This window comes from Cryptomeria japonica, chromosome 6, assembly GCF_030272615.1.
Source record: "Cryptomeria japonica chromosome 6, Sugi_1.0, whole genome shotgun sequence".
NCBI classification, from domain to species: Eukaryota; Viridiplantae; Streptophyta; class Pinopsida; order Cupressales; family Cupressaceae; genus Cryptomeria; species Cryptomeria japonica.
In genome coordinates, this window is record NC_081410.1 from 14,135,026 (window position 1) to 14,279,204 (window position 144,179).

The 144,179-nt window shown below is 38.0% G+C and overlaps 3 protein-coding genes across 3 annotated transcripts; 2 read left to right on the plus strand and 1 right to left on the minus strand.

The window, feature by feature from the left end:
- Nucleotides 1-948: 948 nt before the first annotated feature.
- On the minus strand, nucleotides 949-1,299 carry LOC131876469 (uncharacterized). Its single transcript, XM_059221881.1, has one exon. The coding sequence runs from the start codon at nucleotides 1,297-1,299 to the stop codon at nucleotides 949-951; it is 351 nt and encodes a 116-aa protein (XP_059077864.1).
- Nucleotides 1,300-13,895: 12,596 nt separating this feature from the next.
- LOC131070205 (protein DETOXIFICATION 19-like) lies at nucleotides 13,896-51,773 on the plus strand. Its single transcript, XM_059221882.1, has 8 exons — nucleotides 13,896-14,085; nucleotides 27,719-27,782; nucleotides 27,882-27,968; nucleotides 28,113-28,169; nucleotides 28,327-28,565; nucleotides 28,758-28,876; nucleotides 34,234-34,323; nucleotides 51,335-51,773. Exons 1-8 carry the CDS (start codon nucleotides 13,896-13,898, stop codon nucleotides 51,401-51,403), a joined length of 915 nt encoding a protein of 304 aa, XP_059077865.1. The 3' UTR covers nucleotides 51,404-51,773.
- A 40,451-nt stretch (nucleotides 51,774-92,224) lies between these two features.
- On the plus strand, nucleotides 92,225-135,759 carry LOC131069937 (protein DETOXIFICATION 19). Its single transcript, XM_058005487.2, has 8 exons — nucleotides 92,225-92,811; nucleotides 95,557-96,101; nucleotides 100,336-100,422; nucleotides 100,567-100,623; nucleotides 100,781-101,019; nucleotides 101,211-101,329; nucleotides 106,587-106,676; nucleotides 135,302-135,759. The coding sequence occupies exons 1-8, from the start codon at nucleotides 92,551-92,553 to the stop codon at nucleotides 135,368-135,370; spliced, it is 1,467 nt and encodes a 488-aa protein (XP_057861470.1). The 5' UTR covers nucleotides 92,225-92,550; the 3' UTR covers nucleotides 135,371-135,759.
- Nucleotides 135,760-144,179: the final 8,420 nt, after the last annotated feature.

A 144,179-nucleotide genomic window follows, 5' to 3' on the forward strand; every position in this document is an offset into this window, starting at 1 on the left:
ATTCCTTAATATTAAAAATGGGCATCTGAATAGCATCATGGACCCTAGCTTTTGTTAATTCAATTTTTACCTCAATATCTGACGGGCTCGTGGCATTTTCCCACCATTGCCTACACACCGTTCCAGCCAAACCCTCGAATAGAATTGTATCTGCGGTGACCTGCGTAACTCTTCCCTTTCCTGCATCCTGTGCAATTGCTTTGCCCTTGTCTTGGTCGCCCATTGCTACAGCAAGTTTCTTTCTGGCTTCCTTCTTGGTTTGCTCTTCTCTTTCTTGCAATTTCTTCCTCCAGTCTAGCTTTTTCAATCCCCTAGGTTCAGTCGCCATTAATCAAAATAAAATAAAAATTCCTTGTCTAGGGTTTGATTTGTAATTGTTTCGAGCCTTAACTGTCTTTTGTTTTGTACGGATTTGCCTTGCTAATTTGGTATGGCTGATTTGATTGTACGGCTATCACCCGACAACTTTCTAACTGGCAAGTAGCTGATTTGTCCGTACGGACGTCTTTATAACCCGACAATTTTCTAACTTGGCAATTTCCTGAGTATTCATGCCATATAAAACACTTAATGACAAAAAAATAACTTTAACTTTTTTCTGTACATCCCTTTTTTCTTTTTTTTTTCTTTTTTTTATTTTCTTTTTTTAACTCAATTTCGTACGTCCGTACAGCCTTTTCCGTACGACCGTATGGTTTTTTTTTTATTTTTTTTTTTTTAAAAAATTTTAAAACCTCAATTTCGTACGTCCGTACGGTTTTTATTTAAAAAAAAATTAAAAATTAAAAATGTTGTACCGTACGAACCTACTATACTGTTATTTCCGTACGACAACATTTTTATATTTTTTTAATTTTTTAATTTTTCGTTTTTTTTCCTACGGCACCGTACGAGGTCATACGGACCTACCGTACGGTCATTTCCATACAACTGCACTTAACTGTCCGCCTAGGCGGACCTCGTCTCTTGCCTCCGTTGGTGATAGATTTTCAACTTGGAGACATTTACAGCATCAGGCACCTCCATCCCGTCCATCGTCCATAGCTTGATGGCTCCATTCACGCCAACTTCGCGAATCTTAAAGGGACCTAGCCATTTTACCCTGAACTTGCTTGGCTTAATTTCGTTTCGACCATTAAACTTCAATACCAATTGCCCCGGGGTGAACTGCATCCTTCTTAAATGTTTGTTGTGCCAGGCTTTCCGTCGTTGCTGAGTTGTCTTCGTCGCCCACTGTGCCATCGTCTGTCTTTCATCCAACTTATTCAGGGCGTATAGTCTCTCCCGGAGGCTTTCCATGTCGCCTAACCTGTTGTCAATGGCAATTCTGAGACTTGGCACCATGAATTCCACTGGCACCACAGCCTCCTAGCCGTACATTAATTGGAATGGTGTCTGCCCAGTGGTTACCTTGTAAGTTGTTCGGTACGCCCAAAGTACCGACGGTAGACGCTCCTCCCAGTCTTCCTTCTCAACCCCGCAGGACTTATAAATTACTGACACCATGATTTTGTTGGTTGTCTCAGCCTGGCCGTTTGCCTGAGGATAGTACGGACTTGATAGAGAATGGAAAATTTTGAATTCGATTGTCAATAGCCGGATAATGTGGTTTACAAAGTGCCCTCCTCTATCACTTGTCAACTGTAAAGGTATTCCATACCGGGTGATAATCTATTCATAAATGAATCTTGCCGTACTAACGGCGGAGTTGTCTGCCAAGGCCCTCGCTTCAACCCATTTGGTCAAGTATTCGATCACCACGACAATGTATCTACATCGTCGGGCCTGGCTTGGTTTCAACGGACCAATGAAGTCTAACCCCCATCTTTCGAACAGCTCTTGAGCATTCGACGGGTTGAGTGGCATAAAATCCCTCTTTAACAGTCGTCCAGCGCTTTGACATGTATCACAACTTGTCACCCATTCTCTGGCGTCATTATGCACTGTCGGCCACCATAAGCCTGCTAGTAAGACTTTCCTTGCCGTCGTGTCCGGTCCCATGTGTCCTCCTGTGACCCCTTCATGTGCTTCTCTCAGGACTCCTGGGATTTCCTCTTCCAAGATGCATCGTCATAGGATCTGGTCAAGTCCCATCTTGTAGAGAAGGCCATTTATAAGTTGGAACGTTCTACTTCTTAGTACAAGTTTTCGTCTTTCGCCTGACGACATTTCCTTAGGAAATTTTGAAGTTGACAGGTATTCGCCCACACTCGTGTACCAGGCAGGAAGGACAGCAATGTGGAAGAGATGGGCGTCCGGAAAATCCTCGTTAACACCTTTGGCTGGCTCTCCAGACTTGATCCGTGATAGCTGGTCGGCGATGACATGGCTCTTGCCAGGTCTGACAATGATGTTGAATGTAAATTCTTGTAACAGCAACAGCCATTGGCTAATCCACCCCTGGATGATTGGCTTGTTCACTAGGTACATCAACGCCTGGTGATCCACATAAAACGTGAATGGTGTCACCAATAGGTAATGTCGGAATTTCTAGACAGAGTATACCATCCCAAGGGCTTCTCTCTCCGTCGTGTTGTAATTCTTCTCTACTTTTGACAAGAGTCGGCTTGCAAAATACACTGGGTGGTCCAGCCCGTGGCTGCCAACCTGCGCCAGTGTGGCCCCTATGGCAAAGTTGGATGCGTCGACATGTACATGGAACTCTTTGTCCCAGTCTGGATATGTCAGGATTGGCGCACCTACCAACCGTGACTTTAACTCCTGGAAAGCCTCTTCTTGGGCCGTCCCCCAGATGTACGGCTCCCCCCTTCGTGTCAGCATATCAAGTGGGTATGATACTTGGGCAAAGTTCTTAATAAACCGCCTATAATACCCAATGTGTCCAAGAAATGACTTGACGCCAGTGACATTGTCGGGCGCCTCCATCTCCACAATGACCCATACCTTGTCAGGGTCAGTCTTCAGTCCGGCCTTGTAGACGATGTGCCCTAGTAACTTGCCTTGAGGCACCATAAATCTGCATTTCTTGGGATTTAGGGCGAGGCGGGCTCGTCGGCATCTTTCCATGCATTTGCCAAGTGTGGCGAGATGTGCCTCTTCCGTGCTGTAAATGGACCAGTTGTCCAAGAATGCTTTGAAGTTTCCTACGGACATTTTGTCGAAAATATTGAGGATTATCCATTGGAAGGTAGTTGGAACATTGCACAACCCGAATGGCATCCGATTGTATGCATAGACGCCATCTTCTACGACAAAGGTGGTCTTCAATTTGTCCTCCTCTGCAATGGAAATTTGATTATATCCGGAGAATCCATCCATAAATGAATAAATTTCATGGCCTGCTACTTCCTCGAGGATGGTGTTTGTGAATGGTATGGGAAATGGATCTTTAATTGTGACAGCATTCAAATACCTAAAGTCTACACAGATTCTTATTTGATCGGCCTCCTTTTTCAAGGATATCACAATGGGTGATACCCATTCGTTGGTCTGGACCTTGAAGATGATTCCTGCTTCGAGCATGCGGTCAATTTCGTCATTTACCCTAGAGGCATAATTTTTGTTCATCATATATGGCCGCTTCCGTACAGGCACGGCTTCGGGAACCAGAGGGATCCAGTGTACACAAAGTTCTTGTGGTACCCCTTTGAGGTCTTTATACGTCCAGGCAAACACATCCTTGTACTTTGTGAAAATTTTGAACACCACTGTCTTCAAGACCGGATTCCAGTCGTCGCCGACCAGAATATTTTTCTGTTCTGAAGTTTCTCCAAGATTTGTAATTTTAAGTGCAGATTCCTCATACCTTATGGGCTTACTCTTGTCGAACTGGTGCACTGGTGCATCATCCATAGGGGCATCCCCTTCCTTGTATTGTCCGTACTCTAGCGGGAACTCGTTCTCGTCAGGTTCTTCTTCGATCTCCAACATATTGCACCCGTACAATAATTCATAGTCTTCCATTTGCCAATGGAAGAGCCCTCTCAAAAAATCCGTCTCGTCCTCAGAACAAGCTTGAATTCCTAAGATGCCTTCGTCATCTGGTTCCCTACCATCCTTCCCTTCGTCCGTACCGTCGTCCCCGTCGGACTCTGACTCTGATGCCAACTCTTCACTGACCAGTTGGGTTTTGAGGTCAATGATATATCTTTTGCCGCCTTTTCCATGGACAAGGTGTTCTTTTTCCAATTGTGGTTTGCTTTTGCCGCCACTAGCCAGCCTCTGCCAAGGATGGCATCATATCCCTTCTTCTTCAATGGGATGACCACAAAGTTCAAGACGAACAGCTGTGTTCCGATCGTTACTAGTTGCGCCATGAGTGTGCCAAGCGGCTTGATGCCGTGTTGGTCTGCTCCCAATAAATTAAAGGTGGACGGCCAGAGAGTAGGTTTGCCCAATTTTTTCCATGTTTCCTCTGGCAAGACATTTACTCCCGACCCGCCATCGACAATGGTGTTGGTCAAGATGGTGCCCAGTATACCCATTTCCACCATAGCTAGGTGTCTACCATTGTTGATCGTCAGGGCTAATGGGTGTGCCGCCGTCTCGCCAAGGTTGTCCCTTCCATGTGTTGGTCGGCCGACTGGGGTTATTAGTACGGATTGTAGAAGTGTCGTCCGCAAGTGTGGCATACTTTCCAGGAGATCCTTCATTTTGACAGGTATCTTGACCTGTAGCAATTGGTTTATAATATTTGTTTCTGCTTCAGAGTGAGAAGTACCTACAAGCCCGTGTGCGTCCTTGTTCGTCAACATCTCCTTCTCCATTTCCGCTCGTGCCTCCAGTGCCTTTCGTTTTTCCGTACGAGGATCTGGGTAAGTGGCCGCTTTCGTCTTGGATCTTGTTATGGCGAGCACATCCTCCGTTTCTACATTCAACAAATTCACTCCAAATTTCGGACAGTTGCCATCGTCATGGTCCCCTGGACCGCACCACTTGCAAATTTTTTGTGGCACTTCCTTTGTCGTATAGTCCCTGGCAAAATGCCCCCATTGGTTGCAAGCCCGACATTGTATCATCGGCCGCCCTTTAGCGTCGTATTGGATTCGGCTTCTATTATTAGTATTATTATTATTGCCTCTTCCTCCTCGCCTGTTGTTCGGATAGCCACCAGACGACACGTTGTTGATCACAGGCTGGGACGTGCCGGCTGGCGCAGACGGTTCCGTAAAGAGAACCTGTTGGTTTCGGGTCCTCATATTGTACGGACACTCCTTGGTAAGGTGTCCAGCAATCTGACAAATATCACAAAATGCTTTCTTTGAACAAGACCCCTTGGTGTGTCCGTCGCTGCAGCAGTCCGTGCACCATAAATCCCCTTCGTCGGCTTTGCTTGTGCTTCCTTTGGTCGCCTTCATCTCTCTCATCATTCGCTCCATATCTTTCTGGAGAGCCCGTACCTTCCGATTAGACTCGTCATCACTGATACTGCTTTTGTCAGAAGAGGAATCGTCATCTGACGAGGATTTCTTTTTCTTTTTCTTGGACATCTTTTGCTCGCTTTCTAAATCCATTGCCCTATTATAGGCATCGATATATGAAGAGGGAGGTACAATCTTCATTTTCCGTCTAAGAGACATCTTCAGACCTTCCACGAACCACCGTTTTTTCAGTCCGTCTACGGGCTGGTTCTCCATTTTTCCTAGCAGCTCTTTGAGCCGCCGGCTGTAGGTTCGAACCGTCTCATTCTTCCTCTATTTCGTGCCGTAAATTTCGGCTACGATGTCATTATCGTCTTTTAGGAGACAAAACTCCGCTTGAAATTCCTTCTTCAAGTCAGGCCATGTGCTAATTTTAGCCTTCTCCGTATCGGAGAACCAGTCGATGGCCACGCCCCTTAGGGTTGCGGGAAACTGTGTTACCCACTCATCCTGATCGGTAACACCATTCGCTCCCCAAATTGTTTCACAAGTGCGACAGTGGCGGACAGGGTCTTCTTTCCTGTCCCCATGGAACTTTGGAAGTTTTTGTTTTTGCGCCATGCCTTGTCTTTTTACTACTGGTGGTTGTTGTCCTACTCCGGATGGGTTAGATCCTGTAAGAGGTGCTTGACCGTCGTGTCCCGGTGTCCCTCCAACACTCCTGGCAGCCTGTTGTGATCATTTCACACATCGCCCCATCGCAAATGGGGACCCCCTCTTTTTGCTCGTTTTTCCCTCGTTTTTCGCCTTCGTTTTTAGGATTTTGTTAGTCTGTCAGTTGTCTGGATTTAGGGTCAAGCCTTAGGGTTTTTATTTTTGTCTTTTCAGGCCAAAATCTAGTCGTTTTTGAGCTTTTTGAGCTTCCTTTTCTAGGATGCAAATTTTGAATGCAATGAATTCGCCACAGTGGTCTAATTTTCAATTGGAATGTTGATGCAGAGCTTAAATTTGTCTAAGTGTTGAGGATGAAATGTGAATTTTTGTCCGATTGAATATTTTGACCAAATTTTGACCTTTTTGATTTTTGATCCTGGGCATTGGAAATGATTTGTTTTTGCCTTGTGAAGTGTTAAAATGTGAAAAAATCATGTTATTTTGGCCTGTAGGAACAAAATCGCTCCTGTCCCTCAGTGAAGGACGGGAGCTCATTTTCAAATATCTCATTATTCCTGCAGGGTCCAGACAAGTTTCGAGTTGGAAGTGATGGAGAACAACGAGATCTTTCCATTGAATATAAATTGAAGATTTTCATGAGCACAGAAATGCCTCCAGGAGGAAAATCGCTCCTGTCCCTCAGTGAAGGACTGGAGCTACAAATCAAATTTTGCCTTGTCCTTGCGAGATTTCGTTGACTTGATGATTTGAAGAGGTCCAAAGGAAGATACTTTACCAAATGAATATAATTTGAAGTGCTAACACAAAGGAGAATGGTCCAGAATGCAAAGTTCGCTCCTGTCCCTCTCCAAGGGACCAGGACGAAATACCTTATAGCTCCCGTCCCTCTCCCAGGGACCAGAGCGATGTCCTTCATTAGGCAAAATCCAGGCAAAAACCAAGGCAAGTTTACGTTCAAAAGCAAGAGAAAGCATGAGATGAACTCATTGAATACAAATTGAAGATTTTAAAACGTCCACAGGGGTCCCAAAAGGCCTAGTTCGCTCCTGTCCCTCAGGAAGGGACCAGAGCGATTTTTGGTATAAATGATTTTCTGGCTAAGTTACAAGCAATGTTAAGGCATGGACGAATGGAGTGGAGTATGACGAGTCCGTTGAATATAAATTTAGAACCTGACAAAGTGAAATAAGAGCCACAAAAGGAGGATCGCTCCTGTCCCTCTCCAAGGGACCAGGGCGATACAATGGTTATATTGCCTTTTACTCAAGTTTGAAGCCGATCCAAGTCAAGACAAGGTGGCAAAGGACATTTCATGGCGTCTTCATCAAGCACAAGCACTCAAAGGTCGTTATAATGAAGAGATTTGCACCCTAAGACCTAGATCGCTCCTGTCCCTCAGGAAGGGACCAGGGCGATGTTGGATATATTGGCCACTTCATGCAAGTTTTACGTAAGGACAAGATTTTGCAGGGTCTTAGAAGGTCCATGGTGCCTTTTGAAGATGGTATATAGAGATTTTGAACGTAAAATGATCATCATTTTGAACATGGAGACCATATCGCTCCTGTCCCTCTCCAAGGGACCAGGGCGATTTGCTTTGGACTCTTTATTTTGCTTCAAGTTCAAACTAAGTTAAGACTTCACAAGGTTATACAAGGTCCAAGGCATCGTTTGAAGATCACATACAAGTGTTTTGAACGTCCAAACATTGTCAAACATGCTAAAAGGCTCACATCGCTCCTGTCCTTTGGACAAGGACCAAGGCGATCTCATCAAAGGCACTCATGTTCCTTCAAAACGAGGCAAGGCGAGGATAAGCAAGGCAAAGGACGGCGTTTGGAAGACATCACAACGAAGATCGAAGTTAGAAGTTGCCAAGGTCAAGGAGAAAACATGGATCGCTCCTGTCCCTCTCCAAGGGACAAGGGCGATGATCCCTTTAAACGTCCAAACACGTCATGAAAATAAATGGAACAAGCGTAGAAGAAACAAGCAAGGATGTTATTCACTCTACAATGAAAGATCAAAGGTCGAAGATGCATATTGAACGTGGAAACATGGAGATCGCTCCTGTCCCTCTCCAGGGGACCAGGGCGATAAACATCCAAAAGGCACCCATGAACGCATGCAAGATGATCTAATTCGGAGGACCCATTAAAATGATCGATATTGAACGTGGAGATGAAGGAGTTGAACGTAAAAAATGCAAAAATCATGACCAAATCATGGATCGCTCCTGTCCCTCTCCAAGGGACCAGGGCGATGAGGTACGTCCCTTTCATTTTCATAATTTTGGCGCCAAATAGATAATTTGAATTTCCTTAAATGCTAAAATCGATAAAAAATTGAAAATCCTATTTAATTTGGCATTTAATACGGCGTTGAACATTTATTAATTATTTTGCCTTTATAAAAATCGAAATTTGCAAATTAAAAAACATAAGGCATTTAATAATTAATTAATTAATTAATAAAAATCGATTGCAAGCGCTATAACTGGAAGTCGGCCTTGTTATTTTATTTAAAATCATTTAAAAAATTGTTTTATATCCTCAAGTCGGCCTAAGGGATGAATGCAATACAAGCGCTATATATAGAGGGTGAAAACTATCATTTTCACATAATCATTTTTATCCTTCATGCGAATTAAGGAGAAGCGAAGATAGTGCGAAGTATTTCATGTGTGGTGCGAATTCAAACCAAAGGTGGCGCTAGTCTATCAAAGGGTGGTGCGATATTTGAAGACTTCATTGGAGCGAATTTGCCAAGGATCGAAGACCACGTCAAAGGGGCGAGACTTGGAAGATTTGTTTGGGCGAACTTGAAGGTCCATTTGAGCGAATTGTCAGAGGTGCAATTGAAGATCACGTGGAAGACCAAGGTGGCGAAGTGGATTTTCTTGACGAGATAACATTGAAGACTATTTATACCTCAATTTTGCCTAGGCGATCTTTTCCTTTTTGCATTCTAGAGTTAGCTCTCTATTGAGGTATGGCGATTTGATTTTATTGCTTTATTTATTCTTCGTCATATTTTAAATTTTGAAATTTTGAATTTTGAATTTCATTGCTCAATCTTTCGTTTTTAGGAAATGATAACTCTAGAGACTTATCATGAGGTTTCCTAAAAACTTTATCTCTAATCAACGTTATTCGTTGCAAAATCTAGTCCTCATAGTGAAATGTTGTGTAGGTATGGCGACCCCAAAGGCGGGAGCATCCACCAGTCGCTCAGCTCTCATGAAAGAAGATCAGAAGACCGAAGAGGTGGAGACCAAGATCGTGTCGAAGTGGAGCAACATTGGAGATACAAACTTGGGGAACTTTAGCACGAAGAAGTTTCGAGAGGTCCCCTACATTGGCAAGCCATCACCTGTTGCCCGGAGAATAATAGAGAGTGGCATCATTAAGGCGGCCGGTTTTCCTCCAGCTATTCAGTGCCACGAGTTGATGATCGAGTGTGCCCGTCACTACAATCCACAGTCCAGGACAATTGTGTCCAATGAGGGAAACACTTTGGCGTACCTTTCAGAGGAAGCTATAAGTGAAGCTTTCCATCTTCCAGAGCACAGGGACATGATATATAAGAGCATTGAAGGAGCCAGATCAGTGTACGATGATGATCCAGATGCTTGCCTAAGCATAATCAACAAGAACTGGCTACTCAAGAGTCGTCCCCGTCTAAGCAAGGTACCGAACACACCGCACCGGATTGATTTCCAGGAGGAGTACAGAGATTTGATTACTATGCTCAACCGAGTTACAGGAGCACCTCATGCCTTCTATTTTGAGAAGTGGATGTTTTACTTCATCCAGGTGATTGTTCAAGGAAAGGGTACGATACATTGGGCTAGGATAATTAGCCATTGCTTGGACGTACAGTTGAGGAGACTCAGGGCTACTAAGTCCTTCCACATGAGTTCATACGTCATCTATGCTTTGATCAGGAGTGTTGAGTACGCAGGACTACCTCACAGAGGAATGATTGGAAGAGGACCCGGCGAGGTCAGAGCTTGTGATTCCTATGCCTACTTGCATCATCCGCCAGGGAAAAACTACAAGTTAGTTAATGATACTTTCACGATGAACATCACAAGGACGTTGCAAGGAGGGATTCACAACAGGTTATCTCAGGATGCCCAGGAATTCATCAAGACGTACGGTGCTTGGTTCATTCAGTTTCCCAAATTCACTTACATTAGAGTGCATGGATGTCCTTTACCTCCATACATGTTGCCGAGGTATCCGACAGACAGAATTGTGTTACTTGAGGTAACAAGGCAGTTGGCAGCGTATGTGAAGGCATTCAGACACAGACATCAGAATGGAGTTCAGGTACCTATTATTTTGGGTAATTCAGTTGAGGTATGTCCTAATGTCTTAGCCATGGATGACGCAGAGAAGGAGTTAGCCTTGTATTCTTTTTCATCTTTTGCTTGGAGAAATAGTTTTGATCCACATGGACATTTAGAGGAGACAGTCGGTAGAAGATTTAAACATGAGCACCAAATTGAAGATTTTATGATGAACCTCCTAGATGATCTCGAAGTGAAACGAAAGATACATTCTAGATTGCCTTTGGATTTCATCAGGAAATGCAGGATTTACAGAGTGGCCGACCAAGCTCAGGACAATGGCAGGCACATCCAGTCTTCCTATGATAGAGAAATCAAAACAATAAGGTTGGATTGGAATGAGCCTGAGGCCGTGGATTTAGATGATTTGATGGCACCAGTCTTGTCTTGTACTCGCAGATGGGTAGACGTTCAGCATCAGAAGTTGAGAGAACAAGGCATAGCTATGTCTTTTACTTTGGAAGAGAAACCAGCCGAAGGTGGAGCAAGCGTGAGTGAAGGCAATCCTAATCCTAGGAATTCGGGTGAAGGTAACCTTCGATGTGCCAGTGAGGGCAATCTCCATCCGAGAGGTTCGAAGAGAAAGGAAAGATCAGAAAAGAAAGAGCCTTCCAAGAAAAAGCAAGGTGCCAACAAAGATCAAACACCAGGTACTTCTTCCAGACTTGAGGATAGAGCAATTCGAGTGGAAGAGTCCATGGAGTCGATGGTACAGAATGACAGGCAGGAGGAAGGACAGGCACAGCATGTTTCATCAGATGGATCTCTCCAAGACTATGATTTAGAAGAAGATAATGAAATAACATCTCCTCCCAGACAAGAAGAAATAGTACATAAAGAAATTCAAGTTCAAGAGACAAGATCGAATATCCCAGATTGGTTGAAGGAAAGATTAACTAGGGTGATCGTAGTTGAGGACGAGGACAATGCAATTGATTTAGAGAGCCTTGTTGGACGTTCACATGTGATAACAGAGAAGAAGAAGGCTACAAAGATGTCCAAGATGATTCGAGATGAGACTGGATCTAGGAAATTGCAGATAGCTACACCAGCAGCAGATAAATATGAGGGTGAGATCCTAGCAGAGGATTATGATATACAGACTTTTGAGTTAGGACCATCCACAGCAGAGCAGACTTTAGATGATGCCACCGACACATTTGAGGCATTGAAGGACAAGCTTAGAGAAGAAGTGGAAAAGAATAGAAAGCTTGAGAGAGAGGTCGGTGCATGGAGGACATATTTCAGTCACATCAACGAGCCTTTGGGACGTCAGGATCCAGTTAGATCACCAGTGCAGGCATTGCCCCTTCAATCGATCAATGAAGCAGAAAGATTCAGGAACCTGGTCCAGCGTACATGTAGTTGGATGGATAGATCTCATACAGTGGCCATAGAGTTTGTTACAAGGATGACGAAGATCATTCATCAGGCTATCCAAGTTCTTGAGATTATCCACAGATTGATGGCAACAGTAGCTGCATTTGCCCATACCAAGGACGTTGTCATCCCTGTCTTGAAAGTAATAAGACATACATCCAGAAGAATTTTAGCGCAGGAGAGGATCTTGGAAGGTGATTCTCACAGTTTGTTCCAGTGGTCAACCTTACTCCATATAAAGAGTGTTCTCTTCGAGGACATCAGTGTTAGATGTGGTCAAGTTGAGGAGGTGATCAATCCGATCCAGGACAGAGTATTTGAGGTACTTCGTACCATTCTTGGCAGAAGGATCGAGGTCGAGACAGATGTGGATATGCAGGAATTTGAGGATAGAATCAAGATCATCTTTTGCAAGGACGCAGATATTACAGATGAGCAGTATGATCAGATGTATGCCACCATGCTCCTGATTGATAGAACGAAGGAACTTGAATCTACTTGGGACGCAGCTCTTCTAGATGCATTCGATCAGGTCATCCACTTAGAAGAGAGTATCAAGAATCTTCCCGAGATTCCAATCACAGAAATCGAAGGAATCGTGACGAACTTCATTGCATATGCTAAGAAAGAGAATTGGAAAGGGAATAAGATTCTAGATGAAAGGTTGTTACAGATGACATGACATCTTATTTCTCATTGGTTGATACCTCCTAGGTTTTTGTGCCGAATTTAATATTTGGCTATGCATTTAATATTATTCAGTAAAAAGGAGGTCATTTGTAACAAACCCTAATTAGGGTTTAGGTGTCATGATCTTGTCCGTTGATTTACTTTCAATCTGGACCTTTCATTGTAACTGGGGATGCTATATATACCCCCATTTTTCATTTCATTAAAAAAAAAAGGATAGTAATAGTTGATGTAATAGAGAAGAGAGATTAAAGCTAGAAGCAATTTTATTTTGTAGCAAGATTGAGTCTTGAAGAGAGAAATTCAAGCAATTGTTGTACATGATGACTTGGAAATCAATAAAATATTGAAGTTATGGTGTTTTGTTGCAAATTTCTTGAGTTATCTTCATGGTTGTTTGATACACTTGAATCGTGCTCAATCGAGGTAGTTTGTTAATTTGAAAGACTAAGTGTGAGATTTGATATTTGGTAGGATTCGCAATCCAAACCACTAGCTTCTTACTGATTGTAGGAACGCCTTGCGTGGTCGACTGGAGAACACTTTGAGTCCTTAATCTTCAATTATCATTGTGTCTTGGATATGTACCTTCGTAGTAGTGTCCTTGGTCTTTGATGCATTGAACATCATTATATTACCTTAGAAGATCGCACTAATTTCAATTGAGTTGTTATCTTATGGCAAAATTGAAGTTGGTTGAGTCTTGCCAAATCTCGTCCATGCTAAGTCATTCATAGGGTTAGGCTAGATTAGACCTCTTTAAACCCTATCTTTTGCTTTTTTTTTTTTTTTTTGAAAGTTCCTTTAGTTTAGTAAAATCTTCGAGCTTCGAAAGCGTAAGACCCCTTGGAGGAAACAGCAAATCACATCATACTACTAAAAAAGCTTGTCCACACATGGAGACCCGACTAAAAGAACCTTGGAGTCTACCTAACTGATCCTTTACGCGAATCTTCAGCAGTTAGAGACTATTTTCTCAAGAGAGGATAAGATGCCTATTGGTATTTTATTCTGTGTATGATTGTGTATAAAATACACGTCAACACAGCCCCAGTGTCTTCTCCCTCCCTTGCCTCCTCCCCACTCCGTGGAGTTTCCCTAGCCTCTGGTGTGCGTGACGAGTCCCTCAAGTCCCTCAACTAAGTTTTAGTACACTCTATCCTGTGGCAGGTTTCCGCAAGTAACTCCTCCCGACTCCGTGGGTGGCCGTCGACCTCACCGTCCCCTTCGGAGCGTTCCTCCTTCCTTCGCTTATACCTTCGTCGCCTTTCCGCTTGCTGTTCAAGGATCAAGGCACGTCGGGCTACTGCACGTTCATCTATATACTCTTGCTTATTTTTGTCTTTATTCAATGTATTGGGCATTAATTCCCATACGGCTTTATATATAACAACGACATATAAAAAGTAGAACACTTTTATTCATTCATCCTGTGGGATACAAGTCTATGTCAACAATATGACATAATTATTACAATGAGTGTTCTTTATTCCGCCCCATACGGCTCAAGGTTCAAGTGTCCCGTCACATGCCATCCTGTTGCGCTTCCCAACGACGATTGTTTTCTTCATACTGTAGGAGGATCTGTTGGCGTCGTTCTTCGCAAGCAATTTCCTCCAGGCGAGCCCGCTGTGCGAGTGAAGCCTGTGCGAGCAATCGAGGGAGGTGGTTCATCAACTGATTCACCGCAGGGCTAACTTCCAGTGCAGTCCACACGGCACTTGTTCGAACTTCCGCCTCCGTGGCCTCTCTTTGGACGTAAGTTTCGATGGCCACCTAAAGAAGGATTGAAAATTCCCTCGTTGTAGTATCTTCTCCATCATAGAGCTCTGTTCGTGCGTCGTCCGCCTCAGGGTTAATCTTGCTCGCGGGTAGGCCCATCGCGTCCGTACGCCATCCGCTCCTTTTCCTGAGTCTATCTAGGCAACGGCGCCAAATGTTTTGTCAATAAAGTGTAATTCAATGCATTGCAGAAATAATAGACATGACAGAATATAAAGAAACTCAGATCTTCATTGATTCATAATAATGTCAATACAATAACAATGACCATACTAACTCTGTCCCCATGACCAAGGACTCGCTAATATATAAAGGTGACCGGTCAGTTACCCGGTGTCAACTGCCGTCATTAACTCTAATTACATTAAATGTCTTATTGCTTAATTACCCGACAACAACCACCGTTCCCATGGGAGGGTGCCCGTGGAGGACACATCTACTCCACGGGTATTTAACCCATTAAATGCAGGCTTCCAGAGGGGAGAAAAGGAGGAGAGCGCAGAGGTAGATACGGGGTGAAGGAAAGAGGAGATGCTGCGGTCAAACAAGTAAGAGGTCTGCATGTATATGTTAAAATAGGTAATAATAATTAACATGTAAATAAGGAATATAGGAATAGATCAACACATGCATGTTAATGAATATAAAAGTATAAATAGGCAAGGATGGTATAAATATATCCAGAGATATACATAAGGTTTAAATGTATAAACAGATATATATATTTGTATTAAAATAGGCAATGACATGTAGTATGTATAGGGATGAATATAGGATTAATTTAGTAGAGTTAAATAGGAACTTATTGTAGGCATATGTAAGGAAGGGTGCTTAAATGTTAAGGAATGTTAATATACACAAAATAGTGAATACAAATCCGGATAGTAGAAATGCATGTTAAGGAATACAAATAGGTAATGGTAATGAACATTTTATAAGTATATAATACATGTGAATTCAGGGCTATGTACATAAGGTTATATGGAAATTGTAATAAGGAAGCAAAATGTAATGTAAATGTATTCACATGAGGGAGGCTATAGGGAGGAAACTCCCTTAGTCTAAGGAAGGGTTTTGATAACCCCTAGGGCAGTATATACTGAAAGTCGATATGCATATATAGGGCTTGGTTGATTAAACTCAACCAAGAAGAGACGGATCTGACCGGTCCCCTCTGAGGACTTGGATGATGAAGGCATCACCCAAGGCAAGGAATAGACAAGGGTCTTCCTTGAAGGGCTTGGGTGTAAGAGGTTACACCCAAGACAGGATTCGAACTCAACTTCGATTTCCTGAAGGGCTTGGAACCAAGGGGTTCCAAGAAGGCGAGCTTCACGGCCGCCTAAGGACATACTTTCGTATGGCATTCGTATCCTTTTTATTAGATGAAAATTATGATCATGTTAATTAAGTGTTAAAGATAGATTGCAAATTAAAAATGGTTTATATATATATCTATATGTTGTATTCTAACAATCTGTTTTGCAGGCCTGAGATCTCTAATTAGTAGGGACATTACAAGCTGATTTTGATTACAGGGATATGAAGGAGAAGATCAAGAAATCCTTTGTGCATGTGCATCTCATTGAAGACATCTGGGTAGATCTCCGCACAGAAGCTGAAGTTCTGAAGATGGATTACTGCAGGCTCACTATTGAGCAAATTGTTGATTTGAACTTGGTGGATATCCCACAAGGGATGATCGATGATGGGCACATACTTGATCCTGAATACATTTCGCGGAGGGTTGAGGAAGCTCCACTTCCTTTGATCCAATGGTCGCACAAAGAGTGCATATCCATCCTTGAGAGATTTCAACCTATCTTGGCTAACACTAACGCATGGTTGAAAAATAATGTTGTTAGACTTATAAAAATCAAGGTTGGAAAAGAAGATGATTCTACGAGGCCTCTTGGACGTAACTCTGAGATTCAGATTGACAACAAGGAAGGTGCATCATCTTCGGGCACAAGGATCAAGTTGCGAGTAAGTCGGGCAGTAGTGCTTCCTCCCGAGGAGACGACAGTTCGTGGGAAGGAAAAATCACGATTTCATGTTCAGGTGATCGATCTGGATAATCCAGAAGAAGGGCAGCAATCTGATGATGCTCCTAATTCTCCAGTTTCAGACTCGCCTCATGAGATCATTCCTCCAGTTTCCATTGAGACGCCTCTTTCTCCTCCTGATTTGCTTGTGGATGAATCTCCTCATAATGCTATTCCCATTTCAGCATATGAGCCATCTCTTGATCATCAACAAGAGACTATGTTGGAAATTCCTAAGGATATTCCTACTTGCATCCAATTATCAGAAATTGATACTTCCACTTCTGATTTTGAAGAGTTTATGAGGCAATCTTCACGCCCATTGGTAACTGAGCAAACCATGGTCGTTGTCCAAACAGACATTCCTCCCAGGATGACCACGGTAATTCAAACAGAAACTGCTTCTCCTTTGCCTACAGCTGCTACTGAAGGGGAGTTGATGACTTTGCCTCCATGGCTCGGTTCTTTTACTCCAAAAAGGAAGAAGCAAGAAATCTCACCTGATGCCTTTGATTATCAACAACTGAAACAGTCCAAATCCAAAGTTGCTAAGAAGGCCAAGACTATCTCCAGAGTAACTGTTGACAGCAACAAGATGAAGGTAGCTGAAATTGTGGAACCTATTGCAGATAAGCCACTTGAGGAAATGTCAGCTGCCGATTATAAGGTTACAAGGATAGAGTTGGGTAAACGGACGCATGAGGTCATTAAACATGATGCTCAGTTTTCTATTGCTTCGCTGGTGCAAAGGTGTGATGAGCTTCTAGCAAAGAAAGACAAGCTAGAAGATGAAAACCGACAACTTATGACAGTCGTTCATAAAATCACAAAACCTGTTGCTGAAGGGAGTAACTCCATAGGTTCTTTTGGTTCCCAAGAATCAATTTGTGGAGTGGAAAGGGCTGCTCAGAAGGTACAAGAACTGGATTCCTGGGTTGATCAGCTTCATGATCTATGTGCATGGGTAATGACAGACATTTTCCAGATGATGTCTAAGTTAGAGACCATTAAGGAGAAACTGGATCAGACTTCTGATACTTTCAAAAAAAATCTGGAAAGTGTTGAAGAAAGTTTGACAATCTGGCGTACCATGCCCCAACAACAGCTGAGTGTTTTACAGGAGCATGCCATCATCTCTTCCAGGGTCATGTACTTAGAATTTGGAGAGCTCCTGGAAAACAAGGCCCTTGTTCTTAAATCCCTCATTGAGGAGATTGATGATGCAAAGAGATTCCGGGGTGAAGTTTTCCGAGATATTGTCTCACATTGTTAAAGGGTCTCTTGCAACATAGTAAGTTAAGATGGAGAGCTGATTCCAGAAGAAGTTATTGCTGATTTATAGATGAGGATTCATAATGAATGGAGCGAACAATTCTCGGCCGCTTCAATTCAGATATTGATGAAACATCAAGCCTTTTTGCATGAAATCCAGTCTATCCTGATTAAAAATAACTCCACGCTCCTCCGGTGTTATGACACTATTGTGAAGACCATGGTTGTTGCCAAGAACACCCATGAACTGAATCTCGAGGAACTACAAATGAGCATCCAAAAGTTTAAAGGATTCGTGTCTTCACGTAATGCAACTTAAGTGTTTTTCAACACTTAGTTGTATTTTTCCACTTTTGTAATCTTTAGTTGTAATTTTGTTTTGACAAGTTACATGTAACACCCATGAACTGAATCCCGAGGAACTATAAATGAGCATCCAGAAGTTTAAAGGATTCGTGTCTTCACATAATGCAACTTAAGTGTTTTTCAACACTTAGTTGTATTTTTCCACTTTTGTAATCTTTAGTTGTAATTTTGTTTTGACAAGTTACATGTAAAAGAATTTTTTGTAAAATGCAAGTTACACATTACCTGCACTTTTGTAATTACATGCAAGGCAACTAAAAGTTGTGTCCAATTAGGACTGTAGTTGGAATAAATCTTAGTTAGTTATTGAATAAGTCTTGGTGGTTGAGAGAATCTCTCAAGTTAGTTAGGATCCTCCCACCTTTTTCTCAAGGCTCCTCTTCTATAAATACTTGAGGGGTCTATTGTAATCTTTATCTTTTGGAAAGCAAGCAAAAACTCTGCCAAATTTATAGCAAAGAAGTATTTGAGCTTTCATGTGTAAATTCAAGAATTGAAAGGAATAGAAGGAAATCGCTCAAGCTTTGAGTCTTTGTGCTACATTCTTGAGTTAATGTTCTATATTATCTTTCTTGCAAGTGTTCCTAAAGAGCTTAATCACTTCTGATTTGCAGTCTTTGTGCTGCAAGTAGTTGAGTTTAATATTGATTAAATTAAATATTTTGTTGAGAGAAGCTGCAAGTCTTTGTGCTTTCACTTGTTCTTAAGAGAATTTAGGAATAGAGCCTGTGAGAAATAGTTGTAAGTCTTTGCACTTATACTACTTCCCATTATTTAAAGTAGAAAAGAATAGTGTTTTTCAGTCTTTGAGCTGTCATAACTCGTTCTTTATAGCATTAGTGTAGAAAAGGGTAGATAGGACTTCACATAATCAAGTCTTTGAGCTTGATATTGTCGTCCCGTCCCGAAGGAAGTGACGGAAGTCTTTGCACTTTCAGGAAACGTCATTTCCTTTCTCTCATTTCATTTGAAAGTGGTTACTGTTGTTTATATCCAATCACTATCCTTTTCTGTGAAGAGAAAAGGATATTGTCTTTCTTGAAGGAAGAAGAAAGATTGCTGTCCCATCCTATTTTATTTTCAAAGTTGTTGTTAAATAGGGGGAGCCTTCCCTTAATTAGGAGAGTTTTTACTCATGTGCTGTGGTTGAAACCACAATTTTGTATATTTCCCCAAGTGTACAAAATTTTCAACCAACATGCCTTTCCGAAATCTCCAAGCCTTCAGCAATCTCCCTCAGCCGACGTCTCCGCTTGTTTTGTTCTCTAATACGTAGGGATCTTCGTACCAACCCCTCGCCTACTCCTCCGTTGGTGTCACGTCGTCGGTCTTTGTTGGGATGTGTTGTGCGTTGCACACACTCCCTGTCGCCGATAGGGTCCCCCTTCCTGTTTTGAGCTTTCCGTCTTTGCCCTGCTGAGTTTCGCGCAAAGTTTCTCACATCTTTTCGAGCGAGCCCGCGACTGATCCGTAAAGTGACGATGTCAAGGAAATGAGCCGATGAATCCTCCCGACTAGTCTAGCTCTCAGGCGTGAGCACCAAGAGTTTGTTCGAAGTTTTGAAAATCGCCCTAGGTAGGCATAAGGTAGTAGGAATTGGCGAAGCCTGCCAAGCAAGAGCAGTGCGCCTAAAGGTCGCACGAGGACCAAAGTCGCCGTTTCTTCGCATAAAGAGCTATGAAGCAGACTGCGTAAGGTTTGTCGCTGCGATGTTTATAAGATTTGAATGAGAGATGATTTTCGCCTGCCGATGAACGATCGAATTGCCTGGCCAAAATGCCTTAGAATTCTGAAGCCTCCGAAATCCAAATTTGTGGAATCTGGCAAAAGGCTAGCCTGAGGTCCGACGTTTCGCGCAAGTTTTCAAAATTGCCTAAGGGGTAAATTTCGGACCCAGAGGCCCAAAGGGGTTAGAATTTCACTAAGTTAAACTTGCCAAAATCGCCCAGGGGGCCGAATTTCGGACCCTAGGGCGAAAATTTCAAAGTCTGATGCTTCCCATTTGGTCCGAAAATAATGTAAAAAGCCTTTGTTGCAAAAGATGGTTCCAAGTCTGAAAATCGCTAAAAAATGTCCAAATTCGGACCCTGGGACGAAGGCTGGAGGGTGTAAAATGCAAAGTATTCCCAAGTGGCCCCCCAGGCCCCGAAAACGCCTTAAAACCCCTATTTTTGGACTCTAGCTCCAAAATTTGAAAAATGGGAAACGTAAAAGGTCGCGCGAGTATAGCGTCCAGGTGCGAAGTTCGACAAAAGTGCTTCCACCTCCAAAATTTGCCTTTAGTCTTCATTTTTCGGACCCTGGGGGACAAATGGAGAGTGTGTAAAATTTGAAAAGGGACGCACTTGGTCCGAAATTTGCCAAAAGTGCTCCCAGCTCCGAGAATCACTAAACAATCTCAAATTTGGACCCCAGGGACAAAAGTTGAGAGAGTAAAAAGCGTTAAATTTTGTGAAAGGACCCTTTAGGTCCGAAATCTGCCTTAGACATACATTTTCGGACCCTTGGGATTAAAATGAAAACGCGAAATGTTTCAAAAGGGCCTCAAGGTCCGAAAAGCACTTAGAGCCTATTTTCGGACCCTAGTTCCGAAATGTGAGATAATGGAAAAATCGCGAAAGATGCTTTGAGGTCCGAAAAATCATCTGAAATCTTGAAGTCCTCATTTTCGGACCTGGGAGCGAAAATTAGAAAAAGTGAAAGTGTTACAACTTGCAAAAAGAAAACACCCCAAGGTCCGAAGGTTTTATATGCGAAATAAGGTGAATGCTCCGAAGTATTCCCAATCGCGGAAAGAGTTTAATTCATTCAAACCCTCCAAAGTTTTTGCTTGCAAAATGCTTGGATGCTCTGAAGATCGCAAAACGCCCCAAGGTCCGAAGTTCCGAGCGAGGCATTGAACTCCAGAAGTCGCGAAAATCGCGAAGGACGGCATAGTTAAAAAGGTTGGCATAGCTTGCGAATTCATTCAAACACTCCAAAGTTTTACTGGCAAACACTGCGAGTCCTCCGAAGTTTTTCCAAATTGCCAAAACCCTTCCTTTGGGTAGCGAAAGCATCTAACATAAATGACAAGTATAGCGTTGAGCTCTAAAGTTCGAAGGAGCGAAGAGCTGCATATAGCATTGAGGTCTGAAGGTGGTGCGGACAGCAATATGCCGCTTGGGATCCGAAGTTTTCATAGAGTTCGGGCTCCGAAGTTTGTTTAAAAATCACGAAATACACTTCACAACCCCCATAGCCTCAGCAGGTTAAAAAAATCGTGAACCCTCCAGCTCGCAGAGGACGTTCAAGCTCCGAAGTTTGAAGGGGCGAAAGCATGCGAATAAGGGCGCTTAGGTCTGAAGTTTTGAAAAGTTGCAAAGCGTGCTAAGTGCTCCGAAAATCTCCAGCTCACCTAAAACCCCAAAGACCTCCGAAATTCGCCAACGGGTTGGAAATCTCCAAGTTGGCAAGAGACGTTGAAGCTCCGAAGTTCATGCAGGCTAGGTAAAACCAAGTTTAAATTTCGAAAAACTCCAAATTCGTCAAAAAATCCAAAGTTGGAGAGAAAACGCAGTTCAAAATTTGAAAAACTCTCCAAGGTCTGAAAATAAGAAGGTAAAACGCTACATCAACTTCTCCCGATCATTTAAATTTAGATTGCCAATTACCCAAGGTAAAACCATTTAAAAATGATAAATTATCTTTCGTCCAACAACCGCGAAAATTTAAATCAAAGAGATAACCGTTGAAATTCAAACTTTGCAGGATCGTCCGTTCATTTCACGCGGCAAGGTCGGGTAATCTCTCGCCATCCGCTCCCATCAGGTAAGTACGCTTTGTCACATATGATCATTTGAAAAATGCTTAAATTGAATAGACAAATGCGTGAAATTTGATCACAATGCTTGAATTCTTGAAATCTGCATCTCTTTTTAATAAAATGTTGTTCAAAGCACTCGAAATTTAGAATTCACTCCCAAGGTTTAGCCAGAAATTGCATCTCTTTTCAAACTTAGGAAAATTTCCATGCTTTGCCTCGGTTAAAAATTAATCCAAAATCTAGAAATGATAAGTATAAATGCGCAATCAAAAATCTTCATGAATATGTTGTGGTTAAAATTGATCAAGCTATTAGCTAGAAATATTGCTCCATGTCCAAACTAAACTTTAAATTAATCCCGGCATGCTGGAACATTTTGCTATCTAACCCGCATTACTTTTCTTGTATCACCTCATAATCCGCATCCAGCTGTGGAGGATAAATGCCTAAATCGGCGATGGAGTCATAAAAAATGCCCACTGCAGCCGAAACCTCACGAGCATCCAAATCAGATATCCTGCATAAGGTTGAAAGGATGAAGTATCAATATCAGAGGGGAGGATTGAGGGAGTCGAAGGTTCAGAGCGTCTGGGACAACATTGGCGATACCGACCTTGGCCACATCGATATTCAGGACTTCAAGAATCGGGTCTTCTCACCCAACGCACATGGCAGGCCTAAGCAGATGGTGGAAAGTGGCATCGCCCAAGCGGCGGGTTTTCCTCCAGCAATACAGAATTATGAATTAGTAGTGGAGGCTGCCCGGCATTATGAACTAAATTCCAGACTAGTGCTCCTAGAGAATATGACTATCGCCGACTTCTCCCCTGAGGCTATTGGTGATGCATTTGACATCCCCTTTCCAAACAATCCCATAGCTACAACCATAGACGAAGCACAAGGGGCATATGATATGAATCCAGCCCGATGCAAGGCACTGATCAACGAAGAATGGTTCAAGGAGAAAAGGCCTTCAAGTGCCAGAATTGTGAAAAAGACCCCCAGGAGTGATTTTCATAATGAACATGGGGATATGGTCACCTTACTCAGCCGAGTCATGGGACTTCCTAAATCCAGCTACTTTGAAGAGTGGATGTTCTATTTTACAGAGCAGGTCTTCGCCGGAAAGTCTAAGTTTGACTGGGCCCAGATCATAAGCGATAACATCCACACTTAGCTGATTGAGCTCGAAACAAAGAAGTACTTCACCATGACCTCTTATTTGGTTTATATATTCGCCAAGAACCAGCCACTGCCAGGATTGATAATGAAAGATGAAATCGGGAATGGGCCCGGTCAAGTGAAAGTCTATGATTGTTACCCGCAGCTGCACTACCAAGATATAGCTCAGAGGGAAAAGAACAGCTCGACTTATGCGGTTGGTCAGTATGAACGCGTCAATGATGCCTTCACAATGCACTTGGTCAGGCTAATGCAGGGAGGGTTACACATAAGGCTCTCGGAGCAAGCTACTACTTTAGTACAGAGGTATGGAGCCTGGTTCATTCAGTTCCCAAGGTTTTCCTACATCCGAATAGCTGGCTTTGATGGTGCTCCCCTCCGACTTCCACGGTATCCAACCGACAAAGTGATTCTTATGGAGGTTGCAAGGCAGTCACGCCCGGCCGGCATCTTACTCTGAGAAAGCAAGCAGGCTGGATTCACATTTCCTATGATCATAGGCAACCATGATGTCCACTTGAAGACCCCTACCCTAGCAGAGGAGTCCCTTGCAGAGCTGGTCTCTTATGGCCTACAGGACCATTTTCCAAGAAAATACTTCGATCATGATAATCTGGCAAAAAGAGCCTATGGTCAAAGGTACAGAGCAAAGGAGTCAGTTGAAGACTATTGGAAGAATTTCTCTAATGACTACGAGGTCAAGCGACGAGAATATTCTAGGCTAAGTGTGCAGCAGATGCGACTCTTTGAATACCGTCGGGTCCCAGATCAGCTCACAGACTCAGGGAATTGCCTCCAAGTCTGAGAATTTGAAGCAGTAAGGCATCTCTTGCCAGGCGTTGATTGGTCCTAGGACCCAATCACAGATTTCGAGGCAATCATGGCAGCCCCAACAAGGTACACAAATCAGTGGTTACATCAATAGATCGAGAGGCTAATCCATGAGGGAGTCCAGTTCACTTACCATTTAATGGGCAGCCTCAATTCTCAGTCTTCAGAAGATGAAGGAACATCTAGTGCACCCCGGGAAGGAACTGAGAAACTAGAGAAAAGAAAGAAGGCTACGGCTTGCAGAGGGACTCGGACGTCCAAAAGAACAAGAAGGGAAAAGATTCCTATAAAGAGGCCGGAGGTCACTTCATCTTCAAAAGATCCCAGTTCGTCCGACGATGCTCTAGAATTGGATTGTATACCTGCTCCGCCTTCCCAAAGCAACATCGATGCATTTGAAGCCAATGATCCTCCTGCGCCTGATGTGCTAGACACTGAGCTAAGAGCCCTCAAGTTGACCGAACTGGGTAACCAAATAGAAGAAGGAGAAATTCCATCCACCCAGGGGGTCAAAGTGCATGAACCTACTCAACAGAGCCGTCACAAGTTGCTACTCTACCATACAGCCAAAGATGACTCCACCGTCGAAGGAGAACAAAGGGGAGATGAGACTCATGAGCTCGAAAGAGCTGAAGAATGACCTTCACATGAAGATGTCAGGCAGTTGTTCAGCGAAATAGGGGAAAATTTAGCTCCAAGCAAAGAGCTTCACACCTCTTTCACTCCTCCGGCAGCAGGGCAGCTGCGAATCTGTGTTCAATCGGTTGAGAACGTTAGAGAACGGAATGTTGACTTGACCTTATCATCAACCCAAACAGTGCCTCAAGAGTGGCTGATTGCCAGAGCCCAACGCAAGGCCACCACCAAACCACCCATTGACCTAGAGGATATCTTCTCGCGTATAGATCAAGCAAAAGCTAAAGGGAAGAAGAAGCCCAGGGCATATTCTAGAGTGACCAAAGACGAACAAAGGAACCGCACTCTTCATATTGCCACCCCGCCCGTAGACAAGCCAGCAGATCAGATAACACTGGCAGTTTATAGCATCACAACCGTCCCCATCGGACGAGCTACCAAAGAGCAAGAAAAGGAGGAATTTAAGGATTCAGTGCAGAAAATACTCAGGCAGCTCGAAGAGATCACAGCAGAAAAGGACATGTATCGGGCCCGTGCTGAGCAAGCCGAAGGATACATCGATCAACTCCTAAGGCCATTGCACAATCCCTCTGAATCCCATATTCCCCCGACAGCATTGGCGCAAAGGACCACAACTGAATTTGAAGGAGTATGGGACACCGCAAAGGCCGTCAAGGAATGGATGCAGAACGTCAAGAAAAAGGGAGAGCAGATCCTTAAGGAAGTAAAAGAAATGGCCCTCCATCGGGAGCTCACTCTAGTCAAGTTATTGGAGGTAAAGAAGGAATCCCTTCATATGCACGAAGTGGCAGCCACTACCCTTCCCCTCATGAGATCTCTTGTCTGGACACACACGCAAATTCCCACATTGTCTGCCATCCTGGATCCCCATAGCATCAGTGTTCTCAAGGAGTGGTACTAGACCATCACCATGAAGAACGACACCAAAGAAATTATTGACAAAGAAAGTGACGCATGTGAAGCAATTCTGGGAAACATGCAAGAACTAGGTAAGACCATCCTCCGATCAATGGTTTCGAGATGGATAAACGACTTGTCCGATAATGCAATCCAACCGGACTGGGAAGAAAGATTGGGGACGGATAAGATTTCCTATTCCGCTAAGGACTTGAGTTTTGTTGGTCAGTTCCATTCAGACATATTATGCTTTGAGCGTAATCGCTCCAGCTGGAAGGACAGTTTAAAGCACATGGACCAGTATCTCGAGGGCATGCAATACAAAATTCGCCATCCTCCCATGCCTCCATTCAGTCTGCTCTTCCAGTTGTGTATAAAGTTTCAGGAATACGTTCGCGAGGAATGAGCAGCAGGTCGTGATTTATGGCGGGAATACCTACATGGCGAGGATCAATTTCTAGAAAAGGAATGTGAGACCGAAATAGAGAAAGTAATTTCTCAAAAGTGTTTTTTTCCCTCCAAATCTTAAAAGTGCACTTTTGCACAAAAAGGTGACAGTTGACTTTTGGTCAACAAATGTAAAGCTTTATTTGATGCATCTTTTTGGATTATTTCAAATTGTTGTAATTATCCTTTTTTGGGTAGTTATTGCCCATTTTAGGGTGGTTGTTGATATTTGCCTCCCATTTATGGGTATGGGCAGCCATGCTTTATGGATGAATCTGGGCCACTTGTTTAGATTAAATCTAGGCCATTCATCCTTTTTTGAAGCCTATTTAAGGGACTGGTTTTCCCTCTTTTTGTAAGAAGTTCTTGGATTGTTGCGAAAGCTCTGGAGAAATTTACAGGAATTAATGCAAAGAATTAAGACTGTTTTCAAGAGTCCTTGTGAGTGCATGGTCTCCTTCTTCACTTAACTTAGAAATCTTTCAGTTATGTCTATTTATTTGACATGGCATTTTTTAATCAAGCATCTGATAGAATCCTTGCAGTCCACACCATTAGGGAATGGCTGATTGCCTTTCTCTCCGCATGGTTAATCTGGACCTTTTCATGCTTAGTTCGGTTATCAAATACATACTATGAATGTAGAACTTCTAATATCGTGCTTGATAATATGAAAATCTAGTTTCTCCTTTGAAGATTGCACTGGATTTATGCAAACATTGTGTCTAAGTAGCTGGTGATGTTTAATCTAGTTTCCTGGAGGTGTCTGTTTGCTTGACTGAATTTGCTATCTTAGTTAGAATTTACAGTTCATGTCTCTCTCTCCCTCTCTATCCTTCCCTCCTTTTGCCCTTTTTTTTTCAAAAAATCTTCAGTCCTATCAAAAACAGTATCAAATTAACCGAAATCATCCGATAGAAAGATCGTAAAAGTTTCAGGGAACTTATCTATAAATTGCCAGTTAAATGTAAGTCCCCCTTGTGTTCCAGCATAAACACATCAAGCCATTGAAAAAGCCCGCAGTCAAGACCTGACAAAAGAAACCTTGAGGTAGTCTCCTTTGATCACACTTAGAAAACAGCATTAGAGACTCCCTTATCTCAAGAGAGAGTAGGATAATCAGTTGGCTATTCTATTCTGCGTTGGCCGTATGGAGTTTGCAGCAATGCAATTCCAGACACGTCAACAGGACGTAGGGGCATTAATTGCCAAGGGTACGGCGTCTACTCGTATCCCTCTCTTCCTCTTCCCTACGGCTCCTTTCTTCGTACCACTGCAGGATTTGCTGCCGACGACATTGCCGACTGATTTCTTCCCTTTGCTCTTGTTGTTCAATGAGGTTCCGTGCCAGCAGCCTAGGAAGGCTCCCCAAATGATCAAACATAACAAACATAACAAAAATGACATAATAATAACTTAAAAGGTTTTTTCCTAATTACGGCCTAACAACCTTCCTTTTTAAATGGTTATTTGGATATGTATCATATGTCTATTTTGTTTGACTCGTCAAGGGTTTACCCTCTGTAATTAGGGTCTTTCATTGCTTTAGAGAGAGTTGTTTTTTAAGCTCTTGGAGGACTTTCTAACAATCATACTTGCTATTGTATGCTCTTGTAGATTCAAGTACCATTGAGCTATTTTTTTCATTTTTAGACATTGATAGACGTTTTGTTGTGCCTTTTTTTCTTTCTTTGTCCACATCTTTAAATGCATCAACTTGGAGCAAAATATATCATTGCCAAAAGCAAGTATGAGAGGCAAATATTCTTTTGAAGTCAGGAGATTGAGACAATTTCCTAGGATATTAAATTGACTACATCAATACCATCATCTGCTCTTCCTTCTTGGTAGAAGATGAAGTGGCCAAGACTGTCTGATGGAACTAATATCTGGAGACACATTTAGAATGACTAATTACAGAAGTCGTAGGAATGACCCATTCCTTTGCATGCAAATTTTGAGATTAGGATTTTAAATCTATTGTATTACTGATTTGATATCATATTTATTACAGTTCTTCTGATCAACCTGTTCATTTTCAGAAACATAAATTTAAAGTGGAAGCTCCTTATGGATCTGTTGGTAGTTAGCATTGTAAATTTGACTGTGAAAAAGTTGTTTTATATTTGCTTAGAAATCCCATAACGTGCATTGTCCTTTTCAAATTTCTGTGCCAGTTTGGAGTACTGGGCTTTTGAAATTCTTGTTTTGGTTGCTGGGCTCTTACCTGATTCTGAGATGAATACCTCATTGATTTCTATATGGTATGCTTCCAAATCTATGGATCTTATGGAACATAAATCTTTCCATTTATCATTGCTATAGTTTCCCGGTAGTTTATGACTTCTTCTATTGTTAGATGCCAGCCAAGTTACTTGAGTTAATTTTCTAAGCGGTCTTCTTGGCAGTGAAAATACGGAATGCCTTGCTTATATGATTACATACGGCTTCAGTGCTGCTGTCAGGTATATGATATGGATCTCATCAAGTCACATTATCTTTTAATTAGATATCAAATTATGATCACCACTACCACTGGTTTCTGAAATGCTAATGGTTTTTTAGTTTTCAAAAGCTTCTGCCTTATTTTGTTGTAGTCTTCATTGTTTTGCATATTGACAGCACTCGGGTATCAAATGAACTTGGTGCTGGGAATGAACGCAAAGCAAAAGTAGCAGTTACGATTACCATCAAGTTAGCAGTCATGCTAGCTTGTGCAATTTCAGTTCTATTGTTATTTGGTCATAATATCTGGGCAGCTGCTTTCAGTGACAGTTGGAAAATTAGGCAAAAATTTGCAACCATTGCACCACTACTTGCAGCTTCAATATTTTTTGATGCAATCCAAGGAATTATCTCAGGTTCTGCATAGAGGATGTTTTCCTATTCTATTTTTAATGTGAAAATATCTTTTAACTTGCCTGGAACTAATCATTAGCTACTTATTATCTCTTACTTTAAAAACATGTCAAGATAGAAAATCTAAAATGTTTTTAAAGGAAATGTACTATTTCCATGTATACAATAAATATTCAGAAACATGTATTCTACAGGTGTAGCGAGAGGATGTGGCTGGCAACATCTAGCAGCATGGACCAACTTGCTAGGATTTTATATCATTGGCATGCCAATAGCCATATTCCTTGCTTTTGTGCTGAAGTTACATTCAAAGGTGCACTCTACTATCTATCTTGACAAAATGTAGGAAATGAATAATACGACAATAATATAAAGTTGAAAAATTTACATTCTTAGCGAAGTGAAATAACTTAAGTAGTTAATTTTAAGACAGTTTTCTCTTCATTTGTACATGACAGTATGATTGGTGAAGTAGGGATCTTTGTGGAAGTTATATACCCATCTATCCTAGATCTCTATTCTAGTTTCTTTAGGCAAATTTACATTGATAGAACAAATGAGAAGCATGAGGGCTTACGAAAAGACTTGGTTTTAAGCTAAGAAATGAGAGATACTTACCTAGAAATAGCCATGAAACAATTTTCACTCAAGGCATCTAAATATAACCACTCAGCTGGACAATTGGATTGAAATAAAAAAGAAATCTCAAGTTTATGTTAGAAAAAGACCTGATATCCTCTTTTAGATGGATGAACTGCAACTTGATGGGTTTGTAGAGAATTGAAATGAAGGAATAAGAGAGCATTGCATCTTTTAGTTTGGAACCAGATTACTCCTTTTGATTGAGGTGGCAACTCTATTCCTATGGTGGATGTTAACACCAGAACCAATTTCATATTTAGTTTGTGTGTATACAGTCTCGAATCCATTGTCACGTCAACATTTTCATTGACATGGAATGATGCGGGTACTAGATCTCTTCAGAAACAACTTTATCCCCTTCCCTTGTTGGAGGGGAGCCCCTTGTATGACTCAAGTATCGGGATGAACCATTTCTTATTTACACAACTTTTGTAGTTGTGTTGCACCCCTATGAAATTTTCAAATCAAGACTTTCGTGTTAGTTGTCATATCTGTTTAGGCATAGTATCATGACTATAGTCATCGATTTACCATCTGTAAGCCCATACAAAGGAAGTACACCTGTTTTAACATGTTGGAATGATGTGGGAGGAGTAGTGGAATGTAATGTCCCCTACTAGGTTTAGGCTTGTTTTAACCATAATTAAGCTATTTCGATATACTTATGACTTAAACTAGCTTGATTAGGAGACATATCTATTTTAACGTGATTCAAATTGGTGATATTCCATAGTTCAATCGATCAACTAGCTACTAAGTAAATTGTTCATCTACCCCAATGGATAATTAACTCTATCATACTAAAAAATTAATTTTATTCTGATTCATTATAAATCATTTACATATTTATTAATTACTAATTGTATAAATTATTATGCATTACTGCAGATTAATTTCTAAAAAAATATTATAGTAATTATAATTATTATAGTAATATCTATATATATAACTATTGTATTACTATCTACATTTATATTTTATTAAATTCTGCATAAGAATATTATCAAACTTCATAAATTAAGCAAATATATTAAGCATGAGGGCTTACGAAAAGACTTGGTTTTAAGCTAAGAAATGAGAGATTCTTACCTAGAAATAGCCATGAAACAATTTTCACTCAAGGCATCTAAATATAACCACTCAGCTGGACAATTGGATTGAAATAAAAAAGAAATCTCAAGTTTATGTTAGAAAAAGACCTGATATCCTCTTTTAGATGGATGAACTGCAACTTGATGGGTTTGTAGAGAATTGAAATGAAGGAATAAGAGAGCATTGCATCTTTTAGTTTGGAACCAGATTACTCCTTTTGATTGAGGTGGCAACTCTATTCCTATGGTGGATGTTAACACCAGAACCAATTTCATATTTAGTTTGTGTGTATACAGTCTCGAATCCATTGTCACGTCAACATTTTCATTGACATGGAATGATGCGGGTACTAGATCTCTTCAGAAACAACTTTATCCCCTTCCCTTGTTGGAGGGGAGCCCCTTGTATGACTCAAGTATCGGGATGAACCATTTCTTATTTACACAACTTTTGTAGTTGTGTTGCACCCCTATGAAATTTTCAAATCAAGACTTTCGTGTTAGTTGTCATATCTGTTTAGGCATAGTATCATGACTATAGTCATCGATTTACCATCTATAAGCCCATACAAAGGAAGTACACCTGTTTTAACATGTTGGAATGATGTGGGAGGAGTAGTGGAAATATGTCTTGGAATCAATTTGTTTTTGTTTTAAATCAAAGTCATGTTCATGTATTATACGGCTCAAATTTTTCATTTCTTTGTAATCTTGCACCTGGGCAGGAATTAGGAGGTATCAAGGACAAAATGAAAGTAGGATATGAGATTGAGTAAGGACAAATGCTAATGCGCTGAGCAGATTTCCTTGACAAGCAGGGACAAAACAAGAATGCTAGGCGGGATTTTGATGATGGCAGGGACAAAGAAAAAATGCAAGGCGCATATGAGATAGTTCTAAGGACAAACACCCATGCAGTCCAAGGATTAAACTTTGAGCGCACCCACAAGGTGATTAGGAACAAAAGTACTAAGCGGGTTTCCAAGGTATGAAGGGACATCAAGGAAGAGCGCATATTCACCTATGTGAAGGACAAGACTAAGGCACCTTTGAAGTCTTTGTTAAGGATAAATTGACCTGGGCAGGTTTGACATAAAATCAAAGACAAGGTGACAATGCAAGAAGAAAATTCCCCATTTCAAGGACATGCATAGACACAACGAAAGCTAGTCAAGGACAATCATGTTCCACTCTTCGACCTTGGACCTAATTTCCAACTTAGACAAGGGATTTGAACAAAACTTTTCTATTGCATCCTGTCAAGGTCGGAAAATCTGACCTTGACAAGTAATTTTCCTTGTCTAGGCCTCGCATCCTTTGGAATTTCACCATTTTTCACACAACGTAACGTTTCAAAAATCTCAATTTCTTGACAATTTTCCTAATGAAATTTTGCAAAATTTGACAATTTTGACAACATTTAACAATTTTAACACCTCACCATGGACTTAGGACTTGAAACATGAATCCCTTACTTGATCACACCTTAAGGACAATCCTTGCATTCCAACTCACTTGAATCAACACACTTATTCCCCGATTGACAAGACATACCCATCTCACAAGCAAAGGCTAAAAGACTATAACCTATTGCCAAGCTAAAACGAAACACCAAAACACCTGAGCTGAAAAGGAAAAAAGTAGGGGTCCCCATTTGCAATGGGACGATGTGTGAAAACATCACAACAGAGTTCAATGACAACAAGCAAGGAATATGTGTTGAGACATTCTACTGACTTATTTGGGACCGTGGTATCAACTTGACAATTTAAGATTGCTTTTGGGCAAGAAATTTTTTAATAGGGGAGACTGTAATGTCCCCATTCAATCCCTAAACTAGGTCATGGAAAAAACCACAAAAGCAGCAAGATATGATAGGCGATTAAATAAGTTTAAATTAAAGATTTAAACTTATTCATGTAAGGCATTCAAGATAGTTGGCAACTTCGTAAGACATAATGTGCAATAATTAATATTATTGTAGCCGACTCTAGACATCATAAGAAGAGCAGCGAATTACATAGTAGATGCAGTGACTTCTTTATGACGATGGGCGGTGACTACACTTGATTAGACAACAATTTACATGATATACAAAGACAGCGACTTTATCGAGAATGGTCGACTCAGTCAAAGACGGTAGTTAGTTAGTATGGATGATATGGTTTATAAAATCTGACATAATAAGCAACATGTTCATCAGCCACAGTGATTTACATAATATAATTTATGTGCACCAATCTTGCAAACATATGAGCAGCGATAAAATAAAGTTAAGAATGCCCAGTCATCCCTAACACAAACTCAGAAGAAATACTCATTTAACATGGGACAAATGCTGGACGACATTGACAAGTAGTGATTGTATGTAGTAACTCATTATTGATATACAATGATTTAAGGCAGCAACTTTATTAAAGAATAAAGTGGCACTACAAACAAACAACAGTTAATATAATAAAAATGTGGTCGACTTTCTGTAGACAAAGCAGTGATTACACTTCACAAGGGAGTGATTAAGTTTGGTTTACGAACAAGTCTCACAAGGTATTGAGTTTGCTTTTACAAGGCAAGAGACAATATTGAGGCAGCAATTATAATTTATTTAAGAGTAAGAAACGTTGACTGCGATTGGTCTTGGTAAAGAAGAGTTTGCTTATGGAGCACTTGTTATCAAGAGCTACATTTCTTAAAAGACGCAATTATGAATAGTCATATTTTGTTTGTTAAGAAATTACTTTAATCAAGGGGTGCGATTATTAGAAAGAAGCAATTGTGTTTGAAGAAGACTCTTCATTTGTGAAGAGGCATATCCTTCTGATGAAAATGCAGATATAAATAGAGATTGATAGGATGGAAGGTGGGAAATAGAGAAGATTTGTTTTCATATTTGTAATTCAGATTTGAACTACTCAAAGAGCCATTAAGCAGCCGAGTATGGTGGTATTGACCCACCCATCTACGAGGCTATGAACGCATGAAAGTAAGGATTGTTGATCAGGAACAATGTCAAACCAATTGCAAGCTTATGAGTTCATATGTAGGGAAGGCAATCAGACTATTACCAGAAAGTCAGTCACATTAGTAGGATAAGAAATCCTTATATAAAAACTTATATTTTCTCAGATATAAGCAGACCCATTACTACATAAACGCAGGGATATCAAGATACAACTCAGGAAGACCGATCAGACCTTTACTAGGGTCAGAATTTCTATACTTTCATAATATAAGCAAGATCTGATTTCTCTCACTTGCGTACAAATTTACTTACAGATCAGAAACTCATTTGTGTTAATATTATCAGCATATGTTCATTTTAAATTGCTCATTAACAAGTTATTTGGATAACCTAACTAAAGGAGGATTGAAGAAGTCTTATATATATATCAATCTTTCAATCTTACAATTACAAGCAAGACTATGAAATTATAATCTCAATTGCCCTTTGTGCAAACATGTAGATCAATAATCTTTCCAATTATAGCCAAATCCTAAGAGGTTCCTACAGGAGGATATTAAATGATTATAATTTAAATTGCATATTTCTTGATATCATGTCCATGTGTGCAGCTGAAAGAGTGGTTAAACATATAAATTTGTATTTCACTTCGTTGTTACTTTTGGTTTAAGTCTCTTTACCAAATACATAATAATATTGCCAACTAAATTATCTTACAATGATGTCTTGACAACTTATGACAATGTGGATGTGGTACCATTTTTACTCCAGTTATGTGTAAAACAGTAACCATTTTAAGTTTAACCATACTGAGTATTAATACTATCTACACTAAATATGTGTTTGCTCCATTATTTTCTTAAGACAAGGAAACAGTCTTTTTTCATCCTACATTATGCTCAAATGTTTGTGGATACTAATAGATAACATTTTTTTAATTATACTTCTCACTATATGTAATGTATTTGTTTGCAGGGTTTGTGGACAGGACTACTTTTTGGCATCTCAAGTCAGACATGCATCCTGTTGTTCATCTCATTTTTTATGACCAATTGGACTAAGATGGTACTCATTTCATTACATCACTCTGATAAATTACTATTTCCACAAATTCTGTTTGAAACATCAAGATAGATGTTTAGATGTTCAAGTCAGCATTATTTATTGCCATAATATGAAAAAGTAAAAGATACAGATTATTGCCAATGGGAAGGAGATTACCTTTAATTTTGGTATGTATTCCCTGATCTGTATTTTATTTTCTAGGTATGTGAATGAAATTATAATCAAGAATTATATTTTAAAATGATATCAAAAAAGTTAATGTTTTTCAATAAAGAGTGTGAGAATGTAAATCTAGTGTAAATTTAATAGAAGGAATACCAACCTTTACTATTGTGTGTCATTGGTTTGTTCTTAAACTGTCAAATATTTTAACAGTTTAATCTCTATGATTGCTTATCACCAATTGCCTCATAGTAAGATAGAGGGAGTGACCATAGTGTGTATGTAAACACCTTAGAAAAGGCCTTGAAGGAGCCTCAGATATTGGATGTTGTAACTTCAAAGCAATTGTATGCAACTGCCACTTATAGAACCAACAGTAGGCCTCTAGTCCCATCAAATATCTTCTTGATTTGTAAGGTTTCTCAACGAACGTTTAAGAAGCCATTGTTCTATGGATTTATTTTGTCAATCCAATGAACTATCTTGTGACACCATCATGCAAATGTGAGACCTTTCATGGGATCTAGGCTAAAAAACAAATAAATGCAGATTATGAAAATGTAATGTTCCCCTTAAATTTTTTTGATTTTTCAATGTGAAATTACCAAGAAAACACAATAACCCGTCAAGGTTAGAGAAATAATACAAAACCACTAGAAGGGAACTCTTCCACCTTTTGTTCACCGAGAGCCCAATCTGGGAGGGTGAGAGCATACGGTGTTCCGGTGATCGTTAGCACTATAAACTGAACTGAAATCACAATGCACGGGTCGCAAGCCAGCCCCTTCTGCTTATCCAGCAAGATAAAAACTCAACTACTTGGCGGTAAACAAGCCAAGGAAAACAACAAGAAATTTAAACACAATCACTCGACTGCATATTTCAGCAGGAGGATAATACATAGAAACTATCACTCTACCGCATATTTCAGCGGGAGGACGATATCACTCAACCACTTACTCAGTGGGAGGACAAAAGTTACAAACTGAAATTTCAATCACTAAGGCGGCCAAGCCAGCCTCTTCCACTTATGCAGTGGGGATTACAATGAGCTCTTCAAGTTCAAATATAGTGGCTAGTACTACTAACCAAAGATACAAGATGATTACAATGAAGTACTGCAAGCTTACAATAATCTACTAAAGCTGATTTCAAGCCACTAACACAAAATGACAAGTCCGATATAAAATAACAGCAATTCTAGAACTGGACCAGCAACACTGTAAATGCTCACAACTCACTCCAATCCACTCTAAATCACACCAGAACTGAAGCAAATGAAACTAACAACTAAGGCGATTAATCTCAAACCTCAAACCTATTGTCCTTATTTTTGTTTCCAAAAATGAAGGACCACTACATGAAATTTTTGTGAAAAAATGAAAAAATTTACTCTATGGCACGCTTCCTGAGGCAGAATTTCGACTAATCCTTGGACTGGCTTAATCCTTAGCCCATCCTCAAACTACGTTTCGAATTTCATCAAATTCTAGGTTCGTTTGCTATGTCTTTCCTTCAATTTCGGGTTTTAAAATCCCGACTGCAGGTGGAGAATTTTCTTCAAACTGCAAGTTTTAATGATATTCATTGTTTTGGTTGTTGTAGGGGAATTTTTAGCTTATTACATGTGCACTTTTATTAAAAGATGTTACTTGCAATTTGTTTTAAATTTCTCTTTCTTGTTTTTGTTATTTTTAATCGTTTTTTGGTCTTGTTTAGTTAAAATAGGGATTTTTTGGCTCAATTACAAGTAAACTTGCAGTTTGGTCTAAAAACCCCTACTTTAATGGTTTTTACATGTAATAGGGATTTTAAATCCCCATTACATATGTGCAAGCATTTCTAACTTGTTGTAGGGATTTTATTTCCCTTTTACAAGTAAAAACTTGCATTTCTCTCCAAAAAACTCTATTTTATGCATAAAGTGCATTTTTGACATTTTTAAAACTTGCTATTTGGTTCAAAAAACCCGAATTTGCCTTGTAAGTGAAAAAGTAAAAAATAAAACTTGCTATTTGGTTCAAAAAACCTGATTTTGGCCTAGTGAGTGAAAAAGTGAATTTTAGAACTTGTCATTTGTTCTAAAAAACCCGATTTTCATTCCCTTATGCATTTCGAACTTGTCTTTTTCTTCCAAAAACCCAATTTGCAAGAAAATCATTTTGTTGAACTTTTCAAAGCAAATTTTGTGGAAGATTTGTTGGAGGAGGAAGGCGTTTTTGCTTCTACCCTATTTTCATGCATTCTTGGATGCTTTTCACACCACATGGAGGTTGTATTGACTGGTTTTTTGCCCCAAATCAGCAAAAACGTGTTTCCAAAATGTCACATTTTGGGGGATTAGAACTTAATAAAGCTGCATTCTTCTAAATCGTTTTGAACTATCCTACCTAGGCGTGGAGTTTAGGATAAGTTTCAAGCTATTTAATGGGCCATCAAAGATGCAATAGTTGCCACGTTTTTTCCACGTGATTCCTTTGGCTGCATATTGGAAGGGTTTGATGCCACGAATCTTCAACAATATGAATCGTTTTTGCAACTTATACTAAGGCATTGAGAATAGAAGAGGATTCATTAGGGTTTGCTACCACGTTTTTATGCAAAAGGCATTTTTCCCAAAAACGTGGCAAGGGTTTTTGCATTGCAGTTTGTCTTATTTTATTGGTGTGTCTTCTCCATTCCAAAGATTGTTGCATTTTTTGAGAAGCATTTTCAATTTCAAGAAAGGTATGTTCTCTTTCCTTTCTTTCCTTCATTTTGTTATTTTCTTGCTTTCTTAGTTTTTGTCATGTCCCCTTTCTAGAGTGGACATCGGAGACGAAGGAGTTGGCCTATCATTGGAGTCTCGTAGGCTAGCAGAGGTTGATTGGGACTCATTCAGTGCATATAGTGATTGGATTTTGGCTTTACAGGCAGTTTGGAGCCAGTTTGGAGCAGTTCCTAGATTTTAGGGGGTATCCCTAAATTTTAGGAGGTCGTGACAGTTGCCAGTCGTGAGGTTATTCATGACCTTTTAGATGGTTTCAGTTTCAGGAGATTTGGGTGTGTTTCCTAGTTTCTAGGAGCATCCCTAGATTTTAGGGATGAGACTGCCAGTTGATCCATGATTTCCGACTTCAGTCACAGACAGGTGGCAAATTCCGTTTCAGGTTTTTGGAGTCATTTGAGCCTTCTACAGCTATTTGGGATATATTTTTAATATATTTAAATATTTCTTAAGTTAGCGTTTAATTATTTAAATAAGGCTATGTTTATAGCCATTTTGGAGTGATAAGGGGTTTTTGGCCTCATCTGGATGCGTATCCCTTGGTGTGATAGCTCGTTGGAAAGGTCTTGGACTTTTCTAAATATTTCTCTTTTGACTCAGATCCTTTCGGTGAACGGATTTCTTTATATTTGAAAAAAGGTCATTTTCTATGCACTTGACAACTTAAAATGAGAAATATAACATTTTAACCCTAAACGCCCCATTGAGTCACTTTTAGGGTTTGAGCTTAGTGGGAAGGTGTTATAAGGAAGTTGAGACCTAATTCTTATCATCTTTTACACATTTTACATCTTGGATTTGAGATTTGGCTCTGGAAGAGCTTTTCAGCATCTGGGACGCCAACCCCAATGCCTTGCCTGTTTGGGACGTAGCCCCCAATACAGTGGTTTGGATTTGTTTGCAGCTATTAGCATCTTGAAGATTGTACGGCATTCTTTCTGGAGGTTCAGCAATTCTGACAGAGTTCAGCGTGGGGTTTGGGGTTTCTAACCAGTTGGTTGTACTTGGCAGCCGTACGGCTGTACCTGGCAGCCACTTTCCTTCCCACGTGCAGCACTTGGAGGGCTGGAATCTTGCCACAACTTCATTCCTAGTTATGTTACTCTTTCAGCATCCAGGTTGGAATTATTCCTGATTGTAATCTTCCTAAAATTATTGGAAATCTTCATCTGGTCAAATATTTGATTTTATATTCAGAAATCTGCCTTGAATCGAATTTGTTTTGGCTGTATATGAACTTCATTTTCAGTACTTTGTTCATGTACTTGTACTTCATTATTTACTTGTTGAAAAATCATCAAAATACAAAAAGAATTCAACCCTTCTGCAACTTCTGTCTATTTCTGAAAGAAAATATTAATAAGCAGGAAAAATCAATTTAAATAAATAAAAATTACAGCAGATTGGTAAAAGAGATCCATCAGGGATCTTTCAGTGGTATCAGAGCTTTGATCTTGCCAGCCTGTTGGGTGAAGATCAAGAGTTCTAATTCAGATTTGAGTTTAGTTTGGTTGAAAATCAAATTGGACATCATGACAAGGTTGTTTAGAAATAAACAAGCAGGAAAAGAATTTGAACAAACACCTTCAAGGAGTTCCAGACAGTCTAAGGGTACAACTCCTTCAACAAGTACAAGGAGAAGGTCTGCTGCCAAGACATTCAATGATATAGTTATGAACAACTATGATAAGTATTGCTCTCTTCCTAAAAAGATACGTGACCACCTTTCCTTCACACAATTCATGGGTGTACCAGTTGAAGATGACTTGATGTTTTCAAGTCCACGTCATCAACCAAGAACAAAACAAGAGTCAATTGAGAGCAAGGGAAGCAAAGGAAGAGGAGCAGATATGATGTTTACCAGTGAGATTGGTAGGAAACTATTTGAAGATTTTGAGAGACATGTAGATCCAATTGGTGCCTCTTTGGTTGGTTACAACGCTGTCCCATCATTTTTGTTGGAAGATGTGAAGGAAGAGTTTGTAACTTCAAGCAATACACAAGACATTCATGAGAGGTTTGATGAGTTTTCAGATTGCCCAAAGACTGATTTTGAATCAGCAATTGATGAAGAACATGAGGTTGAAATGGACAGCGTAAGTTTGGATTCATTTGTCACACTACTTCCTCTTCTCAATTGGGAAGACCATGAGGAAAGTCGAAATTTAATGGTGTGTAGTGAATCCAAAGATTTGTCACCACAGTATGATCATAATTCTGAAGTCCATAACAGCAGTGACCTAACTTATCTTCCTCAAGATATGACAGCCTTTGGTCATGAAGAGAATAGAGATTTGCATTCTACATTTGCGGGTGCTTATGGTACAAGCATGGGTTATGCTGATGCAAATAATACAACTCACCATAAGTCTGATTTTGTGTACTTTGGGGCAGCTGATATAAAACATTGCCAAAAGTTGAACGAAGATTGGTTACATAGAGCTGCCCAAGCAAGACACCACCTCCAAAGAGTCAAAGAGCGTCACAATCGGTTAGATGACGCAAGGATACAAAGAGAATCATCCATTAGATCTTTATTTCTTCCAAGGGAAGAAAAGGACAGCGAAGATATATTGAATGGAAATAGAAATCAGTTTGATTTTCTGAGTTTGATCAGCAATTTTCCTTCATCTAATGAGTCAAATTTGAAACCTTGCATTGAGAACATTCAAGTTGGGAAGACTAGGTGTGAAGTTTATGAGTTGTTAGGTGGCATTCATAGTGGACCAGCCACTGAAGGTTTATCCATGTTGCAGAACAAAAACATCTACTATTCATTTGTGGACTTGTCACCTCTTTCATATGATAGGGCAGCGATGTACTTATTAATTGGTGACTCAGTTTTCTTAGATGTGATAGTGGGCTATGAAGATCAGCGTGTAAGAGACTATATTTGGTGCATGGCTAAACAATATATTTATTTGGCATCCTCCAATGAAGACATACTAACTTGTGGAGAAATTGGGCAAGTTGCAGCCGCTGATCAAAGGTTTTGGAGAGGTTTCCATCACACTTTGCTTGTTGGAAATTGTCTTATTGATGGGTCCATTTCAACATTGAAGATTGGTGGTATTTATGGTTTCACAGTGGCTATAGAGAGACACGGTATCGAGGATGCCTCTTACTATCATTGTCTCTTCATGACAGATGGATGTGGATTTAGTTTTATTTGGGATCCAGGTGTTGATTCATTTGATACAACGTCTTATAGGGATTATAGTATGTTGCTCGAGATATTAAGATTATATGGCACTTATATCAGAGGAGAGCAGCAGGAGCAGTTTATGTCCTACAGGTGGTTTGTGTGGGATCATGGTATAGACATGTGTAGTACCTTCCTTTCGTGGATCCTACATGGGTTGCTTCACTTCAGATGTATAGATGTAGTCGTGGGTGTACAATGGTTGTTGACACTTGGACGGTATGTTCGGAATATCACGAGGATGGAGCTGGAGTTTACCCACTATCCATCTCAGTTTATCGAGCAGAGTGGGACGACAGTTGATCCACAGGTTGATTGTCATCAGATAGCTGGCGTGGATGAGTTATGTGATGTTACTCCTAGTGAGTACTTTGAGCCAGTTGATGTGGCAATTTCACCTGATTCTCTAGACAGGGTGATTGTTTCATTGCTAGTTGGTGATTACATATTTTTAGATGCCAGCCTGGACAGTGATGATTTTAGTCAGTATTATATATTGTCTAGTGAGTTGGCATTAGATCTTCCGGCACATCAGCAGCAGTGTGTGGCAGTTGTGTGTCACTTGTGTCAGATGGGGTCAGATCACAGAGGGTCTTCCATGGATTGGCATTCATTGGATATTATGACGGATGTTATGCATGTTGGTGATCACAGACACACTAGTGGTCTTGGCATTTATGGATATTTGATCTATGGAGATGATATAGTTTTCCATTGCTCACTTGAGGTATTCAGCGGGAGCTATGCTTCGCTCTGGGACCCAGACAGTGTTGATTTGACAGCACAGGTGCTTCAGCATTTTGAGGAGCCATTCCAAACCGGGGCATTGCATGTTGTTTATATCAGAGATGAGCAGCAGTTACATGCAATGATTTGTTTACATCTTATTTGGGATGGTGGAGGATTGGTGTTTCAGTTGCTTGTGGGCAAGCAACTCCGAGAGGGGAGGCTTGTCATGTCCCCTTTCTAGAGTGGACATCGGAGACGAAGGAGTTGGCCTATCATTGGAGTCTCGTAGGCTAGCAGAGGTTGATTGGGACTCATTCAGTGCATATAGTGATTGGATTTTGGCTTTACAGGCAGTTTGGAGCCAGTTTGGAGCAGTTCCTAGATTTTAGGGGGTATCCCTAAATTTTAGGAGGTCGTGACAGTTGCCAGTCGTGAGGTTATTCATGACCTTTTAGATGGTTTCAGTTTCAGGAGATTTGGGTGTGTTTCCTAGTTTCTAGGAGCATCCCTAGATTTTAGGGATGAGACTGCCAGTTGATCCATGATTTCCGACTTCAGTCACAGACAGGTGGCAAATTCCGTTTCAGGTTTTTGGAGTCATTTGAGCCTTCTACAGCTATTTGGGATATATTTTTAATATATTTAAATATTTCTTAATTTAGCGTTTAATTATTTAAATAAGGCTATGTTTATAGCCATTTTGGAGTGATAAGGGGTTTTTGGCCTCATCTGGATGCGTATCCCTTGGTGTGATAGCTCGTTGGAAAGGTCTTGGACTTTTCTAAATATTTCTCTTTTGACTCAGATCCTTTCGGTGAACGGATTTCTTTATATTTGAAAAAAGGTCATTTTCTATGCACTTGACAACTTAAAATGAGAAATATAACATTTTAACCCTAAACGCCCCATTGAGTCACTTTTAGGGTTTGAGCTTAGTGGGAAGGTGTTATAAGGAAGTTGAGACCTAATTCTTATCATCTTTTACACATTTTACATCTTGGATTTGAGATTTGGCTCTGGAAGAGCTTTTCAGCATCTGGGACGCCAACCCCAATGCCTTGCCTGTTTGGGACGTAGCCCCCAATACAGTGGTTTGGATTTGTTTGCAGCTATTAGCATCTTGGAGATTGTACAGCATTCTTTCTGGAGGTTCAGCAATTCTGACAGAGTTCAGCGTGGGGTTTGGGGTTTCTAACCAGTTGGTTGTACTTGGCAGTCGTACGGCTGTACCTGGCAGCCACTTTCCTTCCCACATGCAGCACTTGGAGGGCTGGAATCTTGCCACAACTTCATTCCTAGTTATGTTACTCTTTCAGCATCCAGGTTGGAATTATTCCTGATTGTAATCTTCCTGAAATTATTGGAAATCTTCATCTGGTCAAATATTTGATTTTATATTCAGAAATCTGCCTTGAATCGAATTTGTTTTGGCTGTATATGAACTTCATTTTCAGTACTTTGTTCATGTACTTGTACTTCATTATTTACTTGTTGAAAAATCATCAAAATACAAAAAGAATTCAACCCTTCTGCAACTTCTGTCTATTTCTGAAAGAAAATATTAATAAGCAGGAAAAATCAATTTAAATAAATAAAAATTACAGCAGATTGGTAAAAGAGATCCATCAGGGATCTTTCAGTTTTCTTTCTTAGTTGCATTTTTGGATATGTGTTGTTCTTCCCCCAAAAATGGTTTTTGTGAGAGAAATCTTCCCTTAGTATGCAATTTTCGAATTGCATTGTTCTTCCCAAAATTCCCTCTTTACTTGTAATCGAGATTTTTAATCCCGATTACAAGTTCGCTGGAAATTCTTGTTCTTCCCCTACGGTTAAGGATTTTAACCATTTTTGGTTAAAATTCCAAGTTGAAAAGTGTGAAATACCCCTCCCTTTCAATTTCGGGTTTTAAAAACCGGATCACATGTTGAAGAGTTCTTCCCATTTTCATGAAAATGACTTTCCCTGATTTTCCCATTTTTATCCATTCATGTTCCCCATATCCATATTTTCCATCTCCGTCATTTTCCGCAAGTCAAAATCTCATTTTCCATCCATTACATCATTTGCAATTTTACAAGTGTACTTGCATTCAGGTTTTAAAACCCCGATTTCATGTATGTTCTTTCCAACTTGTATACTTGCGAAAATTTCCCCAAGATCCGAAATTGGTCAAAGTCAAGATTTTCCCATTTCCATATATTTCCCCTCTTCCTCTCACAAAATCGTGAAGTTCTAAAATTGAATTTTTACCCATTTAGAGAAGGAAGAATGATATTTGCGGCTGACTATGATGTTGCCTTAACTCTTTTAAGTCTTCATCACAGCATTCCAGGTTCACAATCAATGTCAGATTTGCCGGCATCTCTAGCTCCAAAGAAGATGAAATATAAATATGACAAATATCAGAATGAGGTAGCACCTTTCCAGGTTTCTTCTCCTTTGGATCGCATCAGAGACACGGAAATAGGGCACGTTGATATGTCAGAATTCGTCAAGAGGGTAGAAGATCCACAGGATAATAACTTGCAGCGGCTGTTGGACAGCCATATCCATCATGCATCTTCTTTCTTGGTGGCTGCCCTAGAACCTGAGGTCGTTCTTGCCTGTGCCCATCATTTTGATAAAGAGTCAAGAGTCATCAAAAATGATGATGGCGAAGCTATAATTCATCTCGATGCAGATACAATCGAGAAGGTCTTCAGAATACCTCCTGCACTTGTTTATATGGAAATCTCCAAAGAAAGTGCAGCGGAGTATTATGTGAAGAGGGAAAAAGATTGCAAGCGACACATCAATAGGTGGATCCAAGAGCCACGAGCCTCCTTCTCAAGGTGGGCGAAGTTGTACCGCTGCGATTTCAAATGGGAGATTGGAGACACCATAACCCTCCTCAGCAGGATGATGGGCCTTGAGCATTCCAATGTCTTTGAGCCATGGATGTACTAGTTTATCATGTTCATACGACAATCTCATCACATTTCATGGGGAGAAGTCATCAGCGATGCCTTGTGCGAACAACTTGCAGTAGTTCCTACCACCATGACCTTCATGAATTCATATTTGGTATACTTAGCATCATCACTTAGACACTTTCCAGGTCTTTCTACCAAGGGTGATCGCTCATATACCAGTTTGAGAATATTATGACCAGTTGCCATTGAGCCCAGCAAACTGCATTTCAGAAGAGTCCAAGATGCATTCTTCGGATATTTCATGTGTCAGTTTTACAAAAATCTTAGGAACAAGAGAGTATCAGATGAGGCATGGGACAAGGTGTGTGAGTATGGATGTTTGTTTCTGCAGTTTCCCACCTTCACCTATATGAGGATCGGATGCTATGATAGTCAGCCATACATGCTTCCCAGATACCCAACTGATAAGATCATTCTTATGGAGTTGGGAAGATAGATCATGGCTGTCCACACTTTTCAGTCTGCTAAGCACAAGGTTGGAATGGGGATCTCTACCACAAACCCATTGAAAATTGGCCGGTATTCCCTTATCACATCTGTGAAGGCTAAGGCCATAGATACTGAATTGCAGGAAATCAAGCTCAAAAGGTTTAAACCTAGAGCTGATTTTGATTATAGGGGTATGAAGGAGAAGATCAAGAAATCTTTTGTGCATTTACATCGCATTGAAGACATCTGGGTAGATCTCCGAACGGAAGCCGAAGTTCTGAAGATGGATTACTGAAGGCTCACTATTGAGCAAATTGTTGATTTGAACTTGGTGGATATCCCACAAGGGATGATTGATGATGGGCACATACTTGATCCTGAATACATTTCACGGAAGGTTGAGGAAGCTCCACTTCCTTTGATCCAATGGTCGCACAAAGAGTGCATATCCATCCTTGACAGATTTCAACCTATCTTGGCCAACACCAACGCATGGTTGAAAAGTAATGCTGTTAGACTTATTAAAATCAAAGTTGGTAAAGAAGATGATTCTACGAGGCCTCTTGGATGGAAGTCTGAGATTCAGGTTGACAACAAGGAGGGTGCTTCATCTTCGAGCACAAGGATCAAGTTACGAGTCATTCGTGCAGTAGTGCTTCCTCCTAAGGAGACGACAGTTCGTGGGAAGGAAAAATCACGATTCTATGTTCAGGTAATTGATCTGGATAATTCAGAAGAGGGGCAGCAATCTGATGATGCTCCCAAATCTCCAGTTTCAAACTCGCCTCATGAGATCATTCCACCAGTTTCCATTGAGACGCCTCTTTCTCCTCCCGATTTGCTTGTGGATGAATCTCCTCAAAATGCAATTCCCATTTCAGCATACAAGCCATCTCCTGATCATCAACGAGAGAGTGTGTTGAAAGTTCCTGAGAATATTCCTACTTGCATCCAATTATCAGAAATTGATACTTCCACTTCTGGTTTTGAGGAATTCATGAGGCAATCTTCATGCCCATTGGTAACTGAGCAAACCGTGGTCGCTGTCCAAACAGATATTCCTCCCAGGATGACCATGGTGATTCAAACAGAAATTGCTTCTCCTTTGCCTATGGCTGCTACTGAAGGGGAGTTGATGACTTTGCCTCCATGGCTTAGTTCTTTTACCCCAAAAAGGAAGAAGCAAGAAATCTCACCTGATGCCTTTGATTATCAGCAACTCAAACAGTCCAAATCCAAAGTTGCTAAGAAGGCCAAGACTATCTCCAGAGTAACTGTTGACAGTAACAAGATGAAGGTAGCTGAAGTTGTGGAACCTATTGCAGATAAGCCACTTGAAGAAATGTCAGCAGTCGATTATAAGGTTACAAGGATAGAGTTGGGAAAACAGACGCATGAGGTCATTAAACATGATGCTCAGTTTTTTGTTGCTTCATTGGTGCAAAGGTGTGATGATCTTCTAGCAAAGAAAGACAAACTAGAAGAGGAAAACCGACAACTTATGGCAGCCATTCATAAAATCACAAAACCTGTTGCCAAAGGGAGTAACTCCATAGGTTCTTTTGGTTCCCAAGAATCAATTCATGGAGTGGAAAGGGCTGCTTAGAAGGTACAAGCACTGGATTCCTGGGTTGATCAACTTCATGATCTATGTGCACAAGTAATGAAAGACATTTTTCAGATGATGTCTAAGTTAGAGACCTTTGAGGAGAAACTGGATCAAACTTGTAATACTTTCAAAAAGAATCTGGAAAGTGTTGAAGGAAATTTGACAATCTGGCGTACCATGCCCCAACAACAGTTGAGTGTTCTACAGGAGCATGCCATGATCTCTTCCAGGGTCATGTACTTGGAATTTGAAGAACTCCTGAAAAACAAGACCCTTGTTCTTAAATCCCTCATTGAGGAGATCGGTGATGTAAAAAGATTTCGGGGCGAAATTTACCGAGATATTGTCTCACATTGTGAAAAGGCCTCTTGTAACATAGTAAGTCAGGATGGAGAGCTGATTCCAGAAGAAGTTCTTGCTGATTTACAAATGAGGATTCATAATGAATGGAGGAGCAAACAATTCACGGTTGCTTCAATTCAGACACTGATGAAACACCAAACCTTTCTGCGTGAAATCTAGTCTATCTTGGATAAAAACAATTATGCACTCCTCCGGTGTCATGACACTATTGTGAAGACCATGGTTGTTGCTAAGAACACCCATGAACCAAATCTCGAGGAACTACAAGCGAGCATCCGTAAATTTCAAGGATTTGTGTCTTCACGTGCTTCAACTTAAGTGTTTTTCAACACTTGGTTGAATTTTCCCCCCTTTTTGTATGCATCTATATTTTTGTTTTGACAAGTTACATGTAAAAGTATTTTTTGTAAAAAGCAAGTTACACATTACTTGCACTTTTGTAATTACATGTAAGGCAACTACAAGTTGTGTCCGATTAGGACTGTAGTTGGAATAAGTCTTAGTTAGTTGGAATAACTCTTAGTTAGTTAATGAAGTCTCAGTTAGTTATGAATGAGTCTTGGTGGTTGAGAGAATCTCTCAAGTTAGTTAGAATCCTCCCACCTTTTTCTCAAGGCTCCTCTTCTATAAATACTTGAGGGGTCTATTGTAATTATCATCTTTTGCGAAAGCAAGCAAAAACTCTACCAAATTTATAGCAAGAAGTCTTTGAGCTTATGTATGTGAATTGAAGGTTTTGAAGAATAATAAAGAAGGATCACTCAAGTTTTGAGTCTTTGAGCTACATGTTTGAGTTTGAATCTTTTTATTTCTTCTATGCAAAGTGTTTCTAAAGGAGCTTAGTCCAATCTGATTTGAAGTCTTTGAGCTGCAAGTAGAGAAGATTAATTAAAATAAGAAAATCTTTAGAAGGAGCAGCAAGTCTTTGAGCTTGCATTAGTTCTTGTCTTTGTGTTGAAAGAATAGATTATTCCAATCTTTGAGTTGTTATCTTTTATTCGTTGTAAAATTTAGTATAGCAAAGGGTAGATAGGACTTCACATAATCAAGACTTTGAGCTTGATATTGCTGTCCCATCCTGAAGGAAGTGACGGAAGTTTTTGCGCTTTCAAAAAACTTCATTTCCTTTCTCTCATTTCACTTGAAAGTGGTTACTATTGTTCATATTCAATCGCTATTCTTTTCTGTGAAGAGAAAAGGATATTGTCTTTCTTGAAAAAAAGAAGAAAGATTGTTGTCCCATCCTATTTTATTTCCAAAGTTGTAGTTAGATAGGGGTGGCCTTTCCTTAATTAGGAGAGTTTTTACTCATGTGCTGTGGTTGAAACCACAATTTTGTATATTTCCCCAAGTGTACAAAATTTTCAACCAACAAAACCAGCACAATGGAAGCTTCAACAATGATGCATGCAACCTGAGGCATCTCCCAAATGGTATGGCCTGTTGTAGAATTCAACTTGCAACCAAAAAATCAAGAACATAATGTCCCAATCTGCAAATTGGTGAAGAAAATCGCCCAGAGAGTATGGTGAGATAGAGCCATTATCCAGAATGCAATGATCGACAAGTAGGAGATATGAATAAAATGATGCTTCAGCCACCACGTCCAGCAACACCAAAAAACACAGCAGCAAACAAACTCCTCAAATCCTCGCAAAATGCAATCCACAGGAACACCAAGCAATCCACAATATCGAACCATAGCTAGGAGTGATGTCTCACACTCGAAACTGCAAGGGATAATCTAGGAGGTTTTCACCGTCGAAGAAGTCTGGAGTCATTCTGACAGCATAACATTATAATTTCTCTGGATGATGAAATGAGGAGCCAAGCACCTGTATATATAGATTTCCAAGTCTGAACTTCAAATCCAAATGCCTCCAAATTCACCCCTTCAAATTTGCATTTCATTTCCAAAGTGGACCCAAGTGTAGCGTCCCCCTTAAGTCAAAACCATGCCTAGCAAGAGGACCACGATTTTTGGCATGAAAATATACTTGGTTAAATAAAAATAAAGTCTCCACATTCACTTTGGCGTCCTCCTTCATAACACAAATATTTCGCCTAGCAGACTTAGGCAAATCATATTATGCACAATTCTCAATAGCATTAATCAGTAATAAAATAATTAATTATAGAACCTAAAGGATAAGGAAATAATATTTAATTAAATAACTTATAATTCCAATACTGATTATCAAAATCAAGGATGAAGCTAAAATAATTAAATATAGAACCTTAGGATAAGGAAATAATATTTAATTAAATAACTTATAATTCCAATACTGATTATCAAAATCAAGGATGAAGCTATGCAATGAAAAGCACTAAACTGAACTGGATCAGGATCCTATCCAAGCCTGCCAAAAATAGAAATGCTCAAACTGTCACTTACTAAAAATATTAAGTCATGAAATACTGCTCTGAAAAACATGATCTTCGCACCCAGAGAAAGAGCTTGGAAAGCTTAGTAAAACTGCACCATCCTGTCAACCAAATCCTAACTTACTAAAAATAGTAAGTTCACACTTCACCATAGAATCAATTGCATGTTATGCCACCTTGGAGTTCATGGAAAACCCAAAAGGAAACCATAAGCAGAACCGAAGAATTCCCTCTTGACAAACCCTAAAAAGCTCGTGTAGAACTCCTCAAAAGTTGGAAACCCTAATTCTCCTTTTCAAATAGCCTATGGGTCTCCGGAATAGGCCACTGGACCATTGAATGAACATCACTGAGAAGGGGACATTACAAAAAACCCATAAAAAGTGTTATCTCGTTGATGATATACAATAGGCCTATTTTTCAGTTTAAATATGAGAAATTTGTCTTATTAATTCATAGGCCTATTTTTCAGTTTAAATATGAGAAATTTGTCTTATTAATTCATATAGGCCTATTTTTCAGTTTAAATATGATAAATTTGTCTTATTAATTCATCACTTAACTTTTGCAGAACTCAAGTATACTGATGAAATGAAGAAAGCCTTGAGTAACATCGCATATAGAATAAAAAGTTAAAATCAAAACAAATAAGTATAGAATTATAAACAGTACCAATTGGAATACATTTTTAGGCGTGTTTTGGTAAAACTAAGCTACAAATATGGCATCCAACACTATGTAGAATGTGGACTTGAACTATGGAGAAAGATATCTAGAATTTTATAGTAAGTCAAACAATTTCAAATATTAGAACATAAATTATATGAAATTAATTTTATATAGATCTTCTGTCTGTATTCCATGAACACCTCTGCTAACAAGATGAAAATTGATGAGCTAGCCTACATAAGTTGGGCATATTGATGAGACGATTGACAGCCACAATTATGAATCTTAGGTCCTCTGACTTTGGAAAGCATGTGATGAATTCCACAGACACTTGCTTGCACCATTAATTGGATATGGGTAATGATTACAGCAGTCCCAGGTTCTTGACTGTTATCTTCTTGTGTTGCTGGCGTGTACCAAACGTTTCAACACAAACTTTTAGACATCTCCAGTAGACTTGCCCAAAAGAAAAGAAATTTCACCTTGTGGCCAATGAGGCTTGAGGAATCCAAAATGACTGCCAATTTATGTTGCATGAAATTTTCAAAAGTTATTGGTATTCATTTTCAAATGTTTTGACCAATATAGGCCCAATAATTATAATGCAAAGTATCTTCTCTTGTCCATGCTCTCCCAGTGTTGGATGTGTTTAACTTTATATCTTTGGGTGATAGGGCCTTATTTCAATTCCACTTTGGCTTCTTGAATCCAGTCAAGTTGTAAAATGGACTTATACCAAGTGAACTTTTCCATGTTGTCCCGGTCTTGGATGTGTTTATACCTTTGGGTGATAGGATCTTATTTCGATTCTGCTTTGGCTTCTTGAATCCAGTCCAGTTGTATAATGGACTTGATGAAAAGGGGTTTAACTTGTTTTCTTCTGGGGTGTAATTCTTCTATGTTGGAAAGTGCTCTTGCAAATGAGGATCCTAATCCTCCATATAAATGATATCTATGTCATTACCCATGTATGTTGTTCTTCCATAGGGAGTTACTTAAGACTAACATGATCAATTTTGACCCCGATGTGATTCCCATCAAATACCTATGCCAGTTTTTGACTGTGTGCAAAACCATATTCTTTTCATAATTTGACTTGTTTGCATTCTTACCCTTGACATGGCGACTCTGAAATGTTTATGGTTTGCCTTCTCCCATAGAAATTGTATAGATTTTAAAAATTAAAGTATCAGATTCTAATTGTTTTAAATTGATAGGTACAAATATTGTTGGAATCTAATTTATAATAGCAACAATAATAAACACAGAATAATATTATAAACTTCATATAGAGTTTTACAATTTCATTCCCAAAACTACCCCAAATTAATGAAAAACTAACTATTATAACAATAATATTAAATAATAATAATAAACCATTAAATTATTAAAATGACTTTTCTTTTCTTTACGTAAATCTTAATATTCCAAGACTAGATAGAATTTTTGAATACAACTATAGAAGCTTTGATCAGATCGAACCTATAATTAGAAACTTTACCAAAGGGAATCCAAAATTAGATTCTCTGACTATGATTATGATGAAGTTGGACAAATTGGGAAGTCATGCATGAGGGAGTAAACTTTTAAATTAGAAAATAATTTCATTTCAGCAATTCAAATATTTTTTCTTACTCTCGCTAATTCTTGCTCATCATCTGAAGACTTTGGGGAGAGGATTCTTCTCTCATAAGCTGATTTAAATTGTTTTTAAAATATTTCAGGTGCAAGATGCCCAAGGTCGACTTGGTGGAGATGCAAAAGAAGAGCTACCAAGAACAATCAACCCATGAGATGATGTTTTCTGTCTTATATAAAGCAGTTTATATGATCTTTGCCAATGCCCTATAAACTCTTTATATTAGAGGAGGAAAAGAGAATAGATGAACTACTAGTTTTAGTGATTGTCTAAAAGATTATTTATTGATATTTCACTTAATTTAGTGCATACATTATATGTTGGATTCCAAAACAATTTGATTAACTATACCAACAATGTTATCTTGGAGTAACATTAATTGAAATGGGTGGTGCAGGAAAATAGTTTCTTATAACAATATCCAAAGAAATGGTGTAATAGGGTGAACTGAGAAATTCTGAATGGTAATCAAATAATGTACTTACGAGTGTAACAATTCCTCCAATTTTACTTCATTCAATCAAGTAATTTGGTCAATTTTAGATTCCACTAAAATAATGTAGTGCTCTATAATAACCTGTCTTAATTTCAATTTGTTCATTGAAATCATCTTATGAACTACTTTTCTTGTGTGAAGATAAAAACATTGAAGTCCCATCCAATGATAAAATCATCTAATAATTAAAATATGAATATTCTATAATGAGTTCCCAATTTTTATATTATTTAAAAGTTTAGACTAGTCGAGGTAGAACGACTTCTAGTGTAAAAGTGGTTTCAGTTTTAGATAATTCAATTATTAATTAATTATGATTTAAGGTAATTTCTTAACTTTGTTAATATATATGATTTCATTATCTTTTTGTTTTGTATTAATTGAGATAATTCCATAATTAGATGGAATGGAAAGATTCGAAGTCCTAACTTTATTTATATGTTTATCCTTGTCTTTTTTTTTATATCTATGTATTTATTCTTTAAAAATCCTTACATTTCAAAATTCACTCATCTATATTGTTTTTACTCTTCTATTACTGAGATATTATAAGACCCCTTACATATCAACCTCATATTAAGTAATCGTTGAGTGAGATAAATTATAATACAAATTCATAAATGATATTTATTCTTCAAGCTTAGTTGATAAAATTTGTTGAGATTAGGTTTTATATACTTTACATATCTTAAAGAAGTAATTATTTAATTATTGTAATTTTGTGTAATGTTGGATCATCATGAAGTGGGATAACATTGAGAGAATCTCAAGATTCATTTGTTGGCTCACAAAGAAACTTGTCATTTATCGTATGGTTATTATAAGAGGTCATTCAAAAGGAGGTGACTAAGTGGACTAGAAGGATTATCTCTGACCAACTACATATAGTTATGTGTAAGAGGTGTATAAGCATATTTAATTCTCCTACATGGACTCGTTTGAGAGTTATGATTGACACCTTGGCCATAGGGATCAAATACATTATGAGGGAGTTGCATTCTATTTTGGGAGGAGATATTGTTAGAGATGAGCACAACAGGACTAGTTGGAATGATATTTGGCTCATGGTTTTAGATATCCATAAGTCATTTCGTTGTTCTCCTTGGACTATAAATTGACATCTTGGGAAGGATGAAATGAGGTTACGTAGTGGAACAACTTCCTACACTAATCTTGAGATGAGGGTAATGCAAAACTTTTACAAATCTTTACAACAATTATAGAAACTTAATAGAAATAAACATAAATAGAATGCATACCACGACACAATGATTTATGTGGGCAAAACCCTTTCTAGAGAAAAATACCACACACCAAAAGCCACACAATATATTATTCAGAAATCAACAATAAATTACAATATACTTGAAAAACGAGCTTCTCATGGGAGCATCACCAACAGAGATCCAAAGGTAACTCAACTGCTATAAGACTCTGTAATATCCCTTGGCTAATCTGACCCTGTTTGGCTTATTTGAACCCCAAGGAATATTGTCAAACACTTGGCATACAATGTTTGAAGCCGCTGTTATGAATTTTTTATTTATCTTCTCTGGGTTTGTAGGCTACAAATGAAGTTATGGAAAGCTTCTAACAATGCAAGGTTGTTATAGAAATGATATATTAGTTGTTTTAGACCTTCCACACATATGTAATGACTGAAATTAACTAGTACAGCTAGTTGACATTAAGACAAACACTTGTCATGCATCCCAATGTATACCTACAACCATTAGGCATTTAATCAAACAATTGGCATGAAAGCTAAGTGGCTGATCAATGTTGAATGTTACCATGAATGTGGAATATGCAAATTATATCTTCATTAAACATATGCAACCTCCAAGTATTTCATGATATAATCATAATAGAAAATGATGCAATGAAGTAATGATTTTCTAATATAATGACCATAGATAGAAAACCTGGAATTTCAATGGCTGCCTTGGTATATTGGTTTGATTCTCCTCATATGCAAATCCCTTGTCAAATATATATAGCTGTTCACCTTTCTAAATCCCCTTCTATAGAACTCGAACTACTGTAGCGCACTATTCATGCGCACTGTTCACGGCACTGTAGCGCACTGTTCATGCACACTGTTTACGGCACTGTAGCGCACTGTAGTCTCTTTCAATTTGCAAACAAACTCTGAAATAAACCCTCCAATCAGTTCAATATTGACTTCTGAATGAAGCCAACTCTCACAAGCATAATCCGATGATATTGCACACCCTCTATATGTTGTTACAATGAAGAAGCCACGCTCTCTAATGCCGACAAGCCTTGAATCCTGCAGAAACCCTTGGTATTCTACACTTCAATGCTCCAGAGAAACTCCAATCACATAATGAAGTTCGATTCCTTTTGCACACTTATATTTCCTCAAGAAGTTCGAACTTCTTCAAAAAGCTCTTAATTAACATTAAAATGTTATAATATTTCATTGGCATCAATGATGTAATTAAACCTTGGGTTATGTGCTCATAAATTATTAATAAACTTGGCCCCCTTATCATGATAAATAGACCCTCATTTAAGTGCTTTATAATATAAAGTCATTTTATAACTTAATAATATAATCTCCAAATAATTAATGTTTAATTGAGCCAATTAAACATTAATATCTCCATGAATACTTTGTATTTTCAAACGTCGTCTGAACTGGGAGCTAACATGAGGAGACTGCATATGACCATATCCCCTTTACTAAAAATAGCAGGGGTCCATCTCTAACATCCCAAGACTTACTAAAAATAGGAAGTAGAGCAAATTATGTCTGAATGATGCCAAACGAAGACCAAACCGAAGCACTCCGAACACTAGAGATGATACCAATCCTCAAAAGACCCTCTATCCAACACATTAGCCTACGAGGGTCAGGATAATAGGCTAATCTCACAAAATCCAAGTCTACTAAAAATGGGGACATTACAAACTCTTACACACAACCTTCATCTCACACACCTAATTTATAGGAGATACAATAGATGAAATTGTCAAACGGTATTACAAAACCATGGACTAAAACAACCCAAGAATGGCACCCATCTTATCTCCAATACAAGATGACCTATCATGTGTCAATACACACACCAACACATGTAACTTTCTTTTACAACTCATTTATGTATCTAACATGTTTTATATTTCCTATTTTAGCAAACCCAACTTTTGGAAGCCATAAATTTTGAATCGAGTGCTTGATTAATGAATGTTTGTAGCACGGGAAATATCGTGACGTGATCTATCAAGGTATAAATAGCTACACTGGTTATGGACACTTTTGGTCTATTTTGGAGCCTCTAAGGCCCTCAAAATTGAATTTGAAACTTTCATTTGCAACTGTAAAAAATAGAAACTTTAGTATCTTCAAATCTAGACATGATCTTGCAATGAAAATTTATCAACATGCTTATCTAGCTAATTCGAATCTTTGGGAAAAAATATCGGGCCAATTCGAATTCAAATGAAAAATTACTAAAAATAGTAACCTTATGTATATGCAAGGTTGAGACGCCAATTTCCTAATATTTTCCCACTTGTCGAACACCTTGCAAGAGCAAAGGGAGTATCTACACAATAATTCAATTGCTAGGGGCCATAAAGCCCATAGACTCCGAACACCATAGGAACTTATCTATGCTCACATCATTAGTTAAAGAATGTGTAACATTCATCGAAGTCACTACCTTAACCAACTTCACCTTGACATCCTCAATCATATCTCTGACAAAGTGATACTAAACTTCAATGTGTTTGGTTCAGGCATGAAATGTCAGGTTCTTAGCTAGAAAAATTGTACTCTGACTATCACAATAAATTGTCACTGCACCTTTTTTATCCTAATACTTGAACACAACCTCTTAATCCAAATGGCTTCTTTAAAAGCATGAGTAGCTGCTATATACTCTGGTTTAGTATTGGATAAAGCAACCACAACCTATCACTTACTCATCCAACTAATTGCACCACCGAATAATTTAAACACATAAACACAGGTGGATCTTCTGCTATCAATATCACCTGCCCAGTCTAAACCCACATAACCATAAATATCAAGGAATATCTCATCTCCTACCAAATTAGAATGATAACACAAAGAATACTTTGAGGAACCTTTCAAATATCCAAAGACTCTTTTAACTACATCCTTGAATGAACTCTACTAGGATAAGACATATATCTAGAAATAACTTCCACTTCTTGGGCAATGTCTAGTCTAGTGCAAATCATAGGATACATCAAACTTCCAACTGCACTCTCATTAGGCACTCTACTCATGTCTTCCATCTCTGGCAGGGATGTAGAACAATCTAAAATATATAATTTCTTTCCAACTGTAAAGATAAAAATATTGATCACAAATGTTTTTTATAACACGATTGCTTGTTAACTTGGATCTCATTGATTTAGATGAGTAAGAAAATATGTCATGAATATTTTACAAAATTTGGAGTGGTGATTCTATGTACAACTTTGTTGCACTCAACAAGTTGCTTCATTTGCCATTTTGTTTTTCCACTTCACTAAGTACTCTTTGTACTTTTTCGTCATAGTATTTTTTATCATTTGAAAATCCACTATTGCCTCAATCTAATCCTGATTCATCTCTAGAAATTGTTGTGTCCACTCTCTCTTTGGGAAATTTGAATTTGTTTTCATGGCAAAGGTACAAATTAACACAATTAAAAACTGAAGTCTAGAAATTCAATTTCATAAAAAAATATATAAATTTCCTTACAAATCTATGAGTTCCAATCTTTTTCCAATTAGTTTGTTGTAGGTTTCTTTAGTAAACCTCTCCTTTCACAAAGGAACTAAATCTAAACCTCCAACTAGAAATTCCTGCTCTCATCTTTTAAAATCAGCATCATGTTTGTCTTTTATTGTATTAATTGCATGTTATTTATTTAATTATGCAATTTTTGTATGGATTGAGTAGAATCTATTACTCCATCTTTCAAAATATATAGTATCTCTTAGGTTATCTACCTCCTTTGTGTTGTAGCCATATAGTATTTGAAAATGACTTTCGATTGTACTCTTATTGATTGAGTCATTGTAGGTAAATTCAGCTTGTGTTAATATGAAGTACCATTGATTCGACTTCTTTTCTATTTAGCATCCAAACAAATTCTTAAGACTTCTATTGACAACCTCCACTTGCCCATTTGTTTATGATGTGAGGTCAAACTAAGACCCTACTTGGTATCTATCTTATTCTATAGAGTGTGCCAAAAAATGACAGGAATTGTGTATCTCTATCTGTAACAACGGTCTTTGGCAAACCATGTAATCTAATTACTTCTCTAAAGGACAATATGGTAATGTGCATAACATCATGTGATTTTTTATATGGAATAGTGTGTCATCTTAAATTTTTTATCTATTACAAAAAAAATGGCATCTTTATCTCATCAAGTTCTTGATAATCTAGTAATTAAGTTCATGCTCACATATATATTAAAATTACAAGAACAAGATGGAAGATATAAGAACACGATATATATTTTAATTAAAATAAATAAATAAATAATTTAATCTGGGAACAAGATATATATAAATTTAAAAAGATATATATATATATATATATAAACTATTTAAATAAATAAAATATTTATTTAATTTGAGAACAAGATATATATTTTAATTAAAAAAGCATCCTTATCACTTATACGAACAAGGTGAAAGATATATATGTCTCTAGACACCTAATATTCATTCCCCATACAACCATTGACCATTCACATACCCAAGATCATTTTCAAGGTCATATGGTCAACTTTATACATGTAGATTTAACCCTTGTCTTCCAAACATTCAAATTCAAATTCAATTGAATTCCATTTATTTTAATAATTGTTGTGAGTTGACTAAACCCACTTTTGGATTATTTGATTCTATGTGCTTGTATGTAAAGGCATTCAATTGTATTTATTTACACATATCTACCATCCTAGAAGCATTCAATGAGCGATTAATAGATAAACACTTCAACTTGGTGCATAAAAAGGCGTAATGAATCTTCATACATAATTCTAAGGTAAGTTTTTCTTGCTATATTTGATCCATTACACACATTTTTTAGGGTAGACCTAGGTACACATATCTTGTTGTGACATAACAACAATCCTCTAAAGATATTTTAAAATACGATCAATCTCAAATATTAAAAACAAGTAGAATGAATAAAGAATAATTAGGTGGTGATAAAGACACAAACTCGGTGGATTCAAATCTAGACAAAAAGACAAATCAACATATGTGATAGAAAAAACCTAATCTATAGAATCGACCCTAAATAAAGTTCAAATACAATATAAAACCCCAAATGTTACGTAAATAAAAAAATGACATTGCTAAATAAAGAATAGTTTAAAATTCAACATTGTTTAAATAATCATAAAATTAAATTCTCTTTTTCATTATATTTATTTTCCATGTTTAACATCAATTATATACTATATTTATCTACAAATCTTATTTATTAATTTATACTAAATTGTAAACCAAGATCAAACTTTAAAAAAACCCTATTTTTCTATACAAATAAATAATTGTCTATCTCAACATATAAATGGCATTATACTTAATTGTTATTGAATTCCTATACCTATTAAATGTATTAGTAATGAGCAGTTTAATCCTTAGTAGAATTTTTAATAACTATTTAACATTTTGAAAGACCATGGTTTATTAAATTTCTCTTACATCTGATATTTAATGAGTCAAAAGTTTTTGTACTATATGAAATCCACCTATATTTTCAACATGTAAAATTGACCAGCACTTTGTCATGGTTTTTTCGTACTTTATGAGATTCCCTTTGAGGTTATAACTTTTCTAATACAATGAACGACAAGTTATGTAATTTTCAAGATAAGACATAAAACATTTCCTTTTAAAATGACTAAGTTATGGTCTTGTACATAGCATAAAACAAAAATAATAAATTTGTAAGTTGTTTTTGTCTTTTATGTTAAATAATTTGTAAGTTGTTTTTGTCTTTTATGTAGTCTATCTAAATTCTTTGTATCTGGATGAGAGTCAATCCAAAATAATAAATCATAAAAAAAATTAGACTTTTGGACGATATAAAGTAACGTTCACTCTCATTTAATAGATTGAATTTGGAAGAATACAAAAAAAAAAAATTTAAAATGAATAATATATATTTTAAGAATAACATTTTATAATGGCACCCCTGTAGTTTGTTTTTTGTTTTCTGCTGTTGTTTCTGATTTCTAAAGACTTGTTTCCTTTTTGTTGATAGTTGCTATTAATTGTTGTTATAGTGATGTTTCTGCACTATGATTTTTAATAGTTTTGCTATGTAAAGGGTAAGTGCCCTTATTCTCACTGTTTTTTTAATCAAAAACACTTTATAATGTCACATACAATTTCACCACTTATGAAGGAATTAATTTGTTCAAACATTATCCAATCAAAATTGTTTCTTTTTAATGTAAGCAAGTTTTTAAATTTTTTTTGTGAATTGAGTTATAATAAGATATTTTACACAATGTTTCCTCAAATTGAAAGGAAGCAAGATATATGGAAACACATCCTAGACTAGTCTTAGAGGATAGTATTATGCAAATTTTTGATCTTTACAATTGTGGAATGGAGAAACACGTATAAAACATAAACAAAATTATACCACAACACAAGTGTAGAAAACCATTGTAGCAATTTATGAATGACAAATGATAAGCATAAAATATAAAAAATAAATGACAAAAACTAATAATATTTAATTATGATCACTTATTTAATGTGCAAACTAACAAAAGATTCAAAATTTTGCTATCATGAAATTTATATGTGACTTATATTTGGATTGTCAAATTAAATGAACGGTGAAAGATTTTACTAGCATCCACAAGAGGTCAAGTAGTTTTGTTGAAAATTAAGGTGAAACTATAGTAATATTAACTTCGACAAAGTGTATGCAAATCTCAAAATAGTTTTATTGTCCAAGATTACTCGCAAAGATTATGTGGCAGTGCATTCAACAATAATATGAAAGATAAACAATACCACAAGGGACATAAAATTTACGTGGAGAAACCTTTGCAAAAAAAATCCATACCCAAAGAGATTCAAAGCTTGTATTAAACTTAAATGAGTTTACAACAATACAACTTCTCACTTAGAATTTTAAGAGCACTTTGTTACTTCAACAACTTGCAAAACAACTTAACTTCTAGTAACAAGTACTCAATTTATAGAAGAGAAACGATGAAAATACCACCATGGTAGCTCAAAATGAGGGTCAAATTCACCTACAAAAATAATACATCTCGCATCATGAAAAACTTATAAACTTAGCCAAAAAATATAAATGAGCACATGGTCTTCACATGAACACCTAACCAACAACAATTCAAATTTGGTCAATAATGAGTGTTTCATTACTCTTTGATGGCTTCAACAGATAACATGCAAACATGAATGCCCCACTTAAGATAGCATGCAAATGGCATATGCTAATATACGTAGACATGCAAGTCCAACTATACTCTACTCTCAAAGTGGACATCTAAAAAGAATATTCTACCAATATGATTTTAATTGTCATCGATGGGTAGATCTACATCTATGAATGCAATTACAAATTGTCATAGATAATATTGTGACATTATCAAGTGTTAACTTTCTTTAATGATACCTTATCCTTCTCAACCATTTCTTACACAAATTGATATTGAACATCAACATAATTTGTATGACCAAACATAAGACACTCTGATGGTCACATTTAATCCTCGTAATTTTACAATCAAAATCAATACCTGTCCCAAATCTTTATAACCATACTTGCATGTGTAACCACAATATAGTCTACTTTTGTGGTGGAAAAATAAACTTTAGGCTATATTTCATTTACTCAACTTTTTGTACCTCCAATATTTGAGATAACATGGCCACTAATGGACCTTTGACTATCTAAGTCACCTACCCAGTATACATCAACAAAACCCTATATGTCCAATGATTTGACCATATCATCAACGCCATGATAAATCAAATAGGAATTAAAAGTTCCTTTCAAATATCTGGACACCCTTGTAGTAAAAGTCCAATGCTCTCTACCAAAGTTAGACATAAACCTATTGAAAACTCCCATTGTTTGGGCAATATCTAGTCTAGTGTAAACCATTGCATACATTAAACTACAAATGACACTAGTATAATGAACCTTAAACATGTCTTCAAATCATCATCAACTTAGGTCACGTGCCTAAACAAAGCATAGTACCAACAAAAACTGGAACACTTATTATATTACAATGATGCATATTAAATATTCTCAAAATGGTTCAACATACTTACTCTGACTTAACCAAAGTTATATGTATATTCAATCCTTGTTGATCTCCATTTTAAAAATTTACTTAACATCCCCTAAGTCCTTCATATCAAACACACTAGAAAGCTTAAGTCTTGATTTCCCTAATTATCACCTAGTTGCTACCCATAAACAACATGTCATCAATATATAAGACAATAATCAATAAGTGATCATCAATAATCTTAAGATAAACATGACAATCCAACTCGGTCCTAACATAATACAACTTCAATTCCTTGAAAAGGAATGAAAATTTTAGTATTGCATCTTGGGTGACTATTTTAGACCATACAATGATTGATTTAACTTGGAAACCAAGCGTTCTTTTCTTCACAATAAAACCACCAAGTCATCACTTATAAATCTTATCCTTAATATTTCCAAGCAAGATAGCAGTTTCAACATCCATTTGCACAATTTTAAAATTGCAAGCAACTATAATAGATAAAAGAAATCTAGTAGAAGATAACTTAGAAATGAAAGAGAAAATTTCACTAAGATCAACTCCCTCTCTTTGAGAGTATGCCTTGGCTACCAATTTGGCCTTGTGCCATTGTAATTGATTGTTTGTACCAAATTTAGTTTTTAAATACTCACTTGCAACCATTGGCCTTTCTTCTTTTGGGATAATTAACAAGATCTTATATATCACAAGTATCCAAAGTCATCATCCTCTCCTACAAACAAACTATTTGACAAAATACCTCAAAGTAAAAGGGAAAAACTATCCAGATCAAGGTGGGATATTATAGTGGTATCAGAGCCCAAGTTCATGCCATCATGTTGGGAGATTCAATAAAATTTAGAGGTACAACAATGAACTTTAACAAGGTTGAAGATCAAAAGAGGACATATGAACATGAAGCTATCCAAATCTTTGAAGAGTTCTAGAGCATGCCCGAGGGGTTTGAAGAATAGGTTTCCTTTGATGATTTCTTGTGTTTGGTTGTAACCTTGAGACCTAGTAAAATAGGCATGGTGAAGTACATCGAAAGGATAGTGAAAGGAAAATAAGAAGTTACCCTTGAAGAAGGGTTAGTAAAGGAAGACGAAGCACTTGTTGTGACTTGCAACCTATAGGTGATTATGGAGAAGATAAAAATCGGTCAACATGCATGAGAGATTGGACTCTAAGCTCTATCTAAAATAGAACCACGAGTTCTCTTCAACCCTATAAGTACAAGGGTGTAGGAAAGTCCCCTGTTGAAGCTAAATATGAAGAGCACATGAAGATTGACGGAGATGTCATCACGAAGGTTGCCAAATCAAAAAATCAATCATCTATTGTAGTCACATATGAGGAGAAATCTTCACTTGAAAGTGCAATTTTCAATCTTGGGATAGATGTTATTTCAAGTAATGATTGTACGAGTTTCTTGGTAGGGATCTTGGAGGTAGAGCTATCCTATGAGGTTGAGCATGCTAGTACATATGATGGGCATATTGATAGCATATATGATGTTTTCCAATCAGCCAATGATGATGATTCCACATCATATGTGAATGGCGATGCTTATGTTGTTTTGGGTGAGATGGTCCCTACATATGGTGTGGATCCTGTTTGGGAAGGATCTACTTTTGACCATAGTGTTGTTCTAAAATTAATCTTTGAATAATTAGAATAAAGCTAATTCATTTTTTAGCCCCATCTTGATGCTCAGGTTCTTGTGTCAGTTTACCCTTGTCGTGAGTTTCCCAGATTTATTGACATCAAGGTCGATAATGACCCCATTTCATGCCTTATTGAAACCCTCTAAGGGTTCAATGCGTATTTCTTGTGTACACGCGAAGGGCATATCAGAAGAAATTGCCCTATTCTTTCTGGACGGAGTAAATCTAATGATATCCTGGTGTAGTCACCGGTTAGGAGAGACGACAAAGAGATCAGTCCAGACCGACCAGCAAGAGTAAACACAACAGAAACACAAGGACATGATGGAGGCAATGTAGAACATATTGAATTATATCATGAAAACTGACTACAACCAACCGGTAACAACCGGGTTATAGTAACCGGCTCATAGGCCTGCTAAAACATGCTCAAAATATAGAACAAGTCACAACCGGGACTTCAAATCTTTGGATCTATCTTCTATGTTTTGTCTAACTTCTTTGATACATTCTACTGCTCTATTACACTGATTTATATGACCCAAGGGGATCTGGTTGGCCCAAAAAGGGATCAAAACTTGAAGAACAAGACCTAATGTGTAAAACCAACCAGGTTGGCCTCCAACAAAGAAAATCCACTGGAAAATCCAAAGGACAAAGTGAGAATCAAAGGGAAGGTTAGCCACATGCCAAGGAAAAACATAATCAATGCTCAGGGCTTCACAAGCTACAAAAAGGATATGGTAGATCACCAAAAATAGGTCCCAACAACCGGTAACAGAAAACTGTCTCGGAAACTGGTAGCAATAACTTGCTGGAAAATTATCCAAATGCTCCACGTCAGTTTGGGAATAAGGAAGGTTATCAAGTCTTCAAGCAAAATCCAACTCCATAGGTTCCAGTGAGCCAAATCTGGGAAACACAGAAATAAATGTTGAAACTACAAATAGAAAGCAAAACATAAAGGAAATATTTTTGGTTGATGCAAGATTGCCATGAAGTGGGGATGCTCTTACATCAGACATATGGGGTTGTTGAAAAGTGAGTCTCTCACTTTGTTGGGGTCGGAGGAAAACCAATGCGGTCTACCTCTGCCTGAGAAATCCAAGATGAATATTCAATTGGTCTATCTTTCCACTTCGCAAGATACTCCTTATACTGACTATTCAGGGTACTATGCCCAATCCTACTATCCAAAATGTCTTCAATCTGATCTAGTTCCTTTTGGGGCAACTATTTCCTTTTGGGGCAACTGTTTCTCCAAGTCTGCAATACTGTCCTAACTGAATTCTAATTTATGATACTGATAAAGATCTACAATGTTAAACACAGGTGAAATACTCAGACTATCTGGTAACTCCACTTCATATGCATTTCCAGAACCAAACTTTCTCAAAATCTTGCAAGGTCCAAACTTTCTCATCTGCAACTTGTTATAAGTTCCAACCAAGAATCTTTCTTTTCTCAAATACACCATCACTTCATCAACAACATCAAATTCCTTATGTCTCCTCTTCTCATCTGCCTTCTCCTTATACTTGTTGTTCATGTCCTCCAAATGTTGCTTAGCTTGAATATGTAAGTCCTTCATGTGATTAGCAAATTCTTCTACTTCTGAACTTCTTTGGTCTTCACTACTAATATCTCTTAATTTTGATATACCTCTAGGGTGTGCTATGGTAACAATCTCAAAAGGTGTCCTTCTGATACTCCTGTTTACTGAATTATTGTAGGCAAACTCTGCTTGTGCAAGAATCAAATCCCAACTTCTAGTTTTGTCTCCAACTAAGTATCTTAACAAATTTCCCAAGCTCTGGTTAACTACTTATGTTTGTCCATCAGTCTATGGGTGAAAAGTAGAACTGAACTTCAAATTTGTCTTCATCTTATTCCAAAGTGTTCTCCCAAAATAACCAACAAACTTAGTGTCTCTGTCTGAAACTATGCTCTTAGGTAATCCATGCAATCTCACTACTTCCTTGAAAAATAGGTTTGGTACATGTAATGCATCTAATGTCTTCTTACAAGGTATGAAATGAGCCATCTTCGAGAATCTATCCACTACCACAAATTAGAATCATTCCCTCTCTGTGTTTTAGGCAATCCAAGCATGAAATCCATGCTTATATCCTCCCAAGGTCTTACCGGTACAGTCAAAGGTTTATACAATCCCACATTCTGACTACTACCCTTTACAACTTGACAAACTCTACAACTTTGCACATATTTCCTAACATCCTTATGAATCTAGGGCCAAAAGTAATGCTCACTCACCAATGCTACTTCTTTGTCAACACCAAAGTGTCCGGCTAATCCTCCACTATGTTTCTCCTTTATCATATTCTCCCTCATAGAACTCTTAGGTATGCATAATTGAACTCCTCTGAATAACATCCTATCCTGAATGAAGTAATCCAACCACTTGCTTCTATCTACTGTAACTGGTTCTCTACATGCTCTCCAAGGTTCTGCAAAATTCGGGTCATCATCATACGAGGTCTTCAATTCCTCAAATCCTAATACTATTACTCTCATCTCTTTCAACAAATTCTTTCTCCTACTCAATGCATCAACAACTTTGTTAGATTTCCCACTTCTATGCTTCAACACAAAGGTGTAACTCTGCAAAAATTCTACCCATCTCATATGCCTTTGATTCAACTTACTCTGATTGTTCGAATACAACACAAACTCCTTAGGCAACAGGTAATGTCTCCACTTCTTCAAGGCTTGAACTATGACATAAAATTATTGATCATACACTGAATATCTCCTCCGAGCATCATTCAATTTCTCACTGAAATAAGCTATTGCTATCCCTTCCTGACTCAAGACTGCTCCTATTGTTGTTCCACTTGCATCACAATCCACATGAAATACTTTATTGAAATTTGGTAAAGCCAACACAGGCTGCTCAGTCACTTTCCACTTCAACAATATTGGAGTTGAGAAAATACAACACCACAGGAGCCCAAATGATCTCTGCAAGCTAAAAAACCTGTTACAAGGAGAAGCAAGGAAGCAAATCACAGAAGAAAGAAATACACAGAAAATATGCTCATAAAGAGAGAGCTCAATATTCACAAAATGTGTAATGTAATAATCCTTCTTCTTGTTACAATGAAAAGAAATAACTCAACCTTTAATAGGTCAAAAAACCCTAAAAGGGAAAACCTAGGTTTGCACATAATAATTAATAAAAGAATTAATTATTATGCACCTAAAGTTAGCTTAAGTGTAGAAGAGATAAAGGGAACTTAAATAATTAAACAAATATTGTTTAATTAATCAAGTAAATACTTGAATACTCTAACACCCCCCCCTTAAGCTAGACTTAGGGAGAAGCTAAAACCAAGAATAGCTACTGAAAGCAGGAAAGATGGGTCTCGACAACAAGGCTTGATCAGGTACCCAAATACAATGAAATCTCTATGAATTAGAGAAATAGAGAAAACCACGTGGGAAAAAAACTCTACTCCAAAAAGAGATGGAAAAGAACACCATTGAAGCATGAAGAACCTGCAAACTTTGTCGAAGAATAACTATTGATCTGAAGAACCTCCACTGAAATAGAACATGACCGGGTAGAGAAGACTGTAATCTGTATGAGTGCTCCCAAATGACACTACTCAATTCAAATGGAAAACAAGGCAAACAACTGAACTCAAAGACACATATGGCATGTGAAACCAAAGCCTGAAGAGTTGATCAATCGAACCACGAAAGCATTAGAACCAACAGGACAAACATCCCCATAATGCTGAAGAGGGAGAGGGATAGGAACACTGAAAAGAACAGCCAAGAAGAACTGCATGACGAAGAACCAGGAAGATCAAAGGTGCTAAGAAAGTACATAGTGTCATGGAAGGAACACTCACTTGACACACATCATGAGGCAAATGTCGTGGAAGGAACACTCACTAGACAAAGGCAGATGGCAAACAAGGCAAACATCAACCCCCTCATGGCACTTTATAAGTAGTGCATGTACAATAAGGCACAAGATGTGCAAGATTCCAAGTAAACAATGCAGGATGGCACTTTATCTCAGTGTGTTTGCATAAAAGAAGCTACAATGATAAGAAGACTGGAAATAGAAAGGAGAACCAAAATAGAGACACCCTACTCAGAGAAGAGATCCCAGGATCTGAAACAACCAAGATATCCACCAGAGTGTTGAAAAGCGAAAAACTAAATAAAATATGCATGGAGCAAAATCTGGAAATAAAAATCATATGGCTGGAAAGTAGATAGCACATGCTTTCCAATTTTTATTTTTTTTTGAAAAATGGAGGTCGGATGCTCATTCTACGTCTCCTAGAGTGCAAAAATGTGACCCCACTTTGACTGGAAAAAAAAATAGTCAAATAAAAAAATGGGAAAAAAATACCAACATCACGAGGTCCGTCTCGGAACCAGCTTTCCGATGCCTATTCATTTTGAAAAAAAAGACTTCGTATGCCCAAGATATGACCCAAAACCAAACCCCCCTTCAAAACAAGAGGAAGGGGTAGTCTGGTGGCTGGGGCAAGTGGAGGTGGCCAGTGGGCGATGCTCCGGTGGCTGGATGATCGCACCCCGATGGCTGGGTGGTGATCCGGTAGCGGTGGCAGCAGGTTCCGACGGGGAGCGGTGGGGCTAGAGGGCATTGTAGTAGGCAGCGGCGGGTCGGGGGCTACAGCGGCAATGGGGGCCGCAAGCAGACGTCGGGGAGCTGCGACAGCAGGGGTCAAGTTATTGCAATGGGGGCCGGGGGTTGCAGCGGCGGAAAGGACTGCAGGCGGGCGACGGGGAGTTGCGGCAACGAGGGCCGGAGGTTGGTGGGGCTGCAGGGAGGCGGAGGCGGAGGGCCGGGAAGCAGGGTCGCTAGGAGGCAAAGTCGCCGAAAAGCGGGGGTCAGAGGACGCCCAACAAGGCCTGCTCTGTTAGCGGCAGTGGGGGCCCCATGGTACCCTGTGTACTGTGGGGATCCCCCCCCCCAAAAAAAAAAAAACTTTTGCCAAAGAAATATTTTTATTTGAAACCCTTGTTCTTTTTGGAAGCCCCTTTTTTTTTTTTTTTTTTTTTTGAAAAATCAAATTCCGGCCTGCATGCCATAAAAAGGAGGAAAAAAAATTGAATTTTTTTCCTCGAACTACGTGCCAGGGTTGTACGTCCTAGATTTGGAGAAAAAATACTCCCAAGGCTCAAGAACCAAAAAAGGTCAAATTTTATATGACCATAGGGGTTTTCAGGCCTTTTGAGCACGATAGTGAGGTCCGTTTAGGCCCAAAGTGCTTAGAAAAAAAGGCCTATCCCTAGGTGCATAAAAAACTTTCTAAAACCCTAGATCTGCTTCCAATGCAAAATTTCTCAATGCAAAATTTCTCAAAACAAGAACAGGTAGCTGCAGATCTGAAGCTCTGATACCATATTGGAGTTGAGAAAATGCAACACCATAGGAGCCCAAATGATCTCTGCAAGCTAAAAAACCTGTTACAAGGAGAAGCAAGAAAGCAAATCACAGAAGAAAGAAATACACATAAAATATGCTCAAAAAGAGAGAGCTCAATATTCACAAAATGTGTAATGTAATAATCCTTCTTCTTGTTACAATGAAAAGAAAGAACTCAACCTTTAATAGGTCAAGAAACCCTAAAAGGGAAAACCTAGGTTTGCACATAATAATTAATAAAGGAATTAATTATTATGCACCTAAAGTTAGCTTAAGTGTAAAAGAGATAAAGGGAACTTAAATAATTAAACAAATATTGTTTAATTAATCAAGTAAATACCCGAATACTCTAACAAACAATTCAAAACTTTTGTTTGCTTCAGTGGTCCAGGTCCACTTGAATTCTTTCTGATCTCCCCTCATTGTCTCAGTCATAGGGTTACAAACTGAACTGAAATTTATGATGAACTTCCAATAGAAGCTAGCCAATCCATGAAACGATCTTACCTCTCCAATATTGCTTTTCGGTGTAGGCCACTCAACAATTGCTTTTACTTTCTTAGGGTCCATCTTCAAACCATCCTCAGATATCACAAATCCCAAATAGACTAACTCATCTTTTATGAAAGTACACTTCTTAAGATTTATCAGCAAATTTTCTTCTCTCAACCTCTACAAAACTTGTCTCAAATGCAACAAATGCTCCTCTTTTGTCTTACTGAAAATTGGAATGTCATCCAAATATATAATAACAAACTTACCCAAGAATTTCTTCAATACCTCATTCATCAACCTCATGAAAGTACTCAGTGCATTAGTTAACCCAAAAGGCATCACCAACCATTCATATAGTCCTTCATTTGTCTTGAATGTTGTCTTCCAATCATCTCCTTCTGCGATCCTGATCTAATGATATCCACACTTCAAGTCTATCTTTGTAAAGTACTTGGCTATGCTCAAACAGTCCATTATGTCATCCATCCTAGGAAAAGGAAACTGGTATTTCACTGTGATCTTGTTTATTGCTCTAGAATTGGTACACATTCTCCATTCTTCATTCTTCTTAGGTGTTAATATTGTTGGTACTACATAAGGGCTTAGACTTTCTTTGATCAAACCTTTCCTCAACAGCTCCTGCACTTGTCTATTCAACTCTTCATTCTCTGTCGATGTCATCCAGTGTGCGGCTTTGTTAGGTAAACTAGCTCTGGGAACCAGGTCCATGCAATGACTAATACTTCTTACAAGTGGTAATCCATCAGGCACATTATGTGAAATGTTGTCTTCATATTCTATCAACAATTCTTTTATCTCTTCTGATTGTTCTTCTTCATGCTTTAGATTCCGTATTTTTAGGAACTAAGGCAAAACACACATTCTCATGTCTCATTCCATCCACCAAACAGATTCTAGCATTCGCACAGACTTCACTCTCCAAAGGCTCCTCCAAGGGCAACAAGGTTTGCTTCATCCCATTGGCCACACTAGTGTATGTATTCTTCCTCCCATCATGTATTGCCTGTCTATCAAACTGCCAAGGTCTACCCAACAAAAGGTGACAAATATCCATAGGCATAATATCACACAAGACTTCATCATGATAATTCCCAATTTTTTATTTCACCAAACATTGCTCACTTACTAACAACTTATGTTCATCCTAAATCCATGCTATCAAATAAGGCTTAGGATGTTTCAAGCTTTCCAAATTCAACGTATTCACCATCTCTTCTAAAACAATATTATATGAATTACCACTATCAATGACAACTTTACAACACTTATCAGATACCTTACATCTGATCTTCAACAAATTCTTCCTCTGCAAGGGTTCTTCATCTCTCCCGGTATGACACAAATCTCTCCTCATTATCAACAATTCTCCATCTTCTGGTTTATTAGCTGATCCGGTGGGGTTTTCTTCCACCGCTATTGTTCTTCTGGTATATGACCCCTTTTAACATCCTAGTACACGTCATGACCCCTTATTACACCATATGACCCCTTAGGACAATACGATGTCCAAATGGTTCATATGGTGTCCTAAGGGGTCATATGGTGTTCTAACACATGTGTGGGCCCTTAGGACCCCAATGACCAATAACGACACCATATGACCCCTTAGGACACCATATGACCCCTATGGACACCATATGGCCCCTTTTAACATCCTAATACACAACATGACCCCTTATGACACCACATGACCCCTAACGACACCATATGACCCCTTAGGACACCATATGACACCTTAGTACACCATATGATGTCCATATGGTGTCTTAAGGGGTCACATGTTGTTCTAACACATGTGTGATCCCTTGAGACTCCATATGACCCCTAACAACACCATGTGCCCCCTCAGGACACCATATGATCCCTTATGACACCTATTGACCCATTAGGATGTCCTAATGTGTCCTAAGGGGTCATATGGTGTTCTAACACATGTGTGGGCCCTGACGACACCATATGGTGTCCTAAGGGGTCATATGGTGTTCTAAAACATGAGTGGCCCCTTATGACCCCTAACAACACTATGTGACCCCTTATGACACCAAATGACACCTTAGGACAATATGATGTCCTAATGGGTCATATGGTGTCCTAAGGTGCCATAGGCCATTAGGACCCCATATGACCCCTAACGACACCATATGACCTTAGGACACCATATGACCCCTTTTAACATCCCAGTATAAGACATGACCCCTTATGACACCATATGATCGCTTAGGACAATATGATGTCCTAATGGGAAATATGGTGTCATGAGGGGTCATATGGTGTTCTAACACATGTGTAGCCCCTTAGGACACCATATGACCTTAAAGAGGTAGGGAGGGGGAAGAGAGAGGGAGGGGGGAGAGAGGGAGAGAATGAGAGAGAGATACACCTGAGAGAGTAGGAGAGTGAGATAGAGAGATAGAGGCTGAGAGGGAGAGACTTGAGAGAGAGAGAGAGAGAGAGAGAGAATGGGATAGAGACACCTAAGAAAGGGGGAGAGATACAAAGAGAACTGAGAGGTGGATGGAGGGATTGAGAGAGAGAGAGCGAGAGACCTAAGAGGTGGAGGGAGGGAAGGTGAGAGAAATACCTAAGAGGTAGAGAGAGGGATGGTGAGAGAGAGAGAGAGAGATAAAGAGAGAGTGAGAGATAAGGAGAGCTTGAGTGAGAGGAAGGGATGGAAGGATATTGTAAGAGAATAGAGAGAGAGAGAGAGGTGAAGAGAGGGAGAGAGAGAGGGAGAGGGAGAAAGAGATATAATGAGAAGGGGAGATAGGGAGGGGGAGGAGAGAGGGAGAGAATGGGAGAGAGATACACTTGAGAGAGGAGGAGAGTGAGATAGAGAGATAGACGCTGAGAGGGAGAGACTTAAGAGATAAAGAATGGGAGAGAGAGAGAGAGAGAGAGAGATAGAAGAGAGAGAGAGAGAGAGAGAGAGAGAGAGAGAGAGAGAGAGAGAGAGAATGGGAGAGAGATACACTTGAGAGAGGAGGAGAGTGAGATAGAGAAATAGAGGTAGAGAGGGAGAGAGAATTAAGAGAGAAATAATGGGAGAGAAAGAGAGGGAAAGAGAGTTAGAGAGAGAGATAGAGAGAGTGGGAGAGAGGGAATGAGACGAAGAGATGAAAAAAGAGTTAGAGGGAAAGAGAGAGAAAGAATGGGAGAGAGAAACCTAAGGAGGAAAGAGATATAGATAGATAAAGGTTGAGAGCGAGAGAATTGATAGAGAGAAGGAGAGAGACGAGAGAGAGAGAGAGAGAGAGAGAGAGAGAGAGAGAGAGAGAGAGAGAGAGAGAGAGAGAGAGAGAGAGAGAGAGAGGGAGGGGAGGGAGAGGGAGATAATGGGAGAGAGAGATATCTAAGAGAGGGGGAGAGAGTGAGAGATAGAGATACTTGAGAGAGGGAGAGAAAGAGAGAGCCCAAGTGAAAGAGGGAAAGAGAGAGATAAACGAGAGAGAGAGAGAGAGAGAGAGAGAGAGAGAGAGAGAGAGACCTAAGAGAGGGAAGGAAGTAGAGAGGGAGAGACCTAAGAGAGAGACAGGTAGGGGTTAAGGAAGAGAGAGGGGGAATGCAAGGAAGAGACCAGAGAGATAATGTTGATACGAGCATGTTGATTACTGAAATTTGACTAACTCCTAGAGATCTGGAACCACTCTCAAACATCCTGACAATATATACATAAAATATAACTTAAAGTATAAGAAATAAAAAAGACAATATATATATTCCAAGAGAGAGAACACTTTGTGCTTCCTAGGATGAAAAATTGCCATGAAATACATTTGGTGTGCGCCTTAAATGATTTTTTTTATTTGACGCGCCAAATGTGGTGCCTTGGAAAACACCAAGCCAAAGGCTTTGATTTTCCTTGGGCATCCAACCTAAAGGCTTGGATGCCCTTCTTAGGCCTGAGATGTGTTTTCTAGCAAATATTGAAAATTTTCTTACTTTTTTGTTCATGCCCTCTGTCAGGTTTGCACGTGTTTCAATGAAATAAAAAATAAATACCATACAACCGTCAAGCTTTCTCTTAGCTATCCAATGATATAATTCTTTTCAAAATTTGATAATGTTAAGGTCTTCGTCCATAATTTCTTTTGTTAGTGTGTTCATTTTTTTGTCAAAAACCAACATGTCGTATTTTGGCCATAGATTTTTACTCGTTCATCGAATTTTGAAAAAAAAAACATTTTCAAAAACTAGACTCCATTCTACACAATTTAAAAAATAAATAAATTAATTTTTGATTAGTTTTCATAAATTTTTAGGGGGAGCACGCTCCAAATTCATTGAAAAATTAGCTGAAAAATATGGCATAAACTACATGGTGTTAGCTAATTTCTCACTAGAGCGATTTTAAAAATTCCAAACAAAAGTTGACATTTTAGGGGGAGCACACCAGGTGCTATGTTATTTTTTTCTGAAAAAACACCACCACTTTGTGTGCTCTCCCTTTTGAAACCCTTAATCTCTACCATTTTCAAAAAAATTAGTAGTTTAGAAAGTAGATTCGGAGCACTACAACTCTTGTTCTTATTGCATCCTCATATTTTGAGTGTAACTATCTTCATTTTCTTGTCGAAGTTCAAACTTTGCTGATTTCAAAAGAACAAAAAAAGTGGCATCTTAAGACCCCTTTTTGGTCCCCCATCTTTGTGAACTTACCCACCAGGGACTTCTGCAAGAGATTGGTTCCAAACCTTATTAATGATGAGGATGTCGTAGTTATTAAGAATCCTATCTCAGTTGGGGAGATTATAGATGCCATTGGAAACCTTAATAATGGAAAGGACCTAATGCCTGATGGTCTACCCATTGAATTCTACAAGGCCAATATAGGTTGGATTAGTGATGATTTGCTAGCAGTATATAAGGAGGCCATTGAGGAAGTGTTTCTTTGTCGAGATATTAATAAAGGCACTATCAAGCTCCTTCCCAAAGATGGGGATAGATACTTAATCAAGAATTGGAGGCCTATTAGCCTGCTAAATGTCTCATTCAAAATCTTAGCCAAGGTGTTGGCCAATAGACTTGTGGGTATTTTTCCAAGATTCATATGCTCCACCCAGGCTAGATTCATCAAAGGGAGATACATCATAGAGAATCTTATCACCAGTTGGGAGGCTATGGAATGGGCTAAGAACACTAACCAAAATATAGCTATGTTCCTTCTGGATTTCAAAAAAGCCTATGATAAGGTGGAATGGGGCTAGATATCAATGGGTCCACTACAAAAGCTTTTAAGTCAAGCATATCCATCAAACAAGGATGCCCTCTGGCTCTTTCCCTTTTTGTCATTGCCTTGGATGCGATTTCCTATTTATTGAGGGACAATGTTCTCTCACCTAAGGCTAGAGGTATCAGTCTCCCTAATAAGACTGACCTATTAAATATTCAATTTGTAGATGATACAACTTTATTCCTTGAGTTAAATGAAAGAAATGTGGAATCTCTTATTACTAAACTCAAGGTGTTTGGTGAGGCTTCTGGGGCAAGAATATCCCAATCCAAATCTATATTATTGGGTTGGTTGGATGGTGTAGGAGAACCTAAGGGTGAGAAAATACCCTTTTCAATATTGGCAATTTTGGCATAAGGATTGGTTCTAGTCCATTAGGTTGTCTGTTTGTATCTTGGAGTGCATTTTGTCTTCTTTTTGAAAATTCATGTTTCAACAAGACTTACCCCGATGACACTGCCAGCATGTGGAGTGCAATCATCGGGTATCAGAACAACCGGTTTTACCCTACCCCGATGCCCGATGAGTATGCATAAAACCGAAGTGAAGCCATCAGATATTGGCGGGAGTGTTTTCCACCTACCCCGATAACTTGATGAGGTTGCCAGCGGATTGGAGCGAGTGGAGTTAGTTCGGAGTGGAACCATCGGGTATCAGCAAGACTAGTTTTTGTGTCGCCTGATAAATCGATGGGAAAGCATAATGTTTGGAGCGCATCATCGGCTATCGACATAACATGTTAGGAGCTACACCGATAACTCAATAAGGAAGCATTATGTTGGGAGCGCACCATCGGCCATCGACAAGAGATGTTTGATGCTATGCCAATAACCCGATGAGGAAGTGCGCAATTTGTAAACTGTCATCGAACATCAGAGTGAGTGTTTTGATGCTACTCCGATGACCCGATGAAAAAGCAAGTGATTTGTAAACTACCATCGGACATCGGAGTGAGTGTTTCAATGCTAACCCGATGACCTGATGAATTAAAGGAAAGACAGTTATAGTCAGAAACCGAATTGTGTCGAGTTGAATCTCATCTATTGGGGTTAATTTATGACATGTCTAGGAGGCTATACAAGACCAAATGGGCATTTTGTAACAAGGTTGGATTGGGATTATTGGATGTGTTGATTCCACGAAAACAAAACACTTCTTTTGAATAACAATTGGAAGATCATTTTTTGGTTTCTTTCTCAGAGTTTATTTTCTGTTGTAAACATGGCTTAAATCTTTAAGGAATTATGCAGATAGGGTAGATGTTATTTTTCCATGTCTTGTGAGTTCCAAGTGTGAATTTGTGCCAAGCTCGACTCTGTAAATAGAGTTGTCGTTTTGTTTCTTGTTTCTCTGTTGGCACAAAGTTCTTGTAAACATGGCTCTGTCTTGACACTCCATCGTGGGATCCACACAACCATTGGAGGTTGTCAAGAAGGGCCAGCCACGTACAATAGTGTTCTATATGTAGTAGACCAGGGAATGGCGTCGGCTATTTCAGCAAACTGGCCCTAGGTGAGCTTGATGATAGCCCAGCTTGGTATCAGTGACCAAAAGGAAATCACTTGCAGGGTTGACCAGAGTCTAGGCTATTAGCCTTAGACTAGGGGAAGATGGGATCAAAGGGAGAGAAGGTCCAAGCACGAGGACAAAATAACTTAGGAGAAGTTTTAGGTATAATTAATAGTAGAGCAAACCCTGCAAGGTGTCTGGTGAGATCCGGTGGATTAGTGAGTTGGTGGATTTACGAAAGTGAATTCACAAAGAGCAGAGTAATAAACCTCAGTAGTGAGAACCTAGAGTCGATTAGGGGAATAGAGAGGAGCATTCCTGGGTTAGGCTAGGAAAAAGGCCTTGGAGTGAGTCAAGCTGACTCAAGCAATCTAGGGTCCTCCCTATCATTGGATAACCCCCCTAATTGGCTTCACAAATTTGAATATCAGTGGGGAGGGCCAAATAAGTAGGTCAGGTATTTGGGCATACCATTCTTTGTCTCTCCCTGCTTAAAAGATATGTGGTTTTGGGTTAAGAGTAAATTAGACAATAAACTAAACAAGCGGAACATACACTACTTGTCTCTAGCGGGAAGATTCCAATTCTGTCAGAAAATATTATCCTCTTACAGTATTTACTACGCTTCGTTATGGTTGTTTAGTAGCTATCAAGTGAATGACATTCAGAAATTCATTCGACAATTCCTATGGTCGGATGGTAGAGGCAATAAGAAGAGACATTCTGTCAAATGGGAATGGTGTTGTAAGGATAAGAAGGATGGGGCCTCAAGCTGCAAGGTGTTTCCCTTGCTGCAAAATAGATTTTGTGTGCGCTTGAAGGAAATGAGCCTTGAAAGGTGCTTATCAGAAATAATATTAAGATGGCGGAGTGAACTCACAATACTGGTTCCCACTTTTTGACCAACTTTGACACTTATATGACTATTTTGAAAAAAAATTTCACTTTCTGATACCTATAACTTTTAAACTGTTAAGAATTTGAAGATGATATAAACTAGTGATTTTTAACATCTTGTTTGTAGATTATAAATTTTTTTTTTTCAAATTTGTTTGATTAAAATTTTATTGATTTTTCCATCTCCCTCAAAAAGTAAATTTTTACAGCAAACAACATTTTTTAAGAGTGATGTGTATCCCGAAATGTATAAATTTTTTTCTATAAATGATAAAAACTAAATTCTTTTGAATTTTGGTTTGTAAAATCAATACCCAGGGCATGCAGTTGGTTTGATAGTGATATGTTGAATATTTTTCATTTTATTAAATTTGGAAGTTCAACTAATTATAATTTAGATATAGGTGTACGTTTGAACACATAACCTGTTCTATATATATCAAAATTCAATTTTCTTTTTTTTGTTAGAAAGAAAACATCAATACCTAGGGCATAGATATTTTTCAGAATTTTTTTGAATTAGTTTACTATTTGTCCCAATGCATTGAACAAAGAAGTACGTGTTCGGTGAAAAACCTACATTCATAAGAAATAAAATAAAAATATATTAATGAAATTAAATATATTAAAAGTTATACTATTTGGAAAGCTTATAATAAGGACTAAATACTTAAAAAAACAAAACTTTTAAATGAATTAATTTGACCCCCCAAAAGCTAATGTAAAATTAGTTTTTTATCAGCATTTGATAGATGCAAAGGAGACTCAATTGCAAGTATGATTTAGAAGTAGAGAGGTTCTATCCAAGAAATTTTGATCTAAGAGCCTTTGATTTAACTCTCTTCAATTAATTACTTAAAATGAGACCTCTTAAAGCTTAAATCATTATGTTTTCTAAAAAATGTATGATTTCAGCAAAAATCAGGACATACCAAAAAGTGGGAACTAGCTTTGTGAGTTCACCCGACGGTTCCTAAACAAGCTAAGGCCTGGAAGTCCCTCCACTTTTGTGACCTAGTTGTTGGGAATTTTCCTATCTCTACTGCGGGCTCCCCTATGTTTAAGGCTATTTGGAAATCTTGGGAAGCTATTAGAATTTGGATTTCTAATTGCAGGGTCTGCAATAATGATTTTATATGTGGGGAAAGATCTAGATGGTAGAATCTCTTCCATAAAGACAAACCCCTTGCTCTTATTCAAGGATGCTTGGCTAAGAGTTGGGTTAAGAAAGGTATTTGTTGTTTTAAAGATATTATTTTGAATGATCACCTTAATTCTTGGAATGAGTTATCTCATAAATATGACCTACCAGCCTCTAATTGGAGAACTTACTCTATTCTTAGAGAGGCTTGTAACACTTTGCAACTTCCTAAAAGATGCTTGGTGGATGATAGCAAATTCCTTACATATACTTGGACAGATGGCACTGCTCTTATGATGATCAAAGCTAAATCTATGTATAAGTCTCTTACCCACAATAATGATATTATTACTCATATTAATGATGTGTGGCATGCTGATATGAAAGACTCCCAATGACATACTACTTTGGATAGATTATGGGGCAATAACGTACTGCCAAAAATTAAATGTTTTAAATGGTTATTATTGCTTAATAAATTGCCTTTTGGGGATGACAAACATGATGTTGATATTTGTTCTATTTGCAAAGTAGCTGAAACAACTAATCATATGTTCTTTGAGTGCATTGTTGCTAAAGAAATATGGCTCCTGTTCAGTTTATCTATTCTTGAATCTATTAGTGTATTGAATGTTGTTACTGGTTTTATGCCTGGTATTAATAAATAATGTAATCTATTATGGCTCATTCTTTCAAGTGAAATCTTATGGTATTTATGGAAAATCAGAAATAAAGATAAATATCAGGGTAAAACTAGGGTAATTATTGAGTCCTTTCGAAGACTCACCTTCTACATTATTGATGTGCAGGTTACCCTGGTAATGCGGCTTGCAAAGAAGAAATTTGAAATATTTTTAGAAGATGGGCACATCAGAGTCTTTACCTCTGAGCTATCTCATGGCTAACATGAAGTCGGACAAATATGGAAAGGACTCCATTTGTTAATGCTCTAGCTGCATTCATGGAGGAGATAAATGAAGGTAGGAGAAACAAAAGAGAGTACATGGCCCAGTTGGCTGCCCACGGTGCACTCCTTGTTAGAAATGACAAGCGAGTGGTGTGGATGGAGGGTCCTCTCGGATGGACAACCTGGGTCGACTAGCAATTTTTAATCTTGCATCTTTTTTCTTGATGTATATAGAACTCGTGATGCACAACAGTGCATCTTTTGTATATTGTCCATAGTAAGGTAGATGTAACTAATGTTGTAGTTTGCTAGTCTAAGAAGGTTTATTAGTTGATACTTATGAACTTTTTGATATGACTAGATGATATGTATCTCTCTCTCTCTCTCTCTCTCTCTCTCTCTCTCTCTCTCTATATATATATATATATATATATATATATATATATATATTCAACATTTCAAACTAATATATAAAATTGGTATCAAAATTGAAATTAATTTCAATATTAAGATATTAAGCTTGAAGTTGTTATCAAAATTGAATTTGATATAGATTTCAAGATATCAAAATCAATATCCATAAAAATTACAATAGATACTTATTATCTTGAATTGATATCATTAGTGAACTAGATACATCAAAATTGATATATTGAATTGACACTTCTAAACTAAAAAATAAATAAAAATAATTATAATTATAATTAATAAACTAAATATTTTAAATTATAATTATAATCAATATGATTGAAATATTGACTAACTACCTACAACCCACTAAATCAATAAATGTCAATAAAAGTTTGTATAGATATTGTAGAATGATCTATTTTTTAAATATTATTAATAAAAAAATATTGTTTAAAACTTAATTATTATTGCATCTTTCTTATCAAATTTAATAATCCATCTTCTACATTTCCATTCCACTTACTTCTTCTATAATAAATAAAATATAAATTTAATTCCATATATTAATGTGAATCTGGACACCATGCTTAATGTAGATCTTAAATTATATTTTAAAACATATCATTAACACTACATAATCTGAATTCAAGGAGAAACATGTGTTTTTGATAATAAAGCAGACAAAACAGGGGGCTGACCCGGAATACAACAAGCCTCAGAAGAGAGCTAAACCAACAGACACACAACAGACAAATAACAGTCAGCCAATCCCTACCTTAAACATCAAAAACAAAAACCACCTATGGCTATTGGATAACCCAAGATTGAAACCAATCTTGTCCAAATAGCCCCTTAAACACAAGATACATAGCATATTGTTCATAGTATAATAATTGCGAAAGTAGCAAGAGTCTTAAACTTAAAAGAGATCCAACCATCCAAAAAAAACATGTATTAACAATACATGTGTAACAATATCTGGCAAGATCTGTGTTCAATATAATACTAGCTATTTATTTGAGTGACATAGTAATTTGATTTTTTTTTTTAAATTAAAAAAAAAAATTAATAAAAAAAAAATATATATATACTTTTATCACTTGAAATGATATATACATTTATATTTTAAAATTCATTAAAATGTAGAAAATGAAAGTGAAACAACATTTAATATAATTAGAAATTTAATTATTAATTTAATATAATATTAAAAAATTACTTAAATATAAAAAATTGAACTATAATATTTAAATTTAAAAATTTAAGCACCTTATTGGCAATCAAATATTTTATCGGCCACAAGGAAAACAATTTGACAAATAGAGACATTAAACATTCACATCATTAATAATTTTTAATTAAACAGTCTTGAAAAACAAGAGTCTAATTAGGTGGACTGACATACCAAATAAAATAAATGGTATTTATTTTTGAAATTAACATGGCAACCCCCATATCATAAATGCTAATAAATTTCCCACGTTGATATTCTGCAGCTGGAAGTTTCTCTGTCCTATTTGACTTTGTTTTTTTATTGAAATAAACAAAAATAAAACAAGACAAACAATCTTCAGTGACGTCAGAACTGTAGTACCTTTATAGCATTAAATAAATGACGTTATGTACAATGTATTATATAACGATAATAACTTAATGAAAAATTACTCTATAAAAAAAATAAAAATTAAAATAAAGCTGATTTTTTAAAATAATATTTTATTTTTCTTTTTGACACTTAAAAAATAATATAGAATAAAATACATTCTTATCAAATAAGATAATAATAAAAGATTTTTTAACATGAATAAAATACATTCTTATCTAATGATTGAATTTATAATGTGTAGAAAAATCATGACACATTGTTGACATTAAGCCAAATCTGTTTTCTAATATACATATAAATTAAAGACACGGATGACATATATGTAAATGCTTATGATAATGTTGTATCTATTGACGTGGATATAATGAAAAATAATAGCGATGGGAAACAATTAGCCTTTAAAATCGACATTTTTTGGAGCAATAAAATTAGAATATGAAAATATAGGATAAGTTGTTGAATAGTTCACTAAATGACGTAATTTGAAAATAATATATATCCTAAATAATTGAATGGATCATTTTTACAATTGAAATAATAATATTCAAAATGAGTACTATGGTGAACTTATAACATAGACTTGTTATCATTCATTATTATGTACTTATTTGTTCATGTAATTGACAAGATGAATTTATTTTATGAGAACTAGATTAGAGTAGGACATATATATACATATATATATAAGCAAGCATCAACTTATTTATATTGAATGAAACATCAATTGATATGAAAAAAAAACTATCATCATCAATTAGTGAGCATAGGGCCAATGTACATAGTTTATTTATTTAACAAAAGTAGATGAACACAATGTTGTTTATGAAACCAAAATTATATAAATGCACTTGTGCATTGTTGCACATAAATAATTCATGTGCACGTATGTTCTTCTAGGGATCCTACAAAAAAAAAGAATGTTCAAATGCCATTAAAAATATATATTTAAAAGTAAAGTTCAATTTACGCTACAAAAAAGTTAAATGTATTTTATTCAGTCTAATGTACTCACCAAGTTGTATCTATGTCATCCATGTCGTCAAGTTGTAATTGACATCTCAATACCAAAATTTCATTTTACCTATGTATATAACAACAATATATATGTTAAAGGGACAAAGACAACAAATTATCATAATTAAATTGAATTCTAGGACCTCGTCTTGTATTACCATATAACAACAATAAAAGAATGGCACTCACCTAGTATTACAACTTTGATTAGCCAAAAGCTGTAAAATGCACAAGTTCAGTGTCATCCATGTTACATAAAGTTGTACTCGACAACTGAACACCAAATTAATTAGCTACATATAGGAATAAAGAAGACATGTATACATATAGAAAGTTACATATAAAAAGTTCACACAATTAACACAAACTTACATGCATAAATTTGATTCAACCTAATATACCATCTGCATCCTCTCTCTTCTGCAATGCGTCTATGATTGCCTCATGCTCTTCCATTGAAAGTGTCTGTAATACCTTATTAGCAGGTCTCCCTTTTTATCTTTCTAATTTCATGTTTGTTGCCACCACCAAATGAGAATAGTTTATAATCTTCTTTTCTGATTAGTAGTCATCATAAGCTGGTAAGCCATTCCTTCTTGTTAGGTATTTGCATAGCCATGTGCCAACTACCACAACGAACCCAAATGGATACTGAAAACCATCATCATCTACTTGATGACATATCAACTTTTTCTTAGGTTCTACACATCTAGCTAGCCAATACTTAGTCTGCTCATCATTATCCTCAAGTGCAACAACAACATACACATGTCCTGGAAAACAAAATTAAGTACATGTAGAAATAAAACCTGTTAGAATTTATAATTCAAATACAATCATAAATTACATGAAAATACATAAATAATATAATTTAAAGTTATAAACAAGAAATTGAATTAAATTACCAGGGTATATGAGGTCTGAAACAAGATCATAATCTTCTGATGCAAATGCATGATCTGGGTCTTCATTTCTTCTAACATCTTGATATTTTGTCTCACTAAGTGTTAAGGATTTTTGTTGCCATTTTTCAGCCCATTCCATATTCTTGCATTCTTCCCATTCACCTGCAACACAAAATTGACAAAAACATGCAAACTCCCTAGTCCATATAGTCCAAGTGTTAGAATTAGAACTCTTAAATGAATGCCATCTAGCTGACCCATTGATTGTATCACAATCATATCTTGGAAGGATATTCTCCTCTTCAACTAGCCAAAAGAAATGTTTGATTGTAGAGTTCTGACTTGATCCTGTGGATAAAGTTGCACTACACCAATCCACAATTGCACTTGTATTTTTAAATTTAGCTTTTTCCTCGAATTTGAGTTGTTCTCTGCAAATGGCTCTCTTAACACATGCACTAACACGATCATGTTCTCCTTTCTCGTGTCTAGCCTCAAAAATACTCCACATATGTTCGATATTAGTTTGCTTATGTATCCTAGTCAACCAATAAAACATTCTATCATTCTTCAATTGCCCTGTGCAATTATCTAACCATATTAGATGTTGTGTCATCTGAATTTCTCTCTCCCTCAAAATCTCATAAAAGGTCTTGAAGGAATACTGGACAAACTTTGATGAGTGTAATTTATTATCACTCATATAGAAATGGTACTCTCTCAAAATTTTACGATCCTCTTCTGTACTATCAGGTGCATGCCTATAGACAATATGAACAAAAAATGCTACTTGCACTGAATTGTAATATTGTGATTGGACCTCATCTTGTGGTGAAAGCATGTAGTTCTCTGCAAAGTCAACAACTGAAAGTATACTACTGACACGAAATGTATTCTTACATATTTGAAACTGACCATCAAGCCATCTAGCATTTTGAGAGTGTTTAACATATTTAGGTATGATTTTACTCTCAAATTCATTCATAAATGCATGAACACTAACCTTTTCAGTAATTAGATCACAACATCTTCCAACCTTTCCATCCTTCAATGGATACTCAATAGTTTTAAATCTTTTTACATCAACTAATTGTTGTCCAAAATCAATTGAAAGATTCTCATGCAAACATTCATCCAACAATGCAAGATTGCCACATATATCACGTACACCATAAACACACGCATTGAAAAGAAAATATTGCTCATTAGGTGGGTTGCAAAACAAACTTGATATAAACTCCTTTATAGTTTCAGGTGGTATATTTATACCACATTCTTGTAACATTCCATTACTATGCATGGTAACACGTATATATTGAAATACATCATAATGGTAACGAAATTGAACATGAGTTATGAAACAACATGTGACTCTTTCCTTGTTAATCCAAACATACCAAGGTTTACACTTTTCAAAAGACCCTTGACTAATGCTAATAGTTAACACCTTATCATCCAAATGTTTTTTGTACAATTCAGTTTGAGTCATATCCAAAAGGTGTTTTGGATGTGGATCACGAATTTTTGACCCAACTCTTAATTTAAGAACATCTCTAGCATTAGGTGGTACTCTCGTATTATCATGCCAGAATTTTTCGATCAAAGTTTTGACTTCACCAGTAAGTTTCATATCAAACCTTGGTAGGCTACCACTAAAAGTCCACAAATTGTTTGTCCGATCACTTTCAAAATTAACTCTTCTCTTTACAATTCTTGACAAAGTTTTACGATGAATATTAAGATATCCACTTATGTTAGTCATCATTCTTTTATCAAAAGTTGTTTTGCTTACTAAAGTTGTTGTTATTGCTCTTTGTGCCGCATTCCTATCTTTAGAACGATTTTTATTTCCGATTGTATCAAAGGCACTAGCAACACTCGATACAACTTGTTTTAAAGACTTGTCCTTCTTCTTGGGTTTGACATAAAAGCCTAACTTCTTCATCACTTTTCACATTTTAGTCATTTTAATTAGTTGTAACATTAATTGACATTGAAACCCAAATTTTTTATTATAAAAAAATTGTCTAAACAATCTATTTGCATGTGTCCTAATCTGTCTCCGTGAAACCAAGCCAAGAAGATTGTTTAGCACATCACTTTTAATTTGAAAATATTCATTCATTTCATTATGATTCAAACATGTTTATTTTTCAATTGGTGTTTCCATGTCTACATCCACATTATTGATTTCAATTGCCGGTTGATTTTCAATTTTAATTGGGGTTTCAATTTTGGTTTCAATTTCAGTTTCGATTTGAGTTTTACTTTCATTTGGGGTTTGATTTAACGAGTAACCTGCTTCTACCAAATCACCAATTTGTTCATGAGAATAAACATGGGGCTGCGAAGACATACCTATATCCAATAATGGATTAGAAGATGCACCTAAATTTGGTTCTTTTGTGTTTCCTTCTTCAACATTTATGGTGTCCTCGATGTTCTCCTCTTCTGAAACAATTGTTGAACTTGAAGCTCCAACAATGTTCAATTGTATAATTCTTGCTCTTCTTTCTCGTTGACGTTTTGCCTCCTTCTCTCTATTTGCTGCAATTTCTTCAACTGTTAGATCCTTCCTTTGCCTCTTTCTATGTTGATTTGATCCCATGGCTGCACCAAAATTCAAATTTGAATGGATCTCCTTGTCAAATCGATAACAAGACAAGAAAAGAGAATTATTTAACAAAACATTATCTCTGCAGATCAAACCTATTGGATAATGATTGAATAATCATTCAATCATTGAAATTTGACCTTGTGGGCCAGTTTTTTGCCCAACGGATCTTTTAAGAAACGGGCGCCCGTTATTTGAATGAAATGGGTGCCCATTTTCAAATCGGGTACACGTTTATGAAAAACGAGCGCCTATTTTGCTTTCAACGATACAAATAGAAACGAGCACCCATTTTTTGAATTTTAAATAACGTGCGCCCGTTTCATAAAAGGTGGAGCGGGAAACAACCTTCTGCCTTAGTTTTGGCTTCGGTTTAGGCTTGGTGGGACCAAGCCTATGCTTGGACCTCCAAAAAAATGGCTAAGGCAAAAGAATATCAGATTTCTACCTTGGCCTAATTTTTTGAGGGCCTTCCTAATCGAATTTTTTGATGAAACGAAAACCCATTAGAGTTCTCAGTGTCCAGATTTCAAAAATGTAAATTTCATAGTGGTAAAATTATTTTTACTATTTTTTTATTATTTATTAATCAAAAGTGGTCCCTAAACCTAAAATGCCGAGGTTCAGTAAAATTTTAATAACTTTTTTGTTTTTAGGTTTTTAGAAAAATAAATTATATGACATCAATCTACATACAATTCTTTTGAAGGTTAATTTTTTTTTTAAATATGAATTTTTCATCAAATTATGGTGGTCGTACACCTGATGTTTTGAAAATGTACTTTATTGTCAATTAAAAATTAATTAAAAAAAAATATTCAATAGAAAAATATTCTCATCAATATTTGGTGTCTTAGGTATCGTTTCTTAGAAGGATTTACAAAAATTCATTTATTTGCGTAAAAAAATGATGGTCGTACACATGTGGTATGGTCCCGAAACAAGCATTTTGAAAAAGTGGGTTTTAAACATGTCTACTAAAAAGGGATTTCTACCATGTGGGTATTGAAATAAATTACATATTTGAAAAGTAGACTCCGAGCACTACATTTTCTATTACTAAAGTTTTTTGAGATTCAATCTCTTAGTGCCTCAAATTTTGACATCAATTGATAGAAAATTTGAAAAACAGAGAAAACACTTCCACTTTTTGCCCAAAAGTGGAACTCAACTTCTTGCAGCGACCCTCCACTACTAAAGCTTTTAAGTTGGGCATATCCATCAGACAAGGATGCCCTCTACTTTGTCATTGCCTTGGATGCGATTTCCTATTTATTGAGGGACAATGTTCTCTCACCTAATGTTAGAGGTATCAGTCTCCCTAATAAGATTGACCTATTAAATATTCAATTTGCAGATGATACAACTTTATTCCTTGAGCTAAATGAAAGAAACATGGAAGCTCTTATTACTAAACTCAAGGCGTTTGGTGAGGCTTCTGGGGTGAGAATATTCCAATCCAAATCTATATTATTGGGTTGGTTGGATAACCCCCCTAATTGGCTTCACAAATTTGAATATTAGTGGGGAGGGCCAAATAAGTAGGTCGGGTATCTGGGCATACCATTCTTTGTCTCTCCCCGCTTAAAAGATATATGGTTTTGGGTTAAGAGTAAATTAGATAATAAATTAAACAAGTGGAACATACAATACTTGTCTCTAGCAGGAAGGTTCCAATTATGTCAGAAAATATTATCCTCTTACAATATTTACTACGCTTTGGTATGGTTGTTTAGTAGCTATCAAGTGAATGACATTCAAAAATTCATTTGACAATTCATGTGGTTGGATGGTAGAGGCAATAAGAAAAGACATTCTATCAAATGGGAATGGTGTTGTAAAGATAAGAAGGATGGAGGACTGGGATTAAAGGACCTCAAGCTGCAAGGTGTTGCCCTTGCTACAAAATGGATTTTGCATGTACTTGAAGGAAATGAGCCTTGGAAGGTGCTTATCAAAAATAATATTAAGACGGTGGTTCCCAACCAAGCTAAGTCTTGTAAATCCCTCCTCTTTTGTGACCTAGTTGTTGTGAATTTCCTTGTCTCTACTGTGGGCTCCCCTATGTTTAAGGCTATTTGGAAAGCTTGGTAGGCTATTAGGATTTGGATTTCTAATTGCAGGGTCTGCAATAATGATTTTTTATGTGGGGAAAGATCTATATGGTGGAATCTCTTCCACAAAGACAAACCCCTTGCTCTTATTCAAGGATGCTCAGCTAAGAGTTGGGCTAAGAAAGGTATTTGTTGTTTTAAAGATATTATTTTGAATAATCACCTTAATTCTTGGAATGAGTTATCTCAGAAATATGATCTACCGATCTCTAATTGGAGAACTTACTCTATTCTTAGAGAGGCTTGTAAGACTTTGCAGATTCCTAAAAGATGCTTGGTGGATGATAGCAGATTCCTTACACATACTTGGACGGATGGCACTGTTCTTATGATGATCAAAGCTAAATCTGTGTATAAGTCTCTTACCTACAATAATTATATTATTACTCATATTAATGATGCGTGGCGTATTGATATGAAAGACTCTCAATGACATACTACTTTGGAGAGATTACGGGGCAGTAATGTACCGCCAAAAATTAAATGTTTTAAATGGTTATTATTGCTTAATAAATTTCCTTTTAGGGATGACAAACATGATGTTGATATTTGTTCTATTTGCAAAGTAGTTGAAACAACTAATTATTTGTTCTTTGAGTGCATCGTTGCTAAATAAATATGGCTCTTGTTCGATTTATCTATTCCTGAATCTATTAGTGTATTGAATGTTGTTACTGGTTTTATGTCCGGTATTAATAATTAATGTAATCTATTTTGGCTCATTCTTTCATGTGAAATCTTATGGTATTTATGGAAAATTAGAAATAAAGATAAATATCAGGGCAAAACTAGGGTAATTACTGAGTCCTTTTGAAGAATCGCCTTCTACATTATTGATGTGTAGGTTACCCTGGTAATGTGGCTTGCAAAGAAGAAATTTGAAATATTTTTAGAAGATGGGCACATTAGAGTCTTTACTTTTGAGCTATCTCATGGCTACACATGGAGCCAAAAAAATATGGAAAGGACTCCATTTGTTAATGCTCTAGCCGCATTCATGGAGGAGATGAATGAAGGTAGGAGAATCGAAAGAGAGTACATGGTCCAGTTGGCTACCCACGGTGCAGTCCTTGTTATAAATGACAAGCGAGTGGTGTGGATGGAGGGTCCTCTCGGATGGACAACCTGGGTTGACTAGCAATTTTAATCTTGCGTCTTTTTTCTTGATGTATATATAGAACTCGTGATGCACAACAATGCATCTTTTGTATATTGTCCATACTAAGGTAGATATAGCTAATGTTGTAGTTTGCTAGTCTAGGAAGGTTTATCAGTTGATTCTTATGAACTTTGTGATATCATTGGATGATCTGTATGGTTTTTTTCTCTATATTCAATATATATATATATATATATAAAATCAAAATTTCAAACTAATACATCAAAATGTATATCTTTGAAATTGAAATTAATTTCAATTTTAAGATATTAAGCTTGAAGTTGTTATCAAAATTGAATTTGATATAGATTTCAAGATATCAAAATTTATATCCATAAAAATTACAATAGATACTTATTATCTTGAATTGATGTCATTATTGAACTAAATATGTATCAAAATTGATATATTGAATTGACACCTCTAACTTAAAATAAAAATAAAAAATAATTATAATTATAATTAATAAACTAAATATTTTAAATTATAATTATAATCACTACGATTGAAATATTGACTAACTACCTACAAACCACTAAATCAATAAATGTCAAGAAAAAATTGTATATTGTAGAATGATCGATTTTCTAAATATTATTAATAAAAAATATTGTTTAAAACTTAATTATTATTGCATCTTTCTTATCGAATTTAATAACCCGTCTTCTACATTTCCATTCCACTTACTTCTTCTATAATAAATAAAATATAAATTTTATCCCATATATTAATGTGAATCCGGCCACCATGCTTAATGTAGATCTTAAATTATATTTTAAAACATATCATTAACACTACATAATCCGAATTCACGAAAAAAACGTGTTAACAATATCTTGTAAGATCTGTATTCAATATAATAACTATTTATTTGAGTGACATCATAGTAACTTGATCTTTATATATATATTAATAAAAATAAAATATATATACTTTTATCACTTGAAATGATATATAATTTATATTTTAAAAATCATTAAAATGTAGAAAATGAAAGTGAAACAACATTTAATATAATATGAAAAATTACTTAAATATAAAAAATTGAACTATAATATTTAAATTAAAAAATTTAAACACCTTATTGGCAATCAAATATTTCATTGGCCACTAGGAATACAATTTGGCAAATAGAGACATTAAACATTCACATCATTAATATTTTTTAATTAAACAATCTTGAAAAACAAGAGTCAAATTTGGTGAACTGACATACCAAACAGAATAAATGGTATTTATTTTTGAAATTAACATGGCTACTCCCATATCATAAATGCTATTAAATTTTCCACGTTGATATTCTGCAGCTGGAAGTTGAGCAACCCATGGCTCCATCTGTCCTATTTGACTTTCTTTTTTTATTGAAATAAACAAAAATAAAACGAAGACAAACAATCTTCAGTGACGTCAGAACTGTAGTACCTTTATAGCATTAAATAAATGACATTTTCTGTATGTACAATGTATTATATAACTATAATAACTTAATGAAAAATTAATCTATAAAAAAAGAATAACGATAATTAAAATAAAGCTTGATTTTTTAGATAGGTAAAGTAGATAGATGTTTTTTAAATTACATAGTGTTAAAAGATTTAAAAAAATATATATTTAATTTTTTTAATAAAAGAATTGTATATTTAATTATTTTTTATAAAATAGTTAGATATTTTTGAAATGACAGTGTCTAAGATTTTTTTTAAAATTGTATATTTAATTGGATAGATACGAATGACATCAATTCAAGGAAACAACATAATTTAAAGTCAACAATGCACTTTTATTATGATCTATATAATATTTGATATGTCATTAAAGTCATTAATTGAGCTACAAAATTTATAAAAAATATAAACAATAATTGAGTTTTATAAGGACGATTTCCAATGTTAATCAATTGATAAAAAGATAAATGACATTTTTTAAATTACTAAATGAAAAAATTAATTATAGACAATAAGATTGTTGTTCAATTTTTTTAGTTCTATTAAATGAATGAGAAGAATGCTCTCATGCATTAACTAATAAATATACAATAAATTTATTAACATATAACAAATATACTATTTAAAATAATAAATTTAATATATAAATAAAATTATTAATTACAATTTTTTTTATATATAAGATTATGGTATAATGTAAAACCAATTAAGTGTTTTTTTCTTAAACTTTGTCTAAAACACGTCTTTATCATAGTGGATCTTGTTTAAGAACTAAATGTTTTGACAATCAAAGTGCATAAAATGATGTTTTCAATTTAAAAACTTAAAAAATTATATAGACCATAAAAAAATTAAATTTTATAGAAAAAATTTAAAATATAAATTTTATCTAATTCAAATTAATTTTTTTATCACCAATTAACTCTAAAAAGCTTGAAATAAATGCAATAGAAATCTTGAAATAAATGGAGTAATGATCAAGCAAGTACTAGCAAATACTTAAGAACAACCAACCTGAAAGAGACACTTCCATTATGTCAAAAAAATAGGTTGTCCATTATGTCAAGTTTTCATTTCATATATAAAATGTATTATATATTATACACATATTACATACACAAAAATTGAACAAAGTATTAAAAAACAATCATATTAGAAAGATAGGTAAAGTAGATAAGTATTATAGGTATTTTTTAAATTACAAAGTGTTAAATATTTTTAAGAAATTGTATCTTTAATTTTTTTTATAAAAGAATTGTGTATATTTTTTTTTAATAAAATAGACAGGTGTTTTGTAAATTACATAGTGTCTAAGATTTTTTTTAAAATGTATATTTAATTAGATAGATATGAATGCTATCACATTCAAGGAGGCAACATAATATTAAAGTCAACAATGCATTTTATTGTGATGTATGTAATATTTTATATGTCATTCAAGTACAAAATTTATAAAATTTGTAAACAAATAATTGATTTTTACAAGGACTATTCCAAGATGAGCCAATTCATAAAAAGATAAATGACATTGCTTAAATTACTAAATGAAAAAGTAATTATAGATAATAAGATTGTTGCTCAAAATTTTTAGTTTTATTAAATGACTGCACAAACTAATAAATATACAATAAATTTATTATATAACAAATATATTATTTAAAATAATAAATAAATGAATTTAGGGTTGACCTCGTAGTGCAACGGTAAGTTGCAACCCACTGTTGATAGTGGGTCTTGTGTTGGGTCTTGTGTTCAAATCCTCGCTCGTTCGTTTGTGTGTGCCTATGCTTAAAAATAAAAAAAAATGATTTTAAATTAATTCTTGAAAAAATTAATATATAAATAGAGTTATCAATTACAATTGCATAATGTTAATAAATAAATGATATTTTTTTATACTTTTTTTTTATAATTATGATATAATTGTAAAAACAATTAAATGTTTTTTCTTAAATTTTATCTAAAAAATGTCTTTATTAATTATAATGAATCTTGTATAAGAGCTAAATGTTTTGACAATCAAGCTGTCATAAAATGATTTTTTCAATTTAAAAACTTAATAAATTACATATAGATTATACAAAAATGAAATTTTATAAAAAAATTTAAAACTATAAATTTTATCTAATTCAAATTAATTTTCTAATTATCAATTAACTCCAAAAACCCTGAAATAAATGCAATAATGCTGAAGCAAGTACTAAGAGATACTTAAGAACAACCAACCTGAAAGAGACACTACCATGCTAAAAAAGCGTGAAAGGAACAACTCTTTCCATTTTGGACCTTATGCTGATAAACCCATATCCATGGAAACTCCAAATTCCTGCAATTTGCTTCAAAGTTTATCCCTAATGGCTATTTTAAAAGTTTGAATGAATTTTTTGAAGAGATAAGGATTCACAAAACAGCAAGTTTCTTATTCAAAAATTGATATAAAAAAGAACCTAAAAATTAATCAAAAAATTTAAAAACAGATTAATTTACATCCTGATCCTCTTAAACTATTGAATCTGATAGACATCATTAAAATTCCTTCCTTCAATCATTCAAAAGCCTCATTAAATTTTTTTATAATAAATTAAAATCACCTCTCCTTGGATGCGTCATATTTTTTGGATCCAATGTCTACAGCAGATACATTAATGATCCATATTTCAGTCTGAAACTTGCACATCCCTTTGCTTTTTACCTCTTTTTTTTACTAAAATGTTTATTCTTACACACGACTCTCGAGTCTAATCACAATAATAATATAATATCTGGGATCACGTTAGATAGATTGCAATCTGCCAGACATATTAAATTCCACGTTTTTCTAGTGTTATTTTGTTACATTTTAATATTCTTTAAAAGGTCAATACCAGCTCCATCAGTTTTGGCTTCTGTTCTGCTGAAGGAAATCGATTCAGTTTGTGTTTGCAGTGCACCGTCATGGAGGTTCCAACCTGTGACACTCCACTGTTAGTGCCACAGCAGAAACAGCAGCAACATGGTGTCTTGGGATTTTTTAAACTTGACAGGGAAGAAGTGAAGATGCAATTGAAAATTGCAGTGCCCATGATTTTAACAAATATTTTTCAGTACGCTATAAACCTTGTGTCCCTCATGTTTGCAGGGCACCTGGGTGAGCTTGAGTTGGCTGGTGCTGCACTGGCCAGCTCCTGGGCTGTGGTCACTGGCCAAGTTATAATGGTAAGTTTTCTCAGCAGTCTTTTTTCAATTACTTGTTTACCGTTTGGGTTGTAAAGGATAGGATTCATTTTTCAAATCTGAAGCATTTGATCTGTGCTTTCTATTTGTAATTTTATGAATGTGATCTGAAATGTTGATGCAAAAAAACACAATTTAATCAGAAAACACTCTAGATTAATATCTCGAAACTTGATATCTGTAACTCATATTTAATTAAATGAATGTTTTTAACATTCGGTTGGTTTGGGATGCAAATCTCTAATTGATCTTCTTGGATTCAGAACTAAGCACTGAGGATTTAACATTCCATGGTATCTTGTATCTGATAAAGGGTCTTCTTCCTTTAAGTGCCAAGGACTAAGGTTTTTTAACATTCCATTGTTATTTGGTGCACCTGTTCATCGTTTTTGTTTGTATCGAAAACAGAGGATATGCCATTTCATTGGTTTTTGTTACACGCATAATCAATCTGCTTCATTTTGTTCGGTTGACAGTAAATTAATTATGGTCTGTCGGCAGAGACCAGCGGACTATACACCGACCCAGCCGTCCAACGCTGTCTCACCATCTCTATCAGCTGTCCACAATAAAGAATATAGCGGACTTAGCATTTATGATGTATTTCTCCATAAATTAAATGGACCGAGCCTGTATTCATCAGAGCTCATTTTATGAGTTTCTCTTAGGATCCATGTTTTTTTTCATGGTATCAGGGCTACTTGGTAGATGATCCTTAAGTTGTTAGAAGATGGCATGTGAATAAAGAGAGACATATCACTGTTTTGGATTGCTGTAGCAGTAGTGGTCAGAAAGAAAGAGCTGTGGGTTTTGTAGATTAGACTGCAAGCTGTATACCATCAGCTCTGCAAGAGCGGGAAGCCCTTCAGCGTTTCTATTTACCGTGTCTGTTATATTCTTGCGATGTCTATTTTTGAGAATACGGCTGAGGACTGTGCTCTACGTAGGTGGGTTGAGAGTTGTATGGACTCTGAGATTGTGTGAAATCCGTATGCTCCACTTTGTAATGTTCTCTCTGTGAAATCAAAACCCATAGGCCTTTATTTCCCGAAGCATACTGCAATACTTTTGGTAATAATTGGTAATAAGTGACCAGCCTCTTGCCTCATATTTCTAGAAGAGTGAGTGTGCTCCAGTTTGCAGTATTCTGCTCTGCTCTGTTTTGTCATTGTGTTTCGTTCCATGGTATCAGAGCAGCAAGGGCTGACGATTAATATTCCATTAGTAATCGTTCTTCTTCATGTTAGCAGTGCTGAGGATCCGGATTTACCATTCCATCGGTATCAGGCGCATGGATAATCGTTCTTCTTTGTTTTAGTGCCGAGGACTGAGGATTTAACTTTCGATTGGCTCTTGATGGACAGATAATTAATCTTTTCTAATTTAATAAAGAACAAGAGTGGTATCCACGACCAGCTTTTGCATGCTGGAAAAATTGTTCTTTGTTCGACTTTTTCTGATCCGGCCAGCTTCACCAGTCGATCAATTGCTACTTGGCAAAAACTTATTGCTGGTTATTAGCATATAAGCAGAATTTGTCTCCTAGGACTCTAACCTCCATTGACATCTAGTTCATTGAATAGTCTTGCTTTCTTGCGTAAAGCAAGACAAGGCAATAAGAAAATAAATAGATTTCACTACACTAAAATTGACCATATGCAGATGCTTAATGGGTGGCTAAACTAAGTGTTTAAACAGATATACAAGAGTAAAATAACGAACACAAATCCCATAGGAATTGGCATCAATCTCTTTATTCAGCCATTGATGGCACTGGACAGTAAACAAATCATATATAGATGCTAATGCCTCTCCAGAGCTAAATGGGTATTCACAGAAATAAAAGAACACAAGTCAATTGCAAAGACCCATATGAAGTGGTAATAATATGTTTACTCATCTCTTCAGGGCTTTCCATCATCCTTTCTGTGATTCTTGCAACCTTCAGCTCCTTCCCTTCAAACCTATCAGGCTTTTTCTTGACTATAGGTTCATGAATCACCTACTGCTGAGAAAAATACGGTATATAACGTTGCCACACTCTACAACTGTCATGAAAGAGATGTTGAGTGGAAAAGCTCTGCCACAAGCAACAAGAATCTTTCTTCCTTGTTGATCACTGCAAATTTCACTGTAAATGCCCTTAGAATATGCCATAAAGAGAAAGCTATGGAAAAAAAACCCTTAAATCCAAGGGCTATTTCATTTGAATCTATTAGGGTCTTCCTTGACCTTAGATTCATCTAGTTATAAGAGAAATAAAGCATATAACATTGTTGTACGATAGGACTATCAATTAAATGGATCAGAGCTGTCACAAACAATTGGAATCTACCTTCCTTGTTGATCAGTGTAAATCTCACTCTCAATACCCCTGAGAACATGTAATATAAAGAAAGCTATGAAGAAAAAAGTAGAATCCAAAGTTCCCAAAATTTCTCCTCTTAAATGGCTAGAAACCTGTACTAAAAATTTATTAATTGCAGAAAATGATAAGGAAAATCCAGAACATGATAAGGGAAATCCCAGTTTTAAAATTAGCAGGCATGTTAGAATGTGTGGCAGACGAAATCAAATCATGGTTTCAGTTCTTGTTCTGTTTGGATGATACATGATGTCTTGCATTCAATGTGACCTAATTATATACATAGATGTCTTCGTTTCTAGAAATATGCTTAATTGTTCTATACGATTATTTCTCGACTAAGCCCTCATTTATTGATGTAGGTTGGTTTGACTGGTGCCTTGGAGACTTTGTGTGGACAAGCATATGGGGCAAGGGAATATCTGATGTTGGGTGTGTACTTGCAAGCATCCATGATTGTCACATTTGTTTGTGCAATTTTTGTAACAATATTTTGGCTATATTCGGAGCCAATATTCATACTCATGGGGCAACGAGCTGATGTGTCAGTGATGGCCTCAATATATTTGAAGAGTCTAATTCCTGGTATTTATGCATATGCTATGATGCAGTCCTTAACACGTTTCTTCCAGACCCAAAGCATTGTGATGCCTTTGGCCATGTGCTCAGTTTTCCCTTTGATTCTCCATTTTGGTCTTTGTTATCTATTAGTTCATCAGACAACATTGGGCTTTCACGGAGCTGCATTGGCAAACTCAATATCATTTTGGTTGATAGTTTTTTGTTTGGTACTATATATGAAACTGGGACAAAGCTGTCAAAATACTTGGGGAGGATTTTCCCAGAAAGCGTTCAAGGTTATTGGCCCTTTTCTAAAACTGGGATCTCAATCTGCAATCATGGTGTGGTAAGTCTTTGACCTTCTTTATCATATGAAAGGGAAAACATATGGTTTTGTAATGAATATGAGAAATGAATATTTGTTGCCAAGTTAGTCAAATTGAGCATGTTCTTTATGCCAAGAGAGGGAAAGAGGGAATTAAATAAATAATAAATTATAAAAGAGGAACATTTTCTTTGAGATTTTAAGAGTAGATACTGAAATTCATCAGTATAAATATAGGTGAATACGTCCTATTTATACAGTGTCATATTCCTGTAATCGGGTTTTTCTTTATATTAAAATTATTCTTCATTATTTAACTAGAAAACTATTTAGTTTCTTCCTTGGTTATATCCCTGTACACTGTTTTTCTTATCCATATCTTTCTGCATATCAAATTTGAATTTTTGACTCTTCATGGCCTTTTGATGGAATGCAGATTTTCCTTGATCCTATGATTGTTCAACAGGTGCCTGAGGGTAGGGAATATCTTTGCCATAGCCAATATCCCCTGTAATTTTCATTAACACGGCACAAAGCGAATTTCCATCCCTTCGTTTCCATAGATTACTCTAGTATGGTTTTGTTTCAAAATCAATTTTTCTTGTGTTTGAATATCTTTGTCTTGTTGATTTTCCTGATCTATATATCCTTCTGAACTCAATTATGCCGATTCTTTGGTGGAATCTGCTTTTTGGCATATTATAATTTTAAAGGCTGTTATCCATACATCCTGCACTTTCCACAGGTTGACTGATTAGCGTCTAATTTTTGACAATTTTGTAGTGTCAAGCTTTTATCATTCTTTGTGAATTGCGTTTAAGTGACAGCAAAATTTCTTTGTATGTACGACACTTAGACTTCTGATGCTATAATTTAGTGACATTCTTTCATAAGCTTCTTCCTCGTCTCTTACACTAGTCACTAGTGACACCTTCACTGGTCAAGACAAGACCAAAGATAGTTAGTGCTTACACATGGCCTTGAGGTAATACTTTGATTCCAGAAATTTTCCTACTATGCATCATTTGAACCATAATCCAGTGGTCTGAATATAGTGTAGATATTTCTTTACCAACAAGAATCTTTATCTTGTCTATAAACATCTTGATTAATTTTACTTGCTGTTCTCTCTATTTTTACTTAGGACAACAGTCAACAAATGCCTACGAGTGAGTTATTCAAGTGCTGAAATAATTAGAAATAGTTGTAAGAATGAAATGAAGAAGACAAGAACTGTAAACATCAGAAAAACAGGGAGCAACAATGGAGATCACCCTGGAATCTCAATTTAGTAAGAAACTTCAAAAGAGTAAGGTAATCTGCCTCCACTTGCCACCATCTCTGTTCCAAATTACAAGCTTACTACCTTCTTTATATCTTCAAGGACACTAATGAATACTACAACAATATCCCAACAGGTCTAATGCTCTGTAATTTTCTCGGATGCACACTTCTCTTCTGCAGTCAAACTCCCTATGCACCTAACTGAGAAAACAGACTGGCAGATGAATCGAATTGAGATTCATGCTGTTTCAATGAACCCAAAGGCTATTTTATGCCATCACAATGAATTGACTTTCAAAACAATAATCTCCAAAGATCCATGTTCCATGAGGACATACCCTCTTCCCTCTTGATCCATGCATTTCTTGGTTGGGGATGTTTAGGAGATGCGGGAACTTGGGGTAACATCCTCCGACCCTCCCACCATTGCTGCTACATACCTAGGGATTTTTTAAAGATGTCTCCCTCAAAGAGGGGATGATATTGAAATGCCCCCTTGGTTTGGGGATGCCTCCAAGATTCTAGGATGTCCCTGAGATGCTTAAGGTGCCTAAGGGACTCCCAAGTGTCTCCTAATTGCATTGGGGACTCCTAGGCATCCTTGTAGTAGAAAATTGGAAAAGTTCTTTTACTTTTAAATCAAAAAGGTTCTTCTGGTAGGGGAGGGTGAGAAGCAGCTTTAAGGTTGGAAGAAGACAAATAGTCATCCTCCATTTTCTTGCTTTGGAGCACTTTATCTTGTGAAAGGAGACTCAGATTAGTATTCTTCGTCGATCGTGATTTCATTTGTTCTCCTGGGTTCTCAATTCTAGTTTTTAAATTGGTTGAATTGCATCTCTTTTTTGGCTTTGGTTTCTTTAGTTATTGTTGTGGTTTTGATTTGTTTCTGAATTTAGATTTTAATTTTTGTGGGCCTTTAACTCTCCAACCTATCAGTATTAATCATTGGTTAGTGAGTATTTATCTTGTGGGTAAACAGACCCGTGTTTGCCAATTGCTGGATAGTGACATCCTTTTGCGGGGGTGCGGTTTTTATGTTAGGGTCTAGTGTTCCTCAAAGCATTATTTTCTCTCATATAAGTAATCTCATGAAGAGTCCAGAGAAGCGGTCTTGAATATGGAACTTGTGGGATTAATGATTCTATTTTTTAAATTAATTCAAAATCCGGTGAAGGAATTTATAGTCAATAGGGTGTCAGGAAGATTAAGACAAGCTACAAGGAAATTCTTGGTTTCGAAGACTATTGGTTACTAGGGTCTTTACAATTCTCAGTTTTAGAGCATGAAAGAAATTTGGAATTTAAAGGTGCAGGAGTGGGAACAGTCGACATCATCAAAGATGGAGAACCCAAAGGAAGAAAAAGAAGTAAGGGTATCTCTTTGCCTAAGATACTCTCCATTTCTCCCAATCCAAAGATGTTACAAGCTGTAAGGAATAAAAAAATAGGCTTAAAAATGTTGCTATAATTTTTGTTTGGCTAGACAATAATGTTTTGCCATCTAGGAAGTTTTTTGATGATTGGATTGGAAATGTTTGGAGAAGGAAACTGCGGATATATGTTAGTTTCTATAGAATGTTGAAAAGAGGGATCTTAGTTGTTTTTTAAAAGTCATGGCAAGCAAGAAAGGGTGGTTAAAAAAAGAGTTTTGGAATTTAGGATAGTTGATTTGCAGGGTTGTTCCTTGGTCTACAGAGGCTACAACTGAGGAAATGGTGGCTAATTCAGCCCCAAGGTAGCTTGAAATTAAAAATGTTTCCCTCTCAGTTGTGAATTTTTATTCTACAAAGTTTAAAGCCCTTGGGTAATGTTCTACAACTGGAGTCCGCTTAAAGTTAAAACCATGTAGAATGCCTGATTATATTTGGCATGGGATCTCTTTGTAATTTTTTTTCTGTTTAATACATCTTTTACTTTTATCAAATAACAAAAGGAAATTATACACAGTTGCATTTGCAAAAGACTTAGAAGGTCATACTATAGTATTGCTTCATTAAATACCTGAAACAACATGAATTGTGGAAGGAAGATAACGTTGAAATAAGAAAAGTAAAATAAAATTGGGGCAAATTGATGTGCTGGATTAATGAAAACTTTTGTTAAGAGTGTTCAAATCCTTGGCTATCAATGAAAAAGCTGCTGGAATTTGATACAGGTTAGCGTCAATTTTGATCTCCAGCCATGATTTCCAGCTTTAGTCTTCATCAACTCCATGTGCATTAATATATTTAGTGACCTTCCTTTTTAAATGGTTATTTGGATATGTATCATATGTCTATTATGTTTGACTTGTCTCAAAGGTTTACCCTCTTTAATTAGGGTCTTTCATTGATTTAAAGTTTAGATTGAATTATTTTCAAAGCTCTTGGAGGACTTTCTAACAATTATACTTGCTGCTCTTGTAGATTCGAGTACCATTGAGCTATTTTTTTCATTTGTAAACATTAATAGAAATTTTGTTGTGCCTTTTTTATTTTCTTTGTCCACATATTTAAATGCATCAACTTGGAGCGAAACATATCATTGCTAAAAGCAAGTATGGGAGGCAAATATGCTTTTGAATTCAGGAGAATGAGACTATTTCTTAGGATTTTCAATTGACTACATCAATACCGTCATCTGCTCTTCCTTCTTGGTAGAATATAGAGTCGGCCAAGACTATCTGATGGAATTAATATCTGGAGATACATTAGAAATGACTAAATGCAGAAGCCGTAGGATTGACCCATTCCTTTGCATGCAAATTTTGGGATTAGGATTTGAAATCTATCTGTATTACTGATTTGATATCATATTTATTACAATTCTTCTGATCAACCTGTTCATTTTTAGAAATTAAAAGTGAAAGTGGAAGCTGCTAGAATTATTTATGGATCTGTTGGTAGAATTTTAAATTTGACTGTGATGAATTTGTTTTATATTTGCTTAGAAATCCCATAATGTGCATTGTCCTTTTCAAATTTCTGTGCCAGTTTGGAGTACTGGGCTTTTGAAATTCTTGTTTTGGTTGCTGGGCTCTTACCTGATTCTGAGATGAATACCTCATTGATTTCTATAAGGTACGCTTCCAAACCTATGGATCTTATGCAACATAAGTCTCTCCATTTATCATTTCTATAGTTTCCTAGTAGTTTATGTGCTCTTCTATGGTTAGATGCCAACCAAGTTACTAGAGTTAATTTTCTAAGTGTTCTCCTTGGCAGTGTAAATACGGAATGCCTTGCTTATATGATTACCTTTGGCTTTAGTGCTGCTGTCAGGTATATGATACAGATCTCATTAAGTCGCATAATCTTTTTATTAGATATCAAATTATGATCACCACTACCACTGGTTTCTGAAATGCTAATGGTTTTTAAGTTTTCAAAAGCTCCTGCCTTATTTTGTCGTGGTCCTCTTTGTTTTGCATATTGACAGCACTCGGGTATCAAATGAAATTGGTGCTGGGAATGAACACAAAGCAAAATTAGCAGTTACGGTTACCGTCAAGTTAGCAGTTATGCTAGCTTGTGCAATTTCAGTTCTATTGCTATTTGGTCATAATATCTGGGCAGCTGCTTTCAGTGACAGCTGGAAAATTAGGCAAAAATTTGCAACCATGGCTCCACTACTTGCAGCTTCAATATTTTTTGATGCAATCCAAGGAATTCTCTCAGGTTCTGCATCGAGGATATTTTCCTATTCTATTATTAACTTGATAATATCTTTTAACTTACCTTGAACTAATCATTAGCTACTTATTATCTGTTACTTTAAAAACATGTCAAGATAAAAATCTAAAATGTTTTTAAAGGAAATGTGCTATTTCCATGTATACTATAAATATTCAGAAACATGTATTCTACAGGTGTAGCAAGAGGATGCGGCTGGCAACATTTAGCAGCATGGACCAACTTGCTAGGATTTTATATCATTGGCATGCCAATAGCCATATTCCTTGCTTTTGTGCTGAAGCTAAATTCAAAGGTGCACTTTACTATCTGTCTTTACAAAATGTTGGAAATGCATAATATGACTATAATAAAAAGCTGAAAAATTTACATTCTTAAGTTCTTAAAATAGTGAAATAACTTAAGTAGTTAATTTTAAGATGGTCTGCTCTTCATCTGCTTTTGACAGTATGATTGGTGAAGTAGGGATCTTTGTAGAAGTTATAAACCCATCTATCCTAGCACTCTATGACAGTTTCTTTAGGCAAAGTTGCATTGATAGAACAAATGAAAAGTATGAGGGCTTATGGCAAGTCTCCGTTTTGAGCTTACCTAGAAATAGCCATGAAACAATTTTCACTCAAGGCATCTAAATATAACCACTCAGCTGGACAATTGGATTGAAATAAAAAATAAATATCAAGTTTATGCTAGAAAAGGATCTGATATGCACTTTTAGATGGATGAATGGCTACTTGATGGCTTTGTAGAGAATTGAAATGAAGGAATAAGAGAGCATTGCATCTTTAGTTTGGAACCAGGTCACTCCTATCGATTGAGGTGGCAACTCTATTCCTAATTTCCTGTGGTGGATGTCAACACCAGAACCAATTTCATATTTAGTCTGTGTGTGTATGGTCACAAATCCATTGTCACATTAACATTCGCATTGGCACAGAATGATGCAGGTACAAGATCTCTTCAGAGTCAACTTTATCCACTTCCCTTGTTGGAGGGGAGCCCCTTGTATGACTCAAGTGCCAGGATGAAACCATTTCTTATTTACACAACTTGTGTAACTGTGTTGCACCCATAATAAATTTTCAAATCAAGACTTTTGTGTTAGTTGTCATATCTGTTTAGGCATAGTATCATGACTATAGTCTATAACCATCTATTTACCATCCATAAGTCCATACAGAGGAAGTATACCTGTTTTAAAATGTTGGAATGATTTGGGAGTGGCGGAAATATGTTCTGGGGTCAATCTGTTTTTGTTTTAAATCAAAGTCATGTTCGTGTATTATATGGATGAAACTTGCCATTTCTTCATAATCTTCTGTCTCTGCGTTCAAGAGCAGAAATTAGCCTTTTAGGTGGGAGCAGAGAAAACTTGAATCAGCACCTAGCAGAGGTATTAGTGGCAGAAACCACCTAAAAATGTGTCTGAGGAGTAGAGTTAATTTCTTTAATATGCAGAAGTGCATAAAACTAGTGTCTTCATCTCAGTCAAGTGACTCATGGTGGAAAATTGAGCCTATATGTCTGTAAAGCAGAAAGAGCAGGAAAAGGCACCTAAGAGTCTTTTATGTGGCAAAAGTGTCTGGAAATGGACCTCAGCAGGGCTTTAGGGGTTCTGAAGTGGCAGCGTGATTTGTTTTGCATAAAGACCAAGGTTGATGATATTAAGTGACATGAGTCACAAAAATAAGTGCCCGGCTATATGTTAAGTGGCATACTCAAGCATAAGGCAAGCCCGAGGCCCAAGGAAGTCATTCAAGTGGCAAGATCACCAAAATTGAGAGCTCAACTGTCCTTCAAGTGGCACAGATGCATGCACAGTGCGCCTTGGGTAAAAGAGTGAATCTTTAAGTGGCAAGCACAAGCAGAAGGGGCAACTGAAGTAATCCAAGTGACTGAAACATCCTTTAAGTGCCTGGCAGTCTTAAAGGCATTTCAAGTGACAAACATGAGGAAAATAGGTGCCTAAAGTCAATTGTAGAGTTGTAAAGTGGTAAACATGCCATTGAAGTGTGTCTAGGGTCATGAAAATCATTTCAAGTGGATTGAACATTCAAAAAAGGCGCCAGCATGTCTCTTAAATGGCATGGCATCACAAAATGAGCTCAGATATGCAGAGATCATGAGGTTTAGAGTCAAACGCATAAAGGAGGAACTTCGCAGGTGGGAGATCAGATTAGGATCAGATTTAGTGAAAAAATACCACAAAAGATTCATCTTGGTTGCTTTTTCATGTTTGATGTTTGGAGTACAAGGATGACACCCACAACAGAGTTTCAGTCCGCTGAAACAACAAAAAAATGGTATGTCAGTTACTTATACCGGCAATACTTCATTTTTCAGGTCACCTAGAGGTCAAAAAAGTTTGGTGGAGATTTAAGGGACAGATCCTATGGTCTCATAGCAGCTACTAGTCATTTTTCAAACTTATTCATGGTGGATCTTAAGGATATCTTTCAAGTGTCTAATGCTGAAGTCATCAAGTTCTTGTCCTAGGGTTTGATCATACCCACCTTCAAAGTATTTAGTTTGCATCTTCAGTCTTGATGAAGCCCTTGAATAAAGGATTTCTATTTTGTACATAGAATAAGAAGGCTGTAGCTGGTGAAGTTGTCTTCAACAAGATGACTCTAAGGAATTAGATGACTGTGATATTAGGATTTGGAGTAGAGGTTTAGCTAGTTTCTAATGGAAAATATTTGGTAGGAGTTGCATCTTTATGGTTACTGATCACAACTCTTCACACGGACTACTAGTCCTACATATTTATTTATAAGGAATTCAATAGTTCCAAGTCCCATACCTCTTTTCCAACAAAGGAATTTGCAGCATCATACAACAATATTCCTAGAGATGCAAGCTAATATAAATTTGGATTTGAAGGAGAGAGATGGATTGATCAAAGGAGGATGAGACTGCTGAATCACTTTTGTAACTCTACCTCAAAATATTAAAATATCACTTAGAGTTACATAAGGCTTTATTATGTTCCATTTAAGCAGCCTACAAAATAATAATAAAGTTGTCTTTTACAATTCATGCAAAAATAATATTAAGACCAACTTAATTATTATTTATTAAAATATTTCCCTAACCAAACCCATTAACCTACAAAAATTGAGAAAATAGGCTAATAGACCATGATAGACATGTAGGGCTGAAAAAGGGACAGGACACATCTTTTGTAGAAAAAGCTTAGCTCATGGAATGATCCATGCCCATGGGACTCAAATAAAGAGGGTTATTTTATGGACAGATATTTTTAGGAGATTGGATATTAATGACAGGTTTGAGTCAACTTTTAGACTCAAAGCATCATTTTGTGGGAAGAAACAAGTTTAGATAGAATAACAGAATGGGCCAACTAGAGAACCCACATTAGATATGAATAATAAGTTTTCTATAATAGGATCAGGCTGAACTTTAATGTAGTTGGTAAATTTAATCTTATAAAGAAGTAAACTGATGATGAAGCCAAATTAACTTAAGTGAACCAACCATTTAGATCACCCATTTTCTTTCAATTAAGGGATAAGTGATACGTTATATATGCTCATTGACAATGAAAACAATTAAATTTTGTTAATTTGTATGTTGATTCTTATGTGAATTGAGAATTCTCAATTCAGCTCTGTTGGTGTAATTAATTATTCATGCTGGATATTGTTACATCTTACTTAAGTTTACTTAGGTAATGCATTTCATAGTAGTTTGGGTATGAGACACTTGGGTGTTTGTGCCACATTGGGATAGTGTGTGTAGGAGAATTTCCACCTTTTATGGTGTGATCTTGTTACTACTCTATCATATCCACTTATTGTGGAGTGATAATTCCACCTTTGGTGGGTGATCCACCTCATGTGGAATATTTTATTGTTTCTCCTACCTACACACCTATTTCCTACCTACCCTTGTTTCTTATTGAGCCACATGTCATGTTTGTGTGCTCACATATCCATATAGCCTTGCCTATATATGCAGGCTCATCTACATTGTATGTAACAATCATTTTTTATCTATTGATGAGAATATAGTTTATTCTTGTCGTATATTTTGTCTCTCTATTTTGTACTTTTCATTGAGCTCTTGATCTTGGCAAAATCTCACAAGCTCTAATATTAATGTAATATGGCCGTATAATCATAATGAATATGGTGAATGCCTTATCATACGAATATTGAAATTTCTTGTATTTTTTTTTAACTGCTGTCTCCCACCATACCCCCAAAAAGGTTTCTCATTCCCTGCCATCACAGTCCCTGAAACACCATGGCACATAAGAATATAATGATCTTTGGAATATTTCTGTGTTATAAACTTATATGTTCTTTATGTAACTGTCTTTTTATTTTCTGTGTAATCTGTACACTACAACTATCTGTTCCCTGTGTGATATTCTTGTAGAAATTTTTGCTGTGTATGAATACATCAGAATATAAAGTCTTTGGAAGGTTACAAAGATAGGTTGTTTTATGTATAATTCATTCTTCTACAATCTAATGAAATTCTTATGTAATGCTTCATTCTTCTTCAAAAACATGAAGGTTCTATGTGATGTTTTATTCCAATCCTTTTGTTGAGACATGGACCAGCTAGGACTCGAACCTAGGACCTTCCATCGCTGCTGGAGTTCTCTACCACTGAGCTACTGGCCCCTCTTGGACCAGTCCATTGTCGGTCCGGGTGTGGCTTATTTCCAACACCAACACCCCCCTTAAGCCACACCTCTCGTGTGTTTGGGGCTCCTAGCTTGGACTTGGCTCTGATACCATGTTGAGACATGGACCAGCTAGGACTCGAACCTAGGACCTTCCATCGCTGCTGGAGTTCTCTGCCATTGAGCTACTGGCCCCTCTTGGACCAGTCCATCGTTGGTTTGGGTGTGGCTTATTTCCAACACCAATACCTTTGATATAAGTTCTGCATCTATACTAAGACAGTTTCATTCGAGCTTAGCCTTCCTCTGCGAATGGAATGATTACTCCTAAATATCTTTAGAAGAAAGATTTGAGGGAGGAACTTCCTTTTCCTCTCTGATTGGGTGCTTTTATAAAACAATATATAAAGTTGCCTTTGCCCTACCAGAGGTCTTCAATAGTATTGCATTTCATAGTAGAATAGATAATTATAATTTAAATTGCATATTTCTTGATATTGTTTCCATGTGTGCAACCGAAAGAGTGGTTAAACTGAAACATATAAATTTGTATTTCACTCTGTTGTTACTTTTGGTTTAAGTCTCTTTACCAAATACATAATAATATTGCCAAGTAAAATATCTTACAATGATGTCTTGACAACTTATGAAAATGTGGATGTTCAACCCTTTTTACTCCAGTTATGTGTAAAACAGTAACCATTTTAAGTTTAACCACACTGAATATTAATAGTATCTACACTAAATATATGTGCATTATTGCTCCATTGTTTTCTTAAGACAAGGAAACAGTCTTTTTTCATCCTACATTATGCTCAAATGTTTGTGGACACGAATAGATAGCATTTTTAAAATTATATTTACTTCTCACTATATGCAATGTATTTGTTTGCAGGGTTTGTGGACAGGAATACTTTGTGGCATCTCAAGTCAGACATGCATCCTGTTGCTCATCTCATTTTTCTTGATCAATTGGACAAAGATGGTACTATCATTCATTTATATCACTCTAATAAATTACTATTTCCACAAATTCTGTTTGAAACATCAAGATAGATTTTAGATGTTCTAGTCAGCATTATTTATTGCTATTATATGAAAAAGTAAAAGATACAGATTATTCTCCCCCCTCATTGATTCATTTTATGGCCAATGGGAAGGGGATTACCTTTAGTTTTTGGTATGTATTCCCTGATCTGTGTTTTATTTGAAAGGTATGTGAATGAAATTATAATAGAGAATTAGATATTAAAATGCTATCAAAAAGGTTAATGTTTCTCAACAAAGAGTGTGAGAATGTAATATCTAGTGTAAATTAAATAGAAGTAATACCAACCTTTACTATTGTGTGTCACTGGTTTGTTCTTAGTCTGTCAAGTATTCTAACTTGATTTGTTCTTAAACTGTCAAATATTTTAACAGTTTTAGCTCTATGATTGCTTATCACCAATTTCCTCAAAGGAAGGATAGAGGGAGTGACCATAGTGTGTATGTAAACACCTTAGAAAATGCCTTGGATGGAGCCTCAAATATTGGATGTTGTAACTTTTAGACAGTTGTATGCATCTGCCACTTATAGAGCCAACAATAGGCTTCTGTAATGTCCCCTTTTTAGGCATCGGCTATTTCTAGCGGTTAGCCTATGACTTTGGTCCCTATAGGCTAACATGGTGATTAGGGGACCCTTCTGAGGGTATTCTATGGCTCTTTAGCTGACCTTTTGGTGCTTATTTCACTATTCTTCAGCTCAATGTCCCAGTTGATTTGTGGTATGCCTTTTGAAGATCCTTCAAGGCTCTTGATACACAATATTTTTAGAAGTCACTTAAATGTTCGGGTCATGCTTCTATCTATATAAGTCACAAGATGATCAATGGGTATCATGGCTATTTTCGGATAGTGTAGCGTCGTAAATTGTACGCACTTGCTAGGGTGGTACAATTTCACACCTAGTTTAGCACCCGCCTTAGTGCATTTTACATTTTGCATTGCATTTCTCCTTTAGCATTTAATTAAGCAAATTAGTTAGGTCTAAGGTCCTATTTCATCGTCTTCTACATCATAAAGTTGAGCCCTTTCGCTAAAGCGTGCCCTTTTCATTTTATTCCTCCAATACATCACTCAATCAAAAACCCTAATTACCCTAATTAAGTCCTATTTCGAACTTGGGGGCTTGGTTTCGGGGTCAAAACATCTCGAAATCACCTGTAACTTCGGGATTCTCTCTAAAATCATCATATCCGACGGCCCTGAAAATTTGGTGAAAAGTTGTCAGGACCGTGGCGCTCGGAGTGCACATGGTCCCGGACATTTTTCCCGAAATTTTGGGAGCACAATCCAATCATAAAATAAAGCTTAACCCCAAGAAATTGGCGGGATATTCAATCTCTAGGTCGGCCAAAAGACGAATTTACGATCTAGGGTTTCCTACATAAGAGCTCTCTTTCTTCATTTGAAGGGATCCGATTTTTGTTTTTCAGGAACCTCATATGCAGCGAAAGAGCAGATCTTTGAAGACTTAAACAACATTCAACATCCTTCTATCAAGCATCTATCAATTTCATTCCTTCACTTAGGGCTTGGAAGACATTGAAGAACAATAGGAGATTACCGACTGAAGATTGGCTTGTACTCCTCCCTTGAGGGTTGGGTATGATTTCATGTTGTTTTCATGTCTTTGCATAAGCTTCAATATATCATTTATTCATGCTTTAGATCACTTTGCATCTTGATTTAGAGCATTTACATTGACATTTACAAGCAATTATGGTTTACTTTCTAGGTTGCTCTAGTTTGCTTTCTTGCATTTTAGGACCTTGCACACACACTAGGTCTGCACACACAATACATTTTACAAAACAACTTGGCTATTCGTGGAGGTGGAAATCACCGAAGCGGGGGTTTGACTAAGGCAAAACCCTATATAGCCGCCCATCCCATTTTTCAGATATAAGTGCAGGTTTGGGACTCGGACGATGCCGCAGGATACAGATCCGGAGAGAACAGGTCGAGACAGCACTCTGTATCAAATTGCAGAGCAGAAGACTGGGACAGGGGCGCTGGGCGCCCTGGTCCCTGGGACAGAGGCGCTGGGCGCCCTGGTCCTCCGGACAGACAGCTTTCAGATAGCTTTCAGACAGTGTTTCAGAGTGCAGAACGACAGTTTCCGGTGCAGTTTTCAGGACAGTGGCGCCCGCGCTCCTGTCCCGAACATTTTCAGTCCGATTTTGACGCCGGGTACACATCTGCATTCTTATTTCATCCTTGTATTTACAGCTGTTCATTGTTTAATCTCAATTCTGCAATTTTGTTATTAGTTCATACTTGCATTTTGGGATTAGGGTTTGAACTTGCATTACTTGATCTTACAAAAAGAAGTAGCCAATTGTGCGATATCTCTAGGCTCTTTCGTATTCCGTAATGTGTGTCAAAAGGTAGGATTAGGGCATGTTAACCTAGTCTCGCTTTTTCCCCTACACAGATAGTAAGTTATTGCAGAAGTTGATAGCGTCATGACGAGTGGAGTATTATGGATATTATATTAATTAATGTTTGAATAATAAAGTTATATTTAACTTTACATTATTTAATATGATAGTGACTTTGTAAAAGTTATTTTATAAAATGACTTTTAATGGTGCTTTGGGAAACATGGTTATTATAAAATATTAAAAATCACGCTGAATTTAAAATTTGCAAACCCTAATTAGGGCGTTGGGATAAAAGCATTATAAAAAGGCACTTGGGAGCTCATTTGAGACATATTTGGTTAATTTATTTTCTTTTTGAGAAGTTGAGAGCTCTAGCTTAATTTGTAGGAAATCTGAGGACGGAAACCCTTGGAGTTTCTTGGTGGTTTTGGACAGAAACCCAAATCCATCTTTGGTGTGGATTCATCTAGGATTCACTATTGTGCTTCATCATCAGATTGTTGGAGGTTTCAGCTGGAAATCTCTCTAGAGGATTTGATAGTGTGAAGGAGTTGGGATTATTATTGTCAAACATTGTGAAGGAGTTTGGATGCCATACTTGTTGAGTTGCATGTTGGACATTGCTGGGTGCTATAGTGATGCGAATAGTGATTCGCAGCTATAGTGACTTGCAGCTGTTGTGACATGACCAGTGACGGAAACAAACCCTCCAGCCCATATGCTATCATGGAATCAAAGTGCTCTATGTGCTCCGTCAAGATACCTGCAACAAGAAACAACGTGACAACTATCTCATACATGAATGCTCTCATCCTCCACTATGCCACTACCATTAGACATGAAAAGGCCATCCAAAGACAAACAATTTAGATCTTGCCAAAATCCATTCAAAGATGATTTTTGATTATAAGTTGACTGTTTTCTTCAATAATTTTCTGCTACAGAAGTTCTGAGTGGTTTTCAGATCTCAGAGTAGGTCTTACAAACTGGAAATTGTGATAATTTCTGATCTAAGTGCTTAGGGTGTGTAATGCATGTTTATAGTGACATCTTGACTCAATTTCTTCACTTGAGGACCTAGCTTTGCTAAGGAACAAAGATATTAATGGGCTGTTGTTCACCTACAGACTGAGCATTCTGCTATAGGACTGTAAGTTGATTTAATTTGCCTCATGTTGAATTGATTGTCAGTGTTAGGTCAGGTGTTAAATTGGTATCAATCGTTGTCTGAAGATATACTTGTTGTAAGGACAAAATCCAATGATATTGTAACAACAGTTGATTCACAATTTGTAGATTCAAATCTGATAATTTCTATCAGCAGTCGACCTTCAGGCCTGCAATTTGTATTGCATTCTGATTTCAGATTGTATGCTTGGTGCTACTTGTTATATTTTGGTGAACTTGTTGTTTGAGGCAACTCTGGTTAAAACCATCTTTTAATGCAATGTCCTCTGTATAGGCTCTTAAAAGATAATGAAATCTGAAACAAATAGAAAACCATTCACCTAAGGAAGCTTGATAAGCATTTGACAAAAATTTCCCAAAAAGGCAAGTTGGGGAAATTAATCAAAAACCAGATCAGGGATCTTTTAACTTATTGCAGCAGAGAATTCCTTGTTCTATTTATTTATTTTTGCAAACTGTTTGATAAAATAACTCGGAGTGGAAAGGGAAAATTTTATTGGCAAACTGGGGTGGGACATTTCAGTGGCATTAGAGCTTAAGAACCTGCCATCCTATGGAGTTTGTGGGTAGTATAACAGATAGGAAAGATAAATACTTTCAGTAAGTCAATTTTTGAGTTGATAGAAGGACTCTGAACTTATGAAGCACCTAGACATTGGGGGGTACTGTAAGACAGCGATAAGATCTAAACATAAGGAAGTAGCAGTTAATGAAAGGGGCTCTTACAGTGAAAAAATTCAGGAGGACAGCAAGAATGTATTAAGGAAACAAAAACATAGCTTTGTTTGCAAAGGGCCCTAGAAGCCTAGTCACCCATGCACTAGTAAAAAGGTGAAGAGGCTAGAGGAAGAATAAATCATTTCAAAGGGAGAGATTGTGAAAGAGGAAATTGTCTCTAATGTTTTTGATTCTAAGGAGGAGATTGAATTTTCAAGTGCTCCTATTACAGTTGAGGACATTGATTTTCAAGAGGCCGTAAAATCTGATTTTGATTTCTCAACAAATAAAGAAGGGACTAATACAATTTTATCCTAGCATAATGGCACTAATGAATAGAGCCAAATAGTGATACAAGTAAAGGCTGCAAGAGTATCCTTGTGGGTGATTTAGAGATTATGATTGATACACCATGTTTAGACATGAACACCTTTAGTGAATATGATGTTGTACCATCATTGTTGCATGAGGAGTGTGAAACACTTTCTAGTGAGAAAACTGATTTTGATGATTCCATGTGTGATTCTAATGCTGTCCCATATCTTCTATACGAAGAAAGCATGACATCATCTAGTGAAATAGTTGAATGGGATGATGATGATGATGATTTTGTGTTTGGAACTAATTCTGCCCTAGTTCTGAATCGACAAGTATGCAAAGAGGCTATGGTGGAAGAAGACTTTGGGGAGAGTCAAGCCCTCCAAGATCAATCAGCTACTTCATTAAATGAATCCAATGTTGTTCACTAGCCTAAATTGGAGAACCAGTTGAAGGTAAGTGAAGACATGATTATTGCAGCCATAAACCATTTTGATAATACTTACAAGTTGTTGGCAAAATATTGCTGGAGGGCTCCTAGATCACATAAGAACTTTGGAGGAGAACTATCCCTCGGAGACTTTCAGGCACTTAGAGAGGCATTGGTGGTAACGAAATCAAGTTACATACACCTTCTTTTAGATAGAGATCATCTTCTCTAGCTTGATGAGATTTATTTTGATGCGCTTAAAGGGAAAGAAGAGGAAATTGATAGTCTTACCCTTGAGCACAAGGTTATCAAGGATTCTTTGAAGAGCACTCAAATGTCCCTTTAAGAATAAGAAATTCAGGTTGATGAGTTTCATGTAGAGTTGAGCTTGGCACATTCTTCACCATCTCTAGCAGAAATTCAGTTGTCTATGGCAGCCATAATGCAAGAGGATGATAGAAGTGTGAAGTCTCCTATCATTGGCACTCAAGATTTGAGGGATGAGCCTCTTATGATGGTCAAGCACAAGGAACTTTCAGATTTGCATGAACTTGAGGAGAAGTATGATTCAGAAAATTTTGTAACAAACACCTTACTTAAGCAAGAAAACAGAAACTATTATAACATTTTAATGAAAGAATTTGCAACTAACATTCAATTTCAGCTAAAATGAAACAGTTAATTAACTAACTAACTAATTTCATTAGAAAGAGAAACTAATTGCCAAAAGATTTTTAAGCTATTTCAACTGAAAAGAGAAGAGTTTAGAGATTACATAGTAAAGAACTTCCTGCTGATAACAGATGCAAATCTCGGCATAACATGGAAGAGGGAGAGCATCATCAAGGGCTTTTTCGCCCAACCATAGACTTAAAAGTCTCCCGTGCCTCTTCCTTGTGGAAGGGCCCGACCCTTCTCGAGGGTAGTAGACTACAGAAAGATCAATCACCATTTAGCCATTTGAGCCTAGTGTTTAGAATCTACATAGACTAGCCGGTCACACACTTGTTGGAATTGTTTGCCGTTGCGCCAAAAGCTCAAACTATCAACGCTTGATACGAATGCTAGATTTAACTTGACCCACAGGAGGTGGTTAAGCCATGTCACAAGTCTCCAAGGAGGTGCTAACCACCAAGTCAACAATCTCCCCCTCAGCACCGAATGAGTCTTCAACATCCACTGAAGGGAGACTCGAACCCATGATCCAAGGCTCTGATACCAATTGTTGGAATCGTTTGGCGTTGCACCAAAAGCTCGAACTGTCAATGCTCGATATAAACACCAGATTTAACCCAACCCACAAAAGGCGGATAAGCCATGTCACGAGTCTCCAAGGAGGTGCTGACCACCAAGTCAAAACACTATAGTTAACTAGCATGACCCTTTGGCTAGTGGTGTATTCGGTTCAAGTGAATTGACAGTCGCATGCCAACTACAGCGCCACCTTGGCCAAGGTTTCTATTATAAGCACGATAATGTGTTGTCAATGTTCACCACCCTTACTTGGCTTAACGAAAAGTAGTACTGTTGACAATCTAATACATTAAGAAACATGGTTCAACTAACCAAGGAAACCTACTGGTTCATTATACACAAAGCAATTGACAAAACATTATAAACAACCAACAAGGTACTTTGTTTATTCAACCAACTTATTGCTGGATACAATGTATAACTTGACTTCTGTCACAGAACAGACTAAGTATATGGACAAGGACTATCAATTCAAATAACATGACACTGAGGTTTCGGTTAGGAACATATACAAAACATGGGACCACAGTTTTACTACTTTTCAAAAAGAACAAGGGCTGATTGCTGAACCAGATATTCATAACATCTACTGAACAATTCAAATAAGGTAATTTAATCACTTTTAATTTCCTACAAATTAATTCCATATCATAAATACAGTCACAGTTACCAAACAGACGTAATCCATGGTTTTCTAACCATTAAATTAACTATCCAGTTTCTGATGGTACGACCTGCAGTACCATGGTATAGGTACACGGAGCGGATCTTCAATTCTCTACAAGAGTAACCAAATCTTATAATGCAAGACCATCGTTTCCAATACGTAAACAAGACAGTAAATTCATTCAAGCTTTGCATATTAGCAACACAACATCTATATGCATTGATGTATTCTAACGTAGTATGGAAATATAATAAGCATTGGATCGTGCCTGAAAATAGAAGCCTTTGTGTGCTAATCTCTGCACAAGAACAGACAGGATGACCCTTGAAGCAGTTCTTTAGAAGCTATCTGGTGATGCGTTCCGAGTATGAGAATGCTTGTGGTACGATATCACTTTGGATTGAGATCAATCTTTTCTCTTTTCTTCCCTTACCCAAACCAGAAATTGGGTGCTACGGATTTAATTTCCACAGTGCAAAAAGCTTCCCCCTCTTTATTCCTCCGTCTTTCTCTCAATAAATGTTTCTTTCATGCAAAATCAAACTCCTCACGATTGCCAAGGACAAGACTATATGAAATGAATGATTAAGATCACCATTCCAAGAAGAGAGGCTCGAAGCAAAAAAACTGAACATGATAGCTCACGTTGAGGAGGTGGTGCTTACGTTAGACAAAAGCAATGACCCATGCCACAATACAAATATTAACTAATCACAAAAACATAATAAACATTATTCCAAAGTCAGGAAAGAGAGATGTAACAAATTTTGTTTGGGTATCTAGCTTGCATCATGAGGTTCATGAGCTCCCTCTTTTAGAGAGTCAATTGAAGGCTAAAATCATAGGTGAAGATGGGATAGTTGTACACACACTTGGTGGATCAGCCACTAGTGTTATACCTACACATGTAGAGGGAGACATAAGTTATTCGGATTTGGTTGGGCCCTTTGTCATTCACGGAGAGTTTGAGGAGTTATCTCTTCTAGAGGTTCACTAGGTAGAGCTTACATCTTTTGGACCAGCCTATTAAGGGATGTACGTGGATGATGACATTGCGGATTCATGATTGTTTGAGCATGTGGACATTCTTGGACAGGCCATTGATGCACTATTCTAAGTTAATAAATTGCTTTTAAAAGGTGGCAAAGGCAAGGTGATGACATTAAGTGAAGATTTGGTGATCGAAGACTTATAGGGGTTATTGAGGATTCTTCCCCCCTAGTTACTTGGAGTTTGGACAAAACCCCCAAACTCCAAAACATTGTTATTCAGATTTTTGAATTATCAATGGTTCTAAACTTGAAGAAGTCGATTGGAAGTCTTGAATGGTTTAAAGTATGATTGATCAAGGTAGGTCATGTGATTCAAAGAACAATTTTTTTTTTCTAGTGGAGAGACGGGAAAAACTAATGATCAAAGTTTGGTAATGATTGTGCCTTACCAACAGAGTATTGTTGTGAACAAATATTCAAGGCTGCATTAACTATATTGCATTTTCCACAGTGATGTGTCTATCGCGTCATCAAAGAGATGATAATAGTGGATTGGTGGTGTTAGCGGGTTGAGTGATTGATCCTATGGGATATGTTTGGAATGTCAGTGTTTATTATTCATTAGCTTCGATATATTTGGTAGAGTTGTATTGTGTGTTTCCAACCACAAATTGCAGTACAAGTTGCAAGATAGACTTCATCGAATTGACTGCATATTGGGTTGCCTGAAGATTATCTTGCATCGTTCCTATGCTACAATAACATGAGTGTTGAAGCCAATGGAAAGGAATATCATTGTACATGATGGACGTGTATTCTGAATATGCGACTCTGTATACATGTCTCTGCCTATGAACAGATGAATATTGAATATAAGGTACACAATTCAATCCTTTTCTATAAGAGTTTTTGTATTATTGATTCATATGTTTGAAATAAGGGGAAATTGTGTTGAAATTTTTATAGAATTCAAGTTGGGTTAGTTTGTTGAATTATCTAAAGCAATCCAATAATTGGAAAACTCAATAACTCTACAAATATTTTTGTGCAATCTAAAATTAATCACAAACAAACCTGACCTATCAAAGAAGTGTCAAATGATTCTGTAAGTCCTATTTGGCTGAGATCTTTATAGTGGTATCAGAGCCAAGTTCCTGCCAGCTTGAGGGTTTTATACATTTGTGGCAAAAAGGAGTTTACAAGTTGAGGACTTTTCTCGTTTCAGTGTTATGGTAGTAGATGGATTCGAAATGAATTGCAGTAAGGAAATTTCAAAGTTGAGTATCCATATGGGAGAATATACAGTCATAGATGATTTCTACGTAGTAAGAATTGGTGATATTGATGTGGTCCTAGGAGTTTGGTGGTTACACTCTCTAGGCAGGTACAACCAGTACTTTTAGAGAATGGCATTGGAGTTCACATCAGATAGGAAGAAGGTAGTATTGACTATTGAGAGCCTTGGCGGATGGTGCGCCCAAGGTAATTTTTGCTAAGCATATGGAGGCATTGTTTTGTCATGAGGAGGTTGCTTGGGCAGCCCAAGGTTTTGTGTCTAACAAATCTATTCCCAATGATGACAAGCACTATTTGGTGGATGTATGAACAAGTTTGGTTCAACATAGTGTTGTACTTGGGAATATTCCACTAGGCAGACCTCCAGATCGTGGGTTTGAGCATATGCTCGAGTTGGAGGAGGGTGCTAAGCCTATTATCACCACTCCATACTATCATACTAAAAGACTCAAGGATGAAATTAAAAAATCAGTTAAGGAAATTTTAGATATGGAACACATAAGACCTAGCTCCAATCCATTTGCATCTTTGGTGATCTTAGTTAAGAAGAAGGACAACACGATGAGGATGTGCATCAATTATTGTGCCTTAAATAAGAAGCCCATAAAAAAAAAGATATCCCATACCTAGGATAGATGAGTTGTTGGATGAACTTCATGGGTCCATCTACTTCTCCAAAATTGATTTCCATTCAGGGTATCACTAGATTGCAGAGGATGTACATAAGATAGTTTTCAAATGCCATTATGGACATTATGAATTCCTTGTCATGCCCTTTGGACTTACTAACGCACCTGTGGCATTTCAGTCCTGTATGAATCACATATTCAATAAGTATGGTGGAAAACAATGTTGGTGTTTTTTGATGATATCTTAGTATACAGTAAAACACGGGATGATCGCCTCAAACACATTGATGAGGTGTTTGGTATTATGAAGGCATAGTCCTTTTTTGCAAAGGCCTTAGAATGTGAATTGGGTATGATGGAAATACTATATCTGGGGCATGTTATTGGTGCAGGAGGTGTAAAGGTACATCAAGAGAAGATACGAGTTATACTCGATTGGGCTCCGTCGAAGAGCATTTCTGATTTGAGGGGATTTCTTGGATTATGCATTTACTATAGGAGATTCGTTAAGGGATTCTCCTAATTAGCAACATGTAACATCCCAGTTTTTTTTTTTGAATTTTTAACAATAAGAGATACAAGCAATCACCACAACTCGTTAAGGTTAGAGAAATAATCCAAACTATTGAAAGGGAACCCTTCCACCTTTTCTTCACCGAGAGCCCAATCTGGTAGGGTGAGAGCATACGGTGTTCTGGGGATCGTTAGCAACAATAATCAAACTGAAATTACAATGCCTGGGCAGCAAGCCAACCCCTTCTGCTTATCCAGCAGGATAGAAACCAAACTCTTGGCGGTAAACCGGCCAAGGGAAAATGACAAGAAACTGAAATTCAATCACTCTACCGCATATTTTAGCGGGAGGACAATTGCATTAAACTTATCACTCGACCACTTATTCAGTGGGAGGACTGAGTACATAAACTGAATTTCAAAGTAAGAAGGTGGCTAAGCCAGCCTCTTCCACTTATGCAGTGGGAATTACAAAATAAGGTCAGCAAGAATGATTGATCAGTACTACTGAACAACCTTACAAAATTAGAGATGGAAGAAGGAGAGTAATGCAGATTTCTACATCAAGAATATAATTTTTTGTTACAATCAACCTGCAAGCTGAAAGTACAAAACAACCACCCATGGAAACACCCAAATGCTCATAACTCCCTCATTTTTCATCCAATTTGACTCAAACCAGTCCCAAACCCAACGTAATTCACTCACAACAGCAACCAATCAAAACCACAACCCAAACAACCCAACAATTATTTGGCACACATCCCAATGCAAGCACAAAACCCAATGCTAGACCAAGGAAGTTCGATTTTGTCTAGAAAAATCATTGTTGAATTAAACTTGCTAAAAACTTACACAATGTATCGCCATGGCTAGGAAAGAAGGATGAGACGGTACCCCAAATGATGGAGTTGCCTGGTTAAGAGGTGTGAGCAAAATATACTTTCAGTAGTCCTGCGACCAGCAACCAGAAAACACTCAAATCCCACATAGAACACTCCACAATCTGCAACTCACTCACCCACAACATTGAGAATACAAGGACACAGCTAGGTACTATCTTGCAAGTACGAAACTGAGACTTAGCTAGGAAGCCATACTTCGAAGCTCAGATTTTCAGTAGCCAAACCGGCAGCATAACGATGCAATTTTCAAAGATGTCCCAAATGAGAGCCCAAGGCTCTTATTTATAACTCTTCAACAACCAAAATCAAATGCAAATTCCTCCAAATGCCACTCCTTCATTTGCATTTCATTTCACCCAAGTGTAGCGCCACTTTTCATAAGTCGAACCTCATGCCAAAAGGGAAGGGACCCACGTTCATTACTTGGCAAATAATGGAGATGCAATATAACATAATATTCCTCTAAAATATTTCGCCATCCCATGGTACACATGAGTTTCACCAAACACTTAGGATAAAATAGGCATTAATCCCAATTTTAATAAATCAGTCGCAAATAATCAGATTAATTAAATATTAAACCTTAGGATAAGGAAATAATATTTAATTATGTCGCATATGACTCCCGTACTGGTTATTAACACAACTAGGATGAAACTGAGCCCGGAAGACCACATAACTGCTACAGAATCAGAACCCTGTCTACTGCCAAAAATAGAATTGTGCCACACTACCACTTACTAAAAATAGTAAGTCAAGAACTAATGCTCAGAAAAGTATGATCATCGCGTCCAGAGGCAAAACATGGAGAGCTCAGTAGGACAGTAACACCAGATTGGCCATTCCTTGACTTACTAAAAATAGCAAGTATTCGTTTCCTCAATGTTGGACCCCTCATTCTTCATTCCACCTAACCTACAGGTCTCAGGAATAGGCTAATGGACCACTGGAAGGTCATCAGTGAGAAGGGGACATTACACAACACCACTTATTGATTTGACAAAGAAAGGGACATTTAGATGGACAAATGAGGCTTAGGGTACAATCTTAAACAGGTAATGAGTTCTTGTGCAATGCTAGCTTTGCCAAACTTCTCCCAACCATTTGTTTTGGAGTGTGACACATCAAGAGAAGGGATGCCAAGAGTAGGAAGTTGAGAGATATTGAATGGCTATACTCCATCTATGATAAGGAAATGCTTTCCATAATGCATGCATTGGCAAAATTTAAACAGTATCTAGTAGGAGAGAAATTTGTGGTCTAAAAATATCATAATAGTTTGAGATATTTCCTCGAGCAGAAGGATTTGAATGAACGTCAGCAGAAGTGGGTGAGTAAGAGTCAGGCTTACGATTTTGATATAGAATATGTGAAAGGAAAGAAAAATGTGGTAGTATATGCACTTTCCAAGAGACCCATACTTTGTTCTTTATCAGAGATTTCATCTAATTGGAAAGCTCAACTCGTAGTTGAGTACTCCAAAAATACACTTGCATGTGAGCTTATAGATGGCAAGCTACAAGATGATAGGTATAAGGTTATTGATGATATGATTTACTAACAAGAATAGGATATTCTTGGTGCCAGAATAAAAAATGATGAGTAAGGTTTTGAAAGCCATTCACGACACTCCATTGGCAGGGCAGCCAGGATTCTTCAAAACCTACAAGCAGACTATAGAGAGATTTTCATGGAAGGGGCTCAAGAATGATGTATTGAAATATGTGAGAGAATGCACGACTTGTCAGCAAAACAAGTCCGAGCATACTTTTCTGGCAGGGTTGCTTCAGCCATTGTCAATATTTGAACAAAAATGGGAGAGCATGTCAATGGATTTTATCACAGGTCTTCCAAGAGTGCAGAATAGAGACTGTATATTTGTAGTGGTTGATAGGTTGACAAAATATGCTCACTTCTTTGCTATTTCTGCTGATTATAAGGCACTTCAAGTGGTAGACTTATTTTTTAGAGAGGTATTCAGATTACACGGACTTCTGAAGAACATTGTCAGTGATTGAGACAACAAATTTCTTAGCAATTTTTGGCAGGAGTTGTTTAGGTTGGTTGTTATTAAATTATTAGGTTGGTTGTTATTAAATTATCTCCTAGTATGAGCTATCACCCTCAGATTGATGGGTAGACCGAGATCGTGAATAAGTGAATGGAAGGATATTTGTGTAATTATGTAGCAGGACACTAGAAGGACTGGATCAGATGGTTACCCTTGGGGGAACATTGCTACAATACTACATATCATATGTTTATAGGCATGTCACCTTTCAGAGCTTTGTATGGCTATGATGCAATGTCCTTTGTAGATTTGGCATTTGATTATAGTAGGGCACCTAAAGAAAAGGAGTTAATACAGGACAGCCAGGACATCCTTTAGTCATTAAAGAAAAAATTGCACTGTGCCCATATCCAGCAAAAGTTATATGCGGATTGGCATTGGATTGAGAGAGTGTTAGGAGTTGGTGTGTTTTTAACCATACATGCAGTCTACTTTAAATGGAGTGGTGCAGAAAAGTTGAAACCTCGGTTCAATGGACCTTACAGGATTGTCAGGTGCATTGGTGAGATAGCACATGAGTTGGAGTTAACTGAGGGTAGCAAAATTCACAATGTGTTTCATGTTTTCTTGCCTTAAAAATGTAGTAGGACAACATACTACTCCATCTTCAGAGATGCCACCTTTGGATGAAGAAGGAAAATTGATTTTAGTGGCAAAATCTATCCTAGACATGAGGGAACATTGGTTGCAAAGTAGAGTGGTAAAAGAATACTTGATCAAATAGAGACACTTACTTGTTGATGATGCTACATGGGAAGGTGAGTGGATACTGCAAGACCCTAATTTGCATTTGCTTGTGGGAAAGCAATGCAGGGAAGGGGGGGTTGCTATTGGCGGCATTATTTGTACATGGGAATAACATTAGTGCATAACATTAGTTAATTATGTGTAATTGTTTTGGTTAGTTGGCAACCGAGGGGTGGAAGTTGCGGTGCGACGGTTGGCGCTCGCACCCCCTCGGTACCCTTTTATACTTCGAAATGTAACTTGTAAAACACACTTATGATGAATAGAACATTTGTTACACTTGTCTGATATTTACGGCATTATTCTGCGTTATGTCCTTTATGTTTTAAGTTATTCACCCGAGAGGCCAAACATTTGGTGCCATTGCCTACACGAACTTGGTAACAGAAGACACGGATGGCGTGCAGACACAATGGGCCTACCCGTTGGTGAGGTGAACCCGGAGGCCGACGACGCTCGAACAGAACTGTACACAGGGGAGGACGCGGCAATGCGAGAGTTTTCAATTTTGCTCCAAGTGGCCATTCAGACATACGTTCGACGAGAAGCAGCGGAGGCAGAAATCCCACCAAGTGCCGTGTGGACAGCGCTGGAGGTTAGCCCGACAGTGAACCGGTTAATGAACCACCTCCCCCGGTTGCTTGCACAAGCATCGTTGGCACAACAGGCCCGCCTGGAGGAGATTGCCCAGGAAGAGTGACGACAACAAATCCTGCAACGATACGAAGAGAACAACCGACAGGACACGGGAAGAGATGGCGACAGGCCAGGAGGGAATTGAAATGTGAACCTCTTATTTTCAAATAAAAGTGTCATTGACACGAGTTGTACTTAAGCAGATGAATTAATAAAGACATGTTTTGATTTAAAGAAGTGACAGTTAAGGAGATGTGTTACAATTAATGCCAAACTTGTTGAATAAAGATAGAAATAGAAAACCGGAAACGAACGAGTGGGAGGCCGTGCAGAGGGCTTTGATTCTGGAACAGCAAGTAGAATGTAGACGGAGGCTGAGGCAACTTGCCGAAGGACGACCTGCCGAAGGGGGGCCCGAGGGGAACCAAGGAAGTGTCACGGAAGGTGCAGAGGCCGACGGAAATTTCTACCCGTCGCCAGATCATCGTAGGGCACGGAGCCATGAAGAAATTCTAGAAGAAACAAGGTTAAGGCGAAATCTAGTCGAGGAGACACGGGATCAGTTTAGGAACTTATCCCTCACACCACGGAGTGAAGATCACCAACGGGAGGCGGGAGTAGGAGCGTGTTCGAGCGAAGGGGAGGGCAATAGTACGGTTGTGGGTGCCACAGGCGACAGGCAAAACACCGTACCTCCAGGACACACCACCAACACTACCGGAGGTAGCAACGTAGGGCCACAGACACAGCCACAGGCACAGACACAACCGCCTCCAGGAAGACGACCAGGAATGGCGAGCAAACAAAAGTTACCAAAGTTCACAGGGGACGGCAAGGAAGACCCCTTACGGCACTGCCGTACATGTGAGACCATTTGGTCTGCCAACGGAGTAACAAACCAAGATGACTGGGTACAGTAGTTCCCAGCCACGTTACGAGGAGTCGCCATAGATTGGTACTCCGCTATAGATAAGCAAAAAGTGGCCACATGGGCTACCCTACAGAAGGAATTCACGGAGGAGTTCCGGTTGCTTCGTGATGACAACGAAATTGTGACAGATATATATAGTACCAAGCAAGGTACTAAGGAGACAGTACGGGCATACAGTCAGAGGCTGAAAGAACTCTTGGGTAAAATGGAGAGCCAGTCGGCTGAGGGCTTAAAAAAATGATGGTTCGTGGAAGGATTAAAATCCTCTCTACGGAAAAAAATGAAGATTGTACCTCCGATGTCATATGACGACGCCTATAACAGGGCAATGGATCTGGAAAGCGAGTACAAAACATCAAGAAAGAAGAAGAGTAATAGATATTCATCGGACGATGACGAAGATTCTGACGGGGAGAGCAGTAGCAGTAGCGGATCAGGTAAAAAGGTACACGCGCTCCAGAAGGACATGGAACGAATGTTGAGAGAATTCAAGGCCATGAAAGGGAGTACAAGTAAGACGGAAGAAATCGAAGTATGGTGTACAGACTGCAGGAGTGATGGACACACAAAGGGTACTTGCCCGAAGAAGGCATTCTATGAGATTTGCCAAATGATGGGACACTCCACCAAGGAGTGCCCATACAATATGAAAACCCGAAGCCCGAACCAGGTGTTGTTCACAGAGCAGGCCACAACATCCGCACCAGCGGGTACGGGCCAGCAGACTAACACAACGGCATCGTCTGGAGGATACCGGGATAATAGACGCAGCGGCGGCGGAAGAAACAATAACAATAACAACAACAAAAACCGGATCCAGTACGATGCCAAGGGCCGGCCGATGATTCAATGTAGGGCCTGCAACCAGTGGGGACACTTCGCCCTCGATTGCACGAAGGAAGCCAACACTCAGCACCTCTGCCGATGGTGCGGGCCAGGCGACCATGAGGACGCAAATTGCCCGAAGCCTGGCGTACACCTTCTAAACATAGAACCTATGAAGGCAGAAGTATTGGCAATCACAAGGGCACAGGCTAAAAAGATTGCCTACCCAAATCCCCACATGGAGACCGAGAGAGTGCGGGAGGCCAGAGACGAGATCACGAAAGAGATGGCCGCACAAGGACAAAACAGTCACCAGGCAGCGAGTCCACCACGGACGAAGGGCGAAGAGGAAATATTACGGCAGATCTTGCAGGTAGAGGTACCGGTGAAAATTCAAGACCTCCTGGAGAGTATGCCGCAGCTAAAAACGACTGTTTTAAACTCTGTACCTCCACAAGTACAAACGGAGGAGGTCGTACGCCCCACAACCAACCCCGCGTCTAAAGAAGTTGCTAGTCCCGCGATTGATCCCATGTTGTTGGTAGTCAACAGCGGACGCCACCCGGCGGTGGTAGAAATGGGTATACTAGGGACCACCCTAACAGACACGATTGTGGACGGAGGGTCAGGAGTAAATGTACTCCCAGAAGCGACATGGAAAAAGTTGGGAAAGCCTACGTTATGGCCTCCTACGTTCAACCTACTAGGGGCAGACCAACATGGGATTAAACCCATTGGTACCCTCATGGGCCAGCAGGTGATGGTCAGCACGCAACCATTTGTGCTGGACTTTGTGGTAATCCCCTTAAAACAGAAGGGATATGACGCCATCTTGGGGCGGGGGTGGCTCATCGCAGCGAAAGCGAACCATAACTGGAAGAGGAATACCCTTTCTTTGGAAAATGTCGGGAGGAAGTATGTAATCGATCTCCGTACGCAGATGGTGAGCGAGGAGTTAGCCTCTTCCTCCGACTCGGAGTCCGAGGGACACCAGTTAGCGGAGGGTGGAAGTAGAGGTTGCATGGAGCCCAGTGATGAAGGGGTATTAGAACTGGAGGCCTGCTCAGGGGACGATGGGGACTCCTTGAATGGCCTCTTCCATTGGCAAATGGGGGATTATGAACTATTTACACCATCGTGCAACGTCTTGAGCATCGAAGAAGAACCAGAGATATTTCCCCCAGAATATGGCGAGTATAAGGAAGGGGAGGCAGCAGTGAATGAGGCGCCGACACACCAATTTCCAGAAGGGGAGCCTATTAAGTATCAGGAAGCCACGTTAAAGGAAATGAATCTTGGGGAGACAAGTGACCCTAAGATCATCCTGGTCGGTGATGATTGGAATCCAGTGTTGAAGGCCGCAGCCTTCAAAATTTTCCTGGAATACAAGGATGTCTTTGCATGGACATACAAGGACTTGAAGGGCGTGCCCCCAGAGCTATGTGTGCACCGAATAACATTAGTACCAGGAGCCCAGCTAGTGAGGAAGCGGCCGTACCGAATGAACAAAAATTATGCTGTACGGGTGAACGACGAGATTGAGCGGATGTTGGAAGCGGGCATAATTTTCAGAGTACAGACAAGCGAATGGGTGTCCCCCATTGTGATTTCCCTCAAGAAAGAGGCCAATCAGATCCGGATCTGTGTAGATTTCCGATGCCTAAACGCTGTCACCGTTAAAGACCCGTTTCCCATACCCTTCATAGACAGCATCTTGGAGGAAGTAGCTGGACACGAAATCTATTCCTTCATGGATGGGTTCTCTGGTTACAACCAGATATCCATCACGGAGGAAGATAAGCTGAAAACAACCTTCGTGGTGGAGGACGGCGTGTACGCATACAACCGAATGCCCTTCGATCTATGCAATGCGCCTGCCACCTTCCAGCGCATCATTCTGCACATTTTCGAAAGGATGTCGGTGGGGAACTTCAAAGCATTCCTGGACGATTGGTCTATTTACGGTGAACAGGACATCCACTTAAAAACTCTGGGAGAGTGCTTAGAGAGGTGTCGGAGGGCACGATTGGCCCTCAACCCGAAGAAATGTAGATTCATGGTACCACAGGGGAGATTGCTGGGACACATTGTGTGTAAAGAGGGATTGAAAACGGACCCGGACAAGATTCGGGTAATAGTAGAAATGGAGCCTCCGACGGACGTCACCGGGGTAAAATCCTTCCTTGGTCATGTGGGGTACTACAGGAGGTTTATCAAGAACTTCGCGGAGGTGTCCCACCCGTTGGATCAATTGACAAGGAAAGGGGAACCATACAGTTGGGCAGAGCCACAGAGCAAGGCCTTCGAAGAGCTGAAGACAAGGTTGATGGCAGCGCCCATACTGGCATACCCGAACTGGGATAAGGAATTCCACGTTCACGTAGATGCCTCAAACTATGCCATCGGGGCTACATTAGCCCAAGTGGGAGGACACGGGCTGGACCACCCCATTTATTTTGCCAGCAGATTGCTCTCGAAGGCGGAGAAAAGCTATAGTACCACAGAACGTGAAGCCCTCGATATGGTCTATGCAGTACAGAAATTCCGTCATTACCTCCTGGCCACACCATTCACATTTTACGTAGACCACCAGGCACTCATGTATTTAGTGAACAAGCCCATTATCCAGGGGAGGATAAGTCGTTGGCTATTGCTATTACAGGAGTTCACATTTTTAATCGTGGTGAGACCAGGGCGAAGCCATGTCATAGCCGACCAGCTGTCGCGGATTAAGTTAGGGGAACCTCCAGAGGGAGTAAACGATGATTTCCCGGATGCACACTTGTTCCAAATAGCCGTGCTCCCTTCGTGGTACAAGACGATTGGAGAGTACCTATCGATGTCCCGATTTCCGGAGGGTATGACTCCAGGGGAACGAAGAAAACTCGCATTAAGGAGCAGGACTTTTTCGCTCATCAACGGGTTACTTTACAAGATGGGGCCGGACCAGATATTAAGGTGTTGTGTCATGGAGGAAGAAGTCTCGAGTGTACTAAGAGAGGCACACGAAGGGCCTGCAGGTGGACACATGGGTCCAGACACCACAGCCCGAAAGGTGCTTCTCGTAGGACTATGGTGGCCAACGGTATATCACGACGCTAGGGAGTGGGTCGTGCGGTGTGACACTTGCCAGCGGGCGGGCAAACCTCTGAAGCGGGACTTCATGCCCCTCAACCCGTCGCATGCACAAGAACTTTTTGAGCGATGGGGACTCGACTTTGTGGGCCCTCTTAAGGCCAGTCGCGCACGACGATGTCGATACATTATAGTTGCGACAGAATACTTGACCAAGTGGGTGGAGGCAAGGGCCCTCCAGGATAATTCGGCAGTAAGCACAGCGAAGTTTATTTATGAACAGATCATTACGCGATACGGTATGCCTATTCAGTTGACCAGTGACCGGGGAGGCCACTTCGTGAACCATGTCATACACCGGTTGACATCAGACTTCAAGATTTTTCACTCATTTTCAAGTCCGTACTACCCACGTGCCAATGGCCAAGCGGAGGCCACAAATAAAATAATAATGTCAGTGATATATAAGTCTTGTGGAGTCGAGAAGGATGACTGGGAGGAGCGCCTGCCGTCAGTACTTTGGGCGTACCGAACGACCTACAAAGTAACTACTGGACAGACTCCTTTCCAGCTGATGTATGGACAAGAAGCCATGATGCCAGTTGAATTCATGGTACCAAGTCTGCGGATTGCCATCGATAATCGCCTTGGCGACATGGAAAGCCTGAGGGAGAGGCTATACGCGTTGAACAAATTGGACGAGCGAAGGATGATGGCTCAGTGGGCGACAGAAACAGCCCAGCAAAGATGGAAGGTGTGGCATGACAAGCACCTCCGGCGAATGAATTTTACTCCCGGACAGCTGGTGTTAAAATTCAACGGGAGGAATGAAATTAAACCGGGGAAATTCAAAGTTCGATGGTTAGGGCCCTTCCGGATACGTGAGGTCAACACGAACGGGGCGATAAAGTTATGGACACTGGATGGGAAGGAGATACCAGACGCAGTCAACGGGTCGAAACTGAAAATCTATCACGAACGGAGGGAACCGGGAACCCCCAGTCAGTCAGTCGCTCCAAAAAATTAGAAAATTTGAAAAAAAAAAAAACATAAAAGAAAAGAAAAAATCGAATATATATATATATATATATATATAATAAAAAAAAAAAAGAAAAAAAGAAAAAAAAAGGAAAAAGGACCATCGTACGGTGGACACGTAGGTGGGACCATCGTGCGGTGGCACCACCGAAGGTGGAATCCACCGTGCGGTGGCACCACCGAAGGTGGAATCCATCGTGTGGTGGAACCACCGACGGTGGAAGCCACCGACGGTGGAAGCAACCGTGCGGTGGACGCCACCGAAGCCGCATAAATAAAAAGGCCGCCACACGAAAGGATGTTCATTACAACGCCGCGCAAAAGGAAAAGAAGGAAATGCAGCCGAGGGAAAAAGGAACCCCACACCACCACACAACGCCGCATGAAGGGAAAAGGAGGAGATCACCGTGGGGATAAAACACCACGCACAAGGCACACCACGCGGGAAGAGACAACGCCGCACGAAGGGAAAGGGAGGAGACACGCCGCACACCGAGGGAGACACAGAAAACGGGAGGAGTGTCATGCGTGTTCTTTTGGAGGTAGTTACCACTGCACGGCCACGGTAAAGTCCGCACACTTTCACGCAGCCACAGCAAGGGTTATGCGCAGCAGCCACAAAGGGAGGAATAAGAGCCACAGGTGGACCAGCCGCACAGTGACAGCCAAAAAGAGCGGGCGGTTACGAAGGATACATTTTTCTAAACAAATCAGTTACAAGGAAAACGATGGATTCAGCAGGGAAGAGGAGTTGGAAGAAACAACTGCACACTTCTTCCAGCAGCAGCCAGAAGAATAAAGGTAGCAATATCAGGATTTTAGCTTCAGGAGTGCGTGTTGCAGGCGGCACCATGGATGCCAGTGCTCGGCAAAAACAAAAACAGAAAACACCACAGGTTGCCGCAAGTGCGAAAAATACGGTGACGCCACAGAATATTACATTCGAGGGCCTGAATGGATTGGAATGCCGCAAATGGTGGCAGGATACCCCCGATAATGACCTGGTAAAGCAAAACCTCCGGAAGGCACAGGTGGAGTGGGCTATCCGGATGCTTGTGTTCCCTATCTGGGAGTACGAGGGTGCCCTACGCTTCATGGTGGACACCTTCGACAGACATACATGCACCAACACATTTGAATACCTCCGGAGGGATGTCACTATATCCTTCAAAGCGAGGGATTTTACGAGGGTATTCGGCATTCCGGGAAGCCAGGGCAAGAAAATAGACCTGAAGGCCAAGAAGATGACACAGGAGGAGGAGGAGCGGTGGATTAAATTAGTCTCCCGGAATTTGACCACGGTGGAGTTGGACAGTGTGGTTAGAGCCACGAAGAGTCGGGGAATCCGCAAGACTTTTGTTGCGGAGGGCCACTGGAGGTGCATCATGGATGTTATCAAGAGCAGATTGACAGGGTCGGGCAGGGCGTCGGACATTGCCCTCCCTCAGATTATGCTGATGAATGGGCTGATGAATGGCATCGTGTATGACTGGGCAGCGTTACTAGCAAAGCGTATGAGTTTCTGACGCTCCAGCATCGCACATTCTACATGCCTCATTATGCTATAGGGTTATTCCTGGAGGCCATGCGGGCAGTAGTGCCAGAGGATGAGTTGGAGGTACGGCCACAGGGACCGTTGGCAGCAGGAGAGCCTCCAATAATGTATTGGAGGCACTTGGACATTGGGCACTCTTCCGCGAAGCGGAAACGGGTGGTAGATACGGCCTCGGCCTCAGGGGAGCCCGACAGCGGGAGGGAATCCAGCAACACGGAGGATTCGGAGGAGGAAGATGAGGAGGACGATAGCAGTCAGGCAACGGAGGAGCCTGTACGCGTCCGGTTTGCCCCACCTCTGTTACCGATGGGCACGACTGTGCCAGCACCTGGAGTAGGCGGCACTTGTATTCCGGCCTTCGGGCAGAGCCATACGCCTGTTACATTGGGTCCCCTCCAGCACGAGCAGTAGGGAGCACCGTCGGGCCCAGCCACAGTGGCACTTACGGAGGACATGGCAGAGTCTGCGACGGAGGAGTCACCGCACCGGGTAGTGGTCGAGCAGGGGCCGACGGAGGTGGCGGCTATCGAGCCTCCTGTGCGGTTGGAGGTCGTGGGTGGTGACGTCGTGGTGACTGTTTTTGCTTCGTTGTTGGAGGAGCCGACCACAGTGACCCCTCCCCCAATCACTGAGATGCGTGCTGACCTCGAGGCTATGCAGAGCTGGCTCACACAGAGGTTTCAGATGACATTGGCACAGCCGGAGGAAGCTGTTGTATTTTCATCGCATCGCGAGACGGGAGCGGAGGTGGTCCACTTGGATGACTCGTCAGGGGAGGCACATGGACTCACCGTTGGGCACGAGGCAGGGGAGGTCGCCTCTGGGCAGGCACCAGGAGATGGTGCACCTTCGGTGGCGGAGGCGGTACCTCCGCAGCAGGCTACAGTAGTGACCGCTCCACCAGGGATTTCCCAGTCTTCGGCACAGGTGGGAGAGGATGTTGAGACTTATCTCGCGGACATGGCTGATATGGTTGCGAGGGGTCGGCGGGTGGTGGCCGCGGCCCAGACGCAAGCATTGCAGCAGGTGGTGGTGGAGCTAGAGCAGGTCCTACAGTTTATGCGGGTGGACTGCCCGACAGCCTTTGCTACTTGCTTTGAGTCCCAGGGGTGGCCGACTACGGAGACGGCGGAGATGCTCCAGGCTTGGAGGCTGCGTCAGCCCGTTGTGGAGAGTCGCGTGACGGTAGTTGTCCGTGAGATCGAGCAGGTCTATCGGGATGCCTATTATACATTGAGGCGCACACAGCAGGAGTCTGCAGTCAGGGAGGCTTCCCGAGTAGCATTGGAGAGCGAGGTGGCCAGTCAGCAGGCCTCATGGGCAGCCGAGAGGGCGCAGTTGTTGGCACAGCTAGAGGCGGCCCGCACAGAGACGGCTGAGGTCCGGACAGCGAAGGCGGAGGTAGAGACTCGCCTGGCAGCCGAGCAGACACGGTTGACCTGCGCGACGGCGGCAGTAGATACCAAGGAGAAGGAATTACTGGAGGCAGCACACATGGTGAAGACAGCTCTAGAGAAGGTCCTCGTGGCAGAACGGGATGTGGTTGCACGCACTCAGCAGGTGTATGAGCTTCGTTCCCGCTTGGCAGCCCAGACACCGCCATCTCACACTTCTACTTCAGGGACGCTTTCTCAGCCCCCTCCTTAGTCTTTCCGATATTTTGTATAGGTTGCATTATCTCCATTTTTGTAAGTCGCCTGGAGACGACTTTTCTTTTTGGGGGGGATGATGTTGGCGGCATTATTTGTACACGGGAATAACATTAGTGTATAACATTAGTTAATTATGTGTAATTGTTTTGGTTAGTTGGCAACCGAGGGGTGGAAGTTGCGGTGCGACGGTTGGCGCTCGCACCCCCTCGGTACCCTTTTATACTCCGGAATGTAACTTGTAAAACACACTTATGATGAATAGAACATCTGTTACACTTGTCTGATATTTACGGCATTATTCTGCGTTATGTCCTTTATGTTTTAAGTTATTCACCCGAGAGGCCAAACAGTTGCGATGTCCTTGCATTGAGACTAAGGTGTCAATATTATAATTAATTAATTTATATTTAAATGGCTTTATATCCTTAAAAGACTTTAATTTTTTATTTAATTAATTTAGAAATAATGGAATTAATGAATCATTCAATAAATAAATAAAGTCCCAATCAATAAACGAGCGGTTGAACTGCCAAGGTTGAATTGCTTTTAAATGGTAGCAAAGGCAGGGTGACAACATGAAGTGAAGATTTGGTGATTGAAGAATTACAGGTGTTATTGAGGACATTTCCCCTCGATTGCCTAGAGTTTTGACGAAACCCCAAAACTCCAAAACATTGTTATTCAGATTGTTGGATTATCAATGGTTCTAAAGAAGTTGAATGGAAGTCCAGAACGGTTTAACTTATGAATGATCAAGGCAGGTCGTGGAATTCAAAGAACAATGTTTGTTTCTAGTGGAGAGATGGGAAAAACTAATGATCAAAGTCTGGTAATGATCGTGCCTTACCATCAGAGTATTGGTGTGAACAAACATTCAAGGTTGCGTTAACTATATTACATTTTCCATGGTGATCTGTCTATCCGTTATCAGAGAGATGATAATAGTGGATTGGTGGTGTTAGCGGGTTGAGCGATTGAACCTATGGGATAAGTTGGCAACGTCAGTGTTTATTATTCATTGGCGTCGGTATATTTGGTAGAGTCCCATCGTGCATTCCCAGCCATGAATCACTGTACGGGTTGCAAGACAGACTTCATCGAATTGATTGCATATCGGGTTGCCTGAAGATTATATTGCACTGTTCCTGTGCTACAATAACATGAGTGCTGAAGCCAATGGAAAGGAACATCATCGTACATGATGGACGTGTATTCTGAATATGTGGTTCTCTGTATGTGTCTTTGTCTATGAACCGATGAATATTGAATGTAAGGTGCACAATTCAGTCCTCTATAAGAGTTTCTATATTATTGATTCGAATGTTTGAAATAAGAGGAAATTGTGTAGACATTTGGATTGAATTCAAGTTGGGTTAGTTTAATACTTGGAAAACTTAAAAACTCTACAAATATTTCTGTGTAATCTGAAATTAATCACAAACGAACCTGACCTATCAAAGGAGTGTCAAATGATTTTGTAAGTCCCATCTGGCTGAGATCTTTACATCTTACAAGGCCAATAGAAAACTTGATGCAGTTACGGAGAGTCCTTTGATTGAGTTCTCTCCTTTAAATGTTGGAAGGACTTTGCATTCTAGTCATGCCCCTCTTCTAAGGCCTTTGATGTGGTTTGGTTTCAATCCACCTTGATTGTTTGGCATTTTACCTTCTGCTTTGTGGCTACTTGCAGCCATGTTCTACTGGTTCAATTGTTGTTAGCTGGTTTCCGTCTCACTCCTGTGAGACTTTTGTTCATTTTGCCTCTTTGGTTGTTCTTTTGGTGGTTCCTGTGTTGTTCTATTCTAATTGTACAAGGGTCTAGGCCCTTTCAAAATCCTTTCTTACCTTAATCAAAATATAATGTTGATATGAAATACAACCAAAAACCTTTACATGTATTGTACAAAAAAGACCAAACATTATTAATGTAATATTTAGATCACACAGATAGACAACAAAATGACTAAACTCACAAGTTGCCACATTAATTGATTGATAGAAAAGATGGTAGATATAAATAATGTCTACTTTGACAGTAGGCTATGACCAGTCCCAAGGTATCATGTGATTCATAAAATTTCATAGGAATATTTGAATAAAAATACATAGAAATATAGGAACAACAATCTCCTTTATTGATATCACTTATTAACATTAAGTGGCTGTACCACAATTGGATATATATAAATAACAAATGCTCACAAAAGTTTCCGCTACAAACCAAATTGAAATCCAACTAAAATATTGAAATGCATATTTATCACAATGACTAGGCACTATAGCAGCATTGTAGTGGTACTGTATCCGTATTGCAGTGTCATTGTAGCAACACTATAGCAAACTAAAACAGATATAATTTGTGAACTTTATGAAACCACCTCAAAAGATAAGAGGGTTTTTGTTTAATCCCAAATGAAAATCAAGAGAGTTTTCATCCTTCAAAAATTTTCACACATCAAGGGAAATTTTGCCCTTGGATGCAAAGCTGAACACAAGTGCTCAGACTATACTTGCAAAAACATTCATCCTTCATTAGCATCCTCTAGGGAAATTTATTTCATTTGATAACGTAATCTTTTATTTTCCTATCCCACAACTGCTATATCTGCTATTTCAAAACACTCTTTGGCTCTAGGATAAATTCTCCATCCTCTTCCTGCTCTAGAAGCTTTGTGTGGACAGGAATCCTCTAAGAGTTTACCAACAACCTCCTTTAGACTAAAAAAACATGGAAGATTGGGTTTACCTTCGAAAGAGTTAGCTTTAAGCAACAATTGCAATCATTTCCTTCCTTTTTTTATGAGATATTTGCTTGTTGGGTTGTAGTCAAAGAAAACCTCAATCACTTACTTCAAAATATCTCTTAGTATTATGCTGATAACCATAACCAATTGTTTCTTTCAATTGTGTGCTATGTCCAAATTGTGCTCGAGGATACCAAGGAAATTTTATTATTGTTCAGCTTGATCTTCCATTGCTTTCACCTCGGAATGTTCTTAAGGTAGGGTGAGACTAGCAGTGGTTGATACATAGAGTGCCTTGAATGGAATCATCTTTTTAGACATGTGAAAACTAGAATTATAGCATATCATCATTCAAAAAATTATAAAAGGTAACCACTTGGACAACTAAACTTTCTCATCAGAATCAAAGAAATAAAAGTATCCTTTTAAGCTCTTGTGAACCACTTAGATCTCCCATCTGATTGAGGATGACAAGAGGAACTATGTGCAAGTCGAGCAACCAATGTTACAAATAGTTCTTTCCAGAAGTGGCTGGTGTATGTTATGTCTATGTCACTCAAAATTATTTTCAGATTCCTATGGATCTTCTGTCCGTATTCCATGAACACCTCTGCTAACAAGTTGAAAATTGATGAGCTAGCCTACATAGGTTGGGTATTGATGAGATGACTGACAGCCACCATTATGAAACTTAGGTCCTCTGACTTTGGAAAGCTTGTGATGAATTCCACAGACACTTCCTTGCACCATTAATTGGGTATGGGTAATGATTATAGCAGTCCCAGATTCTTGACTGTTATCTCCTTGTCTTGCTGGCATGTACCAAACATATCAACACAAACTTATAGACATCTCCAATAGACTTCCCCAAAAGAAAAGAAATTTCACCTTGTGGCCAGTGAGGCTTGAGGAATCCAAAATGACAGCTAACTTATATTGCATGAAATTTTCAAAAGTTATTGTTATTCAATATCAAATGTTTTCACCAATATAGACCCAATAATTATAGTACAAAGTATCTTCTCACCAAGTGAACTTGTCCATGTTGTCCCAGTCTTGGATGTGTTTACATCTTTGGCTGATAGGATCTTATTTCAATTTCACTTTGGCTTCTTGAATCCAGTCAAGTTTTATAATGGACTTGACACCAAGTGAACTTTTCCATGTTGTCACAGTCTTGAATGCGTTTATATCTTTGGGTGATAGGATCTAATTACGATTCCACTTTGGTTTTTTGAATCCAATCAAGTTGTATATTGGACCTGATGCAGAGGGTTGCAACTTGTTTTGAATCCAATCAAGTTGTCTAATGGACTTGATGCAAAGGGGTGCAACTTATTTGTTTATGGGGTGCAATTCTTCGATGTTGGAAAGTGCAGTTGCAAAGGAGGATCCTAACCCTTCATATAAATGATCTCTGTATCATGACCCATGTATGCTGTTCTTCCATAGAGAGTTACTTAAGACTCTCATGATTGATCTATACCCCAATGTGATTCCCATCAAATACTAATGCCATTTTTTGACTCTGCAAATTGACTATCATAGCCTTTTCATAATTTGACTTGTTCGATGTGGTGATTTCATTCCCAAAACTACCCCAAGCTAATGAAAATCTAACTATTTTAATAGCAATATTAAATAATAAACTACAAAGTCATTAAAAATGATTTTTTAACTATACAAAAATCTTTACATTCCAACACAAAATAGAGTTTTTGAATACAACTATAGAAGCTTTGATCAGATAGAACCTATAATAAGAAACTTTACCAAAGGAAATCCATGGTTAGATTCTCTGACCATGATTATGATGAAGTTGGACAAATTTCATTGTCATGGATGAGGGAATAAACATTTAAATTAGAAAATAATTTCATGTCAGCAATTCAAATATCGTTTCTTATTCTTGCTAATTCTTGCTCATCATCTGAAGAATTTGAGGAGAGGATTGTTCTCTCATAAGCTGGTTTAAATTGTTTTTTAAATATTTCAGGTGCAAGATGCCCAAGATCGACTAGGTGGAGATGCAAAACAAGCGCTACCAACAACAATCAACCCATGAGATGATGTTTTCTGTCTTATGTAAAGCAGTTTATACTATCCTTGCCAATGCCCTATAAACTCTTTATATTAGCTGGAGGAAAACAGGATAGATGAACTTCTAGTTTTAGTGATTGTCCAGAAGATAATTTTTTGATATTTCACTCACCTAAACACTTTTTACATGGGAAAGTTGGAAGAGCTAGGAGTGCATGCATTATATGTTGGATTCCAAAATGATTTGATTAATTATACCAAGAATTTTATCTTGGGAGTCACATTAGTTGAAATGGGTGATGCAAGGAATTTGTTTCTTATAACAATATCCAAAGAAATGGTGTAATAGGTTGAAGTGAGAAGTTATGAATGGTAATCAAAAGTGATTGTCAAAATCCTTCCAATTTTACTTTATTTGGCCGAGTAATTTGTTCAGTTATTGATTCCTCTAAAATAATGGAATGCTCTATAATAGCTTGTCTTAATTTCAATATGTTCCATTGAAATCATCTTATGAAGCACTTTTCTTGTGTTAGGATAAAAACATTGAAGTCCCATCCAATGATAAAATCATCAATTCATTAAAATATGAATATTCTATAACGAGTTTCAAAGTTTTATATTATTTAGAAGTCCAGACTTGTCAAGGTAGAAGTGACTTCTATTGTAAAAGTGATTTTAGATTTAGATAATTCAACTATTAAATAATTTAATTTATTTTTAATAATTATTAATTATGACTTTTTTATATGTAAAAAATATTTTATCTCAAATGATATCTTCTTTTAGAATAATATTATTTCTTTCTTTATATTTCATCTAATATACTTTCTTGATATTATATGATAAGTCAAATGCATGTCAGTATTTTTTTAATTAAAAATATGAATTTACCAAAACCACTATTGAAATCTTTAACCAAGATTTAAAATTATTAATTTCATGTTTTCTTTTTCATTTCTTTTTTTTTTTATCAAATTTTTTATTGATTTTTTTATTGATTTTTTATTAAACTTGTTGGATCTACTTAATTTGGCATATGTTATTCGTAAACAATAAAAGTTATATTTAGACTTAAATGTTGATTTATCTTCTATTTTTCTATATGATGTTTAATTTTCATTTTCCTTTGTATAATTAAATTTATTTTCAGTTTTATTAAACTTCCTTAATTATATTTATGTGATTTCCTTATTGTTCTCCTTTATATTAGGTAAGATTGTCCTCTCCTCCATGATAATTTGAAGGTAATTTCTTAACTTTGTTGATATGATTTCATTATCTTACAATTTTGTACTAATTGACATAATTCCATAATTTGATGCAAGTCCCAACTTTCTTTACATGTTTATCCTTGTCTTTTTATATTTGTACATTTATGTTTAAGAATCCTTACATTTCAAAATTCACTCGTTTATATTGTTTTTACTCTTCTCAACCTCATTTAATTTAATTGCTATTCTCTTTTTAGATTAAGGGACTTTCTTCTAATGCCATTATTTATATAGTTGCCCATTTTGTTATCAATGGTTTTAAAAAAGTACATTTATTATAATAGGTTGTTCTTAAGTGATATCACCTTTAAAGTGATTGATTAAGTAATCATTGAGAGATATTAATTTTAATACAAATTCTTCTAGTTCAGTTAATAAAATCTATTGGGATAAGGTTTTGTATACTTCACATATCTTAAATAAGATGTGATTATTTAATTATTGTATTGTAATGTTGGATCCCCATGAAATGGGACAACATTGAGAGAATCTCAAGATTCATTGGTTGGCCCACAAAGAAACTTGTCATTTATCTTATGACTATTATAAGAGGTCATTAAAAAGGAGGTTGCTAAGTGGACTAGGAGGAGCATCTTTGACCCTTATATGGATTGCTTGAGAGTTATGCTTGACCCCTTGGCCAAGGGGATGAAATGCATTCACGAGGGAGTTGCATTCTATTTTGGGAGGAGCTACTATTAAAGGGGAGCACATTGGTCCAATTTGGACTAGTTAGAATAATACTTGGCTCATGGTTTTAGAAATCCGCAAGTCATTTCCTAGTTCTCCTTGGTCTATAAATTGATGTCTTGGGAAGGATATTGTATGCTAAATTTTATTAATAGGTATATTTTGCTAGATTGACTCTAAAATCAAAGATTGAAGACCTCTATTGAATTATTGAACTCTACATTGTATTGTCATATTTTAGATTAATACATTGAGTGTGTTTTTATTTGTCTCTATCCCTTTCCTTCTTATCTCTTTATATCTCTCACTATTTATTTACGTCTCTATCCCTTTCCTTTTGTACTATCTCCCTCTCTTTCTTCATCTTTGTATCATTCCTCTCTCTTTATCTCTCTCCCTCCCCCTTTCTCTCCCTCCACATTTCTTTTCAGTCATCTCTCTCTATCTCTCTATGCTCTCCCTCCCTCTCTCTCTCTCTCTCTCCTCTCTTTCTCTTCTTCCTTTCTCTCACCATTTCTTTATGTTTATCTCCCTCTCACTCTTTATCTCACCCACTCCTCTTTCTCTATATCAGTCTTCCTCTCTATCTCTATTTATCCCTCTCTTTATATTGCTCTATACTACCTTTCTCTCTATGTTTCCCTCTCTTACTATCTCTTTCTATCTATACAGTACCCTTATCTAGATATTGATGTCATTTGCACCTATTTAAGACCCCTATTTATACAAACATAAATTAGACTTCTCCAATGCCTTACCTAAACATATGTTCTATTTACACCTTTCAAGAACCCTTATGAAGATAACTATGCTAGTTACAATGCCTCCTTGTTAAAACTTAGCAATTGCAAAGATTGGATTTGGCCAACTTTCTCCTATCTTCTAACCTTTATAGAAGACATCACTTCTAGTTTGCATTAGTGCATTTTTTCCATTCTATCTATTTTATTTATTTTTCTACAATCTTCACATACTAGTTTTTTTTATTCATTCCTCTTATGTGAAACTTAGGTTCCTATGTCTAATTATATAGCCAATACGATAGATAAGATCACTTTAGTGAAAGTTTTAAGTTTATTCTAGATTTGTTTTATGAATAGACACCTATGTAATTTCTGTCTACCAAGCGCCCCTATCTAGACACTTGTGCAATACACATCACACATTTGGTAGAGGGAACCTCTTGTAGCTTCTAAATTTGGGCAATCAATTCTCATATGCTTTGTCAACCCACATAGTTGGTAATATTGGTATCCCAATTGCCTTTCATTTCTTTTATTTATACTTTTATCTCTCCTAGTCGTAGTCCATGTTTGCTTCCTTCAATTTTAAAAATTTATGTTTCTAATTTGTCTCTTGGTATATTCTCGACTCATATCTATTGTATGTTAACTTAGTTTCAGATTAGGCTAATTAGATTGAGTCTAGAAGGCTTTAGTTTGTTATATTTTAACAAATAGACTAGAAAAAATACCTAGTTATACTAAATGTCTCTTAATTAGCTTACTCAATTAGAATTACTCTCTCTCTCTCTCTCTCTCTCTCTCTCTCTCTCTCTCTCTCTCTCTCTCAATATCTCTATATGTCTATGGGTGATGCCATAATACTGGGTTACACTTTTTGGCCAAATTTGACACTGAAATCAACATTTTGCATAAGATCTTTACTTTCTAAAACCTATAGCAGCTAAACAATTAAGAATTTGAAGATGAAGTAAACTACTAATTTGTGACATTTTTCATATAGATTCTAATTAATATTTTTTTAAATAACTAGAAATTAATTGTACATATTGTTATGTAGCTTTTAATAACTCATTATTTATAGTAATCAACATTTTTCAAAAGTGACATTTATTTGGTAATGCATAACATTTTTTATAGCAAGAAGGAAATTCTAATTTTTGAAATATAGAGTTTTCACACCAATATATAGTGAATGGATATTTTTTCATAATTTTTTGTTATATATATATATATATATATATAGTTAATTTTTGAAAACAAAGTAATTGTAATTTGGACATAGGTGTATTCCATAGTGCATAACTTTTTTTGTACGCATTTGAATTAGCTTCATGTTTTTGTGTTGAAATGAGGATATCAATATTTAGAGAAAATATATTTTTTTACAATTTTTTTCTCTATTTTAAAATTTTTCGACATGTGTGAAACACAATCCTTAATATTCGATAAAATACCTACATTTTTTTTTTGAATAAAGGGGTAAAAACTTTATTGAAGAACAGAATCAAGAATTACAAAAGAGAACCAGAGTCTCAAAGCCCCATGAGGGAACCACAAGCCCAACCCAAGAGAGAACTAGAGTCTCAAAGCCCTAGGAGGAAACCACAAGCCCAACCCAAGATCAACCGGCTTCGTAACTATCCATATCCTCCACAAATATCTTATGCAGGTCTTGACAATAATCTGGGGAGAGTTGCTCCCAACCTTCAACTTTCCAATCATCATCATGTTTTGAGGCCCACTTAGCCAAACAATCAATTGCTCTATTCCATTCACAAGGAATGTGGATGAAAGACACCTTCTCCATCATAGAACTAATTTCAAGAATTTGATGAACGACCCCTGCTAATTACCAATGAACCCCACTTACCTTCTGCTCAATCAACAAGTTAACAATAATTTGCAAATCCGATTCGCAGATAACCTTTCGCCACCCCAACTCCAAGGCACGCTCTAGAGAATAGAAAATTGCTAATCCCTCTATATAGTTATTACATTGTCACCCTTATGCACCAAGAAGAAGAAAACCACCTCCCCCCTACTATCCCTACCAACACCGCCAATCCCAACAGGGCCTAGATTACCCCTAGAGGAGCCATCGGTGTTAATCTTGATGGACTCATCCTGAGGAGGCGTCCACCTTCCCATCTTTTGAACCTTCTTCATTGCACGCCTACCTCTCCTGACACACGTCGAGGCGGGTGACATCTCCTGCAGACCCAACCTACTCACAATATCATCCTCTCCTCTATCCAGAGGAAAATTCACTGCACATTTAGCTTCCACCGTTTCCTGAATCATATCGATGATTCTATTCCACACTTGCTGAACTAACAATCTGACCTCCCTAAAGATCCTCCTATTTCTCTCCAGCCAGATCTGCCACAGTATGAAAATAAGCCCAATATGCCAGATAGTCTAGAGAAAAGAGGACAAAATAGGAGGCCTGCCCAAATTGCTCAAAAAATCCACCAAAGAATTTGCATGAACACAAGGATGCTTCCACACCCCCACCAGTAATGCCAAATTAGCAGCGAGAAAGGGCATCTAAAGAACAGGTGTGAGGAATCCTCCTCCCCATTACCGCTTAAAACATAGATGGAAGGCCCAAGGAACCCTCGCTTGCGAATATTGTCCCAAGTTAGACATCTATTCAAAGCCAAAGTCCAAGCGAAACAGTTACACTTCGGCCAAGAAAAATATTCCACACATGTTTACACCAAAGCACCTCCCTCCCCTCCAATCTTTGGGACAACAGCTCCTGGTATTCACTAGCCATAGTGAAAACACCCTTAGGATTCGGGGACCAAGCAAGTCTATCCCTACCCTTAAGGGAGCTACAATGTCTACTTGCCAAAATGCCATACAACTCAACACACTCTTCATCCATACCAGCAATCGGCCATCATTAGGAGCCTTCCATAGCTCCAACTCCAAATGCCCACACCTATAAAAAACCTTAAAGTCACTCACCCTAGACCATCTTGCCTCCAGGAACCTCTGGCAAAGATTCCCAAGGTTGGGAAACTAATCAAGGATGGGGGGATATCCATCCCAAGAGTCGAACCAGAAAAGCACCTCTTCCCCCCTCTTACATATCTAAAAAAGTCCTTCCTTTATAAGAGAAGCCCCTTTCTTGAGAGTACTCCAAATCGAAGAATCTTTTCCTTCAATAGTATATCTTGGGATTTCCTCCTTCGGGATCCTCCGCATGTATTTGCAGGCCAAAATCCTAGCCCAACCTCGATCCTATTCAACACACCACCTCCAATACAATTTAGTTGTTGAAGCCTCCCCAAATAAAAATGACTTCCTTAAGCCAAGCCCACCTGAATTCTTCAGGCTACACACCAAGTCCCAATTGACAAGATAGCATTTGTAGGAGGACAGGTTGCCTGTCCATAAGAATTGCCTTGCTAGAGAATCCAATTCCTTCAAGAACCACTTAGGGGCCACTTGGAGCATACACCGATAAATTAGAAGAGCCTGAACCACCGACTGGATCAGTGGAACCCTCCCAACAAAGGATAACCATCTATGTGTCCAATGTTCAACCTTCATGCGAAAGTTGTCCAAGATACCTTGCCACGAATCCCTGGGAGGGTTACTAGTAGAGATAGGAATACCCAGGTAAGTCAAGGAAAGAGATCCGACCTGGAATTTCAGGATATGAGCAATCCTCCTTTGAATATTTCGAAGTGTGTTGAAGAAGAGAATGGAAGATATATCCTCATTGATCAACTGGCTCGAAGTGACAAGTTAAACATCCAAAACTTTGCGCAGATTCGAAGCTTCTCTAATCCGAGCTAGTCCCCAAGACATCCTTTGAGATGACATCCCCAAGCCAATTCGTCAACCTCTTCGCTATCAAATTAGAAATGATCTTATAGATCACATTATAGAGAGAGATAGGGAAGAGCTGGCATAACCGGTCCGCCCCATCACACTTGGGGATTAGTGCAATGAAAGTCACATTCAAAGCACGAAGCATCTTCTTATTCCTTTGAGACTCTTGGACCACCTCCAATAAGTCCAATTTGATAATATCCCATAAATCTTGAAAGAACTCAACCGAGAACCCATCCGGATCAGGGGCTTTTCCTTTCCTCATGAGAAAAACAATCCTCTCAAGTTCTTCCAACAAAATAGACCCATAAGTTGCTCATTCATCTCCCTAGTAACAAGATAAGGAATACAAGCAAGAACCTGATTCTCCTCTTCCGATTCCCCTTGAGTATCCTCGCTAAAGAGGGACCAAAAATATTGTAAAGACCCCCTAGAGATCTCTTGCAAGGATAAGCACTGCTCACCTCCATCGTTGACCAGAACAGGGATAGAATTGCCATGTCTTCTTGCTTTCACTGAATTGACGAAGAACACAGTATTCTTGTCCCTCGCTTGAAGCCAATCAATACGAGCTCTCTGTTTCCAGTAGATTTCCTCCCTAAGCTCCCATTCCTCTAAATCCTTGACTGCCCTGTCTTCCTCCCTAAGCAATGCTTCAGACAAACCATGCTCTCTTATTTCTCTGGTAATGTCATTCAACACTATTTGAGCCGCTTTCTTAGCATGAAAAATATTCCCAAAACACTGGCGGTTCCACTGTTTAAGCTGAGCCTTAACAAATTGCAGTTGCTTGGCAAAAGTGTACATAACACTACCAAAGGTTGGCCTCCCTTTCCTCCACCACTTCGCAACATGATCCTGCAAAGAAGGATCCTGCAACCACATAAGATGGAATTTGAATGACGGAGTGCAAGCAACCTAAGCAGAAGAAGACACCAACTTTATGGGCCAGTGGTCCAACCCTCTCCAATCAAGAATCTCCGAACATGTGGACCACCCCCCACCAACCCAAAAACTAGAAACCAGAAAGCGATCCAACCTCTCCGCAATCCAAAACTCCCCTACCCTCCCGTTGTTCCAAGTGAATAGACCATTACCGGGCTTAATGTCTACAAGATGCAATGATGATATACTATCATGGAGAAGGAAAGAAGAAGGTTCCAAATGCATAACACCACCCTTCTTCTCACTCGACTCTAAAATGGCATTGAAATCTCCCGCCATAATCCAGGGATGAAAAGGGAACAACCCTCGCATAAAAGAAATGTGAGACCATAAATTCTGCTTCCCCTGAAGATCAGTGGGGGCATAAATGTTAGTAAACAAGATATGTTCCTCAAGACTAGAGGCGACTCTGGACAAAGAAGATCTGGAAGCAACCCACCAAATAGGACGAATCCTCAAGGGGTTCCAAAGGCAGGCCACCCCTTTAGAGGAGCCAACTGCCCCAATACACTGACACTGGCCTCACCCCCAAAGATTTGGCACCACACCCATCATACTTTCCACAAAAAGTTTAGTTTCCTGCAAGAACAAGAAATCAGGTGAATGACTCCTAATCAATTCTCGAATAACTTTTTGTCTAGGGCCACGGTTCAAGCCCCTCACATTCCATGATAGCACAATCATTTCAGAGGATTGGAAAAGTGAGAATATAGAGTCTTTACTGACTCGACTAAACCAAATTCTCCCCCATCAATTTGATCTTATCCAAATCCTTCTTTCTGCCAACCTTCGAATTCTTCTCCGAAGCTCCTTTCTTAATGTCTTTCTGATGAAGACCCAAGTGTATGAAGGTCTTATTACTTTTGACCCCAATAGGTTCCAATTTTTGAGCTGCCAGAGAACCCTCCCCACTAGCCAATTTCACTTCCGCACCAGAAGTGGGTCCCAACTGGACCGCTACTGGGTGATCCATCTCCATTTGCTGGCTTCCAACCACTTGTAGAGCCTGGGTAGAGTCCCAAATCACACTTTCCAGAACCACCCCTGATGCACCTTGATCCAAAGGGATAACCCTAGATTCACTTCCTGTTGGCTAAGGTCATCCAAGGCTTCAAACCTGTTAAAGGTATCCTCCTCCTGTCTCTCCTGCAAGGACCTCTTTTGTCCTTGATTCTTGTTCTTTGTCTTAACTGAGACGAATCCGTCAACACCCACAACCTCATTCGACATGGCAACTTTTCCTTTATCAGCCCCATCTAGGTTATGGGTCAGCTGCTGAGGTTGGTGCACTACCGGTTTATACCTAGGACACTTGCACTGTAAATGGCCATTC

Coding starts and splice junctions, on each gene's coding strand:
- LOC131876469 (XM_059221881.1), bottom strand. CDS start 1,299: ATGGAAAGCCTCCGGGAGAGACTATACGCCCTGAATAAGTTGGATGAA.
- LOC131070205 (XM_059221882.1), top strand. CDS start 13,896: ATGAGTGTTCTTTATTCCGCCCCATACGGCTCAAGGTTCAAGTGTCCC. Junction 27,783..27,881: donor TGGAAGCTCCTTATGGATCT/GTTGGTAGTTAG, acceptor TTTCTGTGCCAG/TTTGGAGTACTGGGCTTTTG. Junction 28,566..28,757: donor AATCCAAGGAATTATCTCAG/GTTCTGCATAGA, acceptor TGTATTCTACAG/GTGTAGCGAGAGGATGTGGC.
- LOC131069937 (XM_058005487.2), top strand. CDS start 92,551: ATGGAGGTTCCAACCTGTGACACTCCACTGTTAGTGCCACAGCAGAAA. Junction 101,020..101,210: donor AATCCAAGGAATTCTCTCAG/GTTCTGCATCGA, acceptor TGTATTCTACAG/GTGTAGCAAGAGGATGCGGC. Junction 106,677..135,301: donor TGATCAATTGGACAAAGATG/GTACTATCATTC, acceptor TAAATATTTCAG/GTGCAAGATGCCCAAGATCG.